This window comes from Phymastichus coffea, unplaced genomic scaffold (genome assembly GCF_024137745.1).
Source record: "Phymastichus coffea isolate CEN01 unplaced genomic scaffold, Cenicafe_Pcof_1.1 PCOF00076, whole genome shotgun sequence".
NCBI lineage: Eukaryota > Metazoa > Arthropoda > Insecta > Hymenoptera > Eulophidae > Phymastichus > Phymastichus coffea.
Window position 1 is genome coordinate 1,073,450 of NW_026706887.1, and position 133,854 is coordinate 1,207,303.

General features: G+C 36.3%; 9 protein-coding genes across 18 annotated transcripts; 2 read left to right on the top strand and 7 right to left on the bottom strand.

Annotated features, from left to right (window-relative positions):
* Nucleotides 1-5,974: 5,974 nt before the first annotated feature.
* Nucleotides 5,975-39,118, bottom strand: LOC131668287 (atrial natriuretic peptide-converting enzyme-like). The gene is made up of 19 exons (XM_058942342.1): nucleotides 38,575-39,118; nucleotides 29,986-30,049; nucleotides 26,126-26,240; nucleotides 24,830-25,209; nucleotides 23,660-23,882; nucleotides 22,631-22,886; nucleotides 22,226-22,353; nucleotides 21,123-21,246; nucleotides 18,404-18,567; nucleotides 17,697-17,898; nucleotides 17,005-17,157; nucleotides 14,034-14,324; nucleotides 13,765-13,906; nucleotides 13,488-13,669; nucleotides 13,227-13,413; nucleotides 12,977-13,130; nucleotides 12,760-12,883; nucleotides 12,517-12,665; nucleotides 5,975-12,450 (listed from the first exon to the last, which is right to left on the bottom strand). Exons 2-19 carry the CDS (start codon nucleotides 30,036-30,038, stop codon nucleotides 12,262-12,264), a joined length of 3,216 nt encoding a protein of 1,071 aa, XP_058798325.1. The 5' UTR covers nucleotides 30,039-30,049; nucleotides 38,575-39,118; the 3' UTR covers nucleotides 5,975-12,261.
* An 18,161-nt stretch (nucleotides 39,119-57,279) lies between these two features.
* On the bottom strand, nucleotides 57,280-68,833 carry LOC131668321 (gamma-1-syntrophin). Of its 2 annotated transcripts, none has more exons than XM_058942391.1 (10): nucleotides 68,072-68,833; nucleotides 63,398-63,502; nucleotides 63,120-63,315; nucleotides 62,551-62,676; nucleotides 62,313-62,483; nucleotides 62,055-62,239; nucleotides 61,829-61,987; nucleotides 61,434-61,658; nucleotides 60,944-61,147; nucleotides 57,280-60,876 (listed from the first exon to the last, which is right to left on the bottom strand). In XM_058942391.1, the coding sequence occupies exons 1-10, from the start codon at nucleotides 68,192-68,194 to the stop codon at nucleotides 60,871-60,873; spliced, it is 1,500 nt and encodes a 499-aa protein (XP_058798374.1). In that variant the 5' UTR covers nucleotides 68,195-68,833; the 3' UTR covers nucleotides 57,280-60,870. The 2 variants fall into 2 exon arrangements, with proteins under 2 accessions (XP_058798374.1, XP_058798373.1); XM_058942390.1 differs by having other exon boundaries at nucleotides 57,280-60,870; nucleotides 68,072-68,827.
* A 338-nt stretch (nucleotides 68,834-69,171) lies between these two features.
* LOC131668265 (mitochondrial nicotinamide adenine dinucleotide transporter SLC25A51) lies at nucleotides 69,172-71,566 on the bottom strand. Of its 2 annotated transcripts, none has more exons than XM_058942294.1 (3): nucleotides 70,823-71,566; nucleotides 70,220-70,440; nucleotides 69,172-70,148 (listed from the first exon to the last, which is right to left on the bottom strand). In XM_058942294.1, the coding sequence occupies exons 2-3, from the start codon at nucleotides 70,436-70,438 to the stop codon at nucleotides 69,438-69,440; spliced, it is 930 nt and encodes a 309-aa protein (XP_058798277.1). In that variant the 5' UTR covers nucleotides 70,439-70,440; nucleotides 70,823-71,566; the 3' UTR covers nucleotides 69,172-69,437. The 2 variants fall into 2 exon arrangements, with proteins under 2 accessions (XP_058798277.1, XP_058798276.1); XM_058942293.1 differs by having other exon boundaries at nucleotides 70,220-70,473.
* Nucleotides 71,567-71,863: 297 nt separating this feature from the next.
* Nucleotides 71,864-74,041, top strand: LOC131668267 (protein Mpv17). 4 transcript variants are annotated; one of them, XM_058942298.1, is made up of 6 exons: nucleotides 71,864-72,879; nucleotides 72,960-73,218; nucleotides 73,281-73,396; nucleotides 73,461-73,682; nucleotides 73,744-73,868; nucleotides 73,958-74,041. In XM_058942298.1, exons 2-6 carry the CDS (start codon nucleotides 73,146-73,148, stop codon nucleotides 74,016-74,018), a joined length of 597 nt encoding a protein of 198 aa, XP_058798281.1. In that variant the 5' UTR covers nucleotides 71,864-72,879; nucleotides 72,960-73,145; the 3' UTR covers nucleotides 74,019-74,041. The 4 variants fall into 4 exon arrangements, with proteins under 4 accessions (XP_058798281.1, XP_058798283.1, XP_058798280.1 ...); XM_058942300.1 differs by having other exon boundaries at nucleotides 72,960-73,021; XM_058942297.1 differs by having other exon boundaries at nucleotides 71,864-73,218.
* On the bottom strand, nucleotides 73,888-79,125 carry LOC131668264 (glutamate--cysteine ligase catalytic subunit). The gene is made up of 9 exons (XM_058942292.1): nucleotides 78,673-79,125; nucleotides 77,980-78,089; nucleotides 77,542-77,727; nucleotides 77,291-77,463; nucleotides 75,570-75,787; nucleotides 75,096-75,464; nucleotides 74,681-75,028; nucleotides 74,424-74,605; nucleotides 73,888-74,342 (listed from the first exon to the last, which is right to left on the bottom strand). Exons 1-9 carry the CDS (start codon nucleotides 78,820-78,822, stop codon nucleotides 74,168-74,170), a joined length of 1,911 nt encoding a protein of 636 aa, XP_058798275.1. The 5' UTR covers nucleotides 78,823-79,125; the 3' UTR covers nucleotides 73,888-74,167.
* Nucleotides 79,126-80,072: 947 nt separating this feature from the next.
* On the bottom strand, nucleotides 80,073-82,026 carry LOC131668266 (large ribosomal subunit protein uL10). Its single transcript, XM_058942296.1, has 5 exons — nucleotides 81,983-82,026; nucleotides 81,423-81,502; nucleotides 80,942-81,352; nucleotides 80,443-80,787; nucleotides 80,073-80,199 (listed from the first exon to the last, which is right to left on the bottom strand). Exons 2-5 carry the CDS (start codon nucleotides 81,474-81,476, stop codon nucleotides 80,188-80,190), a joined length of 822 nt encoding a protein of 273 aa, XP_058798279.1. The 5' UTR covers nucleotides 81,477-81,502; nucleotides 81,983-82,026; the 3' UTR covers nucleotides 80,073-80,187.
* Nucleotides 82,027-82,253: 227 nt separating this feature from the next.
* Nucleotides 82,254-84,112, bottom strand: LOC131668313 (serine palmitoyltransferase 1). The gene is made up of 3 exons (XM_058942381.1): nucleotides 83,987-84,112; nucleotides 82,942-83,912; nucleotides 82,254-82,868 (listed from the first exon to the last, which is right to left on the bottom strand). The coding sequence occupies exons 2-3, from the start codon at nucleotides 83,840-83,842 to the stop codon at nucleotides 82,366-82,368; spliced, it is 1,404 nt and encodes a 467-aa protein (XP_058798364.1). The 5' UTR covers nucleotides 83,843-83,912; nucleotides 83,987-84,112; the 3' UTR covers nucleotides 82,254-82,365.
* Nucleotides 84,113-87,845: 3,733 nt separating this feature from the next.
* LOC131668252 (uncharacterized abhydrolase domain-containing protein DDB_G0269086) lies at nucleotides 87,846-103,143 on the top strand. 3 transcript variants are annotated; one of them, XM_058942276.1, is made up of 9 exons: nucleotides 87,846-90,578; nucleotides 92,206-92,424; nucleotides 94,417-94,783; nucleotides 95,096-95,380; nucleotides 95,644-95,885; nucleotides 96,723-96,904; nucleotides 96,983-97,189; nucleotides 101,832-101,975; nucleotides 102,161-103,143. In XM_058942276.1, exons 1-9 carry the CDS (start codon nucleotides 88,925-88,927, stop codon nucleotides 102,242-102,244), a joined length of 3,384 nt encoding a protein of 1,127 aa, XP_058798259.1. In that variant the 5' UTR covers nucleotides 87,846-88,924; the 3' UTR covers nucleotides 102,245-103,143. The 3 variants fall into 3 exon arrangements, 2 of the variants coding, with proteins under 2 accessions (XP_058798259.1, XP_058798260.1); XM_058942277.1 differs by lacking the exon at nucleotides 92,206-92,424 and having other exon boundaries at nucleotides 102,161-103,141; XR_009302254.1 differs by lacking the exons at nucleotides 96,983-97,189; nucleotides 101,832-101,975; nucleotides 102,161-103,143 and adding an exon at nucleotides 95,985-96,075 and having other exon boundaries at nucleotides 96,723-96,863.
* A 114-nt stretch (nucleotides 103,144-103,257) lies between these two features.
* LOC131668253 (LIM homeobox transcription factor 1-beta-like) lies at nucleotides 103,258-108,441 on the bottom strand. Of its 3 annotated transcripts, XM_058942280.1 has the most exons (5): nucleotides 107,947-108,441; nucleotides 106,714-107,178; nucleotides 105,736-106,041; nucleotides 105,565-105,663; nucleotides 103,258-104,523 (listed from the first exon to the last, which is right to left on the bottom strand). In XM_058942280.1, exons 1-5 carry the CDS (start codon nucleotides 108,071-108,073, stop codon nucleotides 104,246-104,248), a joined length of 1,275 nt encoding a protein of 424 aa, XP_058798263.1. In that variant the 5' UTR covers nucleotides 108,074-108,441; the 3' UTR covers nucleotides 103,258-104,245. The 3 variants fall into 3 exon arrangements, with proteins under 3 accessions (XP_058798263.1, XP_058798262.1, XP_058798261.1); XM_058942279.1 differs by having other exon boundaries at nucleotides 105,565-106,041; nucleotides 106,714-107,163; XM_058942278.1 differs by having other exon boundaries at nucleotides 105,565-106,041.
* Between the last annotated feature and the right edge of the window lie 25,413 nt (nucleotides 108,442-133,854).

Consider the following 133,854-nt stretch of genomic DNA (forward strand, 5'->3'; position numbering starts at 1 on the left):
ATGAAATGTCTTCTTGATTCTAATTTTCAAGATTCATATAGATTATTTTAGCTTACTAAATGTAAGATAACTCAGATTAGATATTATTGGTTTTAGCCGTTTGAACATTGTAGCAACAACCTAATAATCGATATTAGATTCACTTACCTTAATTAATAATATTTTATGTTTTTAAATCAAAATATAAAATTTCTAAACAAAAAAATTAATATCCTAATACATGATATCTTTCAGCATTTTTTGAACATTTAACTTACATTTATTACTATTTTATGCTTTTCAAGTATATCTACTTGACTAAAATAAGATGGATACGTGAAAGCGAGGTATTTTTTTGACCGAGTATATTTTTCACTTTCAATTAATTTGTTTGTGTGCATGTTGTTACGAGTAATTTTACTTCCTGTTTTCCGAAACTGTTGTAAAGTAGTTATTATGAGCAGTAGAAAAACGATATATTGACAATAACACATTAGGAAGACAAAGAAAGAGTAGTAAAAGTTCTAAAAATGCAAATTCTAAGTAAATATATTTGCAACAAATTTTGCGTTACTGATATAGAAAATATACATTATAGCATGAATATGTGGAAATTTGTGAATTTATAATAATGGAATGGAATAAAAAATAGAACCTTTCAAGTACTATTACATTAATTGATTATAGTTAAAAATCTTATTGTTCTCGAACTACAGTGTATAACTTACAACGTCAATAAATTAACAAAATAAGTAATTGATAAAATAATAGAACGCGATATGTAAAGGCCATGAGTTTGCAATTAAGAAGAACAATTCTTTACTAACTTGATATTAGTCTTTTTTCCATTAATTATAACGTATCGGTGTCTTTTAATTTCCAATGAAATAAATTTTCTGATGCTGAAAGTCCCAGTGGATTGAAGAAAAGCTCCCTCGGAGTGTGTTGCAGACGACGCACAAGCCCTAGCTATCGATCACGTTTATGAATTCTGAGTGAAAGTTATAATCATGTTTGTTCTAATTAAAACTGGTGGGGTGCAAAGGTTTTCATTAAAGCTTTTTTTACTTTTTAATTATTCCGACATTGTTTTACTTTGGCAACTATAAATGGAAAAAGTTTTGAGCTTTCTAACAGATTTGCCATTATAATTTTATCAAACTGATAATTATAAAATATTTTCTTTGTCCACGTTCACGCTGATATAGACTCCATAAAAACATGATATTAATCATGCATGGAAAATTTAAATAAAATAAACGTGTGTGCTAAAAATAACCAAACTATTATCAAACTATTAAATATATTTCGCATTGCTTACAAAATATATGTTCCTTTCAATACATAAAAAAAAATGTTTCATGTAGACTTATTTTTCTCTACAAATTAAAAATTAAATTTTTCAATCGACAAGTGATTATAATCAATTATATACGTATCAGCAATTTATATCATTTGTAAACACCTATATAAACCATATTGTCCAAATAATATATTTTTTGTACAATTTAGCGTAATTTTAAACAATTGTTCATTCAAGTTCAGGTTTTTAACCTAATTATAAACAATAAAATATAACTTCAACTATCAAGCCTAATAAAATATTTAAACGCATAATATATTTTTAACGTTACGTTTGATACTTTATATAAAACGTTATATCTATAATTATATATATATTAACGCATATACGTTCATACACGTTAATGTTTTAAACTGCAGATGAAAAATTAGAGTTCCATTTACCAGCGAATGATAAATATTGTAAGGAATATATGTTCCCGCATATTATAATTGCCATGATCGAATATATATGAATCCTAGAATTCCTACTCTACCGGCATTGTAATGTACATGTATATACAAATATACAGGGTATCCCATTTTAAATGACGGACCTGAATATCTCGAAAAGTTCGCATTCACGTTGTACGAAAAAATTGTTCATACAAAAGTTGTTTAGGACAGTGGGGGTCATCTACTTGTCAGATCAGTGTTCACCTTGAGAATGATTTTCAAGGTTATTTAAAGGTCAACTTTGTTTTTTTAAATGAAACTCCCTATTTTTTATCTTGGATTCGGATAGAGCGGGAAATTTTACGTTCAAATCATGTAATATGTGTGGGGTCCAAATGACCTCCACTCTACCCCCAAAGTCATTTCGAGGTCAATCTTACTTTTTAAATGGGACCCCTCATTTTTCGTCGCATGTTTGAATTCTACATAAAATGGTACATTCAGATGATGGGATATTTATAAGGTCCGAATGATCCCCCATCCCACAAAGTCCCATCAAAGTCCCGTGTTCGTTCAGATCGCTCATTCTCTACACGCGTTTCCGAGAGCAGCCGGGAGCTTCGTGGTGACTCTTCGACCACGCGCTCAACCTGCGCTCTATCGGACTTTAGACTCTTGACCGTGTTATCCTCCTTTTCCCTAACGAGCTCTAGTATTTTACTCATCTCTGTCCCTGCTACCACCTTCAAAGATTCAACGTCATCGATATCCGACATTTCCAATGGTTCGTAACGACGCGACAAACTATTCTAAAACTCCTTTGCTCTAATACCAGGTACCTCTGAATATGCGCCTCCAATTACACGCGTCTTTCTTCTCACGACGAGTACTAACGCAGCGTCGCTGGGCTCGACCTCTTTTCGGTCGTTTCTTTTTCCAGATTCGGCCAACATCGCGCGAGCCACCCTGTTTCAGTGTACCTCAAGCGCCAGCAATGCTCGCCCAAGCGAACTTAAGCAGGGGTTGACGAGCGAGTTTTGGCCCCCGCCTGCGAGTTTCCCTGCTGCACGATGTTGCTCGTGCACGTGAGGCAGTTCTAAAGCACAAACCCTATCGTTCCGCAAGCTTGGCAACTGACCGCCGAAAAATTCTTCAAGAATTCGCCCATTGAATTTGTTATTCCTATACCAGAGCGCAGCTTTTCCCGTGAACGCGATATCCATCGCCTTAAGTATTTCGTCAGCCTCTAAGTTGTAAAAATCCTGACTTCACTACATCATTCATTAAGCCATCCTTGTCCGCTCCCCCTTCATCCGAAAACTTCAGCAATCAAACGCGAAAAGCCTTCACCGCGTCTACCGGTATATCACCGATATAACGTCTTCAAGGACGCAAATCTGAGTGCCCATGGGTCCTCAGGCTCCTCGGTCTGCGACTTGCCGGCCTAGCCGTGTCCAATTCATAGATATCTGAGTCTGACAACTCGCTCTGGCTATCATCCCACTGACTCGTCGACGGATTTCTCAGCCTATCCTTCCCCTTTGGTTTCTCCGGACGACCAGACTACGACCTGATAAGCAGTACTGCCTCCTCAATTTTCACGGCGTGATTTTTTCGAATACAATTTCTCAATACATTCCGAACCAGCTCCTTCATTGCTCCCAATTCTTCATTGCTTCTCCAACTTCGCGCGATATGGCTGGGGTACTCATCTTCCGATCCGACAATCCAGAAGCCCCTATTGCTGTGGCACCGCTTCCTTCATCCGAGAAAAATTCGTCCTCTGAGACCGGTGTGTGAAGATTGTCTTCCCGCCGTCGACGCGATGCCGAACAAGACAATCGCTAGCTCGGCACTAGTCCACGCAGTGTTCAATTTGCCGTAATGTCATCATTCCGCGGCTCGTCCTGTCCGCCCACCTGCATTTTCAGTGCGGCCTCTTACATGCGATGTATTGGCATTTTATTTACAATAAAATAAAAATAAAAGAAAATACATTAGAAAAATACGAATGCTTGCTCGTGCAGCAGTAAACCTCTTTGTCCAACTACAGGGACCATAGTTAAATAAACTCGGGTCGACGACGCCCACAGAAGTCGCGCGTGCGCCAGGTGACAGAAGAGAGAGGTACAGAAAAAGCTCCAGCTCTCATGTAAAAGAGTCGGATGGTTGCAGGGGGTATGGGGACACCCGCAGCATACTATAAACCAACGAAAGTAGCTACAACGACATACCATCATCCGTTTCCGAAAATTGAAGTCCGATTAAGACGAGGATCATAATTTAATGGAACTTCAACGACTCCAATAGGCCCTACGGGTCATGGAAGAAAGGAAGAGGCGATCTGACTGGTGACTTCACCGAGAGCAGAGTTCGTCCTGAACTTTATTGACCAATCAAGGTTAAGACTAGAATTTGGCTATAAAGGAGATTTGGTTTTTTTCTTAACGACCATATTGTTTTATAAGCTCGATAGTAGAAGCGACTGAGATTGACAACATGATAGATAGAGTGCGTATGACAAATAGAAACATCAAACGGCTTTCGGTTGACAGTGGCTGACATTTAAGTTTACACTGTAATCATTCAAGGATGAACTAACATTTAAGAGATAGAACTCGGAAAAGCACCGTGATCCAAACCGAAATTCAAACTGGAGGTAGGAGGACTAGTAAGTATTGAAAAGTGCACCTCTGATGCCATCCTAAGAGTAGACCAATAAAAGGATAGCTCATGTAAACTGACTTCCGCTCTCATCGCCGACGGACCCCAGGGTAGGTGTGATCGTTACATGAAAGATGATACATATTGACAGACCGCGTGATGGATAAAAAAAGGTGATGAACTACACTGTTAAAGACAATCAGAGGACGCACCAGACATCTGAATTAACGATCTCGACTAATTACAGCTTTTCTTCTCAATGTAGGGAGATGATAGACATTTTTCACGACACTGATCTGACTCTCGGCTATTTTGCTACTGTCCGTGAGAGTAAGAACATGCGTTTTAGTTGTATTACTCATTTTTTGACTACTGAAACTCTTTGTTGATAATTGGACTTTATTTACTATCAGCTATAATGCTCAAATTCACGATAAAATATAAAATGAACTTAAAAAAATATTTTATAATCAAACTGAAATTGTAAGTGTTAATCAATTAACTGAATTGAATTCTCTAGAAAGATTAGTGAAAGAATTAATTTAAGGTCACCCTATTGGCTTAGTATTAAGTTGTTGCTTAGATCAAGATTGATTTAATAAGTATCTAGCGCGAGGAAACATCAAAAGATCAATAAAATGCATATCATTTTTTTAGATTCCATTCGATGCCAAATGAATCGATTAAGTCACTACTCTTACTAACAATTTCTTATCAACGGGTACGATTGTTCAAATTAATATTTATTTAGTACATAATGACCGCAAAGTTTAAAAATATCCTGCAAAAGTCAACCTAGACAGATTTTTATCATACAATATCGGATCGACAAGCCAATATTCCATTTGTGCTGAATATACAAAATTTCTTGAGAATAATTAAGCAATAATATAACTAAAAGTAAGGCTATCGTTTATATTATACAAATGTCAAATATCTAGTGTTATAACAATATAATTTATAATTATAATATGCATAAGAGTGGAGGATTATTTTCAATGATAAAATCACTAGTTTTCAATTTTATAATATTCCGTCAGTAGATTTACTAATCTCATCAGGTTTTTTATTTATTAAAAAAAGATAATAATAGATATAATAGATAATGATAATACGAATACAATAAGATTATTGAGTATAGAAAATTATATTTTTATAAAGAAAAACTATTTAAATATTGTTTGAAATGGATATGGTTCCATTATAGAGGTTACAAATGTGACATTTTTAATAGTCTTAAATTCTACATTTATATTGTCCATTCTTTAAATATTCCTATTTGATTAATTTTAATGTCAATCTGGCACAAAAAAAAATTAATAAATGAGTAATTAAATAAAAATAAGTGCAACTATTCATTATATTGTTCCTACTCCTCATCTGTATCAATTATACTTGTACTCTTAGTAGTACACTTTGCTTTTTAAATTAGTTTACAAACTTTTTTGTATAAATGTGTATGCTATGAATTGTGACTTAAACATATTTTATTTAAAACTAACTAAAACTATACAGAAATAAAAATATTATAGGATAGGATAACTGGTCAAATCAACAGATAATTTAGGCAGACTTTGCAATACATAATTTATTTTCCAACATCCATTATCTATAAATATATTTTTATCAATATATATCACTTTGTAATCCATTTGTTGTAAACAATTTGTACTTAGAAAATAAGAATCGCCGGTATCTTATACTTTGTACAGTAACTTATATTTGATTGCAGTAATGGTTTCTTTAATAAAAATATATATATCATTAATCTTTGCAAAGTTTAAAAGTTAATAAATATAACTAATTATGTATTCAAAATCATGCAAATAAAGTAAAAATAATGTACGCAAGTTATCGTTATATTCACTGTACATAAAATAAAAATTTATCAATGATACAGGACTCAAGATAACCAGGCATCACATGTCCAACTGTAAGTTACATTTTCTTTTGACAACGTTTTTTTTACTCTAGTGTACAAGTCTTTCATATCCTTTAGTTTATATATCCTCTATTAAATGCAACTATTCCAATTTGTACATTCTCGCCCTGCGAGAATCAAATGTCTCATACATGTATGTATTTTCCGAAATTTTATATTACGCTATGATATTGACACTTATTAAATACTGATTTTTAATCATTTTTACGTATAATAGCGCATACATATACGTTTTAATTTCTCCGTTTTGCGTTAGTGGTCAGAGAGTTGTTGTAATACTCTACATCTACGTGTTCTCAAGGAGGAAGGCAGTGTAAGCATAGCATAACTACGTATGATTGTTTTTCTTGCAAGATATAAGCGCTGTTTGAGAGCTCATGTCTAATAATAAGATTATAGCTGTAGTTTCCCAGGATAAAACGATCAACATGCACTTTATAAAAATTGACATGGCGGCTTTACTTGATTTCACACATGAAGTTATTATAAAACAATTCCTTTTTTATATACGGGAATTATTAAAAAAAAATTTTTTATCCTGTGAACGTTAAATAAAACTTACTTTTCTTAAGATGTCACGAATATTTTGGAAAGAAGCAAAATATCTCAATTGAAGAAATACAACATGTTCTTATTAAATGTTGTTTGAAATAAAATATATAATAACAGCTAAGCTACATAATGTTTTTGTAATTATCATTGGAGTAGTTCATTTCCAATCCTGTTGATTTTTTTTTGTCCTTTCGTAATGAATTTTAAAGAAGATTTACTTGAATAAAGCATAAGTGGCATTATTCTTGATCACTTTCATAAAACAATTCTTCGTTAGCAATAGAAACCAATGACGGTTCTAAAAATTTTCTAATGACATTATTGTTAATAAGAAGATAAATTCAATTTTTTCATCTTATTTTATAGAACTAGCAGCTATCTAAATGTTAACGCCGCATAGCGCAAATGTGAAACACATTTTTTCAATTATGTATGTCCTGTAACTGATTTGTGTTCTTTCTTTAACCATTATAGAAACAAGTATATAGCTAGTTCCATTCAAATAGAATATGTAATGCCAGACATAATCTTTTAATTGTGTATATAGAATGTGACAGTGTCTAATGTTATTCTTAATATATAACGTTTGGTAATATTAAAGTACATTCTATATATGTATATCAATAATATCGACCATTGATTGTACGATTAAGCATCATGCTGAGCACAGATCAAATAATCACATTCAGTTGCCTTATACTTTATAACTTCATAGTCATTGTAAAAAAATGTGGAAATTGTAGTAGATCAAAACTTCAAAAATAAAACCTCGAGCAAAAAAATTGTAGAAAATGCATAAAATAGTTTTTTCCAGCAATGAAGTTTCTAAAAAATTTCTTTTTAACGTTCATAGATGTACATCTATATTCATTTGTAATTGTGCTAAATAGCTCTATTCGTAGTCAATAACACTCCATATTTTAAATAATAACTAAATATTATATGTTCGAAATGACACACTATATACAATAAGACTAAATGGAAATACTTTTTAAAAATTAATTTTTTGTTTTAATTATTTTGTATACCTAAAGTAGTTTGAAATTTTAAATAAATGTTTTAAAAACCAAAAATTTTCATATAATTGTTGTATTTCTTGTAAATTACCTCATATATAAACATCACTGTTCATTCAGCAGCAGAACCTTCATTATTTTATATATTCAGTATTATTTAACTGAAAACTTTTATAACAAATATTTTCTTTATAAAAGTAAAAGTCCTGAGTATGTGCGTTAAACAGAAAAAAAAAATTTATACGTATTCGTAACATAATGTTGCCTAGATTCAAGTAGTAAAATCACTGTTACTAGTGTTTTTATTAACTATTAATAGGTTATGCTTTAATTAAATATAGTCTTCAAAATTGACTTTAGAAAAAACTTCTATTAACTTTCTGGAAAACTATTGAAACTTTATCAATAATTTTTTAACTTTACAGATATATGCTATTAATTTTTCAACATTAATTTTTCTCATAAAAAAGTATTATTAATAATGTGATACTAATATCAATTATTAGATATTGTATACTTATATAAATAAAAAGTTCTCATATTCTTTGTTGATAAAATATAATTTTCAGATAATACCATTCACCCGCTTTATTTATTATTGACCTATACTTCATAACATGCAAATAAATATTTCATCACTAATCAAACATCATTAGGCAAATAGTTGTTCTAAACTCATTTAAAAGGTGCGTATAGTAATAGGAAATATAGTTCATTTTTTATGACAATTGTAAAGTTGTATTTTTTCAATACGTACGTACTTCAACGACTATTTGTTCATTACCAACGTTTTCTGAGATAAAGTAAGACTCTCATTCTTAATTTGTACAAAACAACAAAATTCTAATTTAATTATAAGAAAGATTTTATTAAATTAAAAATTAGAAGTTGAACATTTCCTTGGATAAATATTTAGTTTAAAATTGTCATAAGATATGAAGTTTATTATAAAAATTATATCTATAGCTATCAAATTCTACAATTTTATTTTAATAGAATTTGCTACAGTAACCTATTTTTGTAATCTTTTTTCGAACAAATACAAAATATTTTATAGCTTAAAATTACGGTAATGAACGTTCAACTATTTAACATTGACTTCACAGGAGTGAATATATTTTTACAATTATGTCTTTTAAACAAGTTTCTCTTACTAAATTAATTTAAGCTTTGTGCGTAGATTTTAATGACAGTATGTCCGATAAAATAAATTTTAATAAAAATAAAATTAATTCTTGGAGTTTGATACATTTCCTATTACATTTCTAATTGAGTGTGTATATGTTCGTAACAAAATGGCAAAGTTTTTCATTTACACAATTATTAGAATAGTTTTTATACCACATGGGTTATGACAAACAATATTTTTCTTCATTTTTCTTTAGTTTATAAATCTGTACATTGTAATATGTTCATTTATAAATATCCATACTATAAAATACTTCGTACCAGCTATATAAACATCAATAATTTCACACAGAAGCAAACTATTTATTTTATACAAATATAGTATGCATATCAAATTACGTATGTTAAATTTACATTTACCAATAATTTTCTTAGAGATTCTGCGTCATACATCTGGAATATTCTTCTTTATGTAATGAATTTTTCTATAAATTTTCGAAAAAATTAATATACAATTTAATAGAATTTTTTTAATATTTTGCAATTTTCGTCGCAGTATCATCAAGATTTTTATTAACTAAGTTTTTTGATATATTTATTGTTTTACATCTACATTAATGTAGTCTTATACTACGTTTTATTGTCCATTTCTTGGAACATTTCTTATAATTAATTATTGTCTGCTCACACAGTATTGTCAGATATTTATTTACCATTATCATTTTTTATTCATTAAACGTTGTCTGGATACTAAGGAGGTTCATTGTTGCTTCAGCATGGCAAGCATTTTTAAACGATTTATCATGACTTCCAACAAAATAGTTTGTACTAATAACTCCCATAAAGGTCATGTTATGCATATGTTTATAGATTTCTTTAATGTTTAAATGTTGGCGGATTAACATTAATATCATCTTCCAATTGATAGACTTTTTTTACAAATTAATTCAAAGTTACATTCATATAAGCTGCAACAATAGAAGATATTAGATCTTTAAATAATTGTTCAACTCACGATATGAAATAAATGTAGCCATTTATATTCGCTCAAAAATTAATATTATTAATAAAATAATAATAATTCTTTTCTCAAAAATGATAAAGATATTTGAAACTTGTATAGTAGCATTATATATTATAATGAATCCATGAATAAAGACCGCATAAATCAAACATAGTGTTTTTCATGACATTTACGTTTCAAAGTAAAATAAGATTATGTAGCAATTAATAGACTTAATTAAAATATTAATAACAACATCTGTTACGGATATATGGCAGCACTTCTAAAATACTTTATTAGTCTAGTAAAAGTGCTTAAGGCTCTTGAGTAACAGATTATTTACCCATGAAATATATATCCAATTTAAAAAACTACGTCTCAAAGTGCTGATCAAAAAAGTGCAATAATTTTCAATTAATTATTTTATCCAAATCGGTATCCCTAGAATTCAGTCAACATGCCTAATTATATTTATGTATGTCTAAATTACATAGCTAGTTGACTAATAAAATCCCACGATACTGTCAAGTTGATCAAGCAACTTTTGCTTATAAGTAATAGTGATGCTCAGAAAAAATAGTTATCAAATTATGTGTATATTCCTTTCCAAACTACACAAATTTCTCTGACTAACATTTCTTGATTCTCATATATAAAAAACCTAATGATTTATATCAATATATAATTTTTTATTATTTTTATAAGTACATTTTCAAATGGTCAACTTTTTTCTCTGAGCATTAAAACTCTACAGTATTATTATTCTAAAACCATCATTTTTATTTTATATTGTATATTTTAATATTCTAACTGCTATATAATTATTAATGCTAGAACACTCATCTTATGTCATTATTTATGATAATGTAATATTTTCTGAACGCGCTTGATTTTATTAGAACTGTTTGTGGTATTTCAAAAAATATCTACTATTCGATCACGAAAAAACATGCATTTTATGCATTGCAAGTTATTTGTCAATCATTGTCAAATTTCAACGCGTGAACGCTTGATTTTTTCTGTTAAGTACGTGAAAAATCAAAGTTCATTTGAAGCGTTTCTTTTTCAAGTAAATAATTTTAAACGTTGAAAAATTGATTATTAATAAAAGATATATGAAACCACTTGGTGGTACATTGCGGTTAATTATTATCGTCAAAATGTAGGATGTAGAAAAAATTTTTAAATCGCATCTGATGCGTGTTTATTTATTTAATTTTTTTATTTTTATTGAAAATCCGTTTATATTTGTAAGTATTTGATACATTTATCATATATTCTGTATAGATACCAAAAGTGTAATCAATTCCCTATAAATTACTGCCTCGGACAATCATATATCTGAACTTTGCTATATATTTAAATAGGATAAGACCTTTTACGAGCTTTTTCTTTATTTTCAAGAAAATACGTTTGCATAGAAACACGTAGAAAATTACAGGTTTGTTTATAAAATAATTATTTTTTTTAGCTTGAAATGAAATATCGCTTTGATAGTATGACATATTATCAGAACTATTGTTTATATAGATGTAAAAACAGAGGTAATGCATTTTATGCATTATTTTGAATTCATTCCGTACTGTCTTGTCTTTTTTGTTGTCTTCGGGTAGTTGAAATATTACAGTAATAACTGTAAATCCCTACATGTTTCCGTACTCAATCCGTGCATTCACTATATGTTTCTATTTATTTCATCGAATGAATCACTGACCCCTTATCACTAAATTATCATCATGGTGCCGATCCGTAGCAAATAGATTATTGTCGTAGAACGACGTCAATTACGACATAGAATAACATCGATACGCGTATACGTCTATATATGTTCTATCGCCAGAGAATATATGTTTGAAATTGCTCGCGAAATAAACTTCTGCTCGGTATTCCCTTTTCGTGTAACTTGTCGTTGGTTGATTTTATTGTCATCATTTAGCAACTCTCAATAGCGAGCTTTACTATTGTCGCTGTCGAAATCGAAAAATACTCATCAAGCGAATTTTCAATTCGTTGAGAAAATGGTTGCCCTGGTTTGTGTCACTTCTGTAATAATTTGTCTGATTCGTATAAAAATACTTTCGATCATCAGTAGGAAAATATCAACTCTGCGATGACTACGATTTGTTTTGGAGCTTGCGGCATCTTTTCAAAAATTATTTTCGGCCTTTTTCACTGGATCTCACCCAGAAATCTTTGTGCTTACCAAAATAGACCTTTTTGGTGATTTGGCTGACATGGTGCTAGCCATAATCGTTTGTAGAATGTTCCTCGATCTCCTTCAAGATCCATGGCACGTACTTTGGCACGTAGGCGTAGACGCCGGGCAACCTTGGATGAGCGCACTTGATGCCCCAACTGACGATGCCACCGACGATCCATCGATCTTTGTCATTTTCATCTTGACAGAGTAGAGGCCCACCAGAGTCTCCCTGCAATACAATATCACAAAGCTATCGATTGCAAGCAGTTGCCTTTAACTCCTAAGAATAGCCTACCTGACACGCATCTTTACCACCCTCGGGATAGCCGGCACAAATCATGCCGTCGGTGACATTCAATTCTTTGTGAAGTAGCCATGAATTGCAAACTTCTCGACTGAGCACAGGCACCTTAACCTCGTTTACAGCTGGCTCATATTCCGACGCTACAAATAAGATTAATCGGGAAATTGATTTCAACGTCCTTACTTAGCGCGCGACAATGAAACTTATTAGAGGGGGGGGGGGGGGGGTACGAACTTTCAGTGTCCTCCTTTTTGCCCCAACCAATAACCGTGCATTCTGTTGCGGGCTTCAGATCGATATTAGCCGGCGGCAGACAAACCGGCCGTAAATGCTCGTGAAATTCAACTCGGTGCTCCAGCTGCAAACGAGTAGAGATAAATAGAGAGAGGAGGAGAGGAGATAAGAACGAGCGTGCGTGTCACGCTCGACTTGATCATTCGTTTCAGCTCACCTGAAAGAGCGCAACGTCGTTATCATGAGCGGCTCCGAGATTATAATTAGGGTGCGGCACGACTCTTTTCACTCTGAGCTTCTTTCCTAAATAAGTATGGGAGTTCCTCCGCGTTATGCCTAATTGAATCGTCCATCCCGAGACCTCAGAGCGACTGAAACGTTCCAGATTATCAGAGATACAGTCACGAAAGAAAGGAGCGCAATAAGGCATGCGAAAAAGATGTAAAAGATGATGCTTTAAGACTTACTTGCCCACGCAGTGAGAAGCCGTGAGAACCCACTGATCCGCGATGAGTACGCCAGCGCAGTAAAAAATCTGCTCGGGACCGCCGAGTATAGCTGCGAGAAAGGGCCAATCTCCCGGGGATGACTGCGATCCACCAATTATCCGTGTGCGAGCTTTTGCGTTGTTATTTTGCGATCTACGGCCGCATTCTGTTGAATGAAAGAGCAGCATGTATTTGAATCTCGTTGAAAATATGAGAGTTAAGCAGGCGGTGAAAACCAACCGTATCCCGTGCAAACTAAATCAATAGTCGTATAATCCCTCTGATTGGAACACTCTTTCAAGTCTTGCAGCAGATTGCCTTCGGATTTCGGAGCTAAACGCCACTGAGCTGACATTTCCTGAACAGGCTTGACAACCGTCTGATTACTCTCTGACTTTAATAAATTCCAAGTATTCGTCGATCTGTAGTTGCACAATCGAGAATCCAGCGTCAATAACAAAATATTCGGCAAACGATCCCCACTTGCATCGCTTCATATAAATTATAATCAACTTACTTGTAGCCGAGAACTTTGCAAATATCTTTAGCCGTGTTTCGCGTCCAGTATTTGACACACGCGGCGATGTACTTTCCTCTCTCCGCATGGTAAACTTCGAGGCGACCTTTGCCTACGTCTCCGTTCCTTTCGCTCAGTCGAACTGCCAGTCACAAATAAAAGAAAGACAATGAGAATGGAAACTAAGCTTTGTGTCCGATCAATTGTTTTGAAAAGCAGCACGAAGCCTCGTAAACCCATATCGCGGCAGAGACAAGTGAATGACTCACGGCAGTTACGCTCATCCTGAGCCCAGGGACAGTCGAACTTGCCGTCGCAGATATGGTTGGCGGACATGCACCTGCGTTCCCCGCAGTGCAGTGAGGCTTGAGCGAGCAAGTTTTTCACGCTCGGACCGGCACTCTTCTTGCTGCTGATGGCCACTAGACCCGCGCGCTCGCTGTCTTTGCACTCGCCGCAGTCGATCTCGTCCGTATGGTCCTCGCAATCTACGTGGCCGTCGCAACGCCAGTCCAACGGTATGCAGCGCTTCTCGTCGCATTGGAATCCGTTCGGGCACACTGTCCGTGAATACATCATTTATGCATCCACGCAGTTCTATTGTATTTTAACCGCGAGCTCGTCTATTCGTCTATCCAAACGATACTTCCGCTTCCAATCTTTTTCAACTTAAAAGAGTGAACTACATAAAGTACAGCTCTGGCAAATACAAGAAAAAAAAAAAAAAAAAATTCGGCGGTGCGGTAATCCTCCGGCTTAACGCAGAGAAATGTATTATCGTGCTTGTAGCATCGACCTATCCTCCGTCGTTTCCGTCTGGGCGAGGCTCGGCGCCCAGTTTCTCTCTCGCGCCTGAGATTTCTCTCCCGCGCGCGCGTTGCCTCGACGTGGAATTTCTGCGTAAGTGCATTTTACGGGCTAATGCGCATTACAATTCACTTAACGCTCAGTCGTAACTTACTCCAACCTCCAGCCCACACTCCCTAAAAAATTACTAATATCATTTGCTTATTCGAAGATATTACATAATTCTAGGCATCTCATAAAGTGCTATTGATTTTGCTTGTCTGCTTACACACGTACATTCAGCATTTAGCTTCTGTCATGGCGGTTTGAAAGCTACATCACGTCATTTTTATAAGATTGGAAAAAACTTTCAATTCTCTCTCTCGCTGAGTGCCAGCGCACATTTTTACCGCCGAGAGCTTTTGTTCGACGTCAAGCTGCTGAAAAGCACTTTATATATGGATTCAATTTTCTAGTAAAAAAATTAACTTGACAACACAATTCGCTGATTTGCCGAGGACAATGGTCTTTACATCAAATGTCACATTTGCATTTACGAAGGATAATTTCTAATACTCGTTACTTTCATTGACATACGCGAACTGACATGTTTTCAAGGGGAATGTAAGTTATCGAAAAATTAGTAAAGCGACGGTTAATAAGTAGCAACGAAATACGAACCGTAATTAAGATAAGAAATCCTAGTGTCTCATCGGATCGGATCAGTGCAAACAACGCAGAAATAAAAAAGAATAAGTGAGTGATAAAAGCTGGTATATTTTTTAAGTGCAAAGTGGCACACAGCTGAACAGAGTCTCTCGCTTAATCAAATTGACAATCTAATCTTAATTAACCGCAGTGCTCGACAGCGAATCGATGCATCGCAGCAGCCGTTTACGCGCTGCTCGTGTCTGCCTATCTCATCTCCCCTTATAGGCCTGAATATCGGTGTGACGCGCCACATCTCGTCTTCAAATTCGCCCCTACGCATCTGAAATGTTGACTATATAGCGACCTTGTCTGCCTCGTAGATATTACATTCATGCCGTGATATTTTATTTGGCTGAAATTGATTGGGCCACAACTAAACCGATCTCATTCTTGTCGGGTTGTGTAATTGGTATGATTTTCCGAAAAACAGCATCCTCCAATGCTTCCACTGATTTATGAAACTGTTATTTGTATTGGAAATTAAGGTTCGCTACGAAAAAAGGTAGCGATGAAAAAGCAAATTATTGTTGTTACCTCGTTAAATCAAGATAATAGGGCGCCATCGGAGAAAGTGCTGGATTTAATAAGCGAAAATTAAGCGTATGGATTAAGGCTCCATGCTGTACCCCCTCAAAATATATACGTGTGACGAGTTTCAGCTAATTCTATTATTGATGTATCAACGACATATCCATTAACGTTTTTAATACTGCCTATATATCGGCCTTTGAATCTAGAAAATCAATACGCAACCATTGGACTGAAATTCACTGGCGCGATTACGTAATAGAGAATGCGGTACACTAGTTAAAATTAGATTATGCAAGAGCCAACGAAATTGGATTTATTCCGTAGTTGAAATGGTTATTTACTGTGATAGCGTGCGAGTTGTGGTGAAAGTGCAACGCAATAGTAGAAGCCGGCCTGAAAATGTCATCCGCAACTCGGTGGCCGAGTAGGAAAGCAGTCGCGAGGACCGTTTGCTGTGGCCCATTAACGGCAATAATTTGTCAGCCACGTCCTCGCTAGTGATCCACGCACTCGGAGAATCGGCCATTATCCGAGGCTGTTAAAGTTAAGCGCCAGCGGCATTCGTCAGAGGCGGACGCCAAACCTTTCGAGAGCGCGATCGATGAAATTCGAGTCAGAGAGCGCGCCCACGTCGTTCTCTCTGCGAGATCCGAGTGAGGAAGCGTAGGTCCTGTCGAGGGCAAATTCGCCGGCGCTGCTGATACCGACAATGCCCGCGTGAACGAGCCGGGCTGCCGTCGGCTGTAAACAATGCAAGCTGGTTGAAAGTCGTGCCTTCGAACAATACGCGTCCGCACGTTCGACAAGCCGCTGAGCCTCGCAATTAACCCCGTTTACCCGCAGCGCGCGTCGCCCGGAACACTACGTTCGATTACGTTCGGATCTTTCTTATTCATCCTCGAGCTTGTGTTTTCCTATTTGTCATTTACGGCTCTCCACAACACTCCCTTGCGTCGAAGCCTCTCTTATTGTTTTGCGTATTCAATAAATTTTGCTGATTCTTTCCCTTGTACTTCGGCTCTGCGCTTCTCATCGACCCTTTCCTAGTTTCTATTCATTATTGCGGACTTCTAAACTTCGGGTCTTTTCCGACTCGGATATAAACTACATGTCTTCATATTTACTTACGATAAATATGGCTATCATTGTCAGGGAAAGTTTCGTTTGCATTTTGGCTTGTATGTATTTAACGTATGTTAGAAATACACTCACCTGGTTTTGCAGCCCGCTTTTCCGCATCGATAACTTCTTGGTGTCCAACGCATAGATTTGGATCTGGACTTTCAGGGAACATTTTACATTCCAGATAGTCAGGAAGACCCAAATTGAAAACTTCTAAAAAGAAGCCACATCGTCTTTTGGTTTCTGTAAAAAGAGTATGTTCTATATATTTAATTTCAATTTCCGAAGTACCAATCAGGATCATTCCGAGTTTCAAAGTTGTTGTGTAACTCAAGTTTTCGAAGATATAGGTTTTCGCAACTTTTTAACGTGTCTACATCTTGAAATTCTGGATGCTATAATTTGCAAGACGAAAGTTGAAGGATAAGATTAATTTTTTCAAAAGAAAAATCCACTTCAAATTCATATTTTGCAATCACTCGTAAAATATTACTCGAATCAAGTCAATAATGAAATGGGACCATGTCATCAAATGAGCCCACTCATATGCAAAAAAATTCAGCTGGAATGCACTACCCCCTCCTTATTAAAATATAACTCATTTTAAAATGAGTAAACCAGTTTGGCATTAAATTTGAAATTTATGAATATGATTAGAGCCAGAGGTCATTTTCAATTGTCGTGCTTTAGTAACGAACACTCTTTTGGGTGACTTGTCTTGAAATAAGAATGTATGTGCCAAATAGACGATAGATATATATATCTATAGAAAGGGTGCTTGCCAAGACAAAGATTTCTGCAGGGCCGAACAGCCTGTCCATTTTTGGGTCCACACTTGGGCACGAAAACGCTGCATAGGAATAGAGCCGCCAGTTCGTAGCAGCGAACATCGATAACAGAGTCGTAGAGCTCGAGCTCATGCTGGGCGTCGCGCTGCTGGAAATTTCCCATGTAATTCGGAAACACGGTGTAGTTGTAGGGGATCTGAAAAACACACGCCGCACCACAACTTCTTGATTAATTCTTTCTACGCTTCTCCCTCTCCGCCGTCAACTCTCGCTCGCGCACTCGTACACTTTATTCTACTCGTTTGCCGCTCCGTCGATTCCGAGGAAATTTTCAGATATTCAGTAACAGTTACGACCCTTGCGTATTGCGCGTAGTTCAATTCCAAAATATTAATCTTAACGTTTAAAATACTCACTAAACCCTGTCGGCAGTAAGTACGTCTCATAAGAAAATAAAGCAAATAGTGCGACCCGCTTTACTTTAAAATGTTGCATTTAGATATTCTTTTTTCCATAACAGTATTTAAAAGACGCTTCAAGTAAATTTAGCCCAATTTTAATCAAACGTATACGAATGTCGCTGCGTATTTCTTCAAAATATATATACATCATACGTAACACAAAGTGTTTTCTTTTTGTATTTTTTATCAAAATCATTTCAAATGGTAAATACTATAAAGGTTTCAAGTAAATAAACTGACCTTATGATATCGACAAAAATCGACGATAACTGGTAAACAAATACCGGGAGCTGGATTTTTCGTCTCGGCAATTAGTAAAATTGGCTCGGATAAAACGGCCACTTCGTTGCCTGTTTCTGCTATTTTTTCGTCATTGGTAACTTTGATTGTTGTTTCCGGGTAAGCTGAGGAAACATTCAAATATTCATTGTCAATTATTGTTCATGGAAATAGGAGCATTCATTTTTTATTTATATAATTTACAAGTTACATATAATCAAAGGTTTCAAAGAATATTTTTTATGAAAGTTTATCAACTCTAATGTATCACGTTTCATTACTGTCATGATATACTATCAAATTGCCATTGATGGGGATCAACTCGCGAGCATTTGATTTTGCTCGCACACCACCACTTATACTTATTCATGCCAAAGCATTAGCAAAAGCGAAAGCAATTACACAGGTTGCCAAGTCTCAGAACCAGAGACCAGACATAGTGTACCCGAAAGATTTTGATGTGCTGAATTCGAATCCGGGCTCAGAATTTTCCCTATGCGCCATGTTTCCGAGATATCCTAACCTAAAAGTGCAAAAAATACCGTTTTTTGCTATTTTTAGGTTACATAACATCTTGAATAAATTTTTTTTCAAAAACGCGCCAGAGCATCATAAAGGAGCAGTCTTTCCCTTTGAAATCCATTTTTCAGATTCAAAATGACTTTTTTTCATCGAGATATCATTCATTGAAGTTAAGTATTTTCGCAGTTTCGTAACAACGTTAAAACAACCTATACAGCATATATGAGGCTATATTTTAGGTCTACCTTATTGGATTCGCCATTTTGAATTTTCAAAATCTGACCTTATATTCTTAATCAGCAACCTTAAAAACACATATATAGATTTTTTCGAATGAATACGATCACTTATAAATTGGGCTTATACCCTCAGATATGCTATATAGGCTGTTTTAACGTTGTTACGAAGCTGTGAAAATACTTAACTTCAATTAATGATATCTCGATGAAAAAAAAGTCATCTTGAATCTGAAAAATGGATTTCAAAGGGAAATACTGCTCCTTTATGATGCTCTGGCGCCTTTTTGAAAAAAAATTTATTCAAGATGCTATGTAACCTCAAAAATAGCAAAAAACGGTATTTTTTGCACTTTTAGATTAGGATATCTTGGAAACATGGCGCATAGGGAAAATTCTGAGCCCGGATTCGAATTCAGCGCATCAAAATTCGTCAATTTGCAAAGCATAGAGAGAAAGTATCAACGGCTAGCGACAGCGGAGCTCAGGACTTAATATAGGCAGCGCTTTTTCTTGGTCCATAATTCAAACGAAAACGCAGCTCTCGATGGCCCAGCGTAGTAGACGTAGAGAGGCGAGAGGGAGCAGCATGCGCGTGCATAAACACCACGAGCCTATACCTATATACCTATATGTATAGCTACCTCTCCCGGCAGCGTAAATTATTTCGACTCGCCTTTCGTACTCGCGCGCCTGACCATCCGAACATACACACTGCTGCACGAGCGAGAGGGAAAGAACGCCCAAATGAGATTTTCAGTGATTAAACGAATCACAGGGGAACACGAATCCCCACTAGGTACCCTTCTCTCTCTCTCTCTCTCTCTCTCTCTCTCTCTCTCTCTCTCTCTGTCTCTCTTTCTCTGTCTCTCTTTCTCTCTCTCTTGCAATTCTACTCTTTTACTTTGTGCTATCGCCTAATTACATTTGCCTACTCTCCTCGTTTTTGTTTACCAACTCCACTTTTCATCATTTCCCACCCTAATTTCATCACCATGCTATCACTCTTTCTGATACTTCACTTCTATCTTGCCAAAATAAAAATAAAACACTTTCTTTGCAAATAGAAGTGAAACCACGCATCAAAAGTGCTTGAATTTTTTTGTATTTATTTCTCAAACAAACAATTGCAACGATTATTCACTTTCATGTTAATCTCACAATGATAGGCGAGTGTTGGGATTTTCGTTAAAGCATTTTCATAATTTTCAATGTTTCAGTTTTGTCTCGAACTTAAATATTCTTTACTTTCTTTCGCGATGCTTTCTGAGATGCACTTGTCAAGAGTTAGTTTTGACAAGGATCGTTCTGTTTATTTGGAAGAAGCACTACTCTACTTGTTCCTTTAAAATAAAGTCCAGGCTTTTGAACGCGTAGTCATGTGAAAATTCCTTCGAATATACGTTCATACTCAAAAAAAAAAAAATAATAAAAGCCATTTCGTTGATCTAACCAGAGCCCAATATTACCAATATGGTTCATTCACAATGTGTCAGTGGAAGGCATCACATCAATAAATTAACTATTTGTAAAATACGTGACTTAATCATGATAATGAAATGACAAGGAAATTTGATACATTTAGATTTACTTACAAAAATTAATGTGAAAGAGATATTGATTAAACTGGATGATCAAACGATAGCAATGTAGATAAGAACGATTAATTAACTAGGGATATAATCAGTAAAAAACCGGATTCGTGTTAAGTACAGGTCCTTCACTGAAAAAGCTTCATCTGTCATACGAACGAACTTAAATTATGAGAACTTATGAGATATTTGTCGATGTGATTCGTGTGATGTTTATAGCAATAAAGTATTATTGGTACAAATATCTGCTGCAATTGGATAAAACAACGAGCATTTTATAATGTACATTCAAAATTGAAAAAAATATGAATTGGAAAAGAATGTTCTTACATTTAAAGTAGGCTGCTAAACCGCCAGCTATAGCCATCAGTGCAACAACATTGACCAAAACCTGAGCAAATCGAAAACGGAGCCTTCCTCTAGTCACGTAGTGACTGCTCGGTCGCCTCATGATCTATAAAAGCAAGATTAAGGACATCCTTAATTAACGGAAATCAAATTCCTATCTGCATACCAATTCTCCAATAGTACACATTTCCAATTTCTATGTACGGACCTTATCAATGGATTTCCCTATTTACCGAGTTAATTTTCGTACAATTATCGACGCTTCTTACGTGTCTGTTAATCAAGATAACACGAATATTACAATCGAATTCCAGCTTTTTAATCAAATAGTCAAAAATAATTTACATTTCAATTGGCACAACCTTATTGATTTTGATCGTTAAAATTATATGGATTGAACGTGGTTGAGAGGAAGTCCCACGAATTATGCGAATAACTGGTTTATATACTGGAAATGTCGACTACATAAATTGCAAGTTCGTATTAAATTCACGTTTATGCTGAAAAAGTAGAAAAATTGTTGCTGAGGAAATTTGATACTGCGTACAGTTTCATTGGTTATTGATCCAAAGTTTGAAATTCTGTTGCGCAAATTCATTAAAAGGAGGAAAATTGATGTTTATAGTGTGATAGCGAATGTAATGTATTTCAAAGGGTTCTGCAGTCATTAAGCGAAAGTTTGTTGAAGCTGCTGCTGAGAAAAGCCGCACGAATTGAGACAAGGGCTATGACAGTACAGTGAGCTGGGGATTAATTTGAAATGTTGCTAGGTTGGAGACAGGAGAAGCCTCGCGGAAGCCATCTGGCGGGATTTAAATGGGCTGGGAAATCGAGCGACGATTGACATTTGTTGAGCGTGCGTACGCGAGCTTTGATCAAATATAACGTCGGGGGTTTCAGCTCTCCTGCCACGCAATTACCAGCGCGGCCGCTTGTCCTCCTCCTCCTCCTCCTCCTCCTCCTCCTCTCGTGATTGCAGTAGCGACGGCGACTCGTAAGGTTTCGAGCTGAGCTTTCCAGCTTGTAAACTCCACAGGCGCCAACTTAAGTTGAACGTTTCAAGTTTATAAGCTTGGGGTACTTACTCGATGATGTAACGACATGTTGCTTCCGTTTGGACACCTGACGATGGTCTGCAGGCTCGCAGGCGTGCTCATGGACTTAGTGATTGGACTTCCCGGTGGATTTTCGGGATCAGGCGCCAGCGCTCTACCTATAACAGTAAGTTTCATATCCATTCTTCTGACATTGTTATTCTAAATGAACTCCATCGTTGGAGTATTACGTTTAAAACAACCAATCATTCGACTCGTGGTTTTCTCACTAATACGTCTGCAAGTAGTACTATCGATGTTTGGTCAGCCGTACCTACTACTTTTTGACTTTCGTAAAGAATCGGCATTATTTGTCATCATTGTTGTCAAAAATGTACAGCTACCAAAAAATAGCTGAACTCGAGAAACGAGTTATATAAGCTTAGAAGAACTGACCTGGAACTTTGCCATTAGAAGAGTGCTTATGGGGAAGCAGAGGAGCCTCCATTGTCTTGCTGGTGTAACTTGGTGAGCTTGTCTGGCTGAAACTGTCGGAAGAGACGTTGCTGTCCTGCCGTGAATTGACGGGTTTGTTTGGTATCGAACTTTGACAAATGGAACTCAGCGGCGGCGGCAGATTCGTCTGCGTCGCTTTCGGAAGCTTCTCCAGCTTTTCCGTGTTACTACTTTCACGCTTGCTCGAACCCTGAGTCTAGAAACGTTTTGACGCATACTAATTTTCACATTTTATTATAACCAATGTTTGATGCATGATCATTTGCTCTTTGAAAAATTGACAATCTATTAATGAAACGAAAATGTTCTAAAATGCAAGAATTTTCTATTTTTCAAATGACAACTACGTTTTCTGCCTCGAGATTGGTTGTTTTCCATGTTTTTGAACTTGGAATTTTTCAGAAGTGACCGCGATAGAGGCGTAGTTTCCTTTCTTATATTTTTAATTTATTTCATAATTTATTTAATGATCTCGTTCGAGTACTTCTATGGCAAAATTTTAAATCCTCATTTTAACTATTCAAAAGCTTTTGGTAATTTGATGTAAAAATGAATTCACCGTAAGACTCCAAAATATATGCAGTTCAAAGGTGAAGCGAATGATTGAAATAATTTAAATATTGCCAGTGTAAGCACACCGTGTAGTTCGGAGGAAATTCTTATTGATCTGAATCAGTTCTAATTAATGTGGATAATTTACTCGTAACTGACTAATATAGATTGCGATATGACTGCAAATATCTCTCTTTCAATAGAGAAAAAGAATCATAATATTATCATGAGTAAATGTCAGGCGCAAATGAAAGTAGCTTTGTACCGATGAAATGTCTTGATAAATCGCTTTCAATTAAAAGTTGATCGTCCTTTTCGGTACTTAGCAAGCTTATAATCATTAGAGAAGGTCGCGCGAGTGTATATGTATAGGTATACTACTCGTATATGTATATGTCAACCGGAAATATAACGAACCTCTTGGCGTGACAGGACAGTCTCGTGAAAACGGTGATCGAGTTCCGGCAATTGCCTTTCGAGTCGCCTGGAAGCCGCTTGCATCTCGGCGAACTTATTGCTCGATTGACTGATTGGCAAGTCTTCGTCGTCCTCGTCATCTTCGTCTTCGGTTGATCTTGGCTGCTGCTGTAACTGTTGGCACCTGCGCGACGGAGATCGCTGCTGGCCACTCCTCGACAATCTATAACAGCCGAGTTTCCAAAGCCTCCATCAAAACTTCACGTCACAATTTTTCAAAAGTTATGACTGCCAGTGCTGCGATAATATCTTTTTGATTGCCACGTACTTTTCCTAACATTCTGATTTATTTTTAAAACTTCTCAACTTTCAAATTCGATTGATAATCGTTTTCAAGTTCATCGAGGAACTTGGGATGAGGAAAATAAGAACAGAGAGGTTATTTCATCATCAATCAAGGGAAAAGCCGCCTTACGAACGCGTTACTTTTCTACTAACTGTTTGACTAAGGTAAAAGAAAATTCCAATTGAATCGTGGCCAACAACAAAAATCCAATAGATCAAAGGTTATACGTTTGAATTAAGACTGCAAATAACCAAAGTAATGAAGAACCGTTGAAAGAATTAATGAGATGAGCATTGTTTCGTAAGCGCGTAACATTGAACGGTTGAAGGTAAAGTATATCATGCGTTCGAGTACCTTTCGAAGCTCTCCGAGTAGAGTGCAAATGGACAGATGGAGATATTACGAAAATGAGCGTACAAAGCGATTACACGAGTTATTCGGCTAATGCTCCAAGCGCGCAGATATCTTATATACGCGGAAAAGGCAGTGCCTGTCTCGCGCATTTCAAGATTAGGCAGCTACAGTAAGGAACTAGAAAAGTCGACGAATACGACGCGACTTTCATTTCTTGGAAGCAATCCTCCATCAGTCATCCCAGCGATACGTATTACCGCCCTTCACTGTTATGTCTCTCTCACTCTCCTCTGGCTTTTTTGCTCTTCTTCTGCCCAGGGCCAATCTAATAATAATTACACTGCTTACTTATAGAGAGTCTTGACTGCACAGAGCTTCGAGAAACTTTTGAGGAATCAACTCGAGGAAGGCGATATCGCTTGAAAGGTTCAAGGTAGCAGACAGCAAAGGGCTACGAAATCACTACGAACCTATTGACTCTCAATGTCGGCTGCAGGTGTTTTCTGCTGCGCCCGGGACTGGAGGATTTGGCGGCCTGGCTGGTGACCTTCTGCAGGCTCTTGCCGAGGTCGCGCGAGGCCTGGTCGAGGGCAGCGCTGTCACGGTCGCGGAGCGCCGGCTGCTGGGTAGCGAACGCCGCCTCGTTCGCCTCGAAGTCCGCGAACGCCGAGCCCATAATCTCCTGTTGCCAGGCTCGCCGAGCACCCGCCTCGCTGTTGCTCTGTTGCTGCGGCGGCTTCCGGCTCGGCTGCTTCGACGACGGCTCTTGGGCCTGACTGCCAGCCACGCACACAGGGATGGGCCTCTCGTACCTGCTCCGCTTTGGAATCGGTGGTTTCACCACCGCCGGCTACGAGCACATAACAATACCTCTGTTTACGCTTGCGCGACAGTTAGTGCACGCGGACAGAGACGCTGGGCTTGATTTATGCACTCGGCACGTACGGTCGAGCGAAGCAAACCGATGCGTTGCACGCGCGCGACAGCTGTGGCCAATAGCCACTTGAACTCGTTCCAACTTGTAGTGGAGATCGATTAAAACAAAATCATCGCATCGATGTTTTGAGTTAACGTAGTTTTCTATATACCGACATCCCCACACTGATCTGCTTCGCTTCGTTAAGCTAATCATGCGCTGCAGCTTATTCAGTCGATAATCCCATTTCGACGACATCTACCTGAATATCTTTCGGCCGTTTCCATATTTGCTCGCAAGTTGTTTATGTCGATTTGCGTTGTATGTGTGTTGCAGGTGATCGCGACGAGTGAAAAGACTACTGGTTGTATCGATCGATTGAGTCAAGTTTACTAGTGTGCGTGCTGTGTAGTGTTCGTATATTTTATGTGATCTGTAAAAATAAACATATCCCGTTGTGCGCTGAGTGTATTTGATTGTGTTTGTTGCAAAAACGTAATTGATTTATCTTGATCTACAGTCAAATTGAATTATAGTAAGTCAGAGAAAATAATATATATAATGAATCAGTTATTTCCTGCTTTTCGCTGGAAAACGAATAATGTGTTTTAGTCGCTCTACTGATAAAGTATCAAAGTTTTATATCACATAAATAATTTGAAGAAAAAATCATGCAATAAATAATAAAAGTTCGGAGGTTATGAAGATAAATCTGTATAGGCAAAGTCATTGGTCGATGTAACGTGTCAATGGCAGACATATCGCGAGAATAATGAATGCCACAAATAAAATTAGTCCATAGCTGAAGTAGAATGTGATCGATAAATGAAAAAAGTTTATGAAATTTTACCGCAGCAGAATTTCTTCTTGGCAGGGGAGGCGGCGCAAGGCCACCGTCGGCAAGCAGTGATTCGGAAAAAAAGGACGTCCGAGCCGGCAGTCCCAGACTGTAGGTTCTGTTTTGCCTGTAAGATAGAAAAAAAAGTCAAATAAGATCGCGCCTCTTTTATCATGTGAAGCCTTTTACTGTAGGTACATATAAAGAATACAAATTCTTGGATGTGGCAACCTAATTGGCGAGACGAGCGTGACGCGTAAACGTATATATACGAGTCGCAAGTCTAAAAAGGACTTTTGCAACTTTTACCGTCTTTATACATACACTGACAAGGCGTCGAGAGGCTGAAAAGTCCGACAATACCATAGTACGAAATTCCATTGCTTGGCCTATATCGATTGGGGCCCTCTCTTGTCTCCCCTCACCTAACGAGTTGCCAATATCATGGACCACTGCCCGACGCTGCCGATCCGCTGTAAAAGCTTTTCGTCTGCTCAGATACTGGTGCACATGTACGATAGGGAAAGAACGGCGACGAAGCACGATGCGCGGGGCCTCGATGGAAAAAGAAAAGAGGGTTTAGTAGTCCCTCCATCAATCCGACACTCTCTCTCTCTCTCTCTCTCTCTCTCGACAATTTCTCGGGCCGACGATTCATTCAAGCTTCCCTCCTTTATGCGCGCGCTGGCTGGCTTACTTTTATCGGCTAGTCAATACATTTTCGATGATGCCTAGATTTTTCGCTTTGACGAGCTCCTAACGATCCACGTCAATTCCCGTAAAGCCGATTTTTATACGCAAGATCTGCTCGACGTTTTTCTCTGCCTTGCGGATGCTTATGACAGTATTTTTTTGCAAACATTCCTCTTTTATCTGGATTTGAAAGGCACAACGTTATTGACTATTCATTTTACTAGCAGCGCGATCAACGAAAAATATTTAGATATCTATTTATTTGCAACGAAATTGTAAAAGAATAATCCGATCGACCCCGATGAGGCTGCCCGCGATCATTCGCACAAATTATTTAAAGGAGGAATTCAGGAGGCCCGAATGTTCTAACGACTGGATAGTGGGCCGGATGTACGCACTAATTGCACGCGAAACTAAATTCAAGATTCGGAAGAAGTTATGTAACAAAATTATTTACACGGCAATATTGCCGGCAAATCCTCTACTGATTTCCCAATAGCTCGCGCCGAACAATTATTATCGAACCCAACCCGGCGGGGCTGTCAATAGTGCCTAGCCAGCCACATGCGTAGCGGAATGCAGCCTGAACATGCAAGAGACTTAGCCCGGGACTACCTCTGCTGGTCACGCAGCTTATTGCTGCTCGCTCGCCTCTTGCTTGTCCCTCCTGCTCGTTCGCCTCCTTCACCTACAAAACTCATCGGTGCCGTTCGCTTGCCTCCAAGACTCGCCGATGCTCGCCGCGTAAAATAGCCGCGCTCGCGCCGTTCACGCGCATATCGACGACTCTCCACATGCACCAGCCTTGGGGATAGACGCTGGCTGGGCGCGACCCAACCACAACACACCACTACAAAAGAAGCTCACGTGTGCCCCGCATACCGGGCGTACATTCGCGAAGCAAAGTCGTCGGCGAGGGCGTACCAAACAAAAAAACCCTTGGAAAACTGCGAGAAAAACGGGTGCGCGTGTCTTCGACTACCGAAGTAGATATTGGCTTCCAAGTGCCGATCCCCTCACGATCGGTTGCGTGCGCAAGTCGCGTTTCTCTCTATCTACCTCCCTCTTCGTTCTTCGCTCTCCGTTGCTGCTCTCGGCTTCGCCAATAGCCTTGCGCCGCTCCTCAAATAGAAAAGAACAGGCTCAGACTGGCTCGGCGTGCGAACATTGATGACCCAACGGAGAACACCGGCCGTACAAAATAATAAAAAAAGCCTTCTCATCTCCCCACCCTGACGTGACGTAACAATCCACTTGACTTCGTTTGATAACGCTACGTTTCAAGTGGCTCACAGTCTTGTTTCAATTTGAGGGGTTTTTTCGGCTAATCAAATGGAATTTTTTCCCCTTGAGATCCTTTCTTGTAAAGAAAATTGAGACGAAATAAATACACAAAATAGAACAATGTAAATCGAACAATTTCTAACGAAAGTCAGCAGATGTATCGTTCAGTGTTAACTGAATATATATAGTCTTGCTTTACACCGAAACGTTGGTCAATTTTTCAAATTAATAAATCAATTCCAAGGAGAAACAATTTTTATTTGATTACTTGAAAAACTTCTTAAAATTCATTTGACTTTGTGAATTTACATTGTGATGCGCTTTCAAAGCGGTAGACAAGATCACCTTTGTTTTATCATGGAAATACTGAGCTATCATGCCTCGGGTGGTTAAAAAATTATACTGAACTGACACTAACACGCAATACGACGACTGGAAGCCGGAACAGTCTTAGTAGACACTGCCTGGCAACCGCGTGGCGAGCGAGCAATTAGCCGCGTCCGGCATGTGCTGCCACCACGAGGCGCCCTAATCACTCTCTTACACACATTTACAAACTAACGAATTGACGTGTGACGACGGACAACCTTACTGATAAATGTAATAAGATAATAAGTTAGTCGATTGCTTTCTTGAGTATATGGTACGACTTAAAAACTCTTCAAAATAATTATTACTTGCTTGAACAAAATATTGATGACAGAAAATTATAAGAAACAAATATTAGAATTTTGTAAAGAAGATTTTTGTAAATGCCAAATAATATTTACTTAATTTATTTAGTGAATGCTGTATGTGGGGTGTAACTTTCATCAGACATTAATAAATTAATTATGTGCCGATGCCATTAAATGTACGATATATTATATTTCATTATAATTACATCAAAGCGTAACTATATGCTGACTACAAAGACTTATGACATTCAAGAAATTAAAATAAAAATATCATGCTAGAAGAAAACTTAGGGGAGACCCGGGCAAGAAGAACATAATCTATTATTTTGGTATTCGTTATAGCAAATATTATTATAATTTACAGATATATTCTTTATATTATAATGATCAGAGTTTCAGTATGTGCGCGGTGTTCGCGATGATAACATTGAGTCTAAACAATATTGTTAATTTTTGCCGTCAAACATTACAATTTTTGGTATATATGAAATCGTATTATTATTTCGGTCTAATATTTTAACACGTTAAAAATAGTATAGGATTACAGTAAAAACTTATATTTAACACATCCGTTATCTCAAATTGTGATTCTTTCTTTTTTACATTACTTATAACATTATTCATTCTGCATGCACGTAGCAAGACAGACACCTCCTAAAATCGAAATTTTTCTAAATGTTTATTATTCTTGAATTTTCAGTTGTTTCATACGTAATTTCGATAAATAATTTGTTTTTCAGCGATGATTAATTAAGACGGTCTAAAAATATAAGAGGAAATTGAACTGCGGACAATAGTCTGAAAAAAATATAAAAACAACTTTTAAAAAATTTTTTAAAAACAAAAATTACGATCTATTTATTTATTTTTATTTTTATTTTATTTAAAAAATGACCATTTACTTATTTTCGTTTAAATTGTATTTTCTTAGAGGGTCTCCGTCTTGCTCGGATTTCCCTTATTATTAATCTTCAAAACCTAATTACTTAGTCTAACTTTTGAAAGCATATAAACGCTGCAAATAAAGCGAAACGAAAATTTCAGATTAAATTTAATTAGAGACTAAGCGTTTAATGAAAGTTTACTCGTTGCACTATGGAATACGAGCATAATCAGTAAATAGATAGTGAATGAAATTCGAAACTCATAGCAGAATTTTACAGCACGGTAAATTTACTTGTCAACGCAGAGACAAATAAAATTATAGCGAGATTTTACCTTGGCTGACGCGTGGGACTTGTGTCAGCAGCACGTAGACTCGCTCCAGACATGTTGTTGAGCCCTGAAACATAAAATATTGCAGAAAATAAAGTATGCACTCTGCGTATCACGAAAACTGCTTTTCATTTAAAAAATAACACCAGCGCAATTGTTTGCTTCCGAAAAAACTATAGTTTCATGACTTGAAAAAAGGGACTGCTTGGATATGTAGGCTCGTTGGATTATATTAGTGCATAGACGTGATGCATCGTAGGCAAATTTATGTGGGTTCTAGTTCAGAGAATACTAGTCGATTATTAGCGGCGTTGAGTTAAGGCAAAATCGATGTAACCGAATTAATCAATAATCGGCAAGCACGTCCGCGTATATATGTATTTAGTTCGGGAATTGAGTAAATCTCTACTTCTCTCTCTCTCTCTCTCTCTCTATCGCAGCTGAGCAATGGACATGTGAGTTATTGGTATTTATAGAGAGAGAGAGAATCGGTCACCGCCGAATAAGCACACAAGGGAGGCGCGTCGATAAACAGCGAGTAACTTTCTTTCGCTTATCCGGCAGTCTTTGGTTGGATGTAACTTTATCTCTGGCTGGTTTTCGTCCGACGCGACTGGGCTATGCACTTTACGCGCGATCCTGAAATTTGTCCTTGTCGCCCAAGCACGCCTGTGTATTGATCAGCTCGCGCGCATCTCGTGCCTATTCAACTCTTGACTGTTGCTTTTCTATATATTGTTCTCTTTCACTCTCTCTGCCTCACACACTTTTATTTATGTTTTATTTATTTTTATTTCTCGATTACGACTCCTCTTGATTCATCCGCGATTGTTTTGCCTTATCGCAATATACACTCTCGCTTCGAAATTGAATCTATATTGCGAGCCACGCGGATGGAATCCCAATAGATGTCGCTTCGCAAATCAACGAAACTCAATACACGCGCAAAGAGCTTTTAGTCTAAGAAGTGTACTTTTATGTAAAATTTCGCACAAAAAGTATCATCATTCAGCACCTTTGCTTCCATGCTCAAACTGCCTATACTATCTCAACGATAAGAGTTCGTGGTTCTATGGAGTATTCAAATATTTACAATACTCTTTTGGATTCCCTAATTTTTTGCAACAGGTACATTTTATTCGTGCAAGTGTTGTAATCACGTAAAAATGCTGTGGCCAACATCTCAAAAGAAAATCATGATTTTCTATATGTAAGCTCATACTCGAATGCCTCGGATAAAAATATGCCAAAAATTATGTTTTAATTTATTTTCTGCTCGAAATTACTAACTTGGTAAAGCTTTGAACCCTTTAGAAGCGCAGAGGTTTTTCATGCCTTGATTTAGTTTTCTCAGCGCATCTGTGCGATTCAAAATTTGGAATAAAAATCCACAAAATATATATAGCTTTTGATATATGTCGGTTCTATAAAAAATCGGCTGTTAAGCGATATAAAAAGAATCGGTATTTTAGAGATATCACTCATGTCAACAGTATAGGGGTGTGTTTTAGGGATCTCTTACAAGTATTTTATGTTCGTGAACACCAAATTTTAAAAGACTTATTTTTGCAAAAGGCTTAACATAATTTTTTGTTTTCTTTCCATAAAACACAGTATCATTTTCCGTGAGTAGATATATCACTTTGAAAAATCTTAAGACAGGGTAGGGTGATTGGAAACTAAAAGAACTAGACTGCTGATTTTTTCACATTTTTCGGTATTGTATCATTCCCCTTAAAAATCGAATCTCAAAGAAAATAAATCAAAAGAAATTATTCAATAATGTTCCCACCAGATAGAAAATTTTAAAAAATTTCTTTGGAATTTCGGAAAAATCGTACTATTTACCTCTTCACAATTACACAAAGAGTGCGTAAATAAATTTTCAACTAATCAGTCCAAAACTCAATGAGAAAAACTACTTTGATTTCATTAGAAACTTCCCTTAATAGAAAACTTATGCATTAATTCGTATTAACGTTATCTTAGTTCTTTTTTCAATGCTTCAAAAAATATACCTTCTATTTCCGATTATTTTTATTATCTCTATGAATGAAACAAGCCAACTGAAGAAAGAGTATGCACCCGATCTGGAAATATTCCCAAGTGAATTCCTCCTATAAGTAAACGTCGTTATTTCTGGAAGGAGAAGAGCTTAGTTAAAGAGCTTTGATTGGCAGGAGTTGGGATGCAGGATTAAACCAGTATATAAGGAAGCGACATCCGTTGGCGAGGATGTCAAGTGACTATTAAGAAACCAAGATCGCGCGTCTGCATTTGCTAGCTCTCATTATTTAGCAGTTACGCCATGAAACTCTTTGCACGAAAAAAAAGTTTACTAACCTCTAACTACATTATTTCTTCTTGGTTATTAATAAACTATTTGCGTAACCCTCGCTCGCGAACGCTTATTCTATACCAGTTTCCATTTGCATATCTATAGCTTTCATATAGTTATTCAAGCAAATACAAGGACGCACGTTATATTTAAAAGTGTTACCCAAACTATACGATTTTGACTGATGTAATATGCAGTATGATATAATTGTATGCATAAGTTGATGTCAATTGTTCAAAAACTGAACTAGTTACGCGGTAAGGAAACATTAAATAAGCAAAAAATAACATGCATTTTTAAGAATTTAACCTTGTACTTTCAAAGCACAATTACGTATGACTGATGAGTCTACGCAGATACAGCTTTATTATACAGCCGACATTATTAGCATACTACAACATGGTCTGTGTAGCCCGAACAAAAGGTCGATAAGGTCGTTAAACATTGTCAAAGGCTGTTGCTAATGGCTGCTTTCGGCATGAAAAATCTGAGAGAAAAGCATAAGAATTCGCTGATTCCATTAGTTAAATAAATAAAACAAAAGTGCCGCAAGCAGACGGCCAGGCATTTGTATGAAAATGAGATGCTTAATAAATGGAGAGAGGGATGATTGCCAACTTCATTAACCGAGTAAGCGCGCAGCAGAGATTCCCGACGTTTAAGCTTAACACCTGTTGTCGAGCTGTTAACCTAATCAGTTCCGCTGGTGCTGCGTACGTTCAGCGCGCAAGCTCGACCAAAGGGAAAACCAGCAGCTGAGGCGCAGAAGCGCAGAGGAGAAAGGGAGAAATAAAAAAGAAAACAGATCAACGCTCGCTCGCTCCTGCGCCCAAGGGAGCTCCAGATTGAACAATATCAGAGACCTTAGTAGTGGCGTGTCGCCACCTTTTACCTCTCTCCTCCCCCGACCTCTTTTTCATGTATATCGCACAAGTTAAATCAATTTATTGTTTTCGACTGACTCGCATTAAATTCCCTCCTCTCTTCCTATCCCCGCATCTCCTCTTTCTTGTACTTGGCTTTCTCTTTCTCTATTGCTCTCGGCAAATTTAATTAATTCTCTCTGACTTCCCTCCACCAACGGCTCCTGCTTTTTTTCTCGACCGACAGGATCGTCGACTCAAGCCTAGAACCATGATAAAACACGCGAAAATTGCTTATCAAATAAACGTTTCTTTTCTTTTATTGTTTTCAATTTCGATTTCCCTAATCTAATTTATCGTGCTGAGCTAATCGAATAATTAGATAGATATTATTTCGTGCGCGTACAATCCGACTTAAGAGATCATCTTTACCTGCTAGAGCTTAAACGATTAAATATGCAAATCTAAAATTAAAAATTAAATATGAAATTGAAATTATTAAATATGTAGTGGAGCTAGAAGCCGAGCTATCTTGCGATATTTATTAAGCCGTTCGTCCATCAGCGCATTAACGCCAAATTACCAACTGAGCATTTTACGTAGTAGCGCGTACCTTTTTCCTCTCTTTGCATCCTAGTAAATATTGCGACGGTAAGCTCTCACAGTTGTAATACGAAATCGATGTTTCTTCTTTTTTCCCTGAGAACTCTTATACCTTTCCTCAAAGGGTATTTACATACACCTGGGGCGGTGCTTGATAGACGAACTGCCGAAGTGATATTGAATATTGACTGATAAATAGTGCAAGTGATTCCTCCCTTGCCTTCTCTGTTTCTCTCTTCCTATGTATATGCAGAACCTCGTGTGATATTGCTGCGCAAGCCTGGTTGGTGGGATTCTTTGAAATCTCTAATCTCTATTTCAGAGCGACATTTCTATTGGTTCCTTTGGCCGTCTGAGCTGCTGCTGACGGTCGATAAAAGCAAAGAGAACGAGGAATAGGGAAGAACCGAAGCATTAAAAAGAATTTGTTATGCATTCGATAAGAACCGAACAAGTCGAATAGACTAAGTCGTACTCTCTACCTCTATACGCTAACTCGCTGTGCTTTATTTCGTATAATCCGTTTTAAAGATTTATTGAATATTGTGCGGTTGAGTTTTTTTGTGCCCATAAGATTTTTCCATTAGCGTATCTCTCTCTCTCGTTAACAAAGATATTTCCAATGATTATCATAATCTTATGAAATTTTTTTGTTTATCGCGCCCTATAAACGAATTTCCCAATTTCTTACGTGAGACATTGATAAAACCAAATGAACACAAGCAAGCAAGCAAGCAACCCTTCAGTGTTCAGATAATTCAGATAATTTGAAATTCTAAATTCGTCTTTGCTAAATAGAGGCATTTTTCCTGGATTACGGTGCGCACTATTTCCATGGACTGTGCATTTGCCAGAGGCATGCAGAAATTCAATGTAGATCAGAAAATTATGAATGCGAATGAGTTGCGTTTATCCTTAATTCGAAGCATTATAATTTATCTATGAAAAAAGTACCCAAAGCTTACGAACACACATCAAATATGTCAATAGTAAATGTTTGTTTAGCGCTTTTCGCTGATGGAATTTCGCAAGTAGGTTATAACGTTGCTTTGCTCGCGACAATAAAAACCAAAACGGTAAGCACTACAGTAGGTATATAAAGTCTGTAATGGCAGATTTTGTGATAAAATTTTTGCAGCTTCATGTGAAATCTTGAAGTTTGCGGCGCGAGTATTCGACAAGCAAAGCTCGTAAAAATAAAAGTTGCCGGAGTGGTCAGCTAGCTCTCGTAAATCTTTGGCGCACGGGGACAAAACGCGAAAGAGCGATCTTCCCGCTGCTACTACTGGCTTCGAATAGCAAATCATAAATCAAACTGTATGCGTAAATCAATGGCTCGTGTCTGTCGAATTTATTCCGACCTTATGATCGCTCATGCGTGATGCACTGGCGCTAGCATACTGGCGCCCGTGCGTCAACGTATATACAAAGCCATGCGCGCCAACAGCAGATATCATCGACAGTCGACTGGCGTTCTCGTCAAAATGTTCAATGAGTTTGCGAACAAAATTTTCCATGTGCACCCTCGAATTTGATTAATGGCGACGTGGCACCCTGCGATAAAAACGCTGGACCCGCGGCTTCCTTTTTTGCGCTCTGCGATATCACGATGGCCCTGAATAAGTTACCTCTCATCTCGTGTAATCGGGCTTTTTCCCTCCATCCAGTTCTATGTTCGATTTATGGAACACTTTCGGTTTTTCGATCAAATTTTGACTACACATTCTAATAACTCGTCGATATGCTTTCGTCATTTCTTCCTTTACGATGAATAAAAGGTGTGAATAGCGCCGTTACTAGCGAAGTTTATTGTTCCGTAAATTGATTTTACGCAGCAACATAGTTTTCGCCGATAAAACGTAATTATCATGATGCCGCGAGTAAGTAAGGAGAAAGCTTTATGACGCGATTGTATTAATAACATGAAAGCGTCGTTCATAAAGTAATCTACAGATTTCGGGAAATATTAAATGGTTATGGCTAGACGGCACTTTGCAAAGCCAATAGCACACTGGGCAGTGGATAGCAAGTCGAAATTATTGATTAAACCAATACGCATATATCTCGGCACAGCGTGCGTTTGCTTTAGTTACAATGGGCGACTTTAAAATATACGAGTACGAAGCATTTCCGAATGAGCCAGTGCTTAGTTTGTACGGTGGAGTCCTTTCACGGATACGGCAACAATGTTCATACTACGTGCTAAAACGCTTGAAAGGTGATGGACTCAGTTGAATATCCGCGAATGAAGATACGATTCAAGCAAGTGCGCATCACTGATATAGCTCATTCGAGTTTGGACAAAGCTTGAGAAGCAAGGTCGTTTTTCGAGTGATCTCGTGGGCCTTGTAATCTGCACGAGCTGCACGCGTCGAACGATACTCGATCGGGAAATGACGGCTCACCCTTTGACAACTGAGCTGTCGCATCTATGCTTCCCGTTTTCTTTGCTCTTACCATCTCGATGGATGACTCGTATTCAACTCCGATCGCATTCTTCTTTCGCATTAGCACACAATGGCGTGACCTTTCATGGCATTTCTATCTACTTGGTGTGGAAGAGAAAAAGAATGGAGCTAAAAAGACGTTTATCTAATTTACGTAAAACAGTGTTTACAGAACCATGCGGGCAATCGATGGCACTATCCTTGATTTATAGGCAACTCGAAAGGATTGCGTTCCGTCGAATTAAGCGATCATCTGTTATAAAAAAAATGACGAGACAGCTTTTTTACGACATCCCGAATCGAAAAGGAGGAGAAGAATCCAGAGCAAAGCCCGAAGTCTGGGAAAAGTTTGAGATGAGTCAAACGAAAGGCTTTGAACAGGCAGAATCCATACAAAAGACAATGGGACGAAGTGAGTAAGCGAAGGCTGTGACAAGTCTATGTTTTCGCTGGGGTCGAAATAAAATGAAAATAAAAGAGAGCTCTCTCTCTCTCTCTCTCTCTTTCTCTTTCTCTCTGTCGGCTGAATTATTACACAGTCGTTTCCTCGACTTGCCTAGGTCTCTCGCGCGCCTTCTCCTTTCCCTTTCCGGACGATTTCGCCCAGTTGGCTGGCTGTGATTTTCGAGCGAGCGAGTGATTTCTTCAGCCCCATTAAGCGACAGAGCAGTGCCCGTGGCGGCGAGGCACGCGTATTTATGTTGCGCCCAGCGAGACATCGATCTCACTCTCGGCGCGCCTATTCGCGATGCTGACAATGCTCTCTTTCGGAAAGAGACGCAGCCGCGGCTACCGCTGCCTTACAAAAGAGCAAGCCAGTGCGTTTTCTGCGTGCCACAATTTGTCGATTAACGATACTGTTACGCGCCTTCAAATCTAGCCCACCAACTTGCCCGAGAATGCCATTTTATGGATTCTCGCGCAGAATCGGAAGCATCACGTGCGCCCTTGCAGTAGAAAATGCAAGCAAATGCTGTTTGGAACTAGAAATTTAATAAGTCCTACTTCGCAAGAAAGTCCTGAAAAGGTAATAGACCAAACCGGAATAATAAAATCATGGCAAGTAAGAACATAGGAATACTAAATAATAAAGCCTCAGAACGTCCTCACGTAGGGTTTCGAGGCTCTTTATCAATCTTCTGCTCTCGTTTGCTAACCTTCTCTTGTCATCTCGTTGTTGATTGCTTCTTTATATTTGATTTTTCTCCGTGTGCGTGAACCAGAAAACTTATATAGCACCGCACTGAGCCCGCTGTCGTGGTGTGTTGCAACCACGACATTATTCTCGAGGAAACGCGGCGGCAGACCGCGCGCGAAACTGCATCTCTCTTTTTCCACCCGCTCACTTTCTGCTCGAGATACTCGGTGTACCCCCCCCCCTTTTCGCTCTCTCTCTCTATATATATATATATACATAGGTGTACTCTATATCTATATATATCGTATACCAATGATCTACCGCGTCACCGTAGAATTAAAAACCTTTGAAAAGCAGCATTTTCAAGGTCAAATTCCAAAACCAACTATAATAATATAAAAACTTGACTTCTATTCGTGATGACCAGAAGTTAAACAAAAAACTAAAAATTCAATCTACTGGATATTTCTTTTGTCCGATAGAGTGAGAATGACATCTGAGACTAAAATAGCGAAAAAATACTTGATGGAGACTGAAAAGGTAATTTTGAAATGAACGTAGAAAAAAGTATAGGAAAAAAGGGCAGAAAAAAAGAGGCTTTTGCATTGAAGTTTTAATAACTTCGGTTTGCGCGTTGTTCGAATATTGTCTCAAGCTTGATGACCCAAATCCGTGCTTAGTTTGCAATTAATGACATAGTCGGGGTTTTCACGGAAATGTTGACTTTGTGCGTATCGAGAAAAATATATTAACGATGTTATGCGCGTTATTGCAACGCAATATAAAGTGAGCAGCTGCTATCGATTATCAGTATCTTAGAGTTGTTTAGTAACGTAGTTGCCTAATCAAGATATTCAAACAATTCAGACGGCCGTGTGAAGTTATATCATGTCGGTATTCTTTAAGCGCCGGTGATTAAAATCATCGTTACTTGTAATGACGTAGTTGTTATTAGGAGCAATACACTTGATGTAACATTAAACATCCATATTTTGAGACTAATAGCGTATAAATTATCACGAAATTTGGTAAATCTTGTAAAGATATTGAGATAAACGTATGGCTGTACTTTTTGTTCGTTATAATTACAAATAAAAACTATAATTTGGCATTGCTATCGAATATAATTATTTTAATATATCGATGAAACATAACTATTTACTCACGCGAATGATTAACGCAATTGAAAAAAAATGAACTTACGTTGTTGAATAAAGAGATGAACGAGCAGCAATGGATTGTCTGATTTGAGAGTGAAGTGGTTAGGAGGTATGTCGAAACAACTTGCTAGTGACTCGGCCGGGCAATGTGGTGCAATCGGTCGTGATCGCTGGAAGTGCAGTTGCTGCTGCTGTTTGCCCAAGCTTCATTTTGAACTTTGGCATTGTTGAAGTATCTGGGCACACGCTACCGCCTTACAGCAACTGCTGGGGATGTCATCTGCCCGTCGTACGACCTCGTTAGCCGAATGACGTGCCACTACGTTGTTACCAGCGCTGCAGCTTAGCCCGACAGTTTGGCCGGCTCCTCGCCGACTCATCACACTACTTCGTTCTTAGATTGCGACTCTCCTCCTCTTCCTCTTTACGCTGCAATTTCCATTTCAATTTCAGCCAGTTTCATCAAATCTGAAGCTTCAACTTTACATAGATGTCGCCTTAATTAAACAACGGTGCCGCTATTTACGATCTATGTACAATAACTTCAGAAGCTAAATTTCGGGTAAATATTACTAGTCGGAATGCAAATCGACGTTGGTATATCTTTCCATAACGAGGTTCGTTCCGTGAACGTTGCAAACTGGAAAATTGATACGAAAAGCAACGTGAAGCAGGTAGCCGAGTTAAGTAACGAAGGCGCGCATCCTCGCAGGGCGGAAAAATAATGCAGCTGGCAACGCAAGGCAGAGAAGAAAAGATGGAGAGGACGCAGAGGAAAGCGCAGAAAAAAAATGGATAGGTCGTGCGCCGAAAAGGAAGAGAGAAAAATAGAAGTAGAGAGCTTGCCTGGATGGTCGGAGCACACTGATCGGCGGCGTTGCGCGCGAGCTACTGGCGATGGTCGTCGGCGATGGTGGTGATGGCGATGGCCTAGCACGTGCTGTAGCGAGAGCTCTGGCGTGCGTACTACATGCGTGGGTGGGTAGCGTACAACTGAGCGCGAGGCTCGGTCCGCCGGCGGCGCGCAGCCTATACGCCTCCTCCCCGGACGCCCGGAGGGGTTGCTGCTGCTGCTGCTGCTGCTGCTGCTGCTGCTGCTGCTGCTGCTGCTCGCTGCTACTGCTGTGGCTGCTGCTAGCTACACGCCGAGGACCGGCGCCCGAGCCTGCGCTCCTGGCGTCCCGCGCCAGCTGTGTCGCACTCCCGCCACTTTTCAGCCACCTCCAAGCCTCGCATACTCTTCTATGACCGACGACAGCCCACCTAATCTATGATTCCGATGGAATTTCATTTGCTTCTCGTCCTGGCGTTTATTTCTCGTGAACTCGCTTCAGCTGCGTAACGAGTAAATTGATATTACTCGCGGCTGAAGTTCGCAAGGGCAGCGCATCAACGCGATCCATGGAATGTCCTTTGCAGCGAGCTGCCGCACAATAATTCTCGTCAATGGACCGCGCCGGCGCTTTCAGAGCTGATCTACTAGAGGCTGGACAGTGCTACAAATGCGAAATAGGTCAGCGCTAAGTAAATTCAGAGCTCGCTTCTCCTCGGTCGACTTTGAAAATCTTCCGTTAGGGAACTGCAACAGCCTGTTCGGGCCGAGCGGCGCGACGAGATGATCGAGAACGTCGGCAAAATTAAAAGCAAATGTACGAGCGCGCGAAGGAAACGGAGCGAGGAGCATCCGAACGCGAGGCGCGCGAGTGCTGACCTGTAAAATGCGAGCCGAAATGCCAGTGTTCTCGGCATCAAGGGAAGAGTGTCGAGTAGGGTGAGGTTGGCCTGCGGAGCACCGGGAGTGACGGACAGTCGGCAATTTCGAAAGGACAAGGTCGCGGAGGCACGAGCTGCCGGCCTCGCCGCCAAGTGCTCGAGCGCTGAAAGCCTAAGGCGAGCGGCGCGTAATGAGTCCATAAAGGAGCCAAGATTCCTGTCTCGAGTGAGCACTCGTGGCTCGTCTTATTCACGCTCGTGGAGTATAGCGCACCGCAGCGGCAGCCGGACCCCCGCTCTACTGGCGATCGAGGACTGTCATAACGGCGCACGCTCTTACGCGCGATTGCGTCGTCGCTTCTTTAAGAAAACCAAGCGCTCGAATCGCCCTGTACGATCTCGGGCTTTTTCCACTTCCTGTATTCGGCCGTCCCTCTTTCGTCATCGAACGACACTTTGATCCGTCTTTGTAGCTTACACTTGGACCTCTGCGGCTCGGCGAGCAAACTAATCGACCCATTAAACCGCCAAAAAGCCGCTGAGATATTCCAGCAAAGAGGCCAATTTTCTGAAAGCCGATCTGTCTCGCTATCGCCTTGAATGTCTTTGAGCTCTGCGCGCTCGCTTGATTTCCTCGGGTTCTTTTCACCGCGCGAACTTTCATCGAACGTATCGAATTCTAAGCTGTACTTTCGCGGCGCGGAGGAGCCTACTACTGCATTATAATTTTCATTCTCACGCGAGAATTAATCGAAGGTCTCCTTTGAAAATACTCGGTCGTACGGGACGCCGAAAGCAGGCGAAAAAATCAATGTTTGGATACGGGGATGTGGCATTGAGTCATGCCCGCGACGAATCATTCGAGGCAGCAGCAGCAGCATCAAAAGCATATTAGCCTGACGCATGCCTGCAAGGGTCGAACGGCAGCGCGCGACAGTATAGCATTCCTCCATCGCGAACGCGCTTCCCGGCGCATATCGCACAAATACACTTCGTGGCTTCTCCCGTTGCGCCCCTCGCCCCACCCTGGCATTGTGTACGGATACGGCTGCCAAAAGGCGGCGGGCGGGCGCCGCCGAGTCTAGCCAAATACAAGCTCGCCGCGACGACTGGCTTGACGCCGCTGCCGGCAGCACTCCGGCCTGGATGTAGCTACCCCGAGCAGCCGGAGGCACCAACTTGCGCCAGACTACGGCGGCAACCATTGTCGGACTTGTGTGTTATACGCGATCGAGCGGAGGAGGGCGACGAGTCTTGCTTGGCAAAGTCTCTCCCGTTTTTCGAGGCTGTTTGCTCGGCCGCGCGCCCCAGCTCGCCCCGACTCTGACTCGCAGCAATCCAAATTCGTTTTTCCAATATTACGTTCTCGCACGGAATGGTATGCATTCCGACCGCTGGAGATTCGAATAGTTGATCGTCATCTCTCTCGCGTTTTCTTCTTCTTTGCGTTTTATAGGAAACGGAACACGACATTACAGTTGTTGAACAAGATATGCCTTTATTCTTGACGATCAAACGGCCTCAGTTTGAATATATCAATCCGTCATTCTGGCATTCTGGCCAATTAGTAATATCAAGAATCCTGCCGCCGAGGGCTTTACCAGGTAAAGTGATACTCGAGGCAGCGGACAAAAAAGCAAAAGAGCCGACGACGACACATTTATAACAAACGAGGGTAAATGACTCGATCTTCAGCCGAAGAGAAGCAAAGAGATTTCGCAGGGCGCGAATTTGTACTTGTCCGCTTGTCTCTTAGACATTTATTTCGGGTCCACGACTCACTTACGGGGCGCTAAGTCGACCGCGAGGCAGCAGCAGCGACAGAGCAGACCAGTCCCTCCGCCGCGCCGCGGCATCTCTTCTTCGTCTTTCTTCTTCTTTATCTCTGGCGTCGACTCACCGCGCTGTCGTATCGTTGGCTGCACAACCGAAAGCCTCCGCGCGCAGCCTATCCAATTTATTACTTGCTTAACTCGCTAAAAATATTGTCTGAGCCCCGCTCTCGACAGCCTCGCGACGAAGTTCTACTGCTCCTCCTTTTTCCTTTTTAGCTTCTTCTTCGGTCTCCGGTTTTGCCGGGGGCCCGGCTTTTTTGGATCAAATTCTTTACGCCTAACCTGATAGCTCTCTCGCCAGCTTCTTCGATACCTTGCCGGCTTATTTATTCTCATTAGCGCGCTCCGAAGATAATACCCAACCTTTCGTACCTTCGAAAAGTACGATATTTAGATCTGCTCTGGAATGTTCTTGGAAAAACAAATAAACCGTCAATACTGTTACTGTAAAAAGAGAAGTCTCTGCAATTGCAAATTCCAGTGGAAACAGCGAAGAGAACGAAAGCAGACTCGCTGCCTTTTATTTCATTCCAACTATTTTTCCCGGAATAAGAATATATATATATATATATATGTATATATATATATATTCTTATTCCGGGAAAAATATATATATAAGCTATTAGCAAACGCACTGCGGAATGAACGCGTTAAATAAGATTTTAATGAGAGCATTTTTCTACCAGGCTCATTTCCATATCGAGTGCGAGCTCGAAAACTAAGCATTTGGCAATGCGAGAATTGATGTTTTTCTTGAGTTCGGATACTTCGCGATATTTTTTAAATATAAATAACTCTGTAATCCATGTAATCAAGCTGTATTAAATGAAAGAAATATTTGGAAAGTGGAAAAGCAATATTTTTGAATTATAGACGATTTGCAGTACAATAGAAGCACGACTATTATGCAAAATGTGTATTCTAATTGTTTTACAAGAAGGAACATGTTAAGAGGAAAGCAGAAGCTGAAGAAAGGAATGCAAAGGTGTATATAGCGGGCAAGGAGCTGCATGGAGCTCGAGAGCACGAGGCCCCAAGGGATGAATCGGTCTTGCTTGTCCGTTTAGAAGAGGCGTCGCGTCGGAGAGGCCGTTTGCTTTGGCGCGCGCGCCGCGAGCCGGAGAGAGAATAGATGATATCGATTGGTCGGGCGTCGCGCCACTCGGCACTTTTACGTAACCCATAGCCGCGGCCGCGTCGCGAGCGAGCGAGCGAGAGAGCGCTCTACAGCTCGTCAACGCAAATTTCATTCCGGCGAGAGATGCTGGCTGGGCGAGCAAGAGGGAAGCGCTTACGTAACGTCCACGGCGAAATTGCCGAAAAGCGTGGGATACGCCCTCGAGTCTGCTCGACTCGTAAATCCGCCGACGAGTCGCGGCAACGGCAAGCTCTATACACACGTACACATTCTCGCGATGAGTTTTACCCTTCGACTACTGCAACTCCCGTGCAGCCAGCCGACTCGCCTCTGTTTTTCTCCGACGTTTTTTACGACCTGAGCTTAGCATTTGACTTTGTTTCGCGCAAAACATTCCGTTTTGCAGCTATTTCAATACTGTGGCGCAGATTACGAAAGCAAAGCTGTGCAAGTACTCGTTAGAGTAAAGTTTATGCGGTTATGACGGCATACGTCGCGCGTTATGTGATATTGAATTTCCCCGCTGTTATCAGATTAACAACCGCTCTAATGAGCTTGTTATATACTGCACTGCAAGCTCTCTTACTCCTCGCGATCGCTTCAGTAGATGCCAATAATGTAGAGTTGCTAGTTCGCTCACGATCATCCTCGTGCCACGGCGTAGACAAGATCACAAGATGCTATTTTCTAGATTGCAATTTAATTAGGTGAACTTTTCGAATGCTCGAGTGAAACAAAACTTTCCTACTATATTTTTCGGAACTAGCCCTGTCAGGCTTCTTGGATAAAGACTATATAAAATACTGACTCTAGCAGTGTATTTCGTTCAAACTAATTCTGCTGTAAAAATAGCCGTAAGTTTATCGATTCTAAAAAGCGACTGGTTTCTCTTCTATTTGCAAGTTACTTATTCAAGTCACATCAACTTAACACTTTTACTTTGACGATTTTTCCTGTCAAAAGCTGTACGACTAATACGGGACTAATTCTACTATTCAGAATATTCATTTATTAGATTATATATACGGACTAGTATTATTGAAAGGAATGCAATAGTAAAATAGCATCGAAACGTTTTTTAATTTACTGCGCGTAATCAAATCAAACTGTAATCGACCGATTTTTTTTATATAATAAAATCATATAAAGTGAACGAAAAATATTCTACGAGTTGCTTTCTACTGTAATGATCCAGATAATAATTTTATGATAAAAATGTTATGAGATACAAGTTTTCTTACTCAAACTATGTAGGTACACAATTGTGTCCATCTAGTTAATCTACCTAATTATTATTTTGGAAAACAAATTAGTCTTGTAGAAAATGAAAATGCTTTGAAAAATGAGCCCAAACCCTCTTGAAAGGAGCTTCGAAATATTATAGGATATATTAAAAAAGGTTTCTTTAGAGGAGATTTTTAGAAAGATTGAAGAGCAAACGCGCCAAGTCTTAACAAAAGTTAGGCGAAAACTGCAAGAATGAGCTTTTATGAGTCTGCGCAGGGGGCACCGATTTGTACAAAACTTGCAGGAACGGCGGAGTTTGTAATCATCAAGAGCCCAGGCGCCTGGCCCACTACTCGTAAACGTGTCAAGTTGAAAATAAAGATTTTTATTCGGAAAGACATTTCTGATAAGTCGCAAGTATTTTTGCAGAAAAATCGACTGTCGCTTAATCTTTCCTTTACATTTCTTTATCAGGAGACAATTAACTGATAATTAATTTTTAGCATGTTAGCTTGATAAATAAGCAGATTCCGTTGTGAAATTCCTTGGGAAAAGTTTGAACGAAGATACGAATACGTATTCCTTGCTGTCTCTGACCTAGTTACGATTTCAAAGCCGCCTTTTTATTTAATTATTATTTTATTTAATCCAGATGCATTACCAATCGTTCGATAGCTGCGAGATCACTAAGCTTGACAAAACTAACGAATAAGTAAAACGAGAGCGCGGGTAAAAGAAAGCTAGATTGAACGAAGCAAAGCGTTACAATAGTCGGACCGTTGATGGGCAACGAGTAGCAAATACAGTAGCTTGGGGAAAGGAAATTTACACGCGTAAGTAGTGCTATGTATGGGCACCCGGGAGGTTTATTTGACCGACTACACGACAGAGCTGGCTGGGCGGATAAGAAGTTTCGGGCGCTCGAAAATGCAAATTCAAGTGGATATGCCGACATTAACAAGATCAGAGGCGCTTTACGCGCTCGAGCACCTGCAGGCAGCTGCTGCTGAGGTAGAGTGGAGGGGGGAGAGCAGTTGCCTGCTAAAAAGTCAGGCGTAAAGAGGAGTAAACTCAGCTTGCGCTTGCGAGCTTAGATGCGAGGAATGAAAGGTGGCAGGAGGGGACAGTGTGGCATGGCGCTTGGGAAAGTCTATTACCTTGGTTCGTGTCGAGCCTCGACAAAGGACCCACCTGAATATAAAACGCAACTGGATCGTCTTTACAGCCGCTTAGAATTACTCTTGGAGGCACTTTTTGCGTCGCGCATTTTTATTCGCAGACGTGACGCCAAGCCACGCGATGTCTCTCCTTCTACGCAATTTGCCCAGGCACAACCAGGCACAACATTAGCTATGTAAATCCATGTAAAGAGTCTCGGTCTTCTTTTATTGCCAATAATGATCATTTTTCATGCGTCTCACGGCTCCTGTTAGATCATTCTCTCGTACAATTGTCTGACTGACAATAAAGAATCTAATTGATTTATTTAAATGATGAGCTCTCAATCTTTGATCTCTCCGATGACGACTGTTTTAGCAATTCCCAGAAAAATCAATAGACATAATGAAGCTGGCAAATGTATGTTAGTGGCAAACCAGATGGAATGTGTACTTCCGAGGCAAATACATAAAAATGGAAAACATCAAAAAAGGCTTTTTATCGCGTAATGCGAAGGTTGAGCGCAATTTAACGACCCGTCGGTAAATCCGCTGACAAATGACGAGCAATCAATGCAGATAAAGATCCGTTCGAGGCCATCAGGCACGCGCGTACAGATTGATTTGAAACTGGATTTGGTAATCAGAGGAGGTCGGGGTCGGATAAAATTAAGCGTGAAAATGGAATTGCGCTGAGAGAAAATAGCTGTGCGGAGTTAGCGCTGAGTGCGTGAGTGTGGAAAAAAAAATAGGAAGTTAATTGGACGCTCGTTATTTGCCTGGGAGGTGGGTTAGCCATATCGGTGGCAGTGGCGGCGAGTTATCGGAAAACAATCAGAAAATTGAGCGAGCGAAGCCGCCAGTTTTTGCCCAAACGCCGTTTTCCTCTACACACAGGCGCACACTCCTCTTTCTCAGGCTGCGCGCCTGTGCCTGCAATACAGAACCCGACTTTGCCTTAAAGCCCGACCGATTCGCCTACCTCGTTGGCTGACCACTCTGCGCTAATCCGCATTACATTTCTCTCGCCAGCTTTTCACCCACGTGTACGCGGTTATGACGGCGCCCCCCTCCCCCCATTTCCAGCGACCGCAAATCTCTCGCTCGTCGCTCATCTCTCCTAGCACCTTTCAAATCGCAGCATATTCCTCTTTCTGCGAGGCCAATATTGATTTATCAAACTTAGCTGCCCTCGCTGTCTTAGAAAAGCCTAAATTGTGTTTACAAGACCGATATCGATTAACGCATTATCAGTAAAATCAAATCCAATTATACGCGCATGTAAGCTGCAAAACGTGGACCTTCATATTCATCGTCCGTGAGAAAAGAGATCTTGGCAAACGTTCTCGAGATAGAAGTCGTGCCCAGGCATAAACACTCATTTAGAATTTGTGGTTAAAGATATCCACCAAACACGCTTATTTTAAACTTGAATGGCCATTTCTCATCGCATGCGCATACACACATATATACACAAGCTGAACCACTCAGGATTAGACCACTTAAGCCATGTAACATGCCATTTCTCACGCTTCGCTCCCTCTCTAAAACCCCAGCGAAAATATCATTTTTCTTTCTGCTAATGCACATTTCGACAGACTCTCGATTTCAATCAACAAATCTCATTTCCCTAATTTCTTTATTTATTGATTATCAATGATATTTCACATAAAGCAATAACTAATAAAAGGAAGATCTTTACGTTAACAATTGAAAGTAATACTTATGCTTTTTAAGCTTGTTCAATGTTGTTTTCAATTTTTTGATGAAATAAATTATAAAAAAAAATACGCAGACCAATTTTCGTGACAATTTTATTATCATATTGTTGTTAATGAACAAGCATATAAACTGTTATTTCAATATTTTAATAAAAATGTCATACCTGCAGTTACTGATTTCCATTATTGTCAAAATTAGCAATCAAATAATTATTAAATCAAACAAATACGATGCACTCTAAAAACATTACGTAAAAGAAAGAAGCCAAATATAAAATGAATCTGTCTTAAGCACGGTATTAAAAAAGACAATGGGTTTGGTCGAGGAAGGTTAAATGTTATACACACAGGCGAGTAAAGAGCGAAAGAACGTGCCAGCGGTTGGAATGCCAGTATCGCAAACCCGAGTAGTCTCTGATTCTCCTTCGATTGTACGAAAGATAGGGATGCGTTGTTTGTCCATGTAAGTCTTCTATTTTCAATTGGGCATTTTTTGCTGACGTTGTCAGTGTGAATTTCACGAGCAAGACTTTGAAAAATCCAACCTTAAACATGAGTTAGAAATATTGAAGGGAAGTTTGCATATAAACTTCGGTTTCTCGCCAAGTCTCTTGATAGAACCTAGCGTAGAAATGGTAAGCAAGTTTCACTTATAAAAAATATATAACAGTGATAATTCAAATATTTTTATAAATAATATATATTTTCTATGATTCAACGAAATTTGAGTTTACTATTTATTTAGAATCCGTAGCACTTATTACTTTTAGCATTTCATTTATTACTTTTTTAGTCCTATACAGCCCGTGCATAAAGTATATTTTCTAGATTCAAAACAAAAAATTTACGTGTACGTATAAAACATAATTCCTAACATCAACATTACTATATCATTAAGAACCAGTTCTTTGCAGTTCAACAATTTATTAGTATATGTGTGACTTTTATAATATTGCTAATTTGACATTGTACGTAAAATAATTTGACAGTTTCATTATTTCCAGTCAAGCGAACAGCCAAAGCATTTTTCGCGTAATTGCTCTGCACTAATAGACTCACTTGTCACTTGTAATTTGACTATTACTAGCGCATTTCAATTGGCACGTCAGCCCATGCAAACATTCATTTAATTGCTAATACGTTTTGCGGTTATCTTTAGTGTGTCAATTACTTCTACCAATCGATGCAACGCTTCAAAAACAATGAATTTTGAAGTAGATTGAAGGATGTCACACATACACACAAGGAAAACAAATTCGAAACAGCGTAGAAAAATATCCAATAATAGATAATGTAGACTAAAGAGACTGACTGTCAGACAGGACTACAGTTACCGTTCAAAGTTTCAAATGTCAATATTTAGCTCCCGGGCTCACTGAGTCTCGATACTGTATTATATACTGCACTGTGATTATATCAGCAATGCAACGTACTCCTTAAAATGTATTTTCCACACGCGCATACATATACAGCTTCTAGATACAACAAGAATAATTAAATTATCCAGTTACAATTTCAATGGAATTTACTAATTCTTGCCAATAATTATTACCTTTGATCTATAAGAATCATAACATTTTTATATTTATAAATTCTAACGAATATGTTACAGGTAACGACCGAGACAAACTAGCTTTTGGTACTTATTTGTTATTCATTTGAACCATGTGTGCGGACACATCCATGGCGAATAAAAAATGTAGTTGGAAACATTTTTCTCGAATACGATGTGATACAAATAATTTTAAGCTTAATATATATTTATAATTGAACGAAATTTGCAATGTTAGCAAGCGCAAAAAGACTTTGGATTTGAGGCTAAAAGTAAGATGAAATAACGATATGGGGCTCATTGTTACCCTATTCAGGCAAGTCGCGACTCATCATCAGACTGCACGAGAAATATAATCGGCTTATAGCATCACTTGTCGAATCTAGCTTATAGATTATCCTTCTTTCGTCATCCATCATTTTTCTGTCAATGCAACATCGTACTTACTATTGACTGTAAAAGTAACGTAACATTCTGTCAATGCAACATCGTACTTACTATTGACTGTAAGGTACGCTTGGAGTAAGCGTAAGAGAAACTATTAACCGGGAAATAATAACTGAATGTTATTATTGAACACAGCAGATTCTCACTTAATGTGTTCTTAAGGGACTCTAAGGGAAATTCGCCAGACTCACGCTTAACGAATTTCCTGAAAGATAGGGGAACTAGAGAGAAAGAAAAGAAAAGGAAAGATAGTCACATATAAAATTCACTTACGTTTTATTTTATTTGATTGATTGATACTTAGGCTGCGTACTCTTTGCTCTTTGACCTCTCTCTCTCTCTCGCTCTCTCTCTCTTTCTCTCTTCTGGATGCACTTGGCTGACATCTTGGTTGACTTTTTGACTGACTTCTTGGCTGAATTTTTGGCTGACTTCTTGGCTCTACACTGCACTACTGATTTTTCTCAAAACCAATTTTCTATCCTATTGTGTTTCCTCCAGCACTGGTCCCGCAGTCTTGTACAAAGCTTTTTATAAGCAGTTGGTGGTTGGATGGAAATCCCTTTCTTCCACCCCATGACATGATGACGATTAAAATTTCCTGTATTGGTGGGTTAATTTTCTTATCCGATTTGGTATTTGTAATTGGTCGGAGGGCGTGATTTTCAGAGAGAGATAGGGTGATCCTTTCTTCACTTGGGCCTTTTTCTCCAGAGATGGCTCTTGGAATGCCACTTTCGAGAGCAAGAGTGACGCTATGGTTTATAATTACTTACACAAAATCGTACTAGACTTAGTTAATTTTAACGATACATAGTGATTATTTAATAACTATAAATTACAATAATTCAATAATTAACTATTATAAACATTTAGAAAAATCCAAAAACTTCTAAGAGTTATTATAAAATGCATTACGATTTTATCGTTGTTTTTGCTTAAAACATGAAATTATTTACTAGTTATTTTATTCCTGCTAGGGTTGAACTGGATAAATAAATATATCTTTAAAAGATAAATAAATATATCTTTAAAAGATGCGCATTATGTTACGATGGTTATTAGACCAATCACTATTTGATGGTAACTTACAAAATTGATTAAAACCCATTCAATATTACGGATATTCTCTTAGTGTTTTCTGACTAAAATGATTTTCTGAATGAGAACTCCATTATAGGTTTCAGGAAACCATAATTATCTATGAATAAGAAAATTTTTCGAATCTCAACAATTTTATTTTAATCGATTTCAATGGTAAATTGCAAAGTTTCTTACAAAGAAAAAATTCGGTGGGAAAAAAGGATAGATTGTATTTTTATGGCTCCTCTTCTTATCGGTGGGACAGTGCTTTAAAATATATACGCGATGATTGTAGGCTCCTGTCAACACATGCGAGTGGGACAAAGCAGGATAAGGCAGCGATTGTAAGGCCGAGTACACAGATTTGGACCACTATCAGGTTTTATATCAACGCCTTATTCCAGATGTGCTTTTATCACGAGAAATTTTATTAGTAGCAACTCTCAATCCTGCTCTTTTTATATATCTTGAAGGTTCTCATTCTATTCTTAATATTGATTTCTATTAATTAATTAAGATTAAAAAAGACTAAATTACGGCCTGCCGTCACAGTATTATTGTGTACTATGTATGTATTATTATATATTACGTATTATTTCGGGACTAAAAAAAGACAATAATATAAAATCATACAACTTCTAATTGTATGATTTATAGCCAACTTGTTGGAAAATACTGCATTTTGCGAAAGACATTCCATTCAAAATTACTTGTACGCTATGAATATATACTAATAAAATTGTCTGTTTTGAAACTATAAAATGTTGACAAAATAAAAATCAAAATAGCAATTTTATTGTTTTTAATAACTATGTACTGATGATACGTAATCAATATTAAACAATAACACACATGCTAAATAATGAAACCAGTGAAAATAGTCGACTTTAGTCAGACGGCAGAAGATTGAAAAGATAAGCTCATCTCTGATCAATAATTTTTAAGCGACTCATTGTTACGTATAATAACATATACGTAGATCTGTGTAAATAATGCTTAAGAATATTTTCCATTCGAATTCGATCAATATTTTTGTTAAAATTCCATGTTACATAGAAAGTACATTTTTTTAGTACATTGTTGGCTACTAGTGTCTTACCGCCATAAAGTAATAAAATTTGTCCGTGCCCTTTGCTTAGCATAAATCAATAGAAAAGATCTAGTATACCTTGTACAACTGAAATTAATTATATTAATTTTTTATAGTAAACTGTAGTAAGATTAAAAATCAGTGCTGATATTATTTTGATTTCTAAGAAGTTTGAGCTGAGATTTATTGGAACCATAAATGAAATGTGTAAAAGATAAAGCACATCCAGGATAGATAGTAAAGCCGTTATACGAGATGAAAATCTATCCGTGAGACGAGTTAATTATTTTATCTGGTACCTCCAGCATAGATCTTTTTTTTCACGGTCTATCCTGGTAATCCATGTTATGGATATGATATTGCTGTTGGAAAAGGTGCAATTTCACAATTTTTAATTAAAGCCGCGAAGACCAGCCAGTGCATTTTTGTCTCCCTCTCTCTCTCTCCCCTCTTCCATCCTCCTTACTCTCCTTTTTTGGTAGGAAATGATAAAGCACTAATTGCCAACGGGCTAACAAATAGCAATATTAATTTGCACCACTGATTTAATGCTGATAAAAGCTTAAATTTTGAATGGGGCTTATCTTTTATCATAATTCTCTAATATTAAATGCTTGAAAACAGTCATTATAACAATTTATTACTTGTATTCTAGCTTATTAAATGCAATATTTTTTATTATTCATTGAATTATCTAATAAAGCAAACATTGAACACTAATTGGTTGGCTACTTTTCTAAACTTTCGAAACAATCTTCAGTTTAAATATTGATAATATTAAAGAATACCACTCCTCCGTCGATATATAGTCAATACAATTTTAATAAATCTTAAAATAAAGTAAATGCATTATATTATAAAGGTTTATTGTTAACTGAACTTTTCTAGAGCTCTTTAAGGTTTCTATAACTCCTAAAAACTATGTTTATCTTTGAGTAACTTTTTGTTCTAGACCTTACTTTGATATCAACAACGGATCCGTGCATATTTTTTAAATAAAGCTCTTCCGATCTTTTTTTTGTAAATCAACGAGACACAAAAATAAAAGCTTAGTATTTATTTAAAAAAACATTCCAAAGCGCAGTGAATTTAACTCTACGAGCTCCTCGTAACAACTAATTTTTTCAGCCACTACCCTTACAATCATTACGCTGGGTATACACCCCCCCCCCCCCCCCCAGTGCCGAACACACACGCATGAAGCCCGTAGACCTATTTTTACTTGCACTCTCTATTCATTTGTGTGCAGCAAAAGGCACAAATAAATTTTACTTTAAAAAAACCGTAATCGCCAACAATCTAAAAAAATGTACCTTCTAAATATATGCGTACCTTATGCGAAACACTTTGTTTTTATAAAAATATTTGTGTCAAATTGTGTTGACGGTCATCATAAATATTGATATTTAAATATAAAGACATTACAGACGAAGGGTGGGAGACATTTTAGTAAGCTGATCTTGATCTATACTTATAAAAAAAAGTTATATAAAAACGTGATCGTTGTAAAAAACCTATTTTGTGTATTGTCTACATTTTAACGGTTTAGGCTTCGTCTGTTAAAGTTTTATTATCTACTGCGATTCCCTCGTTTTCTTACATGAAGGACAGGATTAGCTTCGTGCAAATATCGATTTTACACAATTTTATGCTACATGAATAGTTAAATATCGTATATTTCATATTATGCTTCTTTAATAAATGCGAAAAATAAAATACTATTTTTTTAACAAATGAAATAATATTATAATCTGATATAGTATCTTTCTACAGAAAAATTAACAAAAGATTAATTGGCACAAAATATTCTACGCGACATAATCATACAGCCAATCATTTTTTAATAATGGAGAGTATCTTAAAAATACAATTCATTTAAATATTTAATCATTCCTCTGAAAAATTGGGCCAAGTTCGTTTCGTACACGTATACAGACTCAGTATGAATTAATGCTGCACGAATTTTGTTTTTAAAAGTAATTTTTAATTGAATAGAAAATATGATGTAGTATTTGTTAAAAAGAAGATACTTTTGAACATGTAAACTTTTTGCAGAAGATGAAATTGATTAATTAACTCATAAGCTTATTGCTTACTAACGATCGCGAACGATCAGCTGAGTACATTGATGAAAAACATTCAGCTTAATTTCGTCGGCAAAACAAAGCGCGATAGGATGCTTGATATATTTCAACTATAGTTTCAAATTCTGGATCATTGTAAAACTTTCAAATTATAGATATTCTGAAACCGGTGGTTATAGTTACAAAGACGTAATTGGACGAGAGTACATCATAGAATTAATACGAGAATTGAATGACTAAGCGAAACGGAAGAAGTTATAGGTTGGAGATTTCATTTGTTGATGTATAAAATACCGCACAGTTAACTCACAAATTGATGCAAAACAACGAAAATTCGTGTAGTTCAATTTTGAACTTTGCGGTTCGCGAATGAACGTTTGGACAATGTAATGCAAAGCTTCAACATGAGGTAAGAGAAACAGTTAAATTTTCAATCTCTCTATTACTTGTTAGTTGATATATATCACATAAAAGATGCATATATTGAAATGCACATGATTTAGATTTGTTTAAAACGTATGCTCTAAGCGTGATAAAAATGACGTCATCCATTAATAAACACATTGTCACGGACTTTAATCGTTTCAATTCAAATATACTCTTGTCATACTATAAATAATAAGTTGTCAACATTTTGTGCATTTGGCACGAATGTGAAAGGAGCCAGAAGATTGGAAGAGCTTAATGTGAGCCAGCCCAGTTTCATTATCTGAAAAGAGATGTGGAAAGTTAGTTCACTGTTCGAGATGAAGGGCATGTAAGCAATGACGAAGCGAACACAGGCGTTATGGGCGACCTGCAAATCCGCAAGTCAAGTTTTGTGGAAGCCCATAAAAACAATGGAAGCGCAGATAACGTGTAGAAAGGCGAGCGATTGAATAAGACTTTCCTTGAGTCCGGAAGGAATTAATTTGCGATAAAATCTCAGCAAATGTAGAAAGCGGCTTACCTTGCGAATGATATCAATTGTGTAGTGCTTCCATTAATTATAGTCTTGAGGATAACCCGACATCCAGGTTTTTATCGGTAGTAGAGAAGCGGATCCGAGCCATGTTGATGGTGATTTTTGACAAGGTGTTAAAAAACAGCCCGTTTAAGACGACCCAATCGGTGACTGCTTGATAAACTTGAAGTATCCGGGAAACAAGCACAGGCACTTTTAGAAGATCACTTTAACCACTACGAGATTGCTTTTTATCTATTTGTCTTTTTTAATGTCTTTATAATGAAATTGAGTTCAATTGGATACCGGAACACCCCAAAAAAAAAAATTAAAAATGTAAAGATTTTATATATCATCATATCAATTCATATCAATTTTTTTTATATCATGTGAATTGACTAGAGAAGTAAAGGTTGGGTCAACGCTCTAAATATTTTATCTATCGTATAGTCATAAGAGTATCCAAACAGACTTTTCTTTTACCACTTGAAATAACTAGACAAATGATATAAAGAAAAGTCTGTATGGATATTTTTATGAACAGATGATATATTAAGTATTCAGGTTTCCGCAACCCCTGTATTGGAGGTGTTCTGAGGTGGAATTAAAGTAGGGATTTTTCTACTTATTCATATATAGTACCTTTGTTTGTAATGGTAAACAGTAAAATTTCAAAAATATGTTCCTAAATAATCAAGAAACTAGGTATCGTCTCGTGGCCATTTAAATTAGGATAAACCAATCAAACTTTATTGATCCGCCGAATATAAATTTTTTGAATGCATAACAACAGACTATCTAATTCTTTTTTGTTAAACAAAAAAATTCTTTAATTCCTTTAGTGGATTTTGAATATAATTAATTCTAAGTAATTTTTTTCTCTGGCTCACAAGAAAACTATATAAGTTTTAAAAAGTAGCATTTTCGGATTTTTGACTCTATGCCAGGAATGTGTCTTGAAAATTTTTTAATAACCTAAGTGATACACACTTATCAATACAAAGTATATTATCTTCATGTATATTATCGAAAAAAATGTCCAACTTACTTAAACAGATACTTTGTCAGACAAAGCGTGAAACCACTCTAAATGACATTACGCGCATAGGGCGCACTTCAAAAGCAATTTCATGTTATGCGCGCTCGTTCCCGTTCACCCCCCCCCCCCCCGTAAATTATTTTCCGGGATAGAAGATTCTCTAAATAATTTTTTCCCAAAATAGAATTTTACTTCTCGAAGTAGTGATTTTGCAAAATTTTTTGAGTTTTACTGTTATTTTTTAGGAATAATCGCTATCAATCTTTATTTGTTATACATCCCGGTGCCCCAGATTTGGTTATTGCATTACTTTTAATATATATAAATTTTTAACCTCGCTTGCTCCAACTTCACATGTACTTTTGTAATAATTATGCGAGTACATATAGCTTTCCAGTTGCGATACTTATCATTGAACGAAAATTGGATAATTTTCAATGATCAAGTTTCAACATGGAAGTGGTGAACATATAGGTGCTCTTCTCCGAGTCTTTGTTTATCATGACAAGTATGATTACAAGTAATCAAGGCCGTACGCACCACAGCTCGAAGAATTTCTTTAAGAATGTTGTGACTAGGATATCCTGACAGAAGTCATACAGCTCGTATTTCTCGCTAAAACGAATATAAATAATAATGTGTCATCTTCAAAAATATGCAATTTAGAAATTTAACTATTTTTAAATAATCGTTTTGAAAGAAGATAATCTACAATACATAATACCGTACATCCGATGTCAATTGAAAAATATTGTTTCTTGTGATCACTACTTACATACTTTATTAATTCATATTTAAAGAATATATTTTCAGTAAAAACAAATTCTAGAATAAAATAATTACTGTCAACATATCATAAAATCAAAACATAAAAATATGAAAAATAATGATAAAAAGAGAAGTGGATGGAAATTCATCTCAAATTTATCACCAATGAATCTAGTTTTGACAATTTATTATCTCTCCTGTGGGGTATAAGCTGGCAATGTAATTGGCACAGAAACTGAAACAAGAGAAGCAATAGCTTTAACAGCTGCGGTTTTCCCACTGAACCTTCTTCCTACAAAGTTTCACTCTACTAATAAGACACCAAACCTTAGAATATATTCAACTAATAAGTGCGGATGATGGTTTTTGTTAAAGATAAAAATTCATCTGTTTTATTGACATCCTATTTCATTGTATGTGTGTTATAACCTTATTAATAATTTACGATTAAGTCACGTATTTTATTTTTTATCAGTTCATGTAAACAAATCTATTTTATTTACATAAACTGACGACGCAGCTAAAATAATTACAGATATACACAGTTTTATACGTGTTAAATAGTTTTACTAAATCCATAGCTTGCTAATTTTATTTAATGGCAGTTTATTTTCTGAACAGTACCAATACGGTTATTTATATTATTTTTATTTATATTCGAAGAGTTCTTATTTTGTAAAATGTTAAACTTCAATCATTCGTCAACTTTTCAATGCTACTGCCGAATGATAGCTGGAATAACATTTTTTTCCGTAGAATTAAAAAAAATGTTAAACAAGTTTTTATAAGCCATTTAAGCACTAAGTCATGAAGAAGTATAAAAAGTTATTCCTACGATAAAAATGTGTGGCAATTTCATTATTAGTTAATGGTTTAGAAATAGACAATGATATAAAATATCAATATATTTTCATAGGATATAGTATTAAAAATGAACACACTAAAAACGTCTAACAATAATATATTTTGAAACATATTGTCAATTAGGAAGATTACAACAGATAAACTATAATCTGAAAATGAAAGACGTCGCTGATTTGGTTTCGGCAATGGATACACATAAATGCATGAAAATACACAATGGCATGATATTATGGTACGTTAAGCGATACTTAGTTAAGAATAACGTGAGTTTGGGTATAACAATTCAGTGCGTAACGTTGTTTTTGACATGCGAAGAAGATTCACGAGGCGAGTGTGCTTGTCTTTGGAAAATGTAAATTGGTAATATGAATAAAATGTAACACTTCAATCTTTCATACGTATTCGTGACTACATTATGTATGAGCATTTGTGAATTTTCACCATAGCACAGTTTCACACTGCTTCAAAGCTACATATTATCGAATATATAATGCAAAATTGTATATAACACAAAAGCCGACTTTGTTTTTACGAAAACAAATTCAAAGGAGCTTATATTTGGATAATATATATTATCCACATAAAATCAACACGATAAATTTCAATCCATTTGACTAAGCATATTCTGCTCATCATATATAACACCGTTATAATTTTAAAAATGCTCGTTTATACTTTCTATCGGTCTTTTAGCGCTTTTCATCAATTTTTATGCATACTCTACTATATCTTATGTTGTCTAATACAATACGGTTGTGCAGTCTGTTAATGACGATCTAAATTTAATTACAAGTCGTGTAGCAATGGTATAACATACACACTCGGAAAAAATTTTCTCTCGCTTCGACAAAATTAGAATTTCTATGAAATTATTTGTACAGCGTTAATTCAGGTATTTGAGTTTCGTAGCTTCACATAAATTTATATTCCTGAAATATAATGCGAGAACGATCGCAGAGGCTATATTCTAGTTTAATTTGCTAAAATACATATAATTTAAGTTTCAAAATATCTCGTAACTATTAGACATTTGTTTCATTATTCCTAAAATATATATACATAGCCATTTATTTAAAGCATGCAATTTGTAGAGAGAAATAAATAATTTATTAGTATTCATATTGACTCGAAACAAACTAAGCATATTAGTTAAGAAAATATATTAGAATTTAACGATTTTGTCAAATGGAAAATTGGTTTTCCAAGTGCATTGATAGTGCAATAATTGCTTGATATGCGTAACATGTGTTTATAAGTTTATATGATAATACACTAATTCTTTTAGCTGGATAATAACTTTGATAGGTTTTTGCAGAAGTGATTTTGTGCCTTATTCAAGAATGGTGCACAGGCGAAATGATGCCGAATTTTCCGTAATTAAATTCAATCGCTTGATACTTATCTCACTTTGTTACATTTACTTTTCGAAGCTCGTAACAATCAAAGCTGATAAAAGTAATACATAATTGACGCCATAGAAAAGGAAAAATGGTCTTTGAACAACTTTTTGTTAGAATAATTGCAAATCATTTGTACGTACAACTGGTAAGATGCTTTTGCATCACATAATATTTCCTTCACAATAATCTTTTAGGGTATTATTTCAATTCCATTACTCATTTACATTTTTATACTGTAATATAATTACTTTAGTCTCACACAATTTTCGATAATTTTTAGCAAAACCTTCATTTCTCTTTCCAAATAAATCTTAATGTATCTGCTCAATGTAAAGTTTGTTAATAAAACTAACTCTCGTTTGCCATTACAAATACTGTAGAGTAAACACATATCGGTCCATTTATGGAACAGTTTATCATACAAACATCAAATTATATTTTGACGGTTGTTAAATCCTAAATATCTCACAGCATTGCATCAATTACTATTGACATTATAATATCTTATTTTAATATTTGTACGTAAATTAACAAGTATTTGTTCAAGACCATTTTATATTTCCTACCTAATTTTCAAGTTATTGAATTTAGCTTTTATAAATCCACAATATACTCTCTCATTCCTTTTATTTTACGAGATTTTTTATTACTTTAATTTCTTATCGTTTTATATTTAAATGTATTTTTTATTTAACTTTCTCTATCTAGAATTGAATGTCCACAAACCATGGTGGAATCTATAAATTTCTGAACTAGACGAATAGTTCACACTAATTTATGTAAATCAAAGAATCAAATAGAAAACTTAGTTATCTTTAATTACAATTGACTTTTACTGAAAAATAAAACTATATTTTTATATAATGTAAGTAACCCTCCAGCGATTACGTTAGATCAATTGGATCTTTAGTTTATGTACAACATTAAAATTAATATATCTTCGTCAGGAACGTTTTCAATTTGTTTGCTTATGAAATAATTTTCATACATTTTAACATAGATTGAACAACAATATAATAAATCGATGTAAACATCATTTTTAAATATTAATAATTTCAATTCTTTTATGTTTTATTAATTAAATCGCTGAAGGTCTCGCAGTGAATTCTCGACGTCAAATAAAGCAATAATGTCATATTATTCTATTTTACATTCCCGTTATTACATTCACAAATCGTTTCGAAGATATAAAAACAATAAAATTTGTTGCTAGTTAAATGCTACTGTAGGTTTACCGTAAAAAAGTAAAAATGGTCTCTTAATAACTTTTTGTTACAATAATTATAAATCATTTGCAATTGTTCTTCTAGAGTCAAGGAATCGAATACGACATGCATTTTATATTTTTTCATAAGACCACCATGGTCGCTACATCTCAAGTTGACTAATAATTTTATTGCTATAGGACTATGACAGTTAGCCATGTTTTATTGACGATGGAATAATACTGATATAAAATGATATGTCAAACAAATTATAAATAAAACATACAATACAAAATACAGCTCAGAACGAAAACTAGGCATCTGCATTATTATAGCACCTTTCGTATGAGAAATGTGTGAGATGTGCACAATATGACGGTAATTTTTTCAATAATTAACACAGATCATAATGATCATTTATTATCAAGGCACCTAAAATTTTCGATGTGAAATGCATCATGCTTAAGAAGAAAAAATCGAGTTAATGACAATAATTCTAATGTAAGTTTTGCAAAATATAACACAATGGTATATGTATATCAGTCAAAGTAAAATACAAAAACGTAAAAAATAAACACAAAATGTCATCCGTACAATGGGATATGAAATTTTAAACGGAGATTCTTCTAACGGTCGAGTTATTCATTTTTATATGAGCCAACTCAATCGATCTAATGCACGTACTTCAATGTTACCAAAAACAAAAGGATTTTCTTGGTCAAGTTGATACAGTAAGTGCGCGTGAAAGCTTATAAGATATTCTTGACTAGTATTTATTAAATCTACGTTAGATTAAAAAATTATCGCGTCACACGCTTCACGTAACAAAATTCACTCATGCTTTTTAATTAAAATTGATTCTTCTTATAAACCAGAACAATTTTTCAAATAAATGGTCAAAATTTTTAATGATGGGTTATATAAATTTATCAGTCGTGCGTAATTGTTGGTTACGTCTTGGGATTTTATGGAGCCGCTGATCTCAAAAATGTTGGATCTACAACTGCGACTCTAGCAGTTATGAATGCATAAATGCAGAAGAGTAAATTCTGTAACTGTGGGCTTTCCAATTCCTATAGCTCAACAAATTATATTCATAAATGTGCTTGAAAAAATCAAATTTTCTATCGATGAAATAAAATTTACCTTTGTTTCAATAGCAATACTATCGTGTTCTTGAAAGAGCAATTTTAGTTTACTTTTTCCATCATCACTGGAGCCTCGAAGTTGATAAAATTTGTACCTCCATACAGGTTCAGTTATTCCGTCAAAAGTCAAAGTAAATCCTTGCGATAAATCCAATGTTAGGCCAGCTGGTTTTCCAGCTAGTATTACAGGAAAAGTTTTACTCTGGAATTATAATTGAAAAAATGAGATTTTCTTGTAAAATGTATTTCGAAAGTAAATAAAAATATGTTCTATTTGTAGAAACTATGATGGAATTATTCAAAATATTCATAAGAATATTAGCATAGCGAGGGAATATTGAATAATTTTTACAGAATTTTGGATCCTAGCCAAGGTAATTCAAATCCAGCCAGCAGCGAGTTACTCGCAACTCTAATGAGCTACAAAATGTAAGCTCTAGGCAAAGAGAGATCATGCATATTAAAGAGTACGGCAGCGTACAACCTACCTTCAAATGCGTTATAGCAGAGCAAACTGCAGTATGCCAGGCAGCCTCAATTCTAAGGAGCTCTTGTCGTGTTTCGACACTAAGGTAGCGTGGTGATTTGCCCGGGCTCTGCACCAAAAAGCAATGTTGTCGCTCATCCACATTTTCCGATTCTCGCATCACACGGAATAATATTTGATAAACCTTGAAGGTAAGCGCACAACGAGACCAGTCACCAATGTTGCACTGAAATTTGCAAATTTTAATTAAACCAGCGACTCTTCTAATCATTTTTTTCTTTTTGCCAAGATTTTTTTTTTGGCGAAAAAGATAACATAGATAAAGTAAAAGATTACCGACAACATATCTTACATTACTTTAATGAAAAATTAACATTGTATCGACATAGTACTTACAGGGGGTGTTTCAAAAAGTAACAAATCTGGACCCTTTAGAGCTAAAAACCTTGGTCTATAACTTTGCCACAGCTGGTTACTGTTACTAACAGCTTCGTTAACCCAGCCCATATATTCAATTCTTTCGCCGACTCCGAAATTTCGATTGTATAATTTCATCTGAAAAGTATTGAACTATTAAATAAACTCATCCGTCGCAGCTATGCAATTTCAACTAATATACTACCTGTAGATAAGTCAAACTCGTGATATTATCTGAAATGTATTTAAGCCATTGGCTAAGAATAGCAGTATCGTCGCAATGTATTACTCCAGATCGTGCTCCATTTAGTCCTCTCACTTCAAAAGCATTTCGCCGCAATTTATCAGTTCCGAAAATGTACCTCGTAACGTAAGCCATCATCAAGGGCACTACGCAATTTAATAAATACAGTATTAAAAAAAAAGAGATATTCATCAAGACAGATAATTAATACGAACACACCTGTAACTATGTCGACCCATTTTTTTAATTTAATAGAATTACTTGAAGTATTGGATCCTTGTCTACTATGAGTACCTTTTGGACTACTTGGATGTAACTTGCTTGGAGACATCCAACCGTCTTTCACAGTTCCGTTACTAGCACTAACATTATCTAATTTTTCTTCTTTTTCTGGAATATAACCAGTTGGTACACATCATTTTTTTTTCATCCTAGAATTGACTATTTAAACACTAACCTGTTTTTTGTAAAAATGGTTTTGCTGCTCTATAGTGTTTAACTGTTAAAACTACGATATCACCAGCATTTCGCAGAATATTAACAGCGTCATCATGATTACATGCGGTGATATATTCTCCATTGACTACAGAAAGCATGAAAAGAGGTATCTGCATATACTTTTTAATCTTAATATAATCATATATAACTAAATTATTTAAATTCGTAAATTACTCATCACAATTAGTTAAAAACCACGTCTTCGTATTATTAAACCTGATTCATACTGCTTTCGATCAAATGTTAATGTAGAATAAAGACCTTTATCACCGTACTTCTAAGAAATCTATGAATAGCCTTTGTACAGATGTGTCATAGTAAAGTGAAAAGGAAATAACACGTACTTACAAAGAAGAAGTAATAAAGCAAAATATACCCCGATATTGACTGTCACAAGCGAACATGAAAGCGTGGCCTCTAATAGGCTTCACACTATTGGATTATTGAACTTCCATCAAACTTATCCAAAACCTTCCGTGTAAATGATATTAAAAATGTATAAATATACAAGTTCCTTAAATGTTTTACCTTTTATGATAGCATCCCCAACAAAAAGTTGACCAGTCTGATCTGCAGCCTGGTTTTTATAAATTCTAGAGATGAGTACAGGTAACTTATGCTCCGCTCCACCTTTTATGCTCAAACCTAGGCCTCCTACTTTTTGCCTTGTTATTTGTACCATTCTTTCCTTAGTATCTGCAGGTATCTTATTGTGATTTGTTATCTATTAGAAAAGTTATTCGTTACATACACCTGTAATTGGTTTTAAAATATTTCGTTGTAACTGCAGAAAATTTACGCAGTACCTCGACTTCTTCTCTTTGTAGTTTGAGAACTTCCATCGTCAGATAAAGCCTTGTCGGTATAGGCTTGATTTTTCCATCGCTTACAGCTACCATTCCAATCCTCACCTTTAAAGTTATAATTAAATGAAATTTCTAAGTTTCAATAATGGTATTAAATAACTTTTTTCAGTCTTGTTTTGCGTCTGAACTTTCTATAAAACAATCATTATAAAAAATAAGGTTTTAGAATTTAAAATTTTGAGACGTTTTTGAAGTATAAAATTAATAAAAATATAAGACTATACGAGTAGGAAAAAATTGTGAACAATTTTGAAATCTTGATCCACTTAAACTTTCGTAATATATTTTCGAGTTTTTATCTTTATCCTTAATCTTTAATCTTTCAAATCTCTCAAATGTTAAATATTTGTAACATTTGTTTAATTTCTTTTCTACTCCTTCGTTAAAACTTGTATTAGCGTCTCGAAATTATCGATTCACTCTTTGATTATACAAACTGCGAATCAAATGGCGATATCAAATATACCATTTGTTACTGAATTGTATGGTTGTTAAAATAGCTTCCAGATATTTGAATATTTTCAAATCTTATTATAAAATGAACTAATCAGTTATATTTGTTCTAAGAATAAACGAAAAATCTTTTTCATCGTGTTTCCACGATGAATATGTTAGAAATAATAAAAATTTATAATACGTTTAACTGTTTGCGCATCTACTCTAAATATCGAAAAGTTATTCTTGTCACAATCATAAATAAATGTTTCTCAAAATAATTTATACTATATTCAAAGTAGGCGTTTGCGCTTTTACCTTATATCTATTACTAATTGGGGTTATGCTGAGTAAATCCTCAAATTGAAAGTAATTATAAATACATGTACAATGTTTGAATAACGTTATTTTGTAAATTTTTTAAATACAATGCTATCACTTTAAAACAATACTTTGTTATGAAATTGAATTCTTGTTTCACTATTATTCACTGAGTATAATTATTCGTATTACATCATCCATAAAATATACTGGCTCTGTTTAAAAAATACAAAATTATTGAACCTCATTATTGCAACAGTTACATTTTTAATTCATTACTTAAGTTAATTTTTAAATCCTTACGAACGAGTGAAAGTTTTTTGAATGGATTTTTTTTAATCTTAATATGAAATATTAATTTTATAAAATTTTTTTAATTCACCCTCTCACAAGAAACCAATAATAATAATGACTGTCGAAATATGAAACTGCAACTTAATTTTTAAAGAATTTACAGTGAATTATTTTTTAACTTACACTCAACTATTCTAGCCATGACTTTATGTTAGTATATACATTCTTACGCTGATATTTTACAAGCATTTTTATTGTATTCTGCACGTGAAGTTAATAAAAGTTAATGACGCAAATTTTACGTTTGATAATATTCAAAATCTGAGCATGTATGTGTTTTGCCATTAATAATAATTTTCTAATTTATTATTTTCAAGTAAATGTGTTTTGAGTAATTACAGAACTATATCTAATTAACGTTTCTTGTAAATTAAACATTGTACAAGTATGGTTAGTGGCATCATAATATTGCAATTCTGATAAACATTGAATATAATTTTAATTTTTTACTTTCTACATAATTTAAAACATTTTTGAATACAGCTTAGCATTATCCCAGCAATCGAATCATTTATATAAATTCAAAGATTATTGGTATATAATTGAATATTTCGCATGAGTTTAGATGTGTACACTGCATTTATTTATGATAAGAAAAAAACACATTCCGAAAAAATCAAATTTAAAATACTTTTTTCGTGTGCGGGGTTATAACTGTCATATCATAAATACACTTGCTGGAATCTTCAGATTGTATTAAGGGATAGTAGAGGAAAATGGCTTGGGGGGTATAACCAGCCACTCCCTAGTTTTCTATGTAAGTTACCACCGTACGCTACGTTTTTTTTTTACCGCGTCTAGTAAATTGTTTGAAGTTGTTATATTTTTATAACCATTTTCGGTTTTTTCACTTATTTTTTTCAAATATTTGACAATCATTATTCATTTCCTAACAAATGCGTTTTCATTCATTTCGACAAAATTTTCTTAGTTTACTATATAATCTTAAGTATAGAACAGCCGCCCAAAGAATTTTTTATTCTACACGAAAAGTACCCACTTTTTTCTCTGTTACCTTCAATTATTTTTCCATTATAACTAATTATGAAAACTATAATAACTTTATGTACATATTTAGTACACGCGAGGTACATAACTGCTAATTATAAGCATTGCAAGTTCCTAAACAAAATATTTGAAATTTACAAATTTAATTTATTCTAAATCCATTTTTATACAAATTATTAAATAGCGTTTAGAAAATTTCTTCTTTACTCCAAAACATGGTATGAATAGCTCTTTCTAAAGTTTTTTAAAAAATCAATATCATCCATATTAAAAATTTATTTTAAAAAATAATAATAAAAACTTGATTTCCATAAGAGATATTTAAAGTACTGACACGTAAGACTTATCATCTTGTACAACTCGGTCAAAGTCTGCAAAATATTCCTCCATATTCCTTACTCTTCCGTGCTATATATGTTACATGTTTCGACTTACTACACCGAGTACTTTGAAGTAATTGAAAGTAAAAAGATTAGTGTAAATAGTTATCCATTGTTTCATAGACCATCCTACAAAGTATGATTATACGAGCATCTTGTGTGCGCACGTGCGAATATCGATAGAACTAATACTAAGTGATGAGAAGAGTTGCAAAATTTTGTTTGGTAAAATCAAACGAAAATACATAGTCTGAGACTCGGTCAGGTCCACAAGCTAAAAATGTATGTTGTCAAGCAACCGCAAGTAATAGATAGCGATTAATCAAACTGAGATGGTCCACAATTCTAACAAACAATTGAAAGCCCGGCAAGAATAAAGAAGTGGAGCATAAACTAATCAGAAGAGTGTTGAATGTCCGCGGCTATTTATCCGTGTGAAAAATTCAACGAGTAGAGAGAGAGAGGAAAGGTCCGTTCTATAGCCGAGGCAACGTCTTGGACTACCACGGAAAAACGGGGAAAAACGCATAGAAACAAGGTCTCGACAAAATTTGGTTCACTTTGTAGGGTCGCGCCTTACAAAGTGAACCAAAAATAGTGCAGCGTTATAACCGACTAAGCATTTGCCCGAGCTTTTTTTCGTGACAGGCGCGCAATGAGCTTGCGCGCCGCATTCTACGTACCCCGACCAGTACGTACGTATGTCTGTATGTGCGAGTCGAGGTTCAAAGAACTCATCAAACATGGATTAGTGACACGTCCCCTCCCGGCCTTTCGCGCGCGCTCTTGCTCTCTCTCTCTCTCTCTCTCTCTCTCTCTCTCTCTCTCTCTCTCTCTCTCTCTCTTTCGCTCTTGCCGAAGCGCGAGGCGTCTCTTACTAGCATGAGCCACACGACAGACGGCCAATTGGTAGCGTCGCCGGATGATGAATCAATCAGAGGCGATCATCGCTCGAATTAGAGTACGAAGCGCTCAATACTGGCGAGGAAAGGGCTATGGCAGACAGCAAGAGAGGAAAGATTCGGCGCGCATGTGCACGCGAGAAAGAGAGTAATAGCGCGCGCGAGTAGGCCGAGTAGAGCCGATGGAAAGAGAAAGAGCGAGAGTACACAGACGCATGTAGGAGTACAGCGCGGAGGAGGGTGTACGTGTTAAGGCCGACTGGGGAACATCATGAGATTGCGGCGCGCAGCAGCGAAAGGCCAGCAGCAAGAGGAGAGAGAAAGAGAGAGAGAGAGAGTAAGAGGGTTAGACTGGCTGGAGGTGCTAGGCCAGGCGAAGAGCGAGAGAGCAAGAGCAATACGCGCTCCGGTTATAAAGTTGACTTTATCGATCCTGCGGCGGAAAAACGGAGACACACATGAAGGTGAACTGGCGCGTTGCTTGCGGCTTGGCATCTCAATGGGAAACGCGCGACTTGCCCAACGAGTGCATTAGTCGACTGCGCGCGAGGCGATTAAGTCGACCAAGAGAGCTCGTCACACCTACAAACGATGCGCCTTTCTCCAATGTACCGCGCTGATAGCTGCGAGCGGCTGTTGTGCACGCGGCCGAGCCCGCCAACGCTTTTACGGTTGCCCCCTCGGCGTCTACATGCCTGCACGCCACATGCCTGTGCTTTACCGCTGCCGCTGCTGCTCGCTCGCAGTCATCGGGCAAAGGACGGCACGATACATTTGCACCCCCTCAATGGCAAAAGAGGGACACATAGCTGGGATAAGCTTGTTTTCATAGGGCCTGCGAAGCCACATTATCACAAAGGCAATCTCATTTATTGGCTTGACTCGCTCCGCCCGACTGTACAGGGACTCTCGAGGAACAAGTTTGCTGGCTTGTTATACGTTTACGTGACGACTATCGACGTATTCAGCGGCAACAACAGCGGAAGGCTGCTTGCCAGATGGATAATGCAGCACGCGCGCTAATTTATCTTCAAACTGCCAGAGCGCGAATCAATATTTACCGCAAAAATGTATTACAGCGTGCGGGAAGCGGAGGCCACGCGTAAAACTTTGCAATTGATATCGGATTGGCGTCACGCAACGCAACAATAGCAGCGTAGCCGTGTGTGTTTATCGAAGTGGCATGCTGGCCGTGCAAGGACTAGCGAGTTTACCTTGAGGTTCTGCTCGAGCCTCTCCTCGATCGGAGTGCACATTCTGGATGGATTGACTCTCATTATTGGCTTCAAACTGCCGATAAGGTCGCGGGTCTGCTGTTGCTGCTGCTGCTGCTGCATCCGCGGCGAGTTCGAGGCTGCAGCGGCAGCGGCGGCGGCGGCGGCGGAGGCGGGTAGAAGGCGCGAGGAAGGACAAGGAGATGCTGCGGCGGCTGTTGCAGCTGAGCCTGCTGCTGGCTGCTGCCGGCACTGCACATTTTTGCCGCTGCTCGGTTGCTGCTGCTGGTGCTGCTGCTGGTGATCCTCTTCCCGCGGCTCCTTGGCTCTGCTGCCGCGGGACTGTTGGCGCTCGAGTGACTGAATCCTGGAGGCTGCAGCGACGGACTTGCGCGAGCTTCCGCTCTACTGATGCACTCCGAGCACGACGACCGTCCAGCGGCTCGTCATCGTCTGCTCGCCGTCCCTCTGTCGTCCCTCGTTCGTTCCACTCTGCCTGCCGCTGGCTGCCCTCCGCGCATGCACTCGCACTCGTTGGCACACGCACGCACTTACACACGCGCGCACACGAGCGAGCACCGGTCGTGTGCGCGCGCCGCTTCCACCTACACGTCCCTGTACTCGCGTGTGAGTGCAGCTCGATGCTTTCTACTCGCATGGTCCGTGCATGGCCCGTGCACGATATACCCGCTCGCAAACGCTTCTCCATCTGCGTGCGAGGCTTGCATGTATGTGAGCTTTAAGCCCGCTCTATCGTGCTTCCCACGAATTGCCAATACCGAGAGCTTTTCTCCTACGCTATATACGTGCCTTTTATGTGCTATGTGCCCCAATAGCTATAAACTGATGAGTAGAAAAACTTAAGAACTTGAATATGAATGAAATAGCAGTCATTGTGAAAATAAGGTATGAGCTTGAAATAGCTCTGCGTGTAAATAGTGTCATTTTAATAAAACTTGAAAAAAACTGAAAATCAAAACTACCAAACATTTCAATGTAACGCTTCACTTCATCTTACTATATAAGTTTAATGTATCTCTCAACAGATTACTTTTATTTACAAACTCAACACATATATGTGATATATTAAGATTGTATTTTATATAAAATGAATCTTCTTTTGTAGTATCAATAATACAGAAAAAATACAAAATTAAAATATTTTCTTTTATTCTATATGTTTACATTAATCATTGATTGTACATAATCCATAGATATGTACAAAGTATTTTTAAATTTGTCCTAAAAGGATAAGGTCCATGCAGACCCTAAGAATTATATATATATATATACAAAACAATAATTAGCAGCTTCACAAATTCAACCATAGTAATTACAGCACATAATTTTACGTCAATATTAACATTCAGAACAATAAATTTTTAAGAGCATCATATGAAGCATTAATAACACCCCAACTAATAAATGATCGCATAAAATTCAAATGCACACCTTTATAAAAACTCTTTATACTTCGATTTCTAGCTATATAAATGTCTTGAACACATTTTGAAAACTTTTCGAAATCACCACCTATTTTTGATTGCATGTGAACTTTTATAACATTAACAGGATAGAATACAGTACTTGTAAATCCACCTATCAATGCACCACTAATAAAATTAGATAAAAGAGAATTGTCATCTTTTAACATATATTTAGATTGTTCTCTTAATGTAAAAAACATTAAATTTGATAATCCATTTCTATAAATAATTGGCACTAAACCTCTGTAACATTCAGAAAGACCATATTCACGCAATAAAATACTAAAAGCATGTGGAGTATTCTTAAATTTATCATGATATCTCCAATCCTGTAAAAGTGTCTGAACTCTTTCTAATGGCATTAAAATAGCTTCACATGTTCCAGCAAAATTAGCAGCAAAAATTTTAGCGAATGTTTTATGTTCAGTCAATACATACAGTCTCTGTCTGCAGCCTTCATAAATACTAAACATTAAGCTTAATGACAGAGTTTTTTGACACAGTGGTGGTAATATTCCTCTATACAACAATCTAACCCCCTCGTGTGATAGCTGATGCACTGCTGTTGTGGCTGGTACACCTTCTAGAATCTGAAAAGAAATTGATTACATATCATTAATTATTTTTTTTAAATTTTATGTTTCATTGTACAATAATTTACCTGTCGAAATATCACTTTGTTTACAGGATAAGTAACAGTAACATTAATCACAGCAGCACCCCAGCCACAAAGAAATTCTCTAGCATCATTAGTATTTAATTTCAGTAGTGCAGTTACATTTACACTCTGGTGGTTCATTTTATCAAATTGGTTATCAGCTTCTGCAGCTGCATGAACTTTTGGGCAGGAAAAATAATCTTCACATCTTTTCCAATTCATTGCTAAATGATAGTAGTTGATTAAATATTTTGGTCCTAAATATAATCATAACTAATTATTTACTATATACATTTTTAAATTTCATTTTTACTTGAATTTTGACTAAAAGCTCACTTAAGTTATTCTTTAGCTATTTTTAAAATTTATATAGTTCTATTAACATATTTTTCAATATTATATTCTTTAATTTATTGAGTAGAAAAAATAATTAGATATATTATACACAGAATATTAAAACTTTTTTACTTATCAAATTATAGCGATTAATTACGCTTATTTTTATACTCTATATTACACGTGTTGTTCAAAATCGCACATGGTTTACTTGTCATCTACCATGAGCATGCTGAAAACATCCAAATAGTATAGTTACATAAGACTCACCTTCCTAAAAGCTGTCGCATCTTTTGATGCAGTAATCATTATAACTTGTATTAATATCTCTTGCTTATAATGAAATGTTTCCCAATCAACCCATATCTGTTATGATGTGTTTATCTATAAAGACGAACATTTTGGATCCTATTACTTAATCCAATCTTTATCAACTATAATGTGAAGCACTTGTAATCAGCTGACCAGCAGACATTTTTTCGTCTTATCGTATAGTTTTGTCAATAACATCCAATATTGTTTTAACTGAAGCAAGGTGAAACAACAGCTGTTGACTTTTGTATTACCAGTTGCATCAGGATAAAAATATGGAAGTAGTTGGCATTGAAGTGATAAATGACATTTGATTTCACATGTAAAGCAATGTAAATTTTCCTAACACTAACAGAATATATATACTCTATACGCTTATTCGCATGCACCATTTAAAGAATATAGATCGACGAATGATTCATGAAAACTTACAAACAGTCGCTGAAATGAAAACATGATCATACGTGCGTTTATTCCACGTTGTCCACAAGAACCAATCGTATTCGATATTCACAAATAGTTCTAGCAGAAATATACCCAACTGTCTACGTGTTACTTGAAGCCTATAATAGACACTATTTAATTAAAAGGTGATTATAAGAAGTTATTCAAACGATTAGAGACTGAAACTCGTCTCTCTTCCACAAGAAAAAGATTGCATTAATAAAATAGCTCTAAATTATTTCTTGCAAACATTGTGAAGTTCAGGTCAATATAATGCATTAAATGCACTTTGTCAAACAAAGATACTGAAGTTTGAAACCAAGACATAATACTTTTTATAATGTTATTTTAAATTACAGATATGAGACAACTAAAAGGCAAAACGAAAGAAACAAGCAAACAGAAGAAGGAGCGAAAAAAAGAATTCATGGAAAATAAGCAACGTCTTTTTACTATTGTACTCCCAACCATTGCTGCAGTTTTTGCTTTGATTGTAGCATATGTTTATTTAAAAACACGTCCAAAACCTATCGATTATTGATCAGAGGTCATTAATGAACATTAATTAATACTTAACCGATACTATTATCTTATATCTGTTCTTAATATTCATTCACTATGACTTCATAATTCAAAGCTTTTTATTTAAAGTTAATTGTTCTTTAATTATAAATGTGTCTATAGAAAATTCTTAAGGTGTATTTTGTTGTATTTTTGAAATTATAATATATTTATTGTAACAGGTTCGGAAGATATTTTTGAAAAATATTTTATAATTTCATTAATTTTTTTTTATAACCAAGTACAAATAGATACTTTGTATTTATAACAAATATTTAAAGATTGTTATATGTATAACATAATGATAAAAGGGTCCAGGAAAAAGTACTACTTTCAATTTAAAACTACAATCACAATTATATTGGATATAAATTATTTTATATAAAAGATGTCGAAAAATATTGATATTGAAGCTATAATTTTAAAAGTATAACTACATTTGGATGTTTCAATTATACTGTCAATACTACTGAAATAAATTGTAAAACTGCATTAATTCATAAATATCCATGCAATATGAAAAATATTATATGTATCATAACAAAAATTTAACATATTTTTTAAGATTAATGATTAATTTTGCACTAATATTGTGAAAAATGCATTTGTGAAAAGATTAATAAAATCAATTTTATCAGAAGATTGTTGTTGCTAACTAAGCTATTTAAGCGAAGTACAATTCAATTACCAAATTCATTTTCAACAACAATAAATACAATCTTTCAATGATATTTCAAATGCAATAAATTTTTGGAACATTGCTTTTTGAAATATAATAAAATCGATTTTTACCTTTAACTAACATTTTTTACTGAATCCATTCTAATTAATGCTTATGCGGCTATAATCGCGCATTCGCTATATAGTAGCTGACTGGTTCATTATAGGAAATATTTAAAAAATGTACTCAGTAGACTAATTAAAAGAACCCGGTGATCAAATCAGATGATATCGTTGAGTCGGAAAAATGCGGATGTGCAGTGTGCACTCTGCATATGTAAAATTTTGAGGTACTGAAATGTTTTACTTGCAAACAAAATGTATCTGGAAAAGTTCAACAATTAATGACGAAAAAAATATTGAATTATAGATGGGTACTCACTGTGAATTAATAATTATTTTCTCAATTATGGTTTTCACCTCTATGTATAGGTAATTGAGCTTAATATAACAGGATAGAGAAATTTTTTATAACCAAAAACTCTAGAAAATATATCTTGTAGAAGATATATCTTAAATTTGTAATTTATGTGTCGAAAAGTTAATATAACCAATTATGAGTCAACTATTTAAAGTATACAAAAAGTTACTCATTAGATATCCTCTTAGAATGCAAGCTTTACAAGCTGGTAAGAATTTATAAAATGTTAAGATTACCCTGATAAGAGAATACATTTTTGATTGTATGTAGGTGCACTTATGGGACTTGGTGATCAATTAGCACAAAATGTAATAGAAAAACAACCGATAAAAAATGTAGATTTCAGAAGGACAGCACAATTTGTTGCTATTGGCTTTTGCATTGCGGTAAAAAATAAATCAGCAGTGAGCTACTCATCGAATATTCACTTTTGCATTTAATATTACTTAGGGCCCTGCTACAAGAACTTGGTATGGAATATTGGATAAATATTTTGGGTCTAAAGGCGCCTTAGTTGTTCTAAAAAAAGTTTCATGTGATCAATTACTTTTTGCACCAGCATTTATAATTGTACTGTTGAGTACAATTGGTCTATCACAAGGAAATAGTATTGAGAGTGTTAAATCAAAATTAGAGGATGATTATATAAATGTATTAATAAATAATTACAAGGTAGCTTTCTAAATCCTTAATATAAATGTAAATTTTACTGTTATAACATTTTCTTTTTCAGTTATGGCCCATGGTCCAAATAGTCAATTTCTATCTTATTCCCTTGAATTACCAAGTGCTAGTAGTACAATCAGTTGCAGTTTTATGGAATACATATATTTCGTATATAACTAATAAAGGAAATATGTAAAATATATTTGATACAATAAAAAATTTGTATTTTATTTTTGTAAACTTTTAAAAAAACACTAATAACAAACTTATTTATTTAACAGATTGAATATCAACAATTGTACAAGACTTTTTACAAGCCAATGGTATTCAGTACATTTATAAAAATTTCTCAGCTCTTTCAAAACGTATTTCATTTCAAAGTCTACTTTAGTATTTTTATATGTTACATTTGTAAGAAAAAAACATGCAATAAAATTACTTTAAAAATATAATAATACATTTTCCGGTACTATAATGTTCAATCATATTTCTCAATCTGGAACTGGACAATTTTCGGCTTTTGCCATTGCAAGTGGAACTTTTTCTGAAGTTTTGGAAATAGTGCAACGTCCATGTAATTCAGGACACGATATTTTATTTGTCTCTATATCATAAATTTTTTTTAGCAAATCATAATTGATTCGTTGCGATATTCTTGAGTCTTTTCTGTAAATAAAATAAACAACCAACAAATTATCAATTTATACTTAGAAACATTGGTCTTTTCTTCAAGAAAAGAATATTTACTTGTAATCTGGGTGATTAAGTACTTCTTTTCTCAACCACCCAGCTGTAGTCAAAAGTTCACCCGATGCTCTTCTTTGAATTAATTTCAGATATCTTTGTATTGTACAATGAGTATCAGCATCGGCATCCATACTTGAAAGATAAGAATTGACAAGAGGAATTAATCCAGGAAAAGTACCTTCCTAAAATAATAATTGAAATTCAATATAAGCGAAACAACTTATTTGCAACAACTAATGCAGGAATGAAATACAAACCTTTCCATTTACTATTTCATCAATGGTATATTCTGTATATTCATCTTCAATATTATCTTGTTGCGCGTTACTCGTGATGTCTCGTCTGAACCAAAACTTTTCAGACTTAACTGCATCTCTTCTTTGTGCTCTTGCCATATTTTCGTCTACTTTACTAATTGGAATTAAAAGGTTCAACTTGTAACTCAAAATTACTCGAGTCAAAAGTACTACAAAACATACAATAGCTGCGTTTTCAAAATCAGTGATTTGTACTTCACAAGGTCGAAATTCGACTCTCCATCCAATTGAAGAGTTTGATGGAGGTGGTTTAAATCGCATAGTTTGCCAATTAGTAGACTGTATATTCTATAAGAAAAATTAATTTTAGTAATGCAATATTTAAATAAAATTTTCATATTTATTTTATCACCACCTCAAAGTGATCAGTATCTTCTTCATTATTCTGGTGAACTTTTTCTGAAAATAGAGAAACTGTATCTCTGATAAATAAGTGAGCAATATGCTGTGCTAATAGTTTATCTATCCCATTGTCCATTAATTGATTGTAGATTTCTTCATCATAGATAAGTGGCACATCGTTATAACGTGCTCCTTGATCGCTTAAATAAGAATCAATGGAATCATATCTAGATTTGTTGATTTTGAATTTGTTTTCCTTCAAAGGTCTTAATCCGCGCTCTTCTTCAGTTCGATCATCAACAGAATTAGCAATCACATTCCAACGACAATCAACATCCGTTATGTATCCTCGATAAAAGGGACTAGCAGCAGTAAGAGCCAACTGTTGAATATGAAATGAACATTTTCTGTAAGACATGCACGAGAGACATGCTAATTTAGCATCTGCGGTGATAATGAAAAAACTTGTTTTATACAACATATTTACCATTGCTGGGCAGAGAGGAGTGAGCTGGTCATATAAAATTCTAGCTTCTTCAATATTACAAGCTTGAAATGTCAATTGTAAACAACAACAGCCCATTCCAAAGCCCATAGCATCCATATAAACATTATCTTCCTTAGCTACTTTTTCACTTGAACCATCATCTCCTAATTCAGATAAATTTTCTTTGAAAGGCAGTTTTAGATTTTTATCCTTGTAAACTGAAAATAATAAAAATATATTTCCTAATAGATGAATTTATGAAATTAAAATATTCACATGCAGATTAATCCATATGATTTTCTAATAAATTTCAAATATTGCAGTGATAATTTACTTATTAAAATGTAATGATTGGAACTCTGATTTTTTCATCTAACTATTTGTTCGTCCACCAGTAATTGATTCTACACAAACGTTTTGAATTTAACTGCTTAAGTCTAAGTAAATACAGATTTAAAAATTATCAATTATCTATTTATCTCTTTTTCTATTAAGCAAATAATCAAGATTGAAATCTATCAACAATTTCCAAATCTGTATTTACTTTGTCTTCAGTAATCATATTCAAAATGATTGAATATGAATCACAATTAAAACATAATGTAGTATAAATATTATGCTTCAAAATTCAATTATGTCGAGTGTAAGTATATTAATTTAAATTACATCTGTTTCTATTTAAGTTGACTTTGTACCAAAATTTTTGTTGAAAAATCAATTTTTTTATTTCAAAAAAATTCTTTTACTCCTCAAAAATAAAGAAACATAACCATTACTATAAGAAAGAAGAAATTATTTTTTCAATGATATAATATTTAAACCTCATTAATTGCTATTTATTTTTTATAAAATCTGTGTATTTTAAATATTAATTTTTTCAACTTCAACTTCAATGTACATGCATTAGAAATAAATGAACTAATAAGATTTCCGATGTAACTAGACAAAAATTTTCAGAATACAATAGATTAATCACTATAATGAATCTCATTAAGGAAGTATTTATATGTTTATAAGTATAAGTAAGAATAGCACTTATTTCAATATTTTATGAATAAAATAAGGATTTAATTTTTTTTTCAGTATGCAATTGACACTTGAAACCTAATCAAGTTGTTTTTTCAATTAATATTGGTAGCAGCTCTAAAAAATTTTTGTTACCTAGATAATTATAATTATAACCCAGAAACAAAAAATGGACAATACATTAAATAATTTTACGAATAATTGTTAAATCACTTGAAAATGAGTATCTCTAATAAATATCGCCAAAAGAGATATCAATTGAGATCCCAACAGTAATCGTGATGCATTATCTATTATGTGTTTTTTCTGAGAATTTAAAATATATAGTGATATGATGCTGATCTCTATGATTTAAACTGAAATCTCACAATGTGCTCAGTTAACATTTTATATTTTAAAATCTCGAAAAATTTCAGAAGACAAAATAAGCTGATTTAAACTTTGTTAACTGAATACATTCTAAGATTTCAATTTAAATCATAGATATATTCTGAATCTTGGAATTAAATACAAAATATAATATATTATAATCATAGGTGATATCACAAGTTATATCTTATCTAGCAATTTCGGGATGAAATTTAACAAACGAGTATTAATACAATGTGAATGCCAATTTCATTGAAAATTTAAGTTAAAAAAATTTAATTTTCAGTACAGAGTCACCTTAATTAATACTGAAAACGTTTTCATACTTGGTAAATTAATAGCAACTTTTTCTCCTCTGCGATGCCGTATATTTCTTGTCAAAGTTTTGAAACGTGGATGTCCAGAGAAAATAGCTTCATCTGGAAAGAATAAACTTCTAGATGCTCCAGATTTTGGATTAGGAGCTGCAGGAGGGTCAGTAAAATCAGGAGCTCCTAATCTGTATTGTAATTAATTATTAACTCTAATATAAGAAAAAATAGATTTTATATATTTTTATTCATAAAATAAAAGTAACCTTGGGAAATTTGTTAAAGACATTAATACTTCTCCAGGTTGCAACAGCTTAGTGGCTTCTTGTCTTCTATATTGCATATTAGCTTCCACAACATTAAAATGAGCTATTAAACCACCATATGGCTTACCAGGGGTGCCTTCAATCATATAAGCACCATATTCCGGACGCCAAAGAGACTTGACATTTCTTGAAAAAAAAAATGAATTCATAAAATGAAATTAAAAACTATGAAGACATCAATTAATTAAAATAAATTTTTTATTTTAATTAGATTTGTTGAAAATATTTTTTTCATGCATTGTGAGAAATATTACAACAGAATACTTTTCTTTTACTTGAAATTTTAATTATATTTATAAAGCAAAGTTTTCAAATAATAATTGGTAAAGTGTACATTGAATAAGATATAAAACTGAATATATATATTTTTCTATTTACTTTGGATCTAAATGTTCTTTTTCTTGAAGTTTTGCAAGATACCTCTCTGCATTTAATGACACTTTTGCTGTTTTTTCCGCATCATTGAATTTTACCAATATATATTCTACCTGCAAAAAAATATTATTGTTTTTAAACCAGAAAAAAAATGTTAAGGTCTTGTAATACAATACTGTGTCATTATTTAGTTTCAAAAGAGATTTTAAATTTCAAATGACATAGTTAATATTTTTTGAATATATTTCAATAAAAATTATTTATTAAAGTAGGATTAGTATCAGTTCAATGATAAACAAATAACTTTTAGAGCAATTTATAACAAGCATCTTACTAGTTAACACTTTTTAATTCAAACAAAACTAAAAGTACAAAATATTAAGATAAGATAATCAATCAAGACTGACATGCTACTCCATGATACTGATAAGGCAGCAAATTCTTCAGTAAGGTGTTCCTAATAATGATGATATCATAACATAACATGGCAAGATAATGTGTAATACAATTTATTACCTATTTATTGATTTATAATGCAATATTTTTTACGATATATTTTTTTACGGTTTTGAAATTAATTTTAGTAGATTTCGTAATCCTAACTTTATTTTAAATATATTACAGAAATGAATTATTTCCTTAAAACAAAAAATGCAATGTACGAAAAAGAATTAATAATTAACATTTAAAACCAACCTCATCGCCCCATTTTAAGATATCGCCCTGTCGGTCTCTAAGTCTTTTATACAAATTGATAAACTGTATGACTCCGTGTTTTCTCACGTGGTCGGCAAGTTTTTTAGTTTCCTCCCAGTTCAAGGGGCTTCCTTCTGATAACAGACCCATTACTTAGATGTTAACCTCCGGGAAGTTCACGTGCGTAAACCGCTATGCAAATGTAACTTTTTATAGTCTCCACGAATCAATGATGACGATGCACAAGGTTATACTTAATCGTTGTCACTTTCACTTTTCAAACTACAACGATTTGATCATCAAACAATAGTGGAAGAATAACACTATTAGAGTACGTGTCGTTGAAATTCCTTTCTTTTATATACTTCAGGACAACGAGCAATGTTTACTAAGTCAACAAAAGCGACGTCGGTCGACACAAACACAGCTTGCGCGAATTGTTCGGCCGACGCTCGCAGCTCTACTAGATTATATATCGTATGAATAATACTATATATATACACACACCTTGTGTGTACGAGGAAATGTCTATCTGCTAGTATCTATTAGGTGCATATATATACATACACATCGACATATATGGAAACTATCAAGCATAACCAAATACCGAGCTAAGAATGATGACTAGCACAAATAAAATCTAAAATATTTGTAAATATTACAGCGTAATGCTACAGGTCTATATATGATAATCAAAAGTTATGAAGGCTATGAAGTGAAAAATTTGAATTCCTGTTGATATCAGGTTGATATATATGAGATGATATTAGTTATTATGCAAATCAACATTATGTACTTACTTTTATTTGGCGTGAAATTTTTTTTATTTATTACATGAAATTTGTTTATTTATCTTATTAGTAATTAAACAAATGTTTAATCAAATTTTATGACAAACTTTAATCAATTATATAAATATACGATTTCTTTAGTTTTAATATTAAAATAAATATCTTTGGCTGATATAAATTATAACGTTATTGATTTATTTTATTGAAATAAAATTTTTAACTATTCCGATTTTTTAAAGATTTAGATTATAAATTCAGAAATTATGAAAATAAAAAAATTAGTTTAAGAATCCTTTCCTTTTTTTATTAAACTTTACAATAATGACAAATAATTAAAGTTCAACTATTCATTTAAACATATCCACTGAGCATTTATTTAAATGGCAAATTAGAAATTATTTTTCAAGTTTCAGTAATCCATGTTCAAAAATGTTCATAAACTACAAATTACAATATCTTACAAGTTAATAAATTTAAAAATCTTCAGTTAAATTTTTGTAAATGAAACTTATTTCACTTTTATTTAAATTGTAACTTACTAGAGTTAACTTATCAAAATTTAATAACCTTATTTTAATGTATGGGCAAGGATTAAAAAATAGTTGTAAATTGATTTGTTACCAACAATGGTCATTTATTTAGTTGTCGATAAAAAGCATTAGCAGCATTCAATTCTGATCTCAAATGAGTTTCTTACTGTTGACCATATATCCAGAACAGAAAATTATGCAGCATTCTGAAAAAAAATTTATGCTCATGTATTTACTCTTTTTTATTTAAATAAATATTTTACTTAAAAAATGTGGTATCAGACTACAATAAATGTGCTTTTCAACATTGAAATTGACGATCAGATGGGTTCAGCTATTTCTAGCTTCCGATCGTTAATCAAAATCTCAGACGTAAAATTTATCATCATTTCATATTTATAAAAATTACACTAGAAAATGTTACAAGTTAAACTATAAAATCATTATACCTTGAAGTACTCCTTGATGGGACCAGCTTCTTCAAAGTCAACATCAGTAACAGCAGCAATGGCCAACAAGTTCTTAAATCCATTAGCAATGCTGTGTGGAACACTTGCAATAGTAGGATAGCCAATTTCTAAACAAACTGCTGCCAGATTGGCAACTCCAGCCATGAACTTTTCACGAAGATCTTCTGGTTTGATATCAAGAATACTTGGATCAAAGATGGTTCCTGAATCATATACTTGTTGAACAATCAAACCATATGAGAATGGAGAAATGTTCAACATGTTCAGAAGTGTAGCTTCTGAAGCACCAACTTTGTCACCTTCTTTCAAGATGTTGACATCATTCTGAAATATAAATTAGAACATTAAAATATATTGTTAATACAAAATAACTTATTTTCCATATAATTCACACAACATACAGTTCTTACATTTTTTCACAAATTAATTTTGTAATTGAAACAATGAATTATTACATTGAATGTTGAAAAATACTTACAATAATTTCAATTGTTCCTTTGGAAATCTTGGTTGGGATACTCAAAGCCTGGAAGAAAGATGTTTTTTCAGGACCCAAACCAGTATTTTGTGCTGGGATGACAACACTCAAAGGAGCAATAGCTCCAGCTCTTGCAGGAGCGCGAACTTTGTTCTCCAAAAGTTTGTCTCTAACTTCAACAAGGTCTCCACGAGTAAAGACAAAACCAACATTGCCTTTGATGTGTGGCAATAATTTTTCCAAAGCTGCATTACGTTCAATATGACCACGAATGGCTTTCCTCATCATGGTATTTTTACCCATGAGAACAACAGCAGTGCCTCGCAGAGACATTCGAATCTGCTGCATCTGTTTTGATCCGACATTGTCAGCTCCAACAATGAAGCATTTTGGATACTCTTCCAAAAGTTGCTAAAAAAAGTAAACAAGTAACAATAAACATAATACAATTTTTTGTTATTTACATCATTTTGATGCTTACGATGAGTTTTTGGAAGTATCCTGCCTTCCAACTAGCTTTATCCTCTCTACCCATCTTTGTGATACGTAGAGCTTTAAGGACTGAAAGTAAACATATATTTATTTTTACTTTAAATATTATGCAAAATACGAACTTCAACGAGATATAAATAAAATCAGACTGCACGAAATGCTTTTTTCAACAGCAAAGCCGACGTCCAGATGGGTTCAGCTATTTCTAGCTTCTGAACGTTGATCAACTTTTTAGACATAAAATATATCATCATATTTTGTTAATTAATTACATCTTTTAACAATTGAAAATTTGTAGCTACGTAATGCGATAAATAATTAGAAAATATAAACGCGGGAGATTTTAGAACAAAACACGTGTCATCATAACCTCTAATTAGACGCTTTTTGTAAACGTCTCATCTAATACATAGTTAAATTGAATGTAATATTTCATTTAATATATCCAAAGATTTACTAAAGGTTTTAAATTTTTTTTGTTTAGTATGCAGACTATACATATAAAGATTAATATTGAAATTACATTGTTTCGTTAGAAACGATACCTACCTCAGCTAAAGATACAACTCCAAGAAATAGCAATTCAATTATACATAGATGTAAAACGGAAGAATAAAGATGGCGTCAAAATTAACTCTGTTTTACCAACGATAACGTCTGTAGCATTTTTCAAATTAATATTTTAGTATTTGAAATAATTTAGTCTTAAATATTTAATAATAATTTATATTATTCAATAACTTAAAAATACCTAATTACACGGTGAGGTAAGAAAATGTAAATTTTTATTTTATGTAAAGAATAATTATATTCTATATGGAATAACTATTTCACATTTTTTGCAGACAAGAATGAACATATGATTTTGATAATTAATATTTTCCTAATTTTCGCAATGATATAATCTAAAAACAATTTTTAAATGAAAAGTTTTAAATTAAAAATTTTTTTACACACTTCTCTAAAGTTAGCAATGCAAATCTTATTTCACTTTCATTTAAAACAGCAGAAATGCATATTCTCAAGCTTGGTCGAGGATACTCTCGTTCGGCATGCAAATATGCTGGAATAATTACAGCTAATTTATTTTCAAAACATTCATTGGAAATCTTTTCAAGTATAATTTGTTCTTCACTTTTATTGCAAATATTTCTCAAATATAGATGTTTCACAGGTGACACTGCATCACTGGGACATTCAAAAGCTTCTATGTTTTTTACACCTCTATCAAATAAAAGACAGTTTTCTTGTAGTTTTTTAAACAATTCTGGCTTGTTTTCCATGATGTCTAAAGAAGTAATAGCTGCTGAAGTTAATAAAGGTGGTAGTGAAGCTGAAAAACAGTAACCTAAGCCTGATAATCTTTGATGTTCAATAATAAATGATGATCCTACACAAAAACCACCAACAGAACTAACAGCCCACTCCAATGAACCTAAAATGTGATAATGTAATTTTTTATTATCATTATATTAAAATAATAAAACATAATTATATATTTTTCTTACCCATTATCATATCAATTTCATGACGACAGATATTGAAATACTCTGTAACACCATGCCCACTATTTCCAAGAGTACCAAAAGATATTGACTCATCAACAAAGATACGTAACTTATATTTTCTTGCCAATGCTACCAGCTCTGGCAAAGGACATATAGTTCCAGTATTCATGTAAATACCCTCAACAATTAAAAACTTTCTAGTTATTTCAACATTTTTAGAATTCTTTTTATTTAATCCATTCTGTGCCTTGATTAATCTTTCTAAGTCTTGTACATCGTTGTGTTTGAAATATTTTATGTTTGACCTAGATGCATCTAATCCTTTTTGTATAGAAAAATTAACTTTCTCATCGACAAATACTAAATCTTTTCTTTTACAATATGCTGGAATAGCTGATGCAATTGTACTAAACCCATAAGAATAAACAACTGCTTCTTCCATTTGCATGAACTCTGCTAATCTTTCTTCTAGCTCTAAATGTACGTCTACTGTTCCATAAAATCCTCGCGGTCCACATGATCCAACTCCATATTTTTTTATAGTTTCAATGGCTTTTTTTTCTATTTCATTATTTTCAATCAATCCTAAATAATTATGAGTTCCTAAATTTAAACATTCTTGGCCATCAATAGTGACTATTTTACCAATTCTAGATGTTATTTTCCTTGGGTTCAATGATGGATGATCCTTTGGAACATCAGTTATTAAAGGTTCTGGTCTCCATTGGTCTAATTTTCTATTAAATTCATCACTATTAGTAGAATTACGATTCGTTTGATATATTTTTTTTGCAAAAAACCATGCAAACCAAAATGCAACAAATGCTATTAAAACAGTGTGGTAGTGATGAATTGAATTCAATAAGTCCATCGATTCCAAAAATGCAAATTTTCCACTCATTTTTGTAAATTGTTTCTTCTACATAAATATGTTGCTCTTTATTTATTTAAATATTTAACCTATTCACTCACTGAAATAAATTATGTTGATTACTATATCGATATTTGAAAAATAATTGATTCTCTCACAAAATTCAGTTGTTACCTTATTATTAGTAACATCATTGCAAATCTACTTGTATTTAATTAAAAATATTTACAGCTCGTCAATAAAAATTAATTCTAATATAATTTATCCTTTTTCATGGGGTCGAAAAAAAACCGCGTGAACGTATAAAAAGCTATCCAAAATTCTACATTACCAACAGAGCATCAGTCATAACTTTATAATAACTCAAATAATAATAGCTAGAATCCAATAATTTATAATATTCACGAAACAGCATTTTATCATAAAACCACTGTCAATAGGTATATAGATCCAATGCAAAGGTTAAAATAGTTATTACCAATATATTAAAATTTAACGCAAATAAATGTCAGATAAACACTGTAAAACAATAGAAATATACATTTAACACCTATTAACCTTTCATTTTATTATTCAAGCAAAGCAATTGATTACATACATAAATTAATTGAATTCAGTTTAAATTATGTTTCAACTTCAAGACTATAAAATGGACTTGCATTATATAAACAATGCAAGGAAAAATGAAAAATCGCGCTATTAAAATTACAAAAAGCGCATGCGTTAATCACCACAACGATACGTTACATACAGTGTATACTACTACACTACACTGTACCAGCGATCAACAATAGTCAGTTGGTGGTTTAAGAGGAGGCGCCCCAAGCTTTGATTGTGTGCAACTGACAAACTATAGTTAGTCTGAGCCGTATGCGGTACCTATATATATATATATATATATATATATATATAGAGAGAGAGAGAGAGAGAGATATAGATATGTATGTATGTGTATGAAAGAGAGAGAGAGAGAGAGAGAGAGAGAGAAATCGAGCTAAGGAAAGCGGAGTAACGAACTAGCGACTCTGCATGCGCTAATGTCAGTTCGTCGGCGATTTTCAACTCGTTGAAAAGAGTTGGCTACGCGTTTTTGTCGCGATCAGTTTCATACGTTTCCCTATCGTATCCTCGATAATCGTTTGTGTGTCTAGTGTTGGCAGTTCCTGCTCTACCCTTGTCCGGGCGTTTCCTCGCTATCAACAACCACGGTGAGTACGTATACAAAGCAACGTAGCTCAAGCTGCATCACGTTCATTTTAATCATCGTTATCTTTGAGAACAAGAATGGATCATTAAAGTACTGGTTTTTTTTGACGAGGAGTCAAACTTACGAGGTACAGTGCTCAGTCACTGAACTCCTATCTCTTCACGTATACACTTTTGCGAAAACATTCGACGCCGGAGATTCGGCACTAGGTAGCCGCGTGCACGAATGAACGGACTTTTTTCACGCCTTTTTTGAAAGAACTTCTTTAAAAGGAGTTGCGGCAAGCCTGGTTTTTTACTGCTCTTGTTGATCATTGCTCGATTTGCAAGCCTCGTTCAGTTGAAGTAACGAGTGCACGATGTAGATTTTTATGCGTGAAAATGCACGCTGAGCTGCACAACTTTGTATTGCATAGGACAATCTGGGTAAAATGCAAGATTTGTTTTTATAAGGATTCTCTGTAACACTCATTAGCGTAAGTAACTCTTTCTGTGCTAAGCATAAGAGCCGTGTTGTTGAGAAAACAATGGATTTCCATGAACAATCCAGGGCATACTTGGTACAAGTAATTTAATGTAACACAAATAAATACGCGCGAACTACGTCCCCTGTAGTGCGCTTTCTGACTCACACCCGCTGCTATCTGCTACTAACACCTGGCCTGCCACATGACGTTATTTTCTCTTCTCTATCTCTCTCTTACAGATGATCAAACTGATGATTTCACGATCTGTTTTAAGCCGTTACGATCTCGAAGCGATTCCAAACATTTTTAACGTATGTACGTATTTATCGTACCTCATATCAGTCACTCGAGTTTTTTCAAATCTTTCATTCAATTTTTCTTTTTCTCCATCAATTCGTTTATTTTAATTTATCTTTCCTATTTTAAACTAATTTAAATTTGACTCTGAACATTAGGCGTTCTAAAGTCATCGCGATAACATAAAACATTCAATTTTCTGTCAAAAAAACACCTTAATATAGTTAGTCTTGTTTCTTAATCCAATTACTATTATACTGATGTAAAAATATATTTTTCTTACGTTTTATTACGTTCACTATAAATCGGCTATGTTAAATGTATTCGAGAATCTGTGCTTATATTATTTGCGATAGTTGTCCCAAAAAACAAGTTACTTTTATATAATAATTAACTCTAACGTAGTTAAAAGTTTATATATGAACGGAAATATTAAAACTAGTCCATGGTGATTCAAATATGTTTCAGAAACAAAATGTTGCAGCTAAATTAAAAATTATTTCTAGAGAAATGAGTACATATAAATTTCGTTAACAACTTTTGGCCAAGTATATTAGAAATAATTTAAAACACAGGTATACGAATTTACGTCTAAATTTAAACATTACAATGCAATTTCATTGAAGTTAAGGACGTTCTTTTGAAACAGTCGACGTAGAAAACTTATTTTCGTCGAAATTGTCGATTAATATAATTGCTCATGTTAAAAATTTATTATAATATGATTAAATTACAAATTTTTGTTGATTCCTTATGATCTTTAGAATAATATATTAGTTTTGTAAAAAAATCTAAAGAAAATTGAATTTTCCGTCGAACGAAAGGTACCGCAAAACGAACTTAGTTAGTTTATCTGACACGTGTTAAAAAAGTGAAATTTCAAGATGAATGTCTCTTTTTTATACACATTTTTTCTCGCTGTATAGGTAATGTAAAAAAGGGATTCTCGAAGGTATTTTCAAAGTTAAAGGAAAATTTAAGAAAAAGTGATTTTCAAGAGAATATCTTTAATGGTCTTGTTAATATCTACAGGGAATTAGGAAAAATTCATTGACCTACATAATGTGCATACAAATACAATGCATTTGCATGTTTAATTTTTAATGCTATCTAAACAATTATAGAGTGTAAATTTCAATGTCTAGCTTTAATAAATTATATTACTTTTTTCAAAATGGATATATATCATTAAGTTCACCATGGAAATATGATTTTGTATATTATATCATAATTTGATGTTAGCATAAGTGAAAATTATCTGGATTGTCTGAGTTTACTGGTATACCTTATATGATATTAGTAAAATCTTATTTTGCCAAGCAAAATTATCACGATTATGAATATAATAGTACTGACTTTTTTCAATAAAAATGTTAAAATAATATTTGGACTGAAAACGAAAAGGAAGTTGATAATGAAAAAGGAAGAAAAGGCGCTATGCCTGTTTGTTGGGGGGGGGGGGGGTGTAAAAAGAAGCGTCGGTATCGTCGTCACGATCGCATTGTCGCACAGGAAATTGCCGACTCTGGATTCTGTCTGTGCTAGCTGGCACACAGAGAAAATCCATCCGACGAAAAGCCGCATCTGCGCGATGGGGGTAGGTATAAAGTAAGCAAAGGAAAAAAAGGAAAAAAAAGGAAGGAAAAGCAAAAGAGTGGCGCGAAAGCGCGTGCACGCAGCAATGGTGGAGCGGCCGAGGGTCGGGCCGGCCGTCGCTCGAGGGAGCCTTGTCCCGGCGCCGCTGAACGCAGACGCGGACGCAGACGCGGACGCAGTCGCAGAATCGCCTCGTCTCGCGTTCTCTCTCGCTCTCGCGCTCGCCGTCAGCTGGCAGAGCAGCAACGCGAGCAGCACACAGCATCCCTCGACTGGCGCGGCTGGCGAGGGATAGAGGCGTGGCGCCACCGCCACATCGGCCAGTTCGTGCGCAAGGGAAGTCGTTGTGCAGCTGCCAGCCCGTGCAGTCCACTCGTCGAGGGCTGCTGCCGCAGAGAGCCGCTGGAGCCGCGGACTTGCGGATCGAGGAGCCAGCCTGCGAGGGGCAGACTGCAGAGGAGGTGAGAGCGAGGCGAACGAGGAAGAGGAGAGCGAGGGAGCAGCCGCGCGCGCACTCGCAGCAGGGCGGCCGCAGGCTCGTCCGCTCGTTCGATTGATGCGCGTGCGGAGTCTGCCGCTGATGCCGTCAGAGTGGCGCGCGTCCTCGCGGCTCCACGAGGACCACCGGAGCCTGCCACTGCCCCGTTACGCCCCGTCGTAGATCCGACTCAGCGAGCCCGCGAGCCTCTACGGCTTATCGATTGACCGAGGCTCGATTGTTCATCACCGCGAGCGGCCCGGGAAGCTCGAGCGCCATTCATCTGGCTGTTGGTCTCTCTCGCGCATGGATGGCTTGTTCGCGCCCGACACCCCTCCATCTTCATCACGGCCTCTTATTCGCCACCGGCAGCAGACGCAACACCTCGAGTAGCCCGACGAGGATGCTCTACCGCGCTACTGCTACTGCTGATCGCCTAACCAGGCTGCACGCTCTTCGCACTATCTCCTCGACACAAGTTACCTTTGTCACGTGAATCATCGACTCACCTCGACCTCGACTCGCCCACTTCGAACGCAGTCTCTCTTCGGAATTTATACATCCATGTGACACCCTTACAACCTTGTGTGGCTGGCTGGCTCTTTTGTACATTTTTCTTGTTATCCGTTCAGATCAATTCTGAGCCGCCTAACTTTATAAAAAAGGCATATATATATATACATATTATATATATATATATATATATATAGATAGATAGACAGATAGATATATATAAACGTATTTTATAAATAGTTCGATATATCTCAACTCGAGGCTCTAATCTATCGTACAAGTGCTGGGAAGAAACATAAACGAAGAGAGAAAATTATATGTACGCATATATCTATACCTACGTACACTCGCGCGCGCGCACACGCACAAACATATATATTCGACGTTATTTCATCTGTAACTATGTCGCGTGTGAGTAGAAAGCAATTGTTCTGCGTGTGATAAGATTATCACGCTGCGAGGAGTCGTTGGAAATAATAGCGAATTGTATAATTAGAAGCTGTAAGGATTAGCATAATTGGAAAAAAAGGGACTGAAGAAAGATAGTAGAAAGAAATGTTCAAGTGCTGCGTGTGCCACGGTAAGACATCGAGGCGTACGAGTCAAGAAGAGGACGACGATGATTCGTCAAGAGAATCATCTTCCTCCTCCACCTCCTCCTCCTCCTCGCCATCGAGCTCCGGAGAGGAGGACGAGGACGAGGAAGAGAGGCAAATCGAGGAGGAGCTCGCCAAGAAATTCAAGTGCCAAAATCCAAACACTCGAGAGCCCCTTGTCGCGGGGGGAATAGACACCGTTAAGGAGGAAGACGAGGAAGACGAGGAGGAAGAGGAGAAGCAGGAGGAGAACGAGCGTTCCAGTGCTACTGGGAAAGTGGTGGTCGAGGTGAACGGCGACGTGAGGGGCTTACGGGAAGACGCGATGCGGAAGAGCGTCGACCGGGAGGCCATACGGGAAGACGTGGTGGAGATTCTGAATAGCGCGGTTAAAATCGTGCGCGAGAGACTGGAGAAGATCAAGGAGGAGACACCGGAGGATAATTCTGTGGAAGAAAGTCTGCCAGCGACAGCAGTAACAGCGGCCGGCATCGTCGAATCAGCCAGCGGCGAGGAAATTGATAGGGGGGCAAGCAGCGCAACAGTGGAATCGGAAAAATCGAAGAGCGACGAGAGCGAGGAAGAGGTCGTCACGGTTGTCGAAGAGGACGGAGTGTCAGCGGAGGTTCCAGGCGAGCAGGGCCAGCTACCGGCCGAGCACGAAATCACAGAGGAAATCAAGAAAGAAGGCCTGGGTCTCGATCTTGAGAAGACCCATCAGATCGAGGAAATGATAATCGAGGAGCTGATCGACGCTCTTAACGAGGAAGCCGACAACGACCAGGAGCTCAAGGAAATTATGGAGAGCGCGACGACGAATGAGCAACCCATCCAACCGAGCAACGAAGAAGCTGCAATTGCAGACCATCCAGTCACTGAAAGTAGGTCCGATCCAGCGAAGCCTGTCCAAGAAGAGGCGCAACACCAGGTGGAAGACGAGCTCCTCCCGCCGCCACCATATCCCGAACTCGAGATCGTCGAGCAGACAAAAAAGAGCGACGCGAGCGTTAGTCCGGTCGAATGCGACGCGGCCCAGGCGGAGGTGCAGCAGACCGTCTGTCCGAGCGAGGAGACGCCGTGCGAGCTGACGAACGGCGACCTACTGAATATCCCGCCGCCGATCAGTCCGCCACCCGAGGACAAGGACCGCAGCAGCTCCGAGATGAGCTTCCCCACGCCACCGCCCATCGACTTCGACATCGCCGAGACCGACCAGGAGGACAGCGAGCCCGAGTCCGAGCTTACCAAGAAGAGGACGCCGTCGCCGTGCAAGGCTCCGCCGCCCGCCCCGCCGTCCTGGGACGAGGAGGTTACACCGCCCAACGAGACGGCTCAGCAGACGAGACGCCTTTCCAAGACTTCCTCGCCGGGTAGCAAGAGTCTGCCGAGTCCGCCGTCGCCCGGTAGCGACGCCGGCAACGAGACCGAGGCCTGTAGCTCGTCCAAGAGCAGCAGCGACGAGCAGACCACCACCAAGCTCGTCCCGAGCCTCTCCAAGGCGACCTACGCACAGCGCACCATCGACGACGACGACGGCGACGACTCGGTCTTCGAGACTGTCTCCCTCGCCAAGGATCCCGAAGTCGTCCCCGAGGACATTCCACCGCGTCCAGGTATCCCCAATCCCTCTATTCTCTTATTCGCAACGAACAAGCTCACTGCGTCCATGTTCTTTTTTCTCTCGTAGAAGCCAACTTTGGCTTGCTAAACAAAAAGTCCTTAATGCGGTCGCTGTGTAAGCCCCGTATAAAACTTGCTAGGCCGAATGAACGTCAATATTTGATTAGCCGGATGGGTGCGTTCGCGGTCGGCAGCTAATGAAGCAAATGCATCTTCCAGTCAGCAAATGTTTGTGCTCTGCATTCAAAATTCATTGGTTGAGCAGCGCGATGCGCTTTTTCAACGTGCTCGCACTCCAAGCTGCAGTATCAAAATCAAATAAGTAAATTTTCACGCGGCGATAATTAAATGCTCTTGTAATTATAAAGGTCTCGATGCGGCGTTGCTTGCTACTTGAAACAAATACGTAACTGTGTACCCAGATGAAACTTTGACATAAATTCGATTTAGTTGACAATGAGTTTGTCAATAAAGCAAGCGCGCTAAATACACCGGCAAACATGAACTTTAATTACCCTAGTGACTCATGACCGTAACTAAAACTTATCGAACTTCCGCTCTAGTCAAATAAGTTGAACGAAACGTTGGCAGCTTAAAGCGATACTTCGAAATAAAGGACTTTCTTCGCAACAATTCACTTGGTCCAAGAAACATTTATTGATCCATTTGACTTGATACATTCGAAAGCTGTCTGTTTCGTGCATTATGAATTTCTGAGCCAATTTCACGATTGCACTTGAATAAATTATACGCTCCAGTTTTTTCGTGTCATTCTTCAACAAAATTTATCGACTTATAAAATATCTTAAGATGAACAACTTGTCTTTTGAATAGCAAACACACCTTAATTAGTCATCCGTCACTCAACATTCTTATTGATACCAATGCGCATTTAGAGCTGCAGAAAAGTCCATCTTAACTTGCTCTCGAAAAGTTGTTGAAAAATAAAAATTTACTTGCAAGAACTGTGTGTGTTAAGCTAAAATGTTAGACTCTTCAACAGACTTTTAACTAAACTCAAGCAGACTGTACAAAGGAAAATTTTTTAAAAAAGATTCAATTCATCTTTACTAGAGCGTAAAAGATTTCTCTTTTAAAGTTGTTTCGTGCAGAGCATATTTAAAAATTTGCGTAGCTTTACTTTGCTTTAAACGGAAAGATCTAAGCACTCTTTACTCGAAAAGATAATTGACATCTGAATTACGGTTGCTTATTTCACGGAAAAATGGGATGATTGTTTCTAGATAATGCCATGGAATTGACTCGCAGATTTGGTCTTGAATAAGAATCAAATTTATGCTATCTAACAAGAAGTCATTTGTTAACGTTATTTTATCGAGGCACTAGCCATTCCGAATAATTGGCAATATATAAGTTATTGATATGAGTTCCGACATGTGTGTAAATAGATATATTTGCTTAGCACTCACCACACATAAATATATGTGTGTATGCGCGCGCGCGTGTGTGTGTGTGTGTGTGTGTGTGTGAGTACACGTAAATGCGTATGCGCGTGACATCAAATGCAAACGGATAGAGATAAAGCCGTCGGAAAAGAATGCAAGAGAGAGAAAGATGAAGAGATGAAAAGTAGCGTGTGTGTGCTTGTGTCCCTCACAGTACCGCCGGTGCCCCGATGGCTGTCCCAAGAAGAAGAGGATCCAGAGAGCCACGGCTCGGAGGTGTTAGGTGGGATGCAGGAGCCACCGGCAACTCCGGTCGCCCGGGACGAGCTCGCGCTGCGTCGACACCGCTTCTTCTCGGACCTGCTGCAAGCGGCGCGTAGCACAGCCGAGCATCGAGTCAGCTTCGACCCCCTGGGACCCATGGTGCATCCCGGTCAGCTACAATCCCTCCCCAGCTTTTTTTTCCTTTTTAATGTCGTGTGCCATTTGTCGCTCAGTGTGTAATGCTCTTTCCCAGCGCGCGCACATATCTCCAGGGACGAGGAGCTAGTTGACCCGTGTAATCGGACCAAATTCACCGGTAATAAACCACTTAGACGATCTATCGTCCTCACCAAGTGGTAAAACTTTTCGTCAAAGGAAGAAGGGCTCTTTGATTTAATTTGCATGTTGACACGTCGAAAATCTGTCTTTACTGGCAGCACAATATGATTCTGATCGGATGTCGTCTCTATCTCATTCGCAGGAAGTGCATTTTACAAACGGCAAATGTTTCTGTAAATAGCTTAACGCCTTAAACGCTCGTTTGCTCTACTGAAAAAACTCTGTAATACAAATATTCGCGACGATTGTCCGAGCTAGAAGTCATTCTAATTATCGATTATTTTATTTCGGTGCTTATGCAATCACATTAACCTACTGACAGGAAATATCGATTGGCTTTTGTCAGCGTCATTTCTAAATTGTTCATCGCGAGCTCTTTCTCTCTGGACACTGAAAACCTTCTACTGCATAAGTTGCGGCAAGCAGTGTCATTACTGACAATGCTGATTAGCTTGATTGCCGAGAGCTTACGATACTCGCTATCCCGGCTCATTAGCACAGACAGAGAAAATATTCACTAGCGAATCTTTCATTCCGCGCGCGCGGCAAAGAAACACCATCCAAGCGCGCTCTCTCCCTCTAATAATAGAACGCTACTCTCTTTCCACTTTTCCGAGAGCTCGTGTCGCTCGAACTACCTGCTTTTGTCTGCCGCTGCGCACCGGCTGCTTCAACTTACTTGGAGTGTCTCAAGTCAAGTCGCGTATTTGCGCGACAACCATGAAGCAATACCGGACGAACGAAGACAACTATTTGCCGACGCGTGTTGACTCGGTTGTTGATAACGCGTCGTATTATTCATTATTTTCGTAAAAAGATCCAGGCTTGTACAGAAAATTGATCAATGCTTCATTTCAAGTAAAGTAGCGCTTACGTGAGGAACTCAATTGTAATTAACGGGTACATATCTTATCGATAAACGGATATGAACGATGACCTCCTCCCACCATATACTTACTCAAAGTTAAACTCTCGAAAATATCATTGTTTACGAAAATCATATTTTTAACGCAACGCGGATGTAACAATTATTTTCGATTCATGCTTACGGTTATTGTTTGCGAGACTAAAATATACAAAATAAAGAAACAAATACGATCTTTCGAAAAGAAAACCTCGATGATAATTTAGCAGCTGACTATTGGCTTCTCCAATGCGCGAGAAGGGATAAAGCCGCGCTGCTAATTTTTCGCATGACGTGAACTCTTCTCACGCAGTGGTTTCTATATGTCAATGTTACACCGTAGCATATATATATATATATATATATATATATATATATATATATATATATATATTGTGCTATATTTATATTGGCCTGGCTTTGATTCGAAAATTTCGTCATTCTTAACCCCACCACTTGTGTGTAGAAGTTGGTTTCTCGTTTATTCTTTTTACACAATTTTCGTAGCTTCTCGTCATAATATTATACCTGGACAGTTCAAGATATATACAGTGCGGTAGGATTCTCCGGTGCTCAAGATTACATTTGTTTTCGATCTATATCCGTAGGTAAACCAATATCTAATTGACTGTTATCTCGTTGCCGTCACGATTGTCTGTAGATCTGTAATTACAGTATCACGATTGAATTGCGCCCCTCGATGTGCGACTCTATCTGTTTATTGTTGCGCAACGAAAGCAATTTCGCGTGACCGTTACTTTAATTCAATTTTTATTTTTCGAAAAGGCGATGTACAACAAGTTCCGTTCTCGTGCACGTTACATTTAATCAAATTATACTGATTGTCGCGAATATGTGTTGAATATTTCTTCGGATGTAGAAAATCTCTAACGACTAGTATTGTTTGTTGGTCGGCAGGCTGCGAACACGACGACCGCGAGGAGCACTTGGAGGAGCTTGTGAACCGGCTAGAAAACGTGACGAAACGTCTAGAACAAGTGTCGGTGCCGCAGATTGCAGCTGTGCAGACTCAAGAGATCGCCGTTCAGACAAAGTCACCGTCTCCCGAGCGTTCACTATCCATTACCGAGGAGATCTCGCAGTCTTCGTCGTCGAGCTCGCGATCCACCGTATCGGGTGCTTCCGTTGTCGAAGTCGTTAAAAGCATGTCTGTTGCGAGTTACGAGAATCTCCTAGCCGGTCCGGTCCAGGAATACATTCAGCTTAGCCAGCAGATTGGCGGCGATGTCGCTGCCCACGCCAAAATCGTCGACAAGGCCTTCCAGTAAGTAATACTTTCTTTTGCAAGCATCGCAATCGTACGCACTGCACTTTGTGCATAATATATATACTTTCACGGGAGAAAGGAAAGCTTGATGGCTATGAAAGTTTGTATAATTGAAACTTTCTCAGCAGTTGCATTTACATCGTATAGAAAACTCAATTGGACGCTTTAATTGCAAAGACGCACGCAAACTATTTTCAAGCTAAATAAGTTACACGTAGAAAAGTGGCTCGTTAATGTATTCGTATATTATGTAGTTGTAAAAGCACTTATTTGTCAATAATTACTGAGATTATTTTTCAACTTCAACAGGATTCAACTGGAATTTTTAAGAACCGCGGCGTCACGACCAGCCCCAGCGAATCAATCAGAGCAGATGTCTCTGCTTATCCCGACTTCAAGGCAAATTCAAGAAATCCAAGAATTTCGCGAGAAACATAGAGGCTCGCCATTCTTCAACCATTTGTCGGCCATAAGTGAAAGTATACCCGCCCTTGGCTGGGTAGCAGTAACTCCAACTCCCGCGCCCTACGTCAAGGAAATGAACGATGCTGGCCAGTTTTACACCAATCGCGTGCTCAAAGATTGGAAAGAAAAGTTAGTTGTTTTCCAGCAATAGGCTCTCTATAATTGAAAAATTAGATAACAATCCGCGTCGCTGTTTCGTCAACATTTCCATAATAAGTGCTCTTGACTATGACGTAATTTCGAAATATTGACATCCCTTACCCATGTCAAAGCTAATATATTGTTTTCAAGCTGACATGTCGAGTGACAAATAGACTTTGTACTAAAATCGATGAACGCTCGGGGCAGTGATGTAATAACAAGATTTTCACAATTGAATTAATCATTTTTAGAGACAAGACACACGTAGAGTGGTGCAAGACTTGGGTGAAAACGCTCACGGATCTCCAGCAGTTTGTCCGACAGCATCATACAACGGGATTGGTCTGGGCAAAAACTGGATCAGTACCAGCTGGAGGTGTGCCACCTCCACCTCCACCATGCATGATGCCTATGGCTGACCCGGCTCCAGCCGTCGGCGACGATAGAAGCGCGCTCTTCGCCGAAATTAATCAGGGCGAGAATATTACCAAACGTGAGTATTTCCACCCCGCTCCCTCGTACACATCAATGACACATTGCTAGTTGATGAGCAATCCTTTTAAATCGGACTTTCCTATTATGTTACAAGCAGCCGTGGAATCATAGAAAATCAGCTTTATCACATAAAAATAAGTACTACATGTTATCAACTCTGCTGGAAACATTATTATTATACTTAATACGTAAATTTTATCAATATATATTTCATCACCCTCATTTCAATTGGTTTGCATCGCTTCTCAATTTTCCAAATATGCAAACGACCATCAACTTGTTCAGCATGTTCAATGTTGTTATTAATTCTCATTTCAACACTTTGTTGGCTAATCTTAACGCACTATATATCCTATAATATATGTTGTTCGATATTAGTTGATTGGTTATTATTGAGTTTTCACTAGAAAAAATATATATGTGACAATTATTAATTGAAGAAAGACTATATAAATAATTCGGATTATATGCTCAAATTGAGTAATATTTCAAAATATGAAAATTAAAGGATGTAGAATTATATTTATGAAACACACATTTTATAGATACTGGTAAATAAGTTGTTGAATTTTATATATATATATATATATATACATATAATATATGTATACATGTGTGTGTGTATACAAATTATAATCTGTAGATTATTTATGAAATGATAATCAGATTGAATAAATGCATAGAGAATATTATTCGCATCATTATCCTATATTCATTGATCGCAAAAACGAATGCTGTTTCATATTAGGTATTGTTTCATAACATATTATCACTAGAAATCATTTTCATCATCATCGCATGTATAGAATTACTAATTCCTAATTATTGATTACAGATTTAAAAAAAGTAACTTCAGATATGCAAACGCATAAGAATGCTAGTTTAAGGACGGGACCAGCCCCATTTAAAGCTCCGGTAGTCAGTAATTCAGGTACCCCCGGCAAAACCACACTTCCGGCTAATGCACCTATTGATAAGCCACCGGTTTTCACTCGTGACGGCAAAAAATGGCTAGTGGTATGTTTATGAATTCAACTGCCATTCTCTTTTTAATAATAATTATGATTATGTTAATTATTAATATACGTCTCGTAGGAATATCAAAAGGGAAATAAAAATCTTCTGGTTGAAAATGCTGAAATGAATAATGTTGTCTACATGTTCCGTTGCCAGGACAGTAATTTAGTAGTTAAAGGAAAAATTAATTCTGTTGTAATTGACTCTTGCCGTAAGTGTGCGGTCGTCTTTGACTCAGTTGTGGCGAGTGTGGAATTCGTCAATTGTCAAAGTGTTCAGATGCAAGTAAGTGTGCAAAATACAAATTTATTCAATTTCTTGTACAAATGTACAAACTGTAAATAATTGTATATCAAATAATGATCGTAAAACCAATTTAAGAGGACATTGTAAATTATATAATTGAAATCTCAGTTACAATTTCTATCCACTGTCGAGTAATTTATTGCACAAATCATGAGTATTTGTTGATTGATCGCAATTTGAATCTTCATCAAACATTTGCAAATACCTTATGCATTCTTCTTTAGTTAATTCATCCGATATTTCAAAAATTTTCAAATCGTTCATCTTATTAACTTCGTCAAAATGATATACGCATGGAAAGTTTGTCATTGATGTACTTATATCCAATGTAGAAGGCTTTACCAACACTTCAGTTTCTTTTCTTTCAATTTGGTAAGGTGAAATGGGAGGAATAAAATTTTGAAATATAATAGAATTTAGAGGATTAAGTTCTGATAATTTCTCAGGTAATTTACAAGTCATAGTTTCATTTATAGTGTTTGGTGTAGCCAATGCCGTATCAATCGCTCTACTACTCACAACATTCTCTGCGATGATTAGTTCTTGAATTGGCATGTTCGACGAATCGTTTTGATTCATATTATTTGAAACGTGTTGATCCTCAGATACTAAATTGTAGTATATTATTGCATTTTGCTCAATATTTTTTAAAGTATCTAATTTGGAAAATTTTGTAAATTGTTCTGAAAGTGGTTTTTCTTCGCTAATTAGCAGACTATCAATTTTGTCTATATCAGTTTCCACTTGATTAATCAAATCTTGAGCTTTATTTTGCGATGAATTTATAGTTGATATTTTAGTTGGTTTTGGGCTGTACAAGAGAATTTTCCCGAGATTCTTTTGATGAGCTACACTATTGTTGATTATAGAAATACAAGATTTCGATGATGGATACCTACGTGGTATTAACGAAAGAGAGGTTGCCTTTTTGATACAATTCTTCATTGTTATATCCGTCACTTCTGGACTAGAGTAGTCTGTTTTTAACTTCATTTGGCCACCTTTCAATGAAATTGACTTTGAGATGGGGATCAACGATGATATACTGAAAAATGATTCAGATGATTTAGTTTTTTTAATATCTACGTCATTGTTAAAATTACTCTTTGTGCTAAACACTTTTATAGATGTTAATTGACTCGAGAATGATGTTTCTAAGAAATCTTTCTTTTCAACTTTAGATATATCTGTGAGTCCTCGAGGATCGGTATAAGATTTTGATCTTCTGTGAGTTAACTTCAAATGACATTTGTCGACTGCAGTTACACTTAAATTACTTTTCGCTCTAGATGGTTTCCAAATATTACAGCCAAGCTTTTCAGCATTGCTAAAACTAATTGAATCAAAAGTTTTATCTGCTTCTTTGGACGTTTGCAATGTGTTATTTTGTCTCGTGCTACTTAATTGATTTTTGATTAATTTTTCATTTACAGAACTGTCAGAGTAGATGCAATGTTTATTGATAGATGAATTGGCATTATTTTTCAATAACGGCTCATCTATCTCGTTTATTTCAGAATTTTGAAATTTTATTTTTGGAATTGAAACATACTTTAAAAAATTATCAACATTCGTATTAATTTCTGAAGAATGGTAATTTTCGTTATCATTAAAGTCATGTATCGAATCATTAAATTTCTTTGGAACAACCGCAATTTCTTTTAAACATTCCATTCGAGAAGCATCATCGTTGAGTATGTCATTATACTTTGTGTCTTTTATAGGGTCGTTATAATTAACCGTTGGGTGAGTTGATTTAATTAGAGGATTTGTCAATTTAACATCATTAGAGTTTTTAGAATCATACAGCGAACCATTCGTCGTTGTTTTTTCAAATTTTGATAATTTGTTAATCTTCAATTTTCTTTCATTTTCAATCAATTTATTAATTAACTTGTTAACACTAACGTCACTTGAGGATCTTGTTAGGCTAATTAAATCTTCACTCGACTTCGCTTCGACGGTTGTATCATTATTTGTTTGTTTACAAATATTTGAGCTGTCTTGATCATTGCATAAAAAAGCCGTGGAAAAACTTGAAGAAAATATTCTGTTACTAGATGATTCACCGTTAAAGGATTTATTATTGATTTTAGACGGAGAATTCAAGTCTCTTAGACATCTGTTTCTTTCATCCATGATTATTTCAACACTAGATGAAGTAGTTTTTATATGTGATCGTTTATTCTTTTCATTAAGAGGTATTATTTTATCTTGTGAAATGTTGTTATCTTCTAAAATGTTGTAATCATTAGTAAAACCTTTTCTCCCTATACGACTACTTGTACTCGACTCTTCTGTAATCATATCGAGAAATTTAGATTCAAACATCGCATTATCTTGTTTTAAGCTCGTATCACTACTTGTTTCAGTGCAGTTTGAATCATAATCTTTTTTCACGTTAATGCTATCATCTTGCAATTCAACTTTTGATAAAATCTGTGTTTTTAATTTCGAAGTTTCTCGAAGTAATGCAGACGTTAAATTGTCTAATGGCTCTACTATTTGTAAATCTTCAATTTTGTCTTTGAAAGTATTTATAGAGTTACTCGACTTGATCGAATGTAACTCCAATATTTGACGATGCGTATCCATTTTATCCCTTTGGTTGTCGAAATTTCCAAAATTTTCATTATTTTTTGAGCTGAATTGCAAAGATCGATCACATGTTTTTTCTGAGCTATAATAGTTTGTATGATTACCGTTAATTTTAGATTCAATCGTAAATGAAGGGCTTTCGTAAGCAACTGCTTTTGTACTATTTGAATTTTCAAAAATATTCTGTATAATATTTTTCGAGGATTCATTCGAATCATCTAATGCCCACATTTTCTCATTACTTTTATCTTGTGCGCACAATATTGCTTGTGATGGATCAACAGGATTTGCATGCGAATTGAGCTTGAATATGGGTAGCTCAGAATTCTGTGTATTGTAATTATGTATAGTCTTATAAAGAGTTTCCAATTTTTCCTGTACGCCTAATAACGTATCATGCGATTTACTGAAAAATTGATTATTTTTACTTGAAATTTTGAAAGTGTCGCCTTGAAACTTGGTAAAAGTTTTTGAATTAACTGTCATATTGGTTGTCGATACAACAGTTTTAATTTTTTTGTTGCTGGTAGTTCTTTTTGGTCCTAATGTGGCGTTACTTAAAGCCATTGATTGCCGACGCGATGAATTATTATTACAGCCAGCATGTTTCTAAAGAGATAGACTCTAATATGTATGGAATTGAAGTACATTATGAAAATAATTGTTATAATTTATCGGTACCTTCGTATATGAACGATAGTTCATCGAACAATCACTGAAATTACTTTCTGGAGGCACAATAAGCCAATTGATTCGGCTTGCATCTAAACATTGCAATGGCTCGTCTAAATTACTGTCAACATTGTTTTGATACTCTGAATTATAATTGAATGTAGCATCATTTTGCGCATCACTAAAATATAACAATAAATATTATTGTTTCTAAAAGCAATGAACGTAATAAACAATGAATCTACTGTAAATAACTTACATAGTTGGACAATACTGTTCTTGGCTAAGTAATTTATTGTCATTGTCGAGTGGCAGAAAATTAGTTTTATCAATGTCGGAACATTTTCGCATATTTTTTTGCATAACAGAATACTTTTCCAAAAAACATTTGTTCTCATTAGCCCTAAAAGACAAAAAAATCCAATAAATGGTAATTTCAATTAGACTTAATGGAAATTATATTGACCCCGACAATATATTTTTGATCCATGAGTTTTCTAACGTGAATTTTGAGAGTCCAAATTGGAAATGTTTAAGATTTGCTAAAGTATTTTTCTCTTGAAGATATTGCAACGGCCAAATACCGTATTGCGTTTTGTACGTTACAATATCAACTTTTAGTTCAAGATCTTGTATCTTGTGATTTACTGTCGTGAATCTTTCTTGATTTCTGTTCACTTCTCCTTTCCATTGCGATTTCCAATAGACGAAATACGCAATCGTTGTAAGAGTCAACAATAATGTTAAAGCCTTCAATTCAAAGAAATTATTAAGTTCATGTTTGAATATTTAATGTACAATTATTGTTTTCCTAACCCTCCAAATTACTTCTTCATTGGCTAAACAATCTACAACGTCTGTTACTACTTCGAACCAAATATATCTGATAAAAGACATAACACAATTTGTCCATTCGCTGTTTTGACAAGTGGTCGCTACTGGTTTAAAATTTCCACCTGAATGAGTTGTTGGTTTATTTATACAATTAGTTTACAGCTATTTTTTGATGGTTAAGTGTATTGGTAGGTGTTTCTTACCAAATTTCCAATACATTATTTGATAATCCACTATCGCGCAACATAAATTTATAAACGTTTATCAACACGTGATCTTCGTATCAACAATAAAAATCTAACTTTTTATTCAATGGTGCATTTTTGCAGTGCCCTCAAGTCGGCAAATAAATATTTACCATACTAGTTTTCACGGTTTTCGAAAAATCTCGCTGAAGTTAACAACGCAATAAATATCATAAAAGAACATTCTACTATTGAGTAGCGAATTCGATCTTACCAACCTTTGCATATTGAAATTTATAAACTGAATTGTTAATTTATATCTTTGTTTACAGGTGCTTGGAAAAGTTCCGACAATTTCTGTTGACAAGACTGATGGATGTCAAATGTATCTGAACAAAGATACTTTAGATGTTGAACTGATTACTAGCAAATCCAGCGAGATGAATGTCATGGTGCCCGTAGGAAACGGAGATTACGTAAGTTATCATAAATATTTTACAATTGATTTATTTAAAAAATCAATAATAGATCAAGATATACAAATTTCTACTCACATGCGGTAGTGAATAATTTATTTCTTGAAAATTAAAAAGCATTTTCTATCAACTAATCGTGTTCAACTTTGACAATCATACTCATCAATTTTTTCTTTTTATTTCAGACTGAATATCCAGTACCCGAACAATTCAAAACCGTCATAACTCCAAAAGGGCTTAATACAGTTGCTGTTGATTCACTGGGATAAATACAGTCATTCTATTAATTAGAGTATCTCAGCTTTCGAACTATTTTATCGTGTACTAAAAACAATTATTTTTCATTGTTTATTTATTTTTAATCACAGAAAAATATAAATGCATGATTTTTAATAATTTTTTTAATAATTTTAATATAACTAACTTTTATTGAAATCTGAGAAATTCATTTTATTCGTATTAAAAAATATTTGTTTTTGTGAAATTTAATATCGTTTGCTGAGCTCACGTAAGATAAAAATTCTAAAAATCTTAAAATATTCAAAAATACTCGTATCAAAAATGTGAGACTATGAATGTAGAATCATGTGGTTAAAAATATAGCAATTTCTAAATACCATTGATAGCCGTTTGAATAAAAAAGTTCCGAGTCTGTTTATCTGCACTTTTATACAGTATACATTTACAGTTTTGTAAAATGACTTTGAACATTTTGTCGGGGAATTGAAAGTTTATATGCCTAGGAATATGAATTGTAAGGTAAAATGAGGTAATTATAAAAAGTATCTGAAGAGCTACCTAAACGTTTGAATTTCGAAGGTGCAGTGAATAATATGACTTCTTAACACACGCTATTCCTAAATATCTATAATTTAGCGTTGCTATAAAAAGTTGCCTAAGACTATATAAAAGACTAATTAGAAAAGTACATAAAAATGTACTATGATCAGTAGCAATATTGGTTCAAAATGAAAAGTCTGTACAAAACATTAGAATCAGTTTGTGCTCTGAAATTTATAAAATAAATTATTGAACTAATTAGTATCTTTCTGTTGATTATTGTTTCAAAGACTAACTCTTCACTGACATAAAAGAAAAATAACTAAAATTCAAAAATATTAATTCCTTCCCAACAAGAAAAACAATGTTCTCTTTTGATCTCTTAATAAAAACGATGAAATCAAAAATATCAAAATAGTTTGATACTTATTTCTGTAATTCCTTTTTTATATCATAAAATAGTGCTTCATATACATTGCACCCTCCTTCTACTATATGTTAAATTTAAAGACACAGAAAAACAAAGAATTATAATTTAAAGATTTTATTCTATAATGGTATAAATTGTGACGCAATCATAAGCGCAGCCTGCTGTAATCTTTATCTCTCTTTTTCACTCTGTTTCAAAATTTTTTTATCGAGCCGATGATTTTACAGTTTATCAAACGACAAATTTTAATTAAAGTCGTACATTTTACTTTTTGATGATGCCCACAATTTTTAGCTGCTGATCATTGATGACATGATTTTCTGACAATGATTACAGTAATACTTACATTTTATGATATTCAATTCAGTAATTTATAATTTGAAAGATCAATAATAAGTATGAATGAGTAAATAAATCAACGCGAATTTTATAACTTTATAAACGCATTCTTATGATCTACTATATATAAAGCTATCTTAAACACTTTCTTTCATGATTTACATTTTGAACGGTTGCGTCAAGGATCCCAGAAATACCGCTTAATTGTACAACTTACGGGATTAATTTTTCTTTGAATATATAACAATTTTTTTTATTATTTTGTTTCTTTTTAATGTAACTATTTGTTCAATTATATTATTTAATGTCCAGAATCCTCATATCCTCAAAACAGAACGATCATTTGTAAGGAAAGTGAAATAAGCATGTCGCGCAGTGTTTGATTTTACAAAAAGATTCTAACAAAAAATATCAAGTAAAACATAACAATTAATGTAGCGTAGCTCTTCGATAAAAAATATTATTTGAATAAATATTGAATAATAATAAAAAATTAAAACCAGGAAATTCAACGTATTTGTGAATTTTTCAAAAATTATGTAATCAGTTCAACTAATAATTAATGCGGAATGTAAGAATATTATGAATCCGAAAGATAATTTTAGAAAATGTAGCATTAGCTTATAGTATATTGCAATTCTATTTAACGAGAGCAACATTGAGAAAATATATAAATTATTTGCGATCCCGAGCACGATGGAAGTCAAGCGATATTAAAAATTTATTGATGTTCGGTGCCACTAAAATAGTTGGTCGACATTCTAAACAGGTTGTCAATAGGGTTGTGTATGGCCGAGTGAAGACTTTGAGATAGAGATGACATTTCAGGACCGGGCCCACCAGGTCCGCCGCTCGAATGATGAGAGTGCGAACCACCTTGGTGACTTCCATCTGGACCACCATTATTTTCGCTTTCACCCAACTCGAAACCCGCTTCTGTACCGTCGATTGATATGTCGCTACTGCAATAGCTATCACCGGAATGACCCGGATATGCGTCTGAAAATAAAATAGGTCATGAACTTAAAATTATTTATATCGAATCTCAGAGACATGTTACATTTTTTAAATTATCTCAAGAAACATTGGGAAAAAAAGAAAAGAAAGAATGCCGATATTGTAGGTATTTTCAGCCCCTATTTGTCAACCCCCTCTAGAGTTTAGATACCAAAGCATCTTTCCGTGGGGCTACTCCAGCGGTTAGTCTATAGTCAAAAGAGCGCATCTTTGTGTAAACATTATCTTAGCATTCCTTTTGATTATATTTCGATCGTCGTAGGTCTAACAATTATTTCATATTATGAAAATTTAGTTTTGGAGCATTTAAACAAAATTATAGTTCATGCAAAAATCATATTTCCCTTATGTTCTTGTTAATATTAACATATAGTGATCGAAAAGACGATTTGTTAATTGTGACACGCAGTAAGAGCTTACTTTCATTACTATTCATCAATAAGAAAGATCATAAAATGCTTGAAAAGGTAAAAAACTTTAAACAATGACATAATAATAAATAAATTACATTCTATTTGCGATGAAAAAAATGCAAGTTATCAAGAATTTAGTTGTTCAATGTTATATTAAATAATTTTATTTGCGGGCTTGAAATATTTTGTATATGAAAAGTAAAATTTATTTACCACGACTGGAGTATACTTGAAAATACAGAATAAGGAAATATCGAAAGGAAATCATACCGAAACAGAAACCCAAAATAAAGAATACCCAATATGATAAATCTGAATAACATTTTACTAATAGTATTTAGCTAAAATATAAGGTTTTCGCATCTGAAATACTTTTTCATTAAATATTTTTAGTGTCAAAAAAGTTTCTGGAATTTTGAATATCCAACATGTCACCTTGTGCTCGTTCGAAATACAAATTTATCAAAGGTATTCGCTATTTTCCTTTTGGATGTTTTTTCGTTTGGATATTTATTGACTTCTGTCATTTTTTCGAGAAATCTCCGCTTTCATACGACAATTGTAATTACGCACCATGACTGAGTAAGTACTTTGAATAACTTAAAATTACCGTCTGGCGAGTACGGGTTATTCGGATTGAGTGGCTGTGTGGCTGAGGTGAAATTAGAAGACTCTCCATCACGCATTGACAAGGCATTCATGTAATGACCTTGAAAGAAATATTTAGAAGAACGTTCATCTAGAAAATGACAGTAGAAGATAGATAAATGAAAAGTCTCACTGTGATCGCTGTGCGGGCTTTCTGGTTTCCTTTCCTCTTTGGGTTCCTTATCCGAGCCCGACTCTGTTTTGGCTTTGCGTTGAAGCTTTTTCATTTTTGCCCTCTGATTTTGGAACCAAACTTGTACAACTCTGACGCTAAGCCCAGTGTCTTTGGCCAGAGCTTCCCGTACTTTACGGCATGGCTTTGGCGACACTTCGAACGATGCTTTGAACTGACGCCTCTGGACCGACGTGAGAATAGTCCTTGGTCGTTTCGGACCTCGCCTGCCGTCGCGTGGTCTGCTGTCGTCCAACAAGTCGTCATCTGTGAACAATGAAAAGGTCTTCTGTTTAGCCCTTGCTAGAATTTTCAAAGAGCTTAGGTTTTTCCATTTGCACGGGCCAGTAAATGCATTCGACCGATCATTTGGTAAAGAAGCGAGAGAAATGACTTTGCCTGATGATTGATCAATGAAATTCACGAACAAAAAAGGTCGAAATATACCCGTGGGAAATGCACAAATGAAAAGTGGACTCTAATTGAAAGCGGCACTTAACCGATTTTTACAAAGAGCGTACCTGATTGCAATCGCGCTTAGTCTGCAACGCTCTTGTGTCAAGAGAAGTCATCGGCATAGAGAAGTTTTGACCTAATCCATCGGATTTGATAGCAGCTACTGTGAACATTGTTTAAATTATTTTACTAAAAAGAATACTCGAGTGAACTAAGCTTGTTACTGTGATGACTGACTCAAAAAATCCACTTGATTATTACCTTGACTAACAAATTGACACTAACTGCGTTGCAGACTATACAGTCAATGTAATAGCTGCTTTAATGTTTAGCTTGATGCGCCTCGTGAGAAGGCACTAAGCAAGACTTATCATTATTATCGGTAGGTCGCAACGAAGGATGCTGAGGAAAGAGATGAGTCGCCAAGAAATACGCAAGGGGCTCCCGGAAGTAGGGAAGCGCGCAGAGTGAGCGTCGACAAACCTTGAGGACTGTTCATGTTGAAGATGTCGTTGTGGAACTCGCGCTTGCAGAGCGGCAGCCCCTGCCTGAGAATGAAGTGGGCGCCCCTGACCAGGGGATCGCCGCAGATGCAGCAGACGAAGCACTCCACGTGGAAGATGGACAGGTCGGCGCGGCTGCTGATGGACTGCATGTTGACCTTCATCACCAGGTCGCTCGACTCGATCTTCTGCTGGCAGCGCGCGCACTTGGTGGCGTAGATGCGCTGGTAGTCCTGCTTGCAGTAGAACTTGCAGTCGCGCGCGTAGCACGAGTGCGACAGCGGCGTCGCGCACTCGGCGCACGACAGGCAGCTCTCGTGGTAGTTGCGCTCGTTCACCCTCATGACGTAGCGGTCGGTTATCACTCGGCCGCAACTCGCGCACACGCCCTCCAGCAGGTTCGACTCTTGCTTCACCGAGATCGTTCCCTCTGCACAACCAACATCTCATTTCTCCATTTATTTCGATACTCCCCGCGGCCAGCTCCATCCTCTTGGCTATTGGCGTGCACTCGTAGCCCGTGCCAACGTTCACCCGACGAACGGCATGCCAAAGCAACTGCGAGTCACCGCGCGCGCGCGCCTATTGTTTCATTCCGTTAAAAGGCTGTCCGCGCAGGCAGAGCCACAATATTGTTCGATCTGAAGCAGCTATCATGTCTGCGAGGAGAAACAAACGCCAAGTGGAAAGCAGAAAAGCGCCGCGAGAGTTTCGAGTGCTGCGGCGCGGCGGCGGCGGCCATCTGCCTGCCCCGAACACCCGCGCATTACACACGCAAGCGCGCAAGATGCACCGGCGGGTGGTACCGACTCGAGTATTTGACAAGTCGTTCTACACGCGGACAGTCGAGTTGCAAACAAATCCAGCTAATATCGCCGGCTAAAGGGCTACTTTCGTTCGCAGCAGCTGGCTTTGCAAATAGAACGGGCATGAGCTCTTTTTGCCGCTGTTCGCATTGTTTGACTCATCGTTTGGTTCATTTGAGCTTTCATTATGTATAAAAAAAATAGCCACATCCCAATATTCTAATGTAACTATGCCTCGGATAAACAAATTCAGACTTATGGAATTTCGCTGAATAGCGTCAAATTATCTACTTCAAGATACTCGTTTGCGATGACAAGTGAAGTTGCTTTATAAGTGACATCGGTACAGTTTAGTCTGATTCAGTTAGGCTTACTTGGCATTGAACAATTACAACGCGTCCACTTACCTCCAATGTTATTGTTAGCCGCTTGCCTGAAGGTGATCGGAGGGCCTGCTGACATCGCTGTGCCCATGGCCACTTCGCTGACATTGTTCAGTGGTGCTTGCACCAAGGGATTGTAATGTTCCAACATGTTCAGGTATGAATGTTTGTGAAGCACGTAGGACTGACGGGAAATTTACAAAAATGCGATCTCGCGCTTGCGTCACGACCCTTTACATTGACTGGCCCCACCGTCGGTCATTATCAAGGAGTCATGTGAAGAGCGATCGGAGAAGAATACGTCGCTCGTTGACGTTTGATTGGCCAATCTTGATGTGACGCAGATGAATAAACCTGGCACTACTAGGACGTAAAAAAAGGTCGAAACAAAAAATACGTTTGTTCCGAAAGTTAGTTAACGCAGGCGGACAGCACTTGTGCGGCCGAGAACAAGTTGAAGTTGAGGAAAGAAACGAGCGACGAGCGACGAGCGCACGAGAGCGCATCCGACTTGGCAGTGCGACTACTGGACTTGGACTAGTCAGCCCTCCTCGACTAGCGCTTGGAAGAGCAAGCGCTATGATAAAGCCGCGGGGGTTGAGGGTGGGAGGCGAGGGGCGGCGCCCCGACCGAAAACCCTAACCTTGCAGCGGTTCAAGGGGTCAGAGCTGATTGGTCGAGCGGGGTGACGCCCCGTCGCCAGGCTGCGATGGCGGGGGTCGCGATATGCGCGCACGGATCTGCTTCTGTCTTTCTCTCGCTGCCGACTGATGCCCGACCTCAGCGGTACTCAACTGCGATCCCTCCCGCCGCGAATCAATACTTGCCGACGACGACGACGACGACGGCGACGACGACGACGACGGCGACTTCGTCGCTGAGGGACATGCCCGTGCGCTTTTTCATGTGCATATCGCATATTTTTCATGCACAATCAAAAGCCCACTCCGCGTTGCTCTCTCGGCTGTGAGATTGCTTTGCATTTTGTCGCTCCACTCGGCGCGCTCCGTTCAATTATTCGCTCTCGCATCCGCCGATCCTATTTTTCATTTGCTCGCCCACCCAATATATCGATTTACATAACCTTACGGATTTTCTGCCCAAAACTTTCAGCTGCCATTACGATTCAATCCGCGCTTGTCCACTCATCAGATGTCAAACTTCGAGAAGCAACTCTTGCAGCGATATTGAATCGTTCCGTAGTGCCCTTATCAAATTTCAAACTTTCTCTACAAACTTCACAGCTCAAAATCGCCGTGATAACTTCACTCCGATATCAATTATCGAGACAGCGGTGACTGGTAAGCCTTTAGTTTGCAGATGAAACTTGCGATCGATATAGATGCTTTGCTCGACAAAAATCTGAGATTCAGTTAGAACGTCAATAACGCACCGAAATCAGTCTCTTATTACAAATAGATCTTTTATTTTTGGTCAATCCCCTGTTTCATACAAATACAAAGTTTCTTTCGACAAGAATTTTTACGAGTGAATTACAATTCAGCTTCCTTACAAAATAAACTTTGTATTGAAAAAGCGATTGTTTCATATAGAATGATTTTCACCGGCGAATGCTGTGTTCAAATTTACAAAGTCAGCAGCGAAGCATTTACGTGTTTTCCTACCAGTTGAATTCAAATTAAAATTGGATCTTGCCATCTGTTTCCCTTAGTACAATTTTCAACGCAGAGCTGTTTGATTTCAATACATTAACGTTCACATGATTATGATGCATGATATAATAACAATTTTTATTTTGACTATATAATTTTTGAGTTGACAAATAGCGATTCATCATGTTATGTTAAAAAAGTCATGTAGTTTGATTCATTGACCTCTGGAAGCTGAAAATCGTACCAGAGAATCGTTGTTACAATATGTGAAGCTTTTTTATTTTCATTATTTTTTTTATTACTTTCAAAGATCTTTGCCTTTTATTTATCACGCAATCTTGAAAGTATATGCATGAAATAAATACCAAGTTTATAATGAAAATAATAAAATACATAAATTACAAAGAAATAATCTGAAAGTTACTTAGAAACGCTGTCTATTTAATTAAAATTATTAATACCATTTTTCAAGTTGATATAAGTTTTAACGCAATCAATTACATGTACACAGATATAACGGCTTCATAAATAACATTAGTGAGTATTCATTTAGTAACTCTTTGTAACAAAAGCCTTAGGAAATCCAAATCGACTCACTATGCAAATACCGATGCCCTCATAGAATATGTCATTTTCTTTTCTTTATTCATATATATTATATACACATACAATTATTCGAGTATGTTAAGTAATATTGAATACAAAATTCATTTCGTAATAACTTTCTTGAGACTCAAAAATTGAAAATTTATGTTAAAATAGAATTGTTAGTTCTTTCAAAATATTAAAAAATATTCATATTAATTAGTTATTGGATTAATTGCGATAAATTTCTTTGTGATGGAGTATCATATAAAATGTTTCTGATAGACAACAAAGCTCTACAAGCATTACGGGTTTACAAAAACAAATTATGGATAATCACAATTTCTGCCTTAAATAAGACGCGGAACGTATTAAATAGATAGCTATAAATCAATAGATTATGAAAATTTCATTAAAAAGTAAAAATTTAGTATACGTAAAAACAATAATAACATCATTAAAGAAAAATGCCAGCTCCCGTTGAAATTCACTTACATCGTTTTTGGAATTAGAGCGAAACCTATGTGGTATATCTTTTATTGAATAAAATAAAGTTACTGTAATGTTACATATAATACTAGAGTAATTTTTTAATTAAGCAGGAAAACAATCATTTTTAAGCTTTTACAGTAAATGATCATGTTATTGCGTTATAAAAACGCAATATCAAAAAGTAATTTTGATATTAAGTGTTTCCTAAATATTTACTTGTTATCTTATCTTTATTTAAAAAAATACTATGAAAAAAAGGGCAGCTTGTTTGACGTACTTGAACACGTTTCAACCATGTTACTGGAAAGATTATGAAATCCTGTAAAGAACATATATTTTAATGTTTGAAAAAGTTGTTTCTGGACAAGCAGTACCAAGACAGGATGAAGCGAAATACAGAAAATAGGTAGGAAAAGAAGACGCAAAGTGGAATGCAATGGCGCGATACTTTCGCAAGTGCATACATAACTGGTGGGGTAGCTCTCTGGCAGTGACGTTTGAGCTTGCGCAGACGCAAGACGTTGATATGTGCGAGAGGGGTGGGCATGAGGGCGGGAATTGTAGACGGAATGCCGACGTTGCTCTTTTTATCGTGTACAATCCCTGTGGCCTCATGTGTGTTTTGCGATGAAACTTTGTCTTTCTTTTTCAATAATAAATTTTCAATCTTGATATAAAAATTTTTATTTTAATAAGAATTTTAGTGTTAAGATATTAGACGTAATTGAAAATGCTACTTTCTTTTTAACTGCAACCAATGAAAGAAATTTTTTCTTTGAATTAAAAGTTAAGCGCTTATTATTTCATAGATTCTAACGAAAAATTTCGTCAAGGAAGATCAAATATTGCTTTTAAAAACACATATACATTACTATAATTACAAAATATAGAATTAGCTCATTCAATCTAAATATCTAAAAATAACCAACAATACATGTCGAAGTTTAAAAAAAAAATTAAATAGGGATGGAATAGAATACTCTAGATATATATACATATTAGTTATAAAAACTTGATTCATTTTCCTTCAAAAAAATGTATTATTATTTTAAATGATACTAACAACTAACTATCTTAAGTTATCAAAAATAATATTTGATATTAGTGATAAATGTTCGTGATCGCTCTTCGTTAAAACTATTAGCCAAAGAAGGATTGCTGTAATATAATAACATAAAAACTTAAGAAGCACTTTATAACTGTCAGTTTTCACTTTAATAATACAAACTATTTCTACAACACGTTTTAATAAAAACCATTTCGACAACAATTTTGTGATATCTTCATCTCAGTGCTCAGTTAAAGTTTGATTTTCATCATTTAAAAAATGGTGAATATTTAAAATCATTCTTGAATCTTTAGTTTTCTAACATCACTTGGTTTCCTAGAAATATCACATCAATAAAAAGTTTTAAATCAATCGATTATTGCTATGATTCACCTGCATACGATAATGGACAGTATCCTTATCACCCGTAAAGTCGAATTAATCACTTTGTAAATAAACGAGAAAAAAAGATTTGATTACAAAAGATATATAAATATAATGTTGGTACGGACACATAGATAATCCTCTTATTAACCGTGGCTTATCATCTTTGCAGATGCAAGCATTCTGGTAAGCCAAAGCTAAAAGTAGCTTTAGTATTCTTAATTTTTTTAATCATTCCAAATTGACATGTGATAAAATTAAATTTTAACGTACATTTTTGAGATTAGAAATGTGTGAGTTTGAACGATCATTAATCTAGAATGAGCTTAGAATTATTCATAATCTATTCGTCAATATCTTTTTCGTAGATGTATTTGGACAAGTGGCGGTTCGACCAAATGATTTTGTTTATATACTATTTCTGCGTTAAAAAGCTCCATGAAAAATTAAAATCTGCTATCTCATAATTGGAGGCAACCGCATATGGTTTCACCTCATAATCGAATATTTTCTACGCCATTTCACATTAATATTTGTTAATATCCATCGCATATTAATTGATCGAAACATTTAGCAAATAACAACATTTGAATTTAGCTATTTTACATATATGAGCTATCGAGAGATGAAGTATAAACATTTTAAAAATAAATGTAACTAAATAGATTTATTAATCTATACAGTTTTTTATTAAATAAATTATATTACTGTAAATTAAATTCAAAAGTTTGTTTACCAAGTACTTGGTAAACAAGTATCAAGTACAATGTCATCAGTATTGTATTATAAACATTCGGTATGCGATGACTTTCCCATCAATTGCAAGCAATTGTCATCTTATTGACTTATAAATCATACAGTTGTTAACATGGATTCATTGTTTGGTACAATCTGTTTGTTTTAAATTGATTCGTTGAAGTTTGATTCAATTATTGTAACAACTGTGAAGACTTATTTCTAAACAGAAGAAGTAACTTTTTCATAATTACGTACACGATATCGTGATTTGAAATTTCATTTGAAAAAAGTCGGAAAGTTGCTAGCACATGTCGAATGCGTCAAAGTTACAGGACAATTCTGTAGGTCTTGTATATTATACGATTCGCAATGCTTTAGTTTTTCCAAGCAAAATCTTGCCAAGTCTGAAGAATGTATCTACAAGATGTCGGAAAGTGCTCTAACGCCATAAGCCTCTACTTATAAAAATTTAAAAATATTTACAAAATATATACAGAGCATCAACTTCGAGTATCCGACTGCAAAGTCGAACTGAGGAAAATTGTTATTATTCATCTTGGGCTCAAGAAGTGCACATGCGTACTTTGGTATGGAGTTTAATTTTGGATTATTGATAAAATCTACTTGACGTTGCCGCGATGACGAAACAATGTTGCATCATAAGTTACATACGCGCGTTACAGAAAGTGACAGCATAGGAGAAATGAAAAGCTGCAGTGACACATCCACCTGGGCGAAGGAGTAAAGCGAGCGAGGACATATTGGTCTCGCCTCGTTGTCTCGCAAATCAATTAGAGCATTGTACGTATCGCGCGCGACACGGAGGCAGCTAGCAGTCGGCGGCTATCAGAGAGCTGTTGTCCCTTGCGCACGTCACGCACGTAAAAGCGTGAAATTGTCACTTAGACGTTGCGCGCAAGGATTTACGCGGCGCTGCTAAAGTCGCTCTGATACGCGCGCGCGCTCGCGTATATATATGAAGCGATCGTCACCCCAAGCGGTCTGCTCTATATGCTGCCCGTCCCTCCCCCCAGTTCGCCTCGGACGGCTCTGTTTGACAAATAAAAGCCCACGCTCTCGGGGCTCTTTATGCCCGTAAACACAATCCCTCGATGATACGGCTAGTTGGGCATTAAAGCTCGGTATGCCGAAGCCGCCGTGGAAGCTGCGCTGGCAGGGGCTCTCTCTCTCTCGATCTCGCTTGACGTATAGAACAGCCAGCCATGCAAAGTATTTCCAAGGGGGGCCGAAGAAACACGTGCAAGGCGCCGACTCGCGGGCCGCTCCGAGGCCTCGCTCAAGGGGAGCAACCCTGACTGCCGCGGCCTCACCGACGCTGCCAGCGCACAGCTCGGATCGCCAAGAAGACGTGCCAAGCTAGAGTCTTTTCTTCCCGAGACTCGCCCGTTCGGGCTATCGATCCTGTTTTAACAATAGCATCGACTGCTGCCCCTTCCAAATATCTCGCATATCTTCAGTCAGCTCTATTGGGCCTTCAAACTTGGCTGACTTTGGCCAACCTGTACAAGTTATTCAATAATAGCACCTGTTGAGGTTGCGACACGAGCGAGCCTGCGCCACGTCCGATCTACGTTATCGTGAAACTCGGCTCTTTCGCAAGAGTTTGTCGAGTTATTATTGGCGAGCGATTGCCTGGAATCTGTTGAAAGAAAACGTAATCCAAAATATCGACCACCAAACGACGCCCAGCGAATCAGTCGCGTTGAATGTGGATAGCCAATGTGTGAGCACGGAAAAAAATGATAAAATTGATCGGGAAGGAGGGTTATCGTGAAAGCCCTCGTGCAGCATTCCGCGTGTCGCGAAAACTGGAAGGAGAGACGGGCTTTTCGAGCAGCGTATAATTCGTCATCGGTAATCGAGTCGGGGCCATTGTCCGGGCAAGCAGCAGAGCGAGCCCGACAAAGGATGAAAAATGCAGCGCGCGGTGCAGGTGGACGCGCGCGCCGCGCACACCGCACGCACCGAGTGTCTCCCTACGAGCGCGCACGACCCCACGCTTGCGTTCTGCATTATTTGAGACGCGGCGCGTCACGAATGCCGAGCGTGTAATTATGCCGAAAGGTCGGATGCGGGAGGACGCTTAACAAGCTCGCTGCTCCGCGCCGGGGACAAATGACACTTGCCCCTTGCTCCGGCTATCGCCCCGGCCGCGGCCAGTGCGAGCACGTTCGCGTCCGCGCTCTATGCCGTGCGCGCGCACGACCCTCACTTTCCAATCCTAATCGCTTGATTTACGATTCGCTCCTTTTTGCCGAATCACGCGCGCGTACCCAACTCTTTAAGACTAATGCGACAAAGCGCTGCGTGTTTTGAGGCTTCGGACAATCCCTTGTGCATTTAGGCCCGACCAATTAAGCCGAATATTTTTCCATTAAACTCCCGTTACGACACTGCACCGATCAATGACTCAATGCGCGGAGTGCCATTCGATCGATGGTCATTCGGCAAAACATCACGGTTCACCCTTTCTATTTCCGACTTTCTCGGCAAAATTCCAATGAAAATTATTGTATTCAACACTCTCGAATTCAAAGTAAAGTAACGGTGAACCTTATATTACCGCATCAACATCGTCGATTCTGTTGCGCTGTAAGCTCGAATTAACCTGATTATGCGTCGCATGAATCGCGTAATGATCATAAAATTATGGGTGGAACCATGCAAGATCGATGATCAGCCAACCTTAAAATGAGAAAACAATAGGACCTATCAAAAAAGCATCAAGTTAGGCAGAGAAAAAAAATTAATCAATTTAGCATATGGTTTACGATACAGATGCGTTTCTACTTCATATCATATCATATCACACAGCTTAAACACGTCGACCCTTTTCTCTGTGGCGTCGAGCCGACGACAATAGAGATCGCGCATAAAATGCAATAACGCGGTGGCGCAAGGACGAGCAGGACAGAAATAGGCAGATAGGGGAGTGCGTTGCCCGTCTTCGGTACTAACGTGGGGTATGAAGCGCACGATTGCGTTTCAGGAATGCGTTATGACTACTTTGTCGAGAATCCAGTATCTCTCCTATATGTGTATATTCCCTCTCTTTCTCTACCTCTCCTTCCCTTGCTCTACTGCCTTTTTATTTTCCTCCGCTAGCATGTTTTGTTCTAGTCTAATGACTTTTTCCTCCCCTATATTAATTTCACCATTTGCTGTCATTCTATCGGACACGAAATCAGATCAACGATATCTAATTATTTAGAAATTAATTTGTCCAATGCCAATCGAATTTATCAAGGACTTTCATTTTTATCATTTTATGTTTTAGATATTAACATATAATTATTAACATCAAACAATTTTTCTGCTAATCAAGTATTATTTTTATACATCGATAGTTTCATTAAAAAACATGATCTATAAAGTAATTCTAAGACAAATCAATCAGTTTCAACAAGGGTGCGTGAATCAACACATCGCGCACTACTTTTGTCTTTACATTCTTATTCTATAAGAAATCGGAAAACCCTCTTACGAATTCAAAATGGTCAAATTTCTGTAAGTAATCTCTTCACCTTTTCATTTTCCCATTATCATTCTTGCGACTTTGTGTCAATAAATTCCAAATACGCCTCTTCTCGTGTAATTTTTACTTAAAATTTCAAATCTGACATCATACCTGAGCTAGCTATAATAGTTAAATTAACGGGTTCATTTAGCCTGGTTCCGCACATTATGCCTAGTGTGTATTTTATTTTTATTTGAAAAATATGATTAAGCACACTTTTATAAAGGTAAACTTAAGAGACTAGCTGGAATATAACAATAATATTTTAAATTTTTCTTAATCGCGAAGTAAAACTTGTTTTAATAGAAAATATCATCGCAAAACTTTTTTCATCTTAGAGTAGTACTCTCTAGGAACTATAATTTTCTCCATTGTAAGTTCAAAATCTCAAACATAAACTCTATGCAGTCACCGATTGCATAACACCTTAGTTCTTATCAACAAATTAGCTTGCTATATGATTTCCGAAACGTTTGAGGGAATAAAAGTCATTAAGGGGAGTTTGTTTTCCTCGTTGGAATTGAAATTCTACAATCATTATGTATTACTTTTTTATGTTTTGAAATCAGTTTTTTCTTGTTTTATTACAGAAAAAATTCAAAAAGTAGAAAACATATTTTTTTTAAACGGCTTCTATCAGTCTAAAATACAGATACCAAGAAAGAAAATGTCTTAACATTTTTATTTACTGAGAATAAAACAGTCAGAAAAGCGTAACAGACTACATTTTTTCAAAAAATAAGATGTTATGCAAACAGTAACTAGATGGAGCATGTAAATGAAATTTAATAATAAAGGAAATTTTAGCTGATTTGGAATATTTTAAGATGAAAAAGAGTTCATGATGGCATCTGCATTGGGATAATTTTTAGACCGTGATTTAATCCCTTTAATAAGTAGATAATAATTTATACAATTGTTGGAACGTATAATAGTGCATGTATAACGTATGACAAATAATAACAATAATAGCCATAGAACAACAAAATCGTATTCCATTCAAAAATATTTATAACAATATTAAATAGCTCCAAAAAAAGATTTATAACTTTTTATTGTTTTCCACGCTTTTTAACAACTCGAAATAGATATTCTGAATCGAAAAAGCTTTTAAACGACAATCGAATTTTTATATTATCGCACAGTAGCTTATATAAAAACTGCTATTGTTCAAAATGTATCCTTTCATATCCAACTTCTTATTATATGATTTGAACGATTGTCTTTTTGACTGTTAATGTCACATTCATGTATAAACATTAATTATGAAAAATAAAACAAAATATAAACATTTATTTTTAATGAAAACTTTTATTTTAGATACCTATTAAATTTTCCTTTTACTATGCTTAGCCATTCAACACTGAAACATAAAACATTACTATAATTTATTTATAATTTATTATTAATTGTAAGTATAGTACCATATTGAGTACATTCAAATGACAAAAGTAATTATGGCGATATGTGGCTCATTTACATGCTAAAAAATGTCTATAGAGGGATTTAAAAGAAATAAAAGGAATCAAATCTAAAGGTTTATTGCTGTTTGATATTTAGATATATTGAAAAAGCTTAATATAACGTAATATCTACAAAAATTCAGTTCTAGAAAATGTTATCCTCTCACAATCAGTAATAAACTACCACGTCAAATGGATTGCGCGACTGAGGACGATTTAAAACTATGAAACTTTTAATATTTGAGAGCTCGAGCACGTTCTGATTCAAAATCCAAGTATCGCCGCCCTATACAGAATATAATTCAAAATTACCTTCCCCTGCCTTATACATATTTATTACTTCTGTGTATCATTCACCGTTTTTTTTCTATTTGGCATATTTGTTACACATGAAAAGATGAACACTTGTAGCGAGTTTTAAAAAAGAATATTGATTAGGTCAAAATATATTACCAATTGAAAAAAATAAAAATTTTATTAAAAATATCAATAACTTAGTTACCGTCGCTGATATCAAGATAAATTCATTAAAATTTACGGAAAATCTTGAATTTTACAACGATTATAAATAAATAAACAAAATATTGAATTTCACATAAATTATTAACATTTTTTCTAAACAATTGCATTGTTCTCAGAGAGCCATAGTTGGGATATTTTCTTTTCTTTTATTCTTCTATATATTCCTTGAACTTGTTTTAGAAATTAAAATTCATCAATAAAATTCACTAGCCAGCCATACAATAATCTACAGTGAGCGTCACATCGAAACTGCGTACAGTCCGTATGTACGCGCTCCTTTCTCGCCACTCGACTGCACGTGCACCGCCGTTCTACGAGTATATCTACATTTTGTTGCATGAGCCATAGTTTCAAATTTCAAAAATTGTTACTCCACTGAATTCCTTGGACTTTTGTACTCAAGGATCAGCAATAAAATTTGCTGTAGTAATGCTATAATAAGCCTACAGTAAGCCATAAATAGCAGCGGCACACAGTGTGGTTGAGTGGGTCTCCTGTCTTGCCACTTGGCTAATACAGCAGGCGCTCCGATGCTAACGATTACCTATGCTTTTGTGCATTAGCCATGAATTGTATTTCAAAAGCTTTTGTTTCATCGTGTTCCTTGGATATTTTCACAATCGATAATAAAATTTTTGGCTTGACAATAAATAATTTATAGTGAGAAATGGCACGGCCTACAGTTCAGGTAGATGCAACTTAATCCTTTCTCGGCTCCTGTTTAGACGCGTCACCGCCGTTCATCTGACGATGAACAAAGGGCGAAATCCTATTTCTATTTTCGGTTGATTATCCATTTTTCAAAAAATTCCGTATTTAGTCTATTCTAACCCTAATCGTTAACATCGGCGCGCTTGCTAGCCAAGTGGTAAGACAGGAGACCCGCTCAATCACACTGTGTGTGCCGTTGTTTTTCATCGCTTACTGTAGGCTTATTATCGGCTGTTCAACAAATTATGTTGCTGATTTTTTTTAAATGCCCAAGAAATACGGTAGAGCATGATTTTTTGAAATCAAAACTATGGCTTCTGCAGAAAAATGCAGACGTAGCTCGGCAATGCACGTGCTATGGTCAAGCGGCGAAAAAGAAGATGCATACGTTCGGACTGCACACCTTTTTGTTTTCACGCTCACTGGAGGTTATTATATGGCTGCACAGTGAATTTTCTTGATGATTTTAATATAAAAAGTTCAAGACAAGCAACGAAACCAAAATAAAAAAACATCCCAACTATGGCTCTTTGAGAAAAATAGAATTGTTTTAATAAAATCTAAATAATTTATATGAAAAACAAAATTTTCGTTATTTATAATTATTTCGAAGTTGAAGGTTTTACGTATTAAAAAAAAGTTCATCTTGATATCGGCAAAGGTAATAAAGTTATTGATTTATTTTTAGTTCTTAATTTTTTTCAATGGTTTATGTCTTTTGATCAAATCAATATTATATCTAAAACTCATCATAAGTTTTCATCTTTTCATATGTAGCAATTATGTCAAATTGAAAAAAAAAATCAGTTCAATGAAATTTGTTATATTTAACTTTTACTATTTCTTTCTATAACATTCGTAGTTATCGATTTACTTACAATATAATTATTACAGTACGGATACAAGTCTGTAATCTTATAATTCCTCAGAAGTTCTCTAGTATGTATGTATTTTTTTCTTTTTTGCTTCTTGTACGTTCCTTCTTTTGTTTAGCTATTTTTTTTTAATTGTAGTGAGTTTTGTAGGGCATTTTTTGCAAGTAATCAAGTAAAAAGATTCGTAATTTATAAAAATTTATTGAAAGCCCGTAAGCTTCACAATATCGTAATCTTTTAATGAAATTCATTACAATCAGTGATGCCAATCAAAAACCAGTTAGTATAAATTACTAAAAATCGTATCAATGTACAAAGTGGTAAGCGGTGAGAGGACACTTTATTAGGTTGGTATGTAATTATTGATGAAATATAGCTTTCGTGCAGTTTACACCTATATCCCAATAGAACCGCATTACCTTTATTACGCCGAAATTGAAATTTTGATAATTGTACTCACACACAGACCGAGTGCTCGCATGCAGTTGTACACTTTTCACTAGGAATTCGATACTATATTGCTACAAAAAAAAGAAGAAAGTGTCCGTGTTACATTAAATAAAAATTATTATTATCTAGTAAATATATGAGGAATTTCAAATAAATAAAAGCAAAAATAGTCATTTTTAACAGTATTAATTTGTTTTATATACTGCGGTAGATTTAATTAGGTATACGATAAAATTTTATCTGATTATTTAAAATAGGTCATCGGGAACTTGAACATTTTGATGGACGCAGGGTTGGCTGCACTTGAGTTTATAATTTGCGATGAAATAAAGGAAAAGCCTTGCTTAAACAATATAAATTTATTGTATTAAGATGCTTATTTATAATTCATATACGTTTGTGAAAAAACGGATGTAACTTTTGAAATTCAAAATTGTCTAAATTAAACTAAAGTGATCATATGAAAATTTTATATTGCTACTTGAATTAAATTATATCATTCAGTTCAACAAGAGAAATAAATTTAATTTTTATGTGATGTCGTATACGGAAGTAGTTCGACAGTAATATATAGATCGAATTAAATTTAATAATAATTGTAATTAATAGATTGTATAATATTTTTATGTACAGACTTAAGTTTCTTGTTATACGATGGTACTCATTAGATACTACATCTATATTCAAATTGAATATGGATTTTAGCATTCCAAAAGTAAGTGGCATGGATCGATTAAATGCTTGTATTGACAAATTGGCAACATAATGTTTCAAAATTTTCAAAATATGAAAAATTCAAGAATGTGTATAAGGGCGTGTTAATCTTTGAAACAATATAAGGGTGTTAAATCTCTTACATAAATGTCAACATTTATATGTATTAAGTTCGGTTTACCCTAGAATAATATACACCTACGACTATTAAAAGTTATTTGGTTTCTCGTTCAAATTCACATTTGTTTTCTCGCATAGACAACGAGTCACTTCCGACGCTTCAACTTGTTTATTTTAGAAATCAATTTAGTATATTTGGATTATAGTGCGAGAAAGTAATGTGAACCTTGTGTAGACGTTTACTCCCAAGCGAGACGAGGGTGAAGAGACCACACCAGGCTGAAATCACATTTTTATCCCAGCGGCCCGAAAGTAGCATTTTAGCTTGGTCGGTAACATGCTAATTTTAGCCACATTGTGCTAAAATTGCACATTACGCGTCTAGGGAGGTAAAGTATTAGCATGTATACTATTTTTCGTACTAGGAAGGACGGGATGTCGAATTTCCGTCCGTGCTAGCGGATTTACCTGATACGGACTTATCGATACTTTCCCTCCCAAGATACGTAATTTACAATTTCGACATTCGGTGCGCAAGGACTCGATTCACGCAGTCTCCGAAAAGCAAGCGTGTCTCAAATCTCGCTGCGCACGCGGTTTATCGAAAAATCAAGTTAGATGCATGTGCGAAAAATTAATTTGAGCCCCGCATAGCCTCTTTAATCTCGAGTCGCTGGGACGCAAACCTCTACACGAGGCTCAAATCACTTTATTGCGCTAGTATCCAACCTCGGTAACCTCAAAAGTACCAGGTACGTACCGGGTATACGTTTTTTGGTACTTGAACACTTATAGAGGTACAAATAAGGAACGTAGCGGGAACCTACCCAGCCATATTGGCGGGACCGAACTTTGGGAACGTTCTTGGTATGTAGCTGCAACGTTCATAAATAGAATTCAAAATTCTCCAAGGCTACAAATGCGCCGTCAGAGGACATGCCAGACATGCCTGATATGTACCGAGTAGGTATCAGAAGTGTGATGTAGGAACGTTGCCCTCTCCCGAAAATAGAGGATAAGATCTTGAATATGAACTTGCGTAAGAAATTGCGTAAAAACTTGACTATATATTTAATTTTAAAAAATCATAGTGATTTTTACTTTACAATAAATTTTTTTTTTTTTTTTTTTATTTTAACGTCGCTCTATTTATGCTCCATCAGTGCTAATTAGCGACGGAGGCTTGCAATGTGTTTGAGAACAAAGCACATGAAACTTTTTTCAGAGGTGCTTGTATCAGCAGGAACTGGGAATCGAACCCGGGCCTACCGGGTGCGAGTCCGTCGCCCTACCGACCGAGCCATTGCAGGCCTCAACTTTACAATAAATGATTATTTTTTTTATGATTTAAATGTTCTACGGTAGTGCTGATAATCAAGCATAATCGCTATACACATAATATAATATTTTACAAAAATTATCCGCTAGGCCAGAAATTATAGGACTAGGTATGTTAAAGCCCTGACTTATTTCTCTTATATAATTACCAGTCGCAATTTTGCTTGCGAGTTACAAGCAGCTATAGAAGATCAATGTACTATTTTCGAATAAGCCATTTGCTTATGCATTTATGAGCTAGTTCAAGAAATAGATTTGACTTTATCAGTTCATTAATGTTTAAGCAAATGGTGTACTTGAAAATAATACATTGATTTCTTGGAAAACTTTATACTACGTGTATAGCGATTATGCTTAATTATCGACACAAGCGTAGAATATTTAAATCATAAATAAAATAGTCGATTAATGTAAAATAATAATGAAAATGATTTTTTTAAATTAATTAAGTCGTCAAGTTCTTGCGAAATTTTTCCCACAGTTCATACGTCAAAAACCCCGCACACGTGGCAGCGACGTTCTCATATCACACTTCCGGTACAGACTCGGTACATACCATCAGACACGTCCCCTAACGGCGCACATGTAGCCATGGAGAATTTTGGATTTTGTTTGGGAACGTTGCAGCTACGTACCAAGAACGTTCCTAAAGTTTGGTCACGGCAACGTGGCTACCACCTTCAGGGCTTTCGGCTCGGTACGTACCAGGAATCATATTCTCGCTACGTAAACGGACGTTGTCACGCAGACGGGTAGATTCTCGTTACATTCCCTATTCATACCTCTATAAGTACCAAAGTATCAAAAAAACGTAAGCCCGTTGCGTACCTGGTACGTTTGATGTTACCTGGAATGTACTATAAATGTTCCAATATTACAGGGAGAGTGACTGATTCGCAAAAGAATCTCTTACATAATGTCTTGAGAATGTGCTTCGAAGCGTATCTGTTCATTGCAAATAATAATTAATTGGCTGTTATGAAGTGGTGTGAGCAGTATACTGTGAAATATTACGTTATATTTATTCTCCAAACTTTTTTATTATGCAACTTACAATGACAATGTCAAATGTATGTTATTCGGAAACATTAATTTTTTATATTGTTATTAATTCCATATCCGTGTGAAATATTTTTATCACGAACGTATTTATAAATAACAAGAAGATATAAATGAATTTTTAGAAAGAATTCTATAAGTGGGAGGAGAATCGAGGCGAGAAAAGAAGAAAGAGAGAGAAAAAGCTGGAATGGAGGGTTTGCTAAAGGGCAAAAGCACTGCGCGCTGGGAGCAAAGCAGAGTAGAGAGTGAGTGTACGCACGGTTAAGCAGACAGCAAAGGTGAGTGTTACGTCGCGATCAACATCAAATTCAGGGCACTTCAAAGGCTGATTTTCCGCATGCTTAGGCACCAGAGATACGGCACTGCCGAGCCACGTGGCGTCACGTGAACGCCGCCCAGTGCGCTACTCAATTGTTAAATACCATATATACGAGAAACAGATACTGCCGACCAGGACGAACGCGATCGACCGGCTGATTCGCGACACGAGGCCAAAGATAAAAAGCAGTGGACGCTGCTGCGTGCGTGTACGCACCGAGACTATACAACGACGTATCCTCTGCGGGATGTCACACGAGGAGTGACACTGCCCCGACGACGTCCCCATTTAGCTCTTCTCTCGTTGTTGTTGTTGTTGTTTTTCTTTGTTCTTCGTCTCATATTATGCAATCGTTTCACGCGACAACCAATTTAACGAAAACGACTTCTGCGGCAAAACCATTCGGCTCGTTGCATCGTTCTCGATCGTCAACTAGCGCATAGCCTGAAGGTAAAGGCACGCGACACGACGACGATTAGTTTTCGGAACGATCCGCGTGCGAAAGTTGGAAAAGCGCATCGCGCCCGCGAGCGTTTCCCAGGCCCGCGCGAACTACGCGCTGCTATATACACAGCCGAAGAGAATCTCCTTGTCTGGCGCGGCTTACTCGCGCGCGAGAACAATATATTGCCGAATATTTACAGAAGCGTATGCTGGCCCGAGGCAACGGTCTGCGCGAGCGTGTGTGTGCGTGCTGCAACGGCAGCGTCGAGGTGTGCAGCATCAATTTTGTGCTCCTAACTCTGTCGCTCGCTTTCGCCGCGGGGGATGAATCGGATGAAAACCGAGCGAGACAGACCTATATAGCTCACGGAAACATACGCGCGGGGATGCAAAAGTCAGCACAGAGAGAGAGAGAGAGAGAGAGAGAACGCGCGCTGGTAGGCTTATCATATTGACAGAGGTCACGTGGCGTTGGAAACCCCCTTTTTGCTCGCTCTACGTGCAATCTACGTGTGTGCACTCGCGGCATATCCTGGGAAAGCGTCCTGGCAAACACTAGATTTCGCAAAATTTCAGTTTCCTCGTGAAAACGTCCCAACTGCTGTCGAAACGCTCCCGTGCAAATGCGATCGCTTTCGAATCGACGTATTCTCTAAATACCAGCATTCTTTAGCCATACATCATCGTCTTCTCGATCCTTCATACTGATTAATATCGTTGGGATTCTCTTAACTAATAATTAAATAGTACGAGGCATCCAAAATGATATTTTTCATAACATGTAAACATTAACCAATGTTATTCAGTTATAAGAAATTTAATCAAATATCAGAAAATATAACTCCTAACAAATATAACATTTTTCATCCGCTGTGTATGCATTTGTTGTAATACAGATTTTTGCTATTTTATATAATACGAAAGGACGATAAGAATTTGTTTTGGAGTAGCGCGATCTCATGATTCCCAACTCAGACTAACAGAAGTTAGCCGTATAATAACAAATACTATTTCACTAAAACACACTTGAAAAATTCAAAAGTTCGAAAAAATTCACCCGGTATATTCATCAATTAATAACCTTTGAGGGAATAAGTTTTTTTTCAAATAATCTTTTTGAATAGAACAAGTGAATCTATCATTTGTAATTTACAAGTAAAATGACATAAAGTGTACGGATTAAACTAGATACAGATGATTTACTGTGCGTATTGGTTTTTATTTCTTTCAGTCAATATTAAAGTTAACCAATTCACTATAATCAAATTGAAAGAAAAATAGGGTCAAAAAACATTCATCGTGAAACGCAAAGATTGTAAATGTTTTTATACAGTAGCTTAATTCTTAAAAAAAAGTAAAATGTTAACGATAACATAATTAAGGTTTTGAATCATTTCAGATTTGTGAGATTATGCATTTTTCTAACGTAAAAAAATATAAAGAAAATTAACATTTCCCGTCATTCTACTGACTGTTCGTCTTTGCGTTACTTTTGTATTTTCGATACTCTGCAATTTACATAAACTCGGGTAAGCGAGTGTGCTTTAAATCTAGTCACGCACACATCGTATAAAAAAATTAAGTTATAGATATACATGCGCAAAAATGTGATTTCAGCCTCATGTCGCCTCTCCACCCTCGCTTTGTTCAAGCACAAATGTCTACGTGAGGCTGTGAGACTCAAATCACTTTCTCGCACTAGTATCCAAATGTACTATTATGATATACGGTCTTATTGACGTGCATGATGTAGATATATTCTTAAATTTCTTTTTTTGTAAGTTTTACCCAATAAAGACTATAATACTACTGAGAGTTATCGTCAACTCCACAAGTCAAGTATTGATTCAAGGAAATGATGGGAAAAATTGTGAAATTAAATTAATCTGCAATAAAATTAAACTTAATTTATTGTTTAACAAAATTTTATGTTTATAATGAAATAATATCAAAACTTTGTATACCAAATTTGAAGAAAAATTTTATCATGATATCCACTTCATTGAGAGAAGATTTTTCCGATATTTCATATTCTGTAGTAAATTATACATATACCTGTATGAAGGAATGAAATGCATCCAGCAAAACGTTAAAAAAGGTCATATTTTCTATCGAAATTTTTTATTCTACATAAATCTATCTGTATTTTCGAATTGTTGGTTCTGACCATAAATATTGTTTAAATGTTTCTTAAAAAATTCTAATTTACATTTTTATTTGTATATTTTGTAAAAGTATTTACATCGAAAGACTTGAAATGTAAAGCAGAACACTTTACACCATTTTGAACGTCCGTGTTGACGTGATAGGTCGTCATTGCATCATTCAACTAATCAATCACAACCATTACAGGCTTCTAGTTATTTTTTTTTTTAATCAAGGATAATAATTAGTAAATAGTTTTGTTAAAATAAATAAAAATGTTATAAAAATGTCATCTACTATTTATTGACGCTAATGTAAAAACAAAATGGCAATGAGAACTAACGAGGCACGCTTCATACGGAGACTACAGATTGCGACGTAATAGGTACTGAAATGAATTCAGTAACCTTCTAAACAATTTTAATTTTCGATATGAACGAACCGGTGCATCCGAAATTCAATACTAACTAATTCGGTTTGTCCATTCTTAGCATAGAGGGTATTATATACATAACGAAAGGTTTATAAACAATTTAATCTTCCATATATCTGAAAATTGATTTGCAATGAGTTTATTGATAAAATTTTACAGGTTGATAAATGAAGTGGCATAAAGACATCAGTCCAATTTCGTGTGAATTTCTCACGAGGCTGCAAGACCGAGCAATTGCTATTTCAGACGTTAAATGAGCAAGCCACAAAAGGAAATCCAGCAGCTACAATAGCAACGGACAGATGAAGTTGTTAAAGGCCCGGTAAACAGATTCGAATTGTGTTGGGGCGCGCGTGGGAGGCGACGTGGATGATCACTGCCAAGTTCCGAGAGAAACACACGCTAAGCATCGGAAAAGGGCAAATCGTCGGTGTGGGAGAAAAGTTTGGATCGTTTTGCGGGGAATCAAGGATTGAATTGAAATTCGGGCGATGACGAGTCGAGCGAGCGAGGTGCACGGGACGGGCGCGTACACTGCGGGCGTGAGGTGGGCACGTGGCAGGGTCGCGTGCCGGGGATTACTAATTGTGCCCGAAGGACGATCATAATATCCAGAACCCAGCGCGCGCGCACCGAGGATACAGTTAATATCTGCTTCGGCAAACATCATCGAATTCACGGCTTAGCCCCATGAATAAAACGCCACCCGCCCGGTTTCGCCCGCCCAGGGATTACAGTGCGCCGCCGCCGCCGCCGCCGCCGACGACGACGACGACGACCAGCTCATAAGGATCTTTATTATTTGATTTTCACACATATAAGTCGCTATAGTTCACTCGCTGATTATGATTTTCATAGACTGCCCCTGCGCACGCTGCCCTTTGCGCGCGCTCTCTCGACTTATTTAGCCGAGCGCCGCGCGACTTTGCTTTTAATAGTTCTGCTAATCCATCTGTGGTATTTGACTTCCATACATATATTATTTATCTTCATTTTAAATGCAATTTCCCTGCTCATTATATATCATTATTTATTATCCAAATTTTAAAAAATACCAATTTTTACTTTCTTCATCATTTCCTTTGTCGAAATATTTACGTATGTTGAAATCAAACAGAATAAACAACTGTAAACATGATAAATCTGTACGAAATTGTTCTGACATTTAATAAATGTGGGGCATCAAATAGTGCAATGTGTAAAACCATAATAATGATTATAATATTTAGTATAAGTAACACTACTGTAATATTCTGTTTATAAGAATTAATCAAGTAATTTTGAAAAAAGTTATTGCGATGGGTGTCCTCTTTCGTCGCAGCCGGAATCTTTACAAAATGTAGCAATATCTCTAATAATATAACTTCTCTGACGCAAGAAGAAATATATTAAGTTCGGGCTGATATATTTATTGTAAAACAACTATTTCTTATTATATGTGAAATTTTACATATTAACACATTTTTAATCTTATCTTTTCAAAGCACAAAGTACTGGTAAAACAGTGAATTAAATTTCTCATGCCATATTTTATAGTTAATTATAAAATTATTGACTGACTGAAAGACACTTTAAATGTTTATGTAGAAATGTAGAAGTAGATGTATCACACGTTCTTTGCCCACTTGTCGATCTTCAATCTATCCGTTTCTCAATTAAAAACGAAATTTGTATTCAATATTAAATCGAAATCGAATATATTTGAACTTGGAAACAATGTAGAATAGAAAGTAAACTAACCTTTATAAAATATTTATCGTTTCGTTTCAATCTATTGAAATAAATAGATTGAAACAATTAAAAGTATAGAATATTCATACACTCGCGACTTGGTTATTCGTAAGCTTATTCCACGTGATCTCATCTGAGCATCGAACAAGTAAAATGAGATGATAGTCACTGCGAGTTTCCCGCAAGCGGCAAAATGTTGCTACGGTTGATATATAATACAGTAGGTAGCGTAAGTGCAATAGGAGGTTCCCTCGAGTACCACCGCGGAGCTACGATCGAGTCGCGGCAGTGACTCTCATTAGCTCTGAGCGAAGGTCCCTGGATCCCGGGCAGAGAGTGCCGCGGCCTCAGCGCCGTTAGCCTCCGCCGTCAGCTCGTTCAAAGAGGGGACGCTTCGGCTGATCTTTCGAGCTGGGCGCGAGCGTGTTGGTCAAAGTAAAGTTATGTGGGTACACCTTTACTTAAGGTGAACTCAACAGGGCCTACTCCGAGGAAACTTCTACTTTTTTGCTTCGTTTCTAGTTTATTTCGAAAATCAATGCGTTTCACGTTTTTCATACTCGTATATGAATAAGCAATCAATGGAGTTATGAAAACATTTTGACAAATACAGTGAGTTTCAATTTTCAATAAATACTGAAAAAAAACCGTCAAAAAACGAAATATTTAGTTATAAAAGCTTTGACATATGCCACCAGCAGTTTCGTTTGAACAATTTCAACTAAACATCAAGCTTCGTTACGAAAAAAAAGTTACGTCAAAATATTAACGAAACTTATATCACATCAATCGGTTTTTATTGTTTGCAAAAAAAATCTAAATGTCTTTCACTGTAACACAAAATTATTCGTACGGTGATTATGAATACAAAAAAATGACTAATCTTCTGATAAGAATATGTGTGCAGCTTGAACCTCTCATAGGTTTCAATACTTTCTAAAAAATAATATCCAGAACTTTATTTGTTTCTTTCATATATCGAGTTGTGTACACGTAGTATCTCATCATTTGATATTTGATATCTCACCTGTGCAAAGACAACTACAATTGAACCCGGGCTCCAAAGATTTTAGTTAAAAAAGTTTTATAGAGAAAACTAGAGGGATGAATTTTCTTTACATTCTTCTTTTTCTTTTTTAATATCACAGTGTGAAGAATATTTCGCAGTTCGTAAATATTAGTTTTGAAAAAAATAGCTATGCGCAATTGGGAAAAGCGAGCGCTTTACCTATAAGATTTAGGTAGATAAAACAGACTGTAAGTTGTAGCAGGGAAAGGGCACGCGTATACACGTCTAGATTCGCAGCTGACGTCGGCGACACCGGCTGCTTGCGAGCTTATAATATTGCACGAGAGCGAACGCGCGCGCGCGCGCGCGGCAACATTTGGACGTTCCAAGATGACGATTCGAGGCCGTCGCCGTCGTCGCCGCCGTCGTCGCCGCCGTCGTCGTCGTCCTAGAGAGGAAGCCGAGGGTCGGGATTCGCTATATAGGCGTCAGCTTGCAGCGGCTGAACCCTAAAAACGCGCCCACCCGCCGCCTGCCAGCATTATATACACCAGCGTCGAGCCTCTAATCTATCCGATCGATCGCTGTTTTTCTTTATTCTCGGGCGTCACTAACACTTTTGCGCTTGAACCCAAAGAAAAGATTCACGCAACTATACGACCCGACAAGAGTTTAGCGCTTTTCACGTCATACCCATCTTTTATTACTTCTGAGTGTACTTGCGCGAAATATGCCCGTTTCGCCCTTTATTCTCTTGGACTCGGAACGTAAAAATAAAATACATGAAACGCAGTTGCAAAAGTATTTAATCTAAATTTTATATCTTGAAAGATGTCTGACTGAAGCAGGTCTGTTCCAGTTATAAAAATCTCAATGTTAGCGTTTCACAGTTATTCAAAGATTTGATTTGAAATTATACTTGAATACGTTGAGTAAACGAGAGTTATTAATAAAAGATATAAACATCAAACATCGCAGATCACGAGGATTTGACGACAGACAAAACCTGCATGTGCAGTCATAAAGGCCAAAATGAAAATTCGTAAGCGTAAAATCCCCCTTTACAATCAATGTACACAGAGAAGAGTCATATAGTCGCGGTCCATTCAAGTTCTGTTGACTGTTGCCGGAATTGCCACTCGATCGGCATCTGCTCGTGCGGACTTTGCGCATGGCGGACGAAAACATTTTGCGAAGAGTCAAGCGCTCGCTTCCCCGGCTCTCCTCATCCCTCGCGCTCTTGGCCATCTTTTCTTTTTAACTTTCTACCCGTTTGGGCCTCGACCAAGCGCGCAACACCCATTCACAAAAGCCTCTCTCGCTATCTATTGCGCGATGCTTATCGCTGTTCAACGGCGGAAACAATGACGCTCTCATTGGACCCTTCGCTGAACTCAACTGTTGCGTCGAATGCCCATTTTTCGCAGATTATCGTCAGATTGAACAATTAGTCAATGGGGTATCGTCGCCAAACAATTGCCGCTCGCAAAAGTTTGCGAACCTATTCGGAACCAGTGCGAGGCGAGTCTCTCAACTACGTTACGTGAATGTTTTAATAGAGAGCCGACTGGAATACGCGAAATCTACATTTCATCCAGATGTAAGGTCTGGCAAAGTGAAAAGGAGAGCGAGGAGGAATCGTGGAAATCGCGAAAGCTCACTGAGTAAGCAAATTAGCATGGATTTGTTCATACTTTCATCGCATCGGACTTTGGCACTGGCGCAGTAAGCGCGCAAGCGTATAAAGAGAGGATAAAGAGAGAGAGAACAAAATGATCTTTCTCCGGGAGCAGCAGCTTCCCTTCGGCCGCGACTCCTCGATTTTCTTTGTTATAAGCGTCGTTCTCGCCATTTTTCTTTCATTTTGGCCTGCTGACGAGAGAGAGAGACTTTCTTCTTTTTTTTTTCTTTGCGCAGTAGCTCCGGGAGCGTCGCCCCGCGACCATATCTCGCCGCGTTCTTACGCTCTCAACTTGGCCCAATATCTTCCGCGAGGCTTTAGTAGTCTCTCTCTTCAGCCCGAGAGGCGCGCGTCCGTTGGCTTTCTACCCTCGCAGCTTGTCCGCCCCTGCGACCTTTAGCCGGTCTCGCTCTCGCGTGCGCGCTCTGCCTGGAGGGGGTAGTTTTATTAAAACTCCCGTCAATAGGGAGGTGAGGAGAAACGTAGGGGGAGTGCTCTATGCTAGCGCACGAATGCGAACGAGATATATATATACACACATATATATGTATATATACATATATATATATATAAAGAGAGATAGAGAGAGAAAGACGAGACGAGTGCTTTGCACAATGCTGCCGCCGCGCTACCTCGTAAAGAGAGACAAAGAGAGAAAACTCCGCTAGAAATGATCTTTCCTATATAGTTTCCTTTTTATTTTGCGCTTCTAACATTTTTCTTTCTACTCTTCTCGGCTGTTCTGCCATTTAATCGATTTCTTTTATTACAATAAGCCCAACGATAACATTTCATGACTTTTTACATGATTGTAATGATGCGACCAAAACTTTATAAAATATAGCTTAATAACTTACATAACACGTTGCAGTTGCTGATACACGGATGCATCCGGAATTTTGATTTACTCAATTTGTACAATGCTTCAATTTCAATTATTATTTAATGCGAATTTAACGACTTCAAGATTTAAATCGATCATATGTACTTAGTTAAATTCAATCTCTCTTATACTTGAATCATGTCCGATAAATCTTATTCTACCCGTAACTTCTAATACAAGATTTTTTGCCGAAAAACCTATTGCAAAAGAATCGCCACAATCTCAAAATTATCTAAGAAATTATTTTGTTCAACAAAAATACTTTTTTCATAAAATATCGAATTATTAAGATAAATAAATTCACAATTATTTTCTAACAATATAAGCGCTCATACTAATTATTGGTATAGTGCATGGTAACTTTCTGCTTGATCCTTCGAATCTTGTTTTCAAGCTTTCCTTTCTTATAAAAACTATCTTTGAAAAATAAATAATTAACAATCCATATGTCATTTATTTCTAGCAAAGCAGTTGAAAAAATTAAAAAGATAAATCTTATATTCCGATGCGGCGCACCAATCTCTAAATAAAAATTTATTTCAGGTTATTATAATAAAATTTAGTTCTGTTTCAAAATTATAGAAAACTACAGTATTCATATAAGGAATCAAAATATTGCTATTAATTATTTAACTTTACCTAAAATAGGCAATATTTATCAATCGTTAGAGCGACTAAAATTCAGTTTAGTTAAATTGAACAATTTCAATATTGAACAACTTTTCTAAAATGAAGTTGCTTTTATATAAAACACATAAACGTGTATTTTCAAAACTATTAAACTTTGGCTGTTTTCTATTATATCTCTTGTATAGACATAGTTATAAAGTCAATACATTATCGGTTAGATGTAATTCTTCTACATTTGTTCATACCAAATATTTTGTTTACATTGCTCAATAAAATATTATGCGAGTTTAAAAGTTAAAGCGAAACTACCTTAAAATCTATACATGTATTTTAGGATTCTTTTATTTCAGTAACTCAATTATTTGATAGATGACTTACTGATTGATAAGTATGGCTTCTTATACTATTTTTACGATCTACTGTTTCAAAATTGTCTTACTCAAAAAATAATATATTTTATAGAAACTATAATAAAATTATTAGGCTTGCATAAGTTTTGTATTTATTAAATTTGTTGCATTATTTATTACTGGAATCTATTTATAGATATATTAAAATTTTTTTCACGAATAGTTTTCTAAATTTATCAATAACTTGAGATTTCTTTCGTACAAAAATAGGTACTATTTTTGTTCTCTCCGCTAATAATGTTTCGTGTAATCATCATTCTTCAATTATTACTATTATTACGTTGAATCTTGTTTGAAGATCGTGATACACTTTGTAAGCTCGAGAGGATAGACGTGAGGAGAAAAAATAATGAAAATTATGAAATAGTTCAACGTTATTTGCTCCTCTATGCAAATATTATTATTGATTTTTAGTTTTTAAATAATAAAAAAATATATAATCAACTTTCTATTTTTGTTGCTCTGGATATTTATATGCATGAATTGATCAAATGCTATTTTCGATTTTCCAAACGTCTAATTATCACACATCAAATTCGTCATTAAAAACTAAATGTTTAAATTAATAAGTTCAACTACTGTTGGTAATGTAGT

Coding starts and splice junctions, on each gene's coding strand:
- LOC131668266 (XM_058942296.1), bottom strand. CDS start 81,476: ATGGGTAGAGAGGATAAAGCTAGTTGGAAGGCAGGATACTTCCAAAAA. Junction 81,353..81,422: donor GATACTTCCAAAAACTCATC/GTAAGCATCAAA, acceptor TACTTTTTTTAG/CAACTTTTGGAAGAGTATCC. Junction 80,788..80,941: donor AAGGAACAATTGAAATTATT/GTAAGTATTTTT, acceptor TTTATATTTCAG/AATGATGTCAACATCTTGAA.
- LOC131668265 (XM_058942294.1), bottom strand. CDS start 70,438: ATGAATTGGAAAAGATGTGAAGATTATTTTTCCTGCCCAAAAGTTCAT. Junction 70,149..70,219: donor ACAAAGTGATATTTCGACAG/GTAAATTATTGT, acceptor ATTTCTTTTCAG/ATTCTAGAAGGTGTACCAGC.
- LOC131668253 (XM_058942278.1), bottom strand. CDS start 108,073: ATGTTGGAACATTACAATCCCTTGGTGCAAGCACCACTGAACAATGTC. Junction 107,179..107,946: donor GGCTAACAATAACATTGGAG/GTAAGTGGACGC, acceptor TGGAGAAATGAG/ATGTTGGTTGTGCAGAGGGA. Junction 106,042..106,713: donor CAACATGAACAGTCCTCAAG/GTTTGTCGACGC, acceptor CATTGTTCACAG/ATGACGACTTGTTGGACGAC.
- LOC131668267 (XM_058942297.1), top strand. CDS start 73,146: ATGAGTCAACTATTTAAAGTATACAAAAAGTTACTCATTAGATATCCT. Junction 73,683..73,743: donor TATTAATAAATAATTACAAG/GTAGCTTTCTAA, acceptor TTTCTTTTTCAG/TTATGGCCCATGGTCCAAAT. Junction 73,869..73,957: donor ATAACTAATAAAGGAAATAT/GTAAAATATATT, acceptor TTTATTTAACAG/ATTGAATATCAACAATTGTA.
- LOC131668287 (XM_058942342.1), bottom strand. CDS start 30,038: ATGTCTGGAGCGAGTCTACGTGCTGCTGACACAAGTCCCACGCGTCAG. Junction 17,158..17,696: donor CTGCAGAAATCTTTGTCTTG/GCAAGCACCCTT, acceptor CTCTTTTTACAG/AAACCAAAAGACGATGTGGC. Junction 13,414..13,487: donor TTTAGTTTGCACGGGATACG/GTTGGTTTTCAC, acceptor TTCATTCAACAG/AATGCGGCCGTAGATCGCAA.
- LOC131668321 (XM_058942390.1), bottom strand. CDS start 68,194: ATGCAGCAGCAGCAGCAGCAACAGCAGACCCGCGACCTTATCGGCAGT. Junction 62,677..63,119: donor TGGGGATGCTATCATAAAAG/GTAAAACATTTA, acceptor TGCTTTCTGTAG/TCAATGGAGAATATATCACC. Junction 61,148..61,433: donor CTGCTATAACGCATTTGAAG/GTAGGTTGTACG, acceptor TTATAATTCCAG/AGTAAAACTTTTCCTGTAAT.
- LOC131668313 (XM_058942381.1), bottom strand. CDS start 83,842: ATGAGTGGAAAATTTGCATTTTTGGAATCGATGGACTTATTGAATTCA. Junction 82,869..82,941: donor TGAAATTGATATGATAATGG/GTAAGAAAAATA, acceptor ATCACATTTTAG/GTTCATTGGAGTGGGCTGTT.
- LOC131668264 (XM_058942292.1), bottom strand. CDS start 78,822: ATGGGTCTGTTATCAGAAGGAAGCCCCTTGAACTGGGAGGAAACTAAA. Junction 77,464..77,541: donor TCTTTAACAAATTTCCCAAG/GTTACTTTTATT, acceptor ATTACAATACAG/ATTAGGAGCTCCTGATTTTA. Junction 75,029..75,095: donor AAGATACTGATCACTTTGAG/GTGGTGATAAAA, acceptor TTTTTCTTATAG/AATATACAGTCTACTAATTG.
- LOC131668252 (XM_058942276.1), top strand. CDS start 88,925: ATGTTCAAGTGCTGCGTGTGCCACGGTAAGACATCGAGGCGTACGAGT. Junction 97,190..101,831: donor GTCAAAGTGTTCAGATGCAA/GTAAGTGTGCAA, acceptor CTTTGTTTACAG/GTGCTTGGAAAAGTTCCGAC. Junction 101,976..102,160: donor CCGTAGGAAACGGAGATTAC/GTAAGTTATCAT, acceptor TTTTTATTTCAG/ACTGAATATCCAGTACCCGA.